Raw genomic sequence first — 121402 nt, forward strand, 5'->3', positions numbered from 1 at the left:
CGGAATTCCTGAAGAGGAACGGAATTCGTGGTGTGAGGATCCCCCCATATTACCCGGCATCTAATGGGGCTGCGGAGAGAGCCGTTCTAAGAATCAAGAACAAACTTAAGAAAGCTTCTTCGGGAGATTTTCAGATGAAGATTTCACGAGCCCTTCTGCAGTACCGCACAACACCTCACAAGATCACTGGGCTAACACGTGCGGAGGTCTTCATAGGACGGAAACATAAAACTGCAATGGACTTGCTGTATCCTGATTTCCGTTCTAAGGCTAAAACAGAAGCAACGTTGTGATCATGGAGCTAGACGACAGCCACTGCTGCAACCGGGTGGCAGCGTTTGGGCAAAGAACTTTCGACAAGGGCGTGACTGGATCTCTGCGCCCGTAGTGCACCCAGCAAGCGCATCATCATCACAGGTTGTTCTGGATGACGGCACATGTGGGCATCGCAACGGTGACCACCTGCGACAGAGAGTTTGTCCCGCTTCGGAACAAGGGACATCATTGCCTTTATTGGACATTACATTACCCGGATCTTCTGCGCCGACATCCCCGAGAAACCCAACAGCGTCGTCTGTACCTCCGGTGCCACCGCCTGTACCTGCGGTGCCAGCATCCCCGCAACGTTCCGCACCCGAGCTTCAAGCTCCATTGGCCAGCCCTAGCCAAAAGGAAGCTTCCCTTATTGGATCGACCAGTTCTGACGTCGAAGCGAGCTCAAAAGTGAAAAGATCCACGAGAGTCAAGAAGCCGGTGTCGCGCTATGAGCCATAGCGAACCAGGGGTGAAGGTGTGTGATGTATCGAGGTGCGGAGAACGGTGTAAATAAAGATGACGACGACGGCGCTCGGGCAATCCGAGCCGAGGCTGATAGCCAGCCATACATCACTTCGCGTTCGGTCTCTTAATTATGATATTTCTTGGAAATATTATGGACAATCTACGGACAATCCCTGTTCCGTAGATTGTCCCGGCGACAAATATTTTCGAAGGTTGAACAATGTATTTAAAATGCTGTGTACAAGATAGCGAGAAATGTAATTAAAATAGTGTAGTAAATTCTCTAGACGAAATGTATTCCAAGATACCCAAATACTACCAAAAGTATCTGAGATGCGGAGTACAAGGTAGTGAGAAATGTAATTAAAATAGTGTAGTAAATTCTCTAGACGAAATGTATTTGCAGGATACCCAAATACTACCAAAACTATTTAAAATCCAGTACCTTGGGTAGAGTATTTAAGTTAGGCACAAGTCTGAGTCAGCCTTATCAAGGCTGTGCGCGCGTGGCCGGGTCGGGTCGTCCCCGCCGCCGCGCTGGACAGTCTGCCACCCGCGTCCCGCTGTCGGGCAACTCGGCTGAGGAGCCGCCAGGGTGTACCCACGCTCTTTAAAGGGTAACTCCGTCGATTTTTTATAGTCTTCGATTTGGCTGGAAATGGGCAGGCCACATCAGTGTCCATTTCTCAACTTTTACTAACTCCTCGAAAACACAATGTTGTTACCTGTTATTTGGGTTACTAGTTCAGAAGTGTCTATTAGTGTGTCGAACCAATTATGAGGCAAATCAGTGAATGAAAAAAATATTCTCCAGAGTCGGGCAGGATGGAAGGACGTCTTGATGACCACTGCTGAACCCCAGAATCAAGCGGTGGCAAGCGACGTCCAGTGGTCGCTTCCAAAAGTTTGACCATGGGGTGTCCGATCCACTCGCAGCAACTGCACATTCAAGAAAGCCATTAATTGCAACAAGCGATAGAATACCCTTACAAAAAACTGTGGTGCTCTTCTGTTGAAAGATTGTAGAAAAAAATCATCAGAGGGTATAAAATGTCAGTTGCTTTTCATCTTACTCTAGGTTTTCTGTTGACTTCCTTTTAAATATTGGTCCACTTTGTAATAAGAAAGTCAACAGACTTTCTGTCGCCTCCAAGATGCTTTTTTTTCTGCAGTTTTTCAGTTAAAAAGCTACAGCCGTTTAAAATGAAAAAAAGAAGAATTCTTTACAGCTTAACTATTTATTCAACAAAATTTGGAAGCTTACTATGGCTTTCCACTCTCATCCAAATTGGCTGCAGCAAAATAACATAAAATAACGTGATTTTATTTTTACATTTTGTTAGTAAATTATGTCCCTGTGGTATTTGAAGTTACTACTACATACATCCCACAACTACACATTAGAAACGTACACAAACAGAAACACCATGAAGAACTGAACACCTGAATCACATTCCCGTTGACTGCTCCAGAGCCTTATATAGCCTACAGATTGAAAATAATCATTTCGCCAATGACCACCTCAGCACTTCGTGGATGATATCTCTTACTAAAACGCATTGGTACAACTAATGATAATTCGGCGCAGTCGCTAAAACAACATCCACAAAAACGGCTTTTAGAAGGAAGATCGCTTTTATGCATAGCACCAGTCAGTAGAAAGCGAGTCGAGGCAGTTTCTCAACTTTCAAACAGTTATTTTGCTTTTATTTATAAGTTGACTATTTAGTATGGTCATCAAAGTCACTATATTTACTTACAAAGTCAGAACGGCAGGGCATGCCTTTCGAACGCCCCGCCTCCAGCACGCGCCGCATGCCCTCCGTCGTGATTTCACTGCACGCGCTCTCGAGGTGCACGAACGTCGAAGCGTTGTCGAGGGTAGTAGGCTCGCGCTGGAGGTGGGACAACTGAAGCTGCTCCCCCTTCTCACCTTGTCAGAGACTATTGAGGGACTTTGTGACTTTTGACGTCTAATCGAGGTGTACAATGTTCAAAAAAAAGTCAGCAGAAAGTCTGTAGCTTTTCTATTGACACTGGCTACAGAGACGCAACTGAACATTTTCAACACGAAATAAATATAACGTCTGCAGTCATTCTGATGACAAAAGTCAACAAACTTTCTGGTGAACATTTCAACAGAAAGTCACAGTCAAAAGAAAGCAATCAGGGTCAACAAGAAGTCAACACGTTTTCAATAAGAAGTCATAAATCATTTTTTATGGGTAGCTACGGCAGTAGTGCTTATTCGCGCGCGGCAGGGCAACCTTGCAGGACACCCGATTTCTTTTCCATGATGTATAAAATGTCTTTCTGGAGACGTGCCACGAGCCCGTCGCCATTACAGTAACCGAGTATCACGGTTCTTCATCGGGATGGGTAGAAATGTAAGATATTGAAAAAAAAAATGCTTCATAGGACCTAGACAAAAAACTACGTCGTTTCAAGGAATAGAAGTAGACTCTCGTAGAGTTACTAATTTTATTAATTCTTATTGTATATTACATCCATTCCTTTTACAGGAATACAATAATATTTGCTGTTGATCAGCTGATATCAACCTATAATAATAATAATATTTATCGGTCCACAAACTGTCCTAAGCCTGATAAGTGGTACACATCGCGACACTGTTAGCGCGAACACGACATCGGCGCAATTTCACATTTCACTTCAAAATACTATTAGCAAGCACGACATTTTGTTGCTTAACTTATATAACTAAATGAGCTCTTTCCGTAGAAATAATAACTTGAATGACATCCCTTGGTTTCAAAGAGAAAAATTGGAAAAACCGGCGATCGCTTTTCGCGCTAACAGTGTCGCGCTCTGTACACAGTCATACGAATAGAAAACAAAACGTACAAAGAAGCAAACAGGCGAATTCATAATTATGCACACACTAGGAGCATTATTGCTCGTCGAAGGATGTTCATATCACTAAATATATTTGTAATTGGCCGCGCCTGGAACAGAACCAATAATTAAAAAAAAAAGTCAGTGAGTGAGTGACTGGACAAAGAAGCATGAATGCACACAGTGCTTAAAAACAGTGGTAAGTCAACAGCTTTGCTGACAACCTTATGTAAAAACAATGAACAACGTAAACGACGTCGATTAAACACAAAGAGCACAATCTCAGTTTCTGAAGTTTTCTGTCATAGTTGTAGTAGCACTTGCCCGCAAAATACCTGTCGTAGATAATTTGTATGGCCCGTCTTTCAACACGTTCAATGGAGGACGACGCAGTATGGTGAACAGGATTCCAAGCGATACAGGGAAATACAAGTTTAGTGCGCACCACGCTTAGCGGGCGCACCAAGCAACGTTTTACTCAGAAGATGTGAGAGTATGGCGTGTTTTCATGGACGTAATTTTGTCCAGCATTTTGTTGTTATAAGCTGTATGGAGTGTAACAAAAGCGGATATTCTAAGGATTCACAGGACACCCTCAAATGCCTAGTGCACAGAAGCTTCTATGTTTCATCATGCTGACATCGGAAGTGTGTGGAGAAATAAAGAATATTTAAGCAACGAAGCTAGCAGCGGAATGGCGGGTTCACGTCGTCACATGAAAACACCCCCGATTACAATATCCGCACTTCATTCACCGGTTTCCTCGTGGGCGCCGCCATGTTTCTGCCTAAAGCAGGGCGGGCAAAACTGGCGATCTTTACGACTTGAAAATGCGACTTTTTTGTGTTTTAGATAGGGTGTCAGTAATGCCCAAGCAATATTGTTTTGTTCTGTCGCGGATCGTTTTTAACACTTCTATGGGACGAACATTCGCTTCCCGAGATGTCCAATAACCTCAGATAACTAGCGACAATGGTAGAAGGCTGAGGTGTCCCTCCTAACAAGCGTATACTTTATTCAGTGGCTCTAGCCGAAAGGGTGCGAGGTGGGAATGACGCATAGTCTCGGGGAGAGCAAGATAGCTTCCGCGCTGCTCGCGAGACATCCAAAATAGGAGAAAGCGAGTTAGCCATATCAGGGCGTCAGCACTATGCTTGCGACATCAGGTGACTGCCCTTTGCCTCTGAAGTCCCATAGTCGCGACTGAATCAACGTGCCTTGAAGCCGAGGGATATTTTTACTTGATGTCTACGTTATCAATTGCACTGTGACGACACGTTGCCCGAGTTACAATCGAAGCTCCGGAGCTTTTGTTTAGTGTTTTTTTATGCCGGCAGATCGGAGGCAAGTTTGCGCATGAAGGAGTCGCAGTCGCTTCTGTGCTGAGTTTTTGTTGACAAGTGAAGTTGGCTACAAGAAATCGCGTGCTTCGGTTCGTGCTTTATTTCAAGACCGGCTCTGTACTTTAAGAGAAGGCAAAGGTAAGGGTCATTGGCATATTCTTTGCCTTCTTTCCGAGAGCTGACAAGCTTTTGAGGTTTCCAATGAGATAGGCCGATAAGAGGTTGGAAGATCCATACCCACAAAGTGTATATGCTCCCTTGATTTCTTGTCGAGCCGACGGTAGTGGTAGTTTGGTTTATAGATTAATGAGCCCCCGCGCAAACCAGAGCCCAAACAATTGAACTTGGCCTCTACGGCGTGTTGGCTCAAAATTAAATTTGAGGACAAGAAGAAACTACCACGTTTTTCAGTCTATATCTTCCACCGTAATAAGTCACACTTATATGCTTGTACGGACGGCGCGACGAAAGTGCATTGCTAACGCCGCCAATTGTGATATATGGACAAAACGGCGGCTTGGGCGAGTTGGCTCTCCATGTCTCAAAATAACAGTGCAAGTAGGGGGTTACATACAAAAACACGTCACCACCAGCCAGAAAAACAATCTCACTTAGTGAAACAATCACAGCAGACAAAGCAACTTCTGAGGACTAACTTGCGAGGACATAATGGAATACCGAACTGATTTGCGGAGCTTATTGGCACTAGATATGTGATGATTGCTCCATCTCACAGCAAGTAGGACGCAATGGGGCCTTTAGAGTCAAAAGTTGAAACAAACGAGAAAACAAAACTCTTTCAGCCAATTAATTGTACGCGTCACTGGAACGCCCTGACGACGTCCGAGCTACATAATCGCCGGAGGCGTAAACATATCGGTCTGTTTCTCAATTCAAGAGAATTTTACGTGGTCCCTCTAAACACTGAAACGACCGGGAACGACAGTCGGCTGCAGGAAAGATTAGCACACGTGATTCGTGGCCGGCGCGGTTAAACCGCCAGACGCAGCACTGTATTCCGCGATAATACACGGAGTGAGTGTGGCCGGGACGCCCCAACCTTTTAATCGCAGGTGTGCTCTTATCGTTTGTAGCAATTCTTTTTTCTCTTGCGGCCGGCCTTTTTTCTTGCGGAACGGGTCACGCGTGGAACGACGCTTTTTTTTTAATCTTGTTGCACTATGAGTCATCAGCTGTGCGTCTGTGTGCCGAGGTCCTCTGTACATCCAAGAGGGCACGAATCCGGTAATCGCGGCGCCAGCGTAATTACGCTACAGACGCGACCCGTTTCGCCTTATCGCGGGCCTGGGAATCGATTTCTTGTGTCAATTTTTTTTAACAGCCGACTGTACAAAGCATGGGTCTTGCAACCGGTCTTGAGTGGTGGAGTTTTAGCGAGTCGTTTTTGGAGCACACGGTCCCGAGATATTGAACGGTGCAGCTGGTCCGTCCTATTAAACCGTACGTGAAATTTAACGTATTTTAGCGAGTCGTAAAACTCGCTCAACCGTGTAAACGATGAAGATGATTGCGGTTGACCGGCAGCACCATCCTCTAGTAAACATGTGAAACATTCTGCAGCGTGCGAAACCATGGCAGTTCGTGTTTCCGGCGTACGACTGATGTAAACAAGACGGCCGGCGCGAAATTTACCGATCGAAATTTCAAAACCTGCGATGCTATAGTCCTTTCCAACAAACGCCTTCTGCGAGCTGCCATCTTTTCTCACTGGACTGTTAAACGCCTGCTGAGCACGCGCAATAGCGCCTCTTGCGAAAAAATCGTACGCCGCGCCTGCGTAACAGTTGTGGGATTTCCCCTTTGGGGGGGGTTACCACTTAGAAACACAAAGAGTTCCTTGGGTCCGGATAATGACGTGTTTACTGACTGCAATGTCAGCACGCTTCGCTCTTAGACAAGAAAAGTCTGGGCGCTGGCTCAATTGCCAGTATCACCCGGTCGGTTTCCCGCGCTGCCGCATTAGACAGATTCACGGGAAGTCGGAGGCCCACAAAGAAAAACCGAGCTCCGTCGAGCCAGGGCCTCCGCCGACGAGAGCCCCTGGCCCACCTTCGGGACCACCTTATGTAGCCTCGGAGAATGGACGCGCCCGGGGAGGCCACTAGCAGTCGCGTCCATCATAGCTCTCAAGGGTGTGCCGAAGGCGCGTTCACCCAAATGGGCAAGGGAGAGCCGGCCCCTTCGGGGAATTCGGCCTCGTGGTTCCTTGTATCCGGGAGGCCGACGCCATTGGTGACGACGACTCCCACGGCCTGCTTGAAGCTAGGCCTGGATAGGGATAGAGGGAACCCAATGGTTCCCACACAGTCCAGTGACTCGACATTTTTCGCCTGGGCGATAAGCGATGGAAAGGTCTATTGATAGAATAAAAAGTGTCGAAACGACCGCAAAGGAAGGTGGTGTGTCTCCGTCATTTTGACCTTTAACGATAATTTATGTTGCGTGCCGACGAACCAAATCGTTTTGTCAGCTCGCGGTCACCACGGCAGCTAGTCAGCCCGCAGATAGCAAAACATTACTAGCATGCGTAGTTTACAGCATTCGCGATCGCATACCATTGTCAGCCGCCCTCGAAAGACTTGGTTCAACGTCTCAAAAGAGAGAGAGAGAGAGAGAGAGCATGTTTATTATATATGATATAGGATTCCCGTCTATGAGTGGTGTGTTCTGAGACGAGGGTGTGGGGGTGGAGGGTTATAAGGAGGGGATGTGGATGACTATGGTGCTATGAAATGAATTGATGAGCCCCAGATTCCCTGATGAATTCAACCAGGGAGTCTAGGATCGCCTTTCGGTGCTGCTCCTGGCCTCTGGGGTGCGTCCAGTCGCTAAGCCTCCTTGGTTGGTCCTGAGCGGGTAATTTTTCCCACGGCGTTTTTCTGTGGTCTTTTAGGCCTTTGCGCTCCCACAGTAAGTGCTTGATACCTGCCACCTTATTTTCAGTGCAGGCCTTGCAGATAGGGTCTTCTTCCTCCAGTAGCCCAAAGGCTGCCGGTTTGACGGGCGTTAGTGCAGTGCCGGTTCAGATTCTGCGAAGTCTGGTCGCTTCCCATCTTCGGTATCCATTTGGTAGTGGGTATTCCTCTGTCAGTACGAGTCCCCTGAGGTAGGCTTTCATAGCTTGTCTTGCTAGTTAGTCCTTTTCCACAGGGTCTTCCGTTTCCTCGTTGTCCTCCCGAGTGGTTCAGACTGTCGCGGAGCCGTTGCTGCTGGCTGCCTCCGCTGCAGACTTGTACACGTTACTGAAAAAAAAGTAACTGATTACAATTACAATTACTACAGTCAAAAAAGTAACCGATTACCGTTACTGATTACTGCCTCCCAGAAGTAATTGAACAATTACTGCAAAGTAATTGATTACTTTTCAAGTTACTTTCACGTTACTTCTTATTGCGATGACAGAAATACACAAATACACAGTAAAATATTGCGTACACAATTTTGTTTGGTTATTGTTCCCTTTTTTGTTTTCAGACCCGGAGCTTGTCATGTAGCTGACGCGTCGACCTAAGGAACAAAGCCCACTAAAAAGTCAATAGCGAGTTCCCGCTTCCCGTCGACTTTATCAGCAATCTGCAACGAGATCCGGAACTCCCCAGCCAAGGCTGGTGGCGCGCTTGTAGAAGAGCGTGGCGTAAAAGAAAAAAGGATTTGCCGACTAATCCTAGTTTTATTTTTTTTAGATGTTAAAAAAATGTCAATCATTTTTGCTCCATGGCTGAGTGACTATGCTGATTTTTGTGAGAAAAAAGAATTGTGGGATGAAAAATGTAATTGGTAATTGTGTAATTGAGTTTGTAATTGATTACAGAAAAAAGTAATTGAATTACTCCGAGCGTTACAGCTTGACAAATGTAATTGAAGCGTTACAAAATTACACTTAACTGTAATTGATTACAAGTAATCAATTACTTGTAACGCGTTACGTACAAGTCTGCTCCGCTGTGACTCGGTGAGCCCACTCGTTCCCGGGATTCCCGGGAATCTGCGCATGGCCCGGAATCCACCCTAATGTCAGCACAATGCCCTTCGCTTTTAGCTCTCTGGCAATCGCTTTAATTCTCTTGGCCGTTCTGCTTTTGGGTTTGCTGTCTCGACACGCCCGGAGTGCTTCTTGTGAATCAGTAAAAATTCTCGCTCTCCTTGGTCCTTCCGTATTTTTCAGTATATCGATGGTCGCTTCAAGGATTGCCCTGAGTTCTGTCTCGCGCACAGAAGAGTTCTCAGGTAGTCTCGTGGTGCTTTCTCTCCCTGTCTTGGGGTCGATCCAAGCCGTGACCGTGGTTAAGTCAGTCGTAAATGCGTCCGTGTATCTGATTTCCCCTTCGTCCGCGTGTTCGTCGCACCATTTAGCGTGTCCTGTTGCCGCTTGCGCTCTGCGTCCTTGATTATGCACCCTGGGCAGGGGTCGATGATCAACGATGTTTGTGTCTTCCCACGGTGGTGCTGGGTCTTCCAATGGAAGTCTCCCCTCTGCCTCGTAGCCCATGATTTCAAGTAGCTTTCTGCCGTGCTTCGTTCTCTCAAGCCTTTGAAAATGCACTATGCTCTGCACTTCCGCCCGGTCTTGGATCTAGTTCATTCCTGCATTGTTCTATAGGTCTTCCAGGGCTGTATAATTGGGAAGTCCTGTAACAAGTCTCATGATGCGGTGATTTAGTCGTTCTAACCGCTTCCATTGCGTTTTGGTTAGGTTGAGCCAATTACAGCTATATAGCGCCTTGGCCGTTAGTAGCGCGTTTGTCAAAATCCTGATTGTGTCTTCATCGGCTCCCCAGGACTTGGATGTCGTCTTTAGCACGAGCTTTAGAGTCTGCCCCATGATTTTTCTAGAGCTGGTAGCCATTTCGTACTGCGGGCTGTTTCTTCGAACGTCACGCCGAGTATCTTTATTTGCTCTTCTCTCCTTATTTTCTGTCCTTGGATATGTAAGTCTACTTGGTCCGCGACGCCTTTTCGATGATCTCTCGGCCTGGCCACGACCATGAATTGAGTCTTTTCAGGCGAAGCTTGCATGCCGACATTCTGGAGATATTTGAGGACTTCATTTGTCCCTTGCTGCATGGTTTGTTCCTGGTTAGCTATTGCTCCTCCCTTTGTCCATAATGTTATGTCGTCGGCATACGCAGGAAATCCAAGGCCCGTAACGCGTCTGAGTCTGGCTGGAAGACCACCCATCACCATGTTAAAGAGGGTTGGTGATATTACAGCCCCTTGCGGGACCCCCTTGCCGTTGGACATCTCTGGTCCCCTTGTTTCTCAGATTTTCACTTGAAACTTTCTGTCTGTGAGGAAGCTACGTATAAACCGAAGCGTTTTACCCCTCACACCACAGTCTTTGGCACCCTAAATGACTGCCCAGTGAGGAACCTCATCAAATGCCTTTTTGATATCCAGCGCTACAATAAGCCTTGGGTCTATCGCATCTTTGTCGGCCATCACTTCCTCGTAAAGGAGCTTTAGACTGTCCTGGGTGCCCATTGCCTCCCTGAAACCAGTCTGCCTGGCATCAAGTCTGCCGTAAGTCTCCAGGCACCACTGATTTCTACGCAGTACTATCTTCTCGATCGTTTTGCATACGTTGGATGTCGGTGAGACCGGCCTGAAGTTTTCAATCTTATCTTGCGGTTTTCCTGGCTTGGGTATAGGTGTGATCCAGGACAGCTTCCAGTGGCTGGGAAGCTCCCCTGTATCCCATATTCGGTTGTACTCTTCAAGCAAGCTCTCTTTAGCTGCAGCCGGGAGGTTCTTGAGAGCCGTATAAGTGACGCCGTCCGGTCCGAGTGCACTGTTCGTTTTGGTCGTGTGCACTCCCTCTAGGAGCTCACCCATGTTGATCGCTTCATCCATGCCAGCGTCTTTCGGCGGGCGGACCCTCCAACCTCTCCGGTTGTGCTTCATCGTTCTGTCATGCAGGTTTGTCTGAGGGAAGAATAGCATAGCGGCTTGGGTGGCAAGCTCGTCTTCCGTTATGTTTAACCGAAGTGCAAGATTCTGCGCTGCGCTTCTTGTGCGTCTTTTCTTCGCTTCCATGCCGCGGTACGTGCACCAGGCCTTGCCGAGTCCGGTTCTTGCATTAAAGGACTCGCAGTGAGACCTCCACTTGTGCCGGCTGAGTTCTTTGCTCTACCTGGTTGCTTTTGCCGACGCTAGATTAAGCTTAACCTTGTGTCGTTTGGTTCTATTCCCTCTGAAACGTGGCAAGGCCTGCAGTCTGCTAGCCCGCAAGTTTAAGAGGTGCATGTCTGGTGTTGGGTCTCCAGGCTTGACCATGACTGTCGTTCGAGCCTTTGACATCGCCTGCTGGATGCTTGCCTCAATGCTGCTTTTCTCGTCAAAGTTCTGTAGTAGTATCTCCCTGAAGTGGTCCCATCGGATGATCGGTCGTGCTTCTTTGGTTCTGCCGTCCTTATGCTGTTCTACGGTAACGTCTATGGGGTTGTGATCGCTGCCTAGATTGTCCCTCCATGGAGTCCATCGGAGAGGCAGGGACTTTGAGGCCTACGTTAGGTCAGGAGTGGTGTCATGTTGCTGGGCTTCCTTGGCTAGCCTGGTCTTAACACCACTTTCGCTTCGTAATGTGAGCCCAATCTCCTCCATGGCTTCAGCGATGTCCCTACCCTTCCTGGTGTTAATACGGCAACCCCAATCCCTATGTTGTGCATCAAAATCACCTCCGACGACCAGCTGATCTTTATCGTCCAGCTCTAACAGCTCGCGGATCCAGCTTTTTGTTTCTGCTTCTGGTTTGGCCTTAGGTCTAATGTAGACTGAGGCCACCACAAGTCGCTGCTTGCCATTTTCAAGTCGCACCGCAACCACCTCTGTTTCTTCTGAGCAGAGTTTTGATGTGTCCAGTTGGGCCTGAGGGATGTGTCTAAGTACACCCACAGCTGCCCAACCTTTTTTCTCCATGGGGCCCTTCTCCATATAACTAGGACGCGTTCGTATTGTAGGTACAGTGTAGAAGTTATGGCACGGTAGCGTCATATGGGGCATTCTGGTCTCTCGTAGGAGTAAAACGTGAGGCGGAGATTCGTGTTCAAAGCGGAGCTTAAGTTCTGCCCCTCGGGCCTGAAAGAGGAGCAATTCCATTGAGTGATCCGGGTACGTCTTTTTCGTGGTAGTCCGTCCAATCGTTTAGGTTCTAGCGCCCAGGCAGTAGGTCTTTTTTCAGTTCAAATAAGTCTGCGGATTTCTTCTAGCACTTGGAATATGACTCCGAATCCTGTGTCTACCTTGGTTTCTATTCGTTTCAGTTCGGCTTTGGTAGCGTGCCGTTCGTCCACCCGTGCCGTGTCTTTCTCTTTCGTTTCAGTCAGCTGCGGCTGCGGTTTTGGCTTGTTTTCATTGGCGATTATCTTGGCCCTGCCTGGAACCCAGTCCGTTGAAGCCCGTTCTTGTGAACCGCTCGGGTCACAACTGTTGACTTGGACCGTGGATTGTGTCGAATCGACTACTTTAATCGCATCCGCATAGCTAGTCCTCTGCGGTCGCAGTGGTTGTCTTAGCTGTGAAGATTTCTTCCCTGGAATCTTGCGCTAGGGGCAGTCCTTGCTCGTAGCGACATGGGGTCCGTTGCAATTTCGACACTGCGGTTCCCTTTTGCAGTCCTCCATATCCTCTTCGTGAATGTAGCCACAAGATCACCATCGACGCTCGTGGCAGGGGCAGACGTCGGTCATATGACCTAGGTCATGGCAGTTATAGCACGCTATCGGTCGTGGTCTGTAGGGTTTTACGTTGAAGATTTGTCTAGAGAAGACCACCTTTTTAGGCAGCCGGGTGCCGTCGAAGGTGACGACTACAGCATTACTATCTTTTCCCATAAGCCTTGCGTAAACGACTTTTGCCGTCCGGCACTCCAGATCGGCTAACAGAGTCTCGGGGGTCTCTTCACTGGCATCTCCGTCGAGATAAATTACCCCTCTACTGCGATTATTTCCCATGGCTTTGTATGGGCGCAGGGCGTGTGCTTTGTCTTTCTTGTTCAGTTCTGTGATTTTAAGGAGTTTCTCTGTCGTCTGTTCGTTGCGTGTGGTTATTGCGATCGTGTTCGTTTTGGGTTGGATTTGTATCCTAAATTCTTCCCCGCACGTAATTCCCGCTTTTTCCATAGCATTCTTAAAGGAGCGGTGCAACGATATTCAATTGGAATATTTTTCGCTTGTGGGATTCCCCTTTTATGGGGGTACCACTTAGAAACACAGGAGGTTCTTTGGGTCCGGATAAAGACGTGTTTATTGACTCAAATGTCACACGCTTGCCCGAAGGCCAACAATGATAGAGATGACGGCGCTGTCTCTTTTGACAGGATCGCCAGTCGGAGTCCGCGCTGCCGCTATTGACAGTATCACGGAGGGGGAGGATCAGATAAAGATATGAAGGCTCCGTCGAGCAGAGCCTCCCCCAGCGAGAGTCCCGCCCGTTGGATTAGGGCCGTCTTATATAGCCTGCGGGAATGGACGCGCCCGGGGTGGGTCGGATGTAGGTGGCTCCCCGGAGGGGCGGACGCGTCCAAGTCATGATCCCGAAGGGTGTGCTTTAGGCAAATCACCTGAGAAGGACGAGGGAAAGCCGCCCACCAGGGAATACGGCTTCGCCCTCGCATCCGGGACGCGCCCCCACGTGGCGACGTCCCACGGCCTGCCTGAGCTAGGCCTAGGTAGGGATGCGGGGAACACCGTGGTTCCCACACACGCTTTACACGAGATTACTGGGACTAGTGGTACTCAAGGATACTCGCACGCAACGCCACTGACCAAGAAACTCCTTTGTTGCGCTGTAGTTTCGATGACAAAACCGAACGTTTTCATTCCATCTCTCCTTCGCAAAACCTGATGACGTAACTCGGCGGTAGCTGTACCGCCCAGTGACGATATTTGAATGCGGCTCATAGATTGGACCCGAGCATTGCGTGGGCACTCGATTTGGGCTCGTGCCAATCTATAGCTCGAGAAGCACTCGGGTAGTGTCCCGTGTCCAATCGCTGCAATGGCGACAACAGCCGAACCATAACAATGTCTGGAACCCAGCGCGTGTCCCGTGCCTTGCCAACCCCAGCGCATGGCTATGATCAACATTGGCGGCATACAATAGGCTCCAGATCACGTGGCCGCTTGTTCTGGCTGCGAGTTGAGGAGGTGAACTCTGCTCGTTTTTCTTAATTTTTTTCTGCGACTTCGATTGCGTGTGGTAAAAAACGAACGAGTATTTCACAGGTCATTAACGTCAGGGATCCGTTCTAAGCGGTATTTGCGCAAAATACAAAAATCGTTACATCGCCCCTTTAATCTCTCCTGATCCGAATGTTTTGACATCCTGAGTACCACAGTTTGTGTAGGTGCTTGGCCTTTTGTCTTTTCTTCGGTCTCATCCGACGCTTCCACATGTAGATTTTCTGTTGGCGTAGGTAGCTCGTTTGCGTCGACGCTTGTTTCTGCTCACCTGCCAATTGTCTAGCTGAGAAACATGGTCTAAAAAGCCGTTTTCTTCACCGGTAAGCGTAGCTTGCGACACTCCGAGAGAAGCGTTCGTTTTACCTTGCGGGTCGTTCAGTGCCGGAAAATCATTCGAAGGTGGATGGTAGACCATTTTGCGGTCGGGCGTTGGCCGGGTCGCTGTCCCTTCGTTTGGGACGTCTTGTGGGATTGCGCTTCTTAGATTCAACGTGCCTTGCGCGTAGTGGACCAGAAGTTCAGTTATCAGTCTTCCTACGTCTTCTTTTGGAATTCCCAGATGCCTGATAAGTCCCGTGTCAAGTTGTATGTCAATAGTCGTGACATCGGACGTCGGTGACTGCGTTGCATTCGCCGTGGTCTGGGGTGCTATGTTGCGCTTTTTGCACTCCCAGGAGACTTGGAAGAGGGAAGTGACGTCAACGACTAGAGCAAACGCAGATTGGATGTTGACAGAAGAAAACAAAGTCAACATCCAATCTGCATTTGCTGCTTTGTTGACGTCACTTCCTTCTCCCTAGTCTCCTGGGAGTGCAAAAAGCGCAACATAGCCCCCCTGGGGCCCGCAGGTGCCAGATGTTAGGCTTACCGCTGACTCCATCTCCTCGATTTCCGAATTTGCCGATATGGACCCCGCCGGGTTCAGAATCGATGGATCGAGGGTCCCTTGATTGCCCATGGCATTCTCCTCGATGATTGGGATTGCGCTGGGGGGCTGACACGCCCCGAACGGAACGTAGAAACTGGTTTTGGTGGAGCCTTGAGAAAATCATGTCCGCCCGAAACGAAAACTTCTTCCTCCCGTCTCAGAAGAAGCAGATTGACAAGGATTGCAAATCGCCTTGCGCTGTCCTGAGCCTAACGCTTGGCTGGTGCCAGCGTTACTAAAACACTCAGTGGAGAAACTGCCATAGAGACTGCTCTGAAATAGTGCCCCCGATCTGTCCTCGAGCACCGAGCTAATGGCGAACACAACGCCGGCATTTCTCCCGCAGCGGCCGCTCGAGGAACTGCACGTGACGTCAATTTTGGCTTCAATCGGCCATTTTGGCGCCGAAACAGATACAGTTGAAAATACAGGGGTGCCACCCCTGCCTCCCGAGCGTACGCGCCGCATCTCACTACCGAAGTTAAAATGCACCTAGGTCGGGACGCGCTACTTGAAAGCAGCGCTGAGGCATGGTTGTATAAAAACAATAATAATTGTGCCGCAAAACCTTGCAAACTAAAGATTTTAAACACATCACGCGCCCTTCATTTTCTACTAAACTCCAATAAATTTCATACAAAAGGAGTCTTTTCCGTTTGTTTTTACGCAAACTGAACATGCTTTCTAAAAGCTCAAGGTGACTGCAGTACAGACAAATGATAAAGAGTGGCGCTGTCGTCGTATTTAGCTTGGTCTCGGTGGACGCCAGCGGACCAGGTTTCGACGGCGAGTTTTCCAACTGAGTGTTTTAGTAACGTTGGCTGGTGCGGCGGACAAACCGACCGCCATCATTTTCTACCCGATTCATGAAAGGTGCTGGCTGCGTTCCGGTGACGACTCCAGCGGTCGAGGTGGGAGAAACGAACGAAAATAGCTCGCCAAAACCCCGAATGACTCGCGCGCGCATGCGTAGCGGCGTCGCCGATGCGTTCGAGGACGAACCGTTCGTGTGGAAAAGACTCGCTAAAACCCCCGGAAGCCGAAGTGAACGATCACAATTGTGAGGTCACGTGGTTCTTGAATTTCAACACTCTTAATGCGTTAGCATGAGAACACTCGTTTTGACGAAAACTCGGCGGTGTCTTTTGTCGGTCAGCGCCGGAGAAAAAGGGAGAAGGAGGAGGAGATGGTGAGGCGTGCGACGCTCCCTTTGGTCCTAAGCGCCGACTTCAACATGCGTCAACCTCCCCCTCTCTCCCCGGCGCTGACAAACTGACAGACACCGCAGAAGAGAAAAAGAGAGTTTGACGCCCGGTTTTCGCCGAAACGAGCCCTTTCGTTTTCCTCAAAGTCAAGCACACAGCTGGCGCGAAGCCAGAGAGGAGCACGCGCCGCGGTGCGGTGGAATGCGGGCGTGCTTAGTTGCCGCTCTGCCATCGTCGGTTGTTCTTCGCTTTGGGTTTCCGTAATAGCGGTGCGTGGGCCGTGATGTGTGTGTGTGGGGTTAAAACGAGGAATGCGGTTCCCGCCACGAGGGATGCGGTTCTTTCCATGAGTGGTATGGATGTGGTCTCACAGGCAGAGTGTAGGAAGGGCGTGAAAAAGAAATTACAGGAAGATCCATTGGTGGATTCTAAGGGAATGCGTTAGCATGACCCTCGGGAAACGCCACACACGTCCCGCTTTGGGGAACGCTGACACTGCCCTTTTATCGAGGCCAAAAAGAGGTATCAAGAAATAGAGGAAGTAAAAGAGAAAGCCATGACAGAAAAGTTGAGGGGTCATGTGTTACCAATTCCCAAAAGAAACGTGTGTGGCGTTTCTTAAGCGCTGTGCTTACGCATTCTTTACGAATCCACCAATGGAACTTAATTGATATGGAGCAATGGAACTTAATTGATATAGAGCATTTATGTATAGGGTTCCGTGTTCTCGGATAAATTAAATAAAATCTGAAAAACACGCACTGGTAAAACGTTTTTCAATTCAGATTTATCAGAAAAACTCAGAATTTAAAGTTTTCTAATGGTGGCCATAAACAAAACAAAACAAAAAAAGTTTTCCCCAAACAAGTTTGGTCAGAGCAGTTTCAGCGGTCAGCAAGAGTATTCGCCAAAATATGGCGAGTACTACCATATTTTAAAGGAATCTGGAGAGGCCCTCCCCAGATTCCTTCAAAATATGGTAGTATTCGCCAAAGACGGTTCACCGTTTATTTCGACAGGGTTCGTTCATGACAACGGGGCATTGTAATTCTAGGTAACGACACTTAACACGCTCTTGGTTTCGAGAATGAATTGATGAAAGGATGGTGATGTGTACGGTCGTCAGCTCTCAAGCGCTCGAGTGGTCCTGCTTTCGGAACATGTTCCTCCCATTGCAGGAGGTGAGATCAGTGTGTTGCGATCTTTGATTTTGTTTAGAGCGAAATTGGTCACGTATCATCATGAATCAGATATTTCTAGGATGCTTAGAACCAGCAGAATGAGTTATCGCCATATTTAGGCGATCTCAGATGCCTCCTCAGGGAACCTTTAAGTTCTCGAAGCACTAACACATAACGTGTTACCTTACTTATTTCGTGTAACGGGTACGAGTTACATCACTCGTTACAGCCTCGAAAACTTCAAGCAAATTGCGCTTTTGATTTATTTCGTCTTTCTAGGCTCCAGTAATAAAAAATCATTGCGTTTTTTCGCGTTTGCCTTTGTGCGCTTTCTCGTGAGTGTTCAGTTGGATGGGTAAGATAAGGGAATTAGGTTAGGTTAGGTTAGGTTAGGTTAGGTTAGGTTAGGAAATAATGTTTATGAAGTAATGCTAGGAAATAATGTTTCTTGAAATATGGCGCTTATGTAGACCTGTAAGCTGAGAGCAGTAATAAGTTCTAATTAATAGGCAAAAAGTAACGTGCGTAATTTTAATTGGTAACAGTAACGTTTATTTTTTTTTGCGTCACATAGATCGGTAGCGCGTTCCATTTATTTGCAAGTAAGGAGTAATATATTTCGTTTCTTCTTTTTTTTTTTTTTTTTGTAACACCTACGACACTGAGTTGCAGTGAGAAATCAGCCCCTGCACTCTGATGGTAAGTTCGGCGTTCCCTCTCCTTTCCAAATGAAGATAGCTGCACGACGACCATTCCAAGAATCGGTTTCTGCTCGCCGCCATCTTTGTCTCCTTGGCTGTGGAACGCGTTTTGAGCCTGCGCTATGTCCCTCTTTGGCGAAGTAGTAGATTTCGTTTATTGTATGCTCCCGGTGGCTGCATTTTTCGCCTAGTGATGGAAAGCGCTGGAAAGATGTGTAGACAGTGATTCTAAACAAATGGCTACTGACTCCAAGCCACGTTGTTTTAAAGTTTTTTTTTCTCAAATTAACATATGGTTATAAGCTAAACAAACTTTGTGTCTTTTAACGTCCATACCTTCGAAGTACCGTACGGCGCAGGCATTAGTTTGTTGTCCATCACCTTCCTTCCGGTCGGTAACTCGCCAATCGTGCATTAATACCGACTGCATTTATTTTGCACCTTTCCACAGAATCTCTTGAGATAATATCATCGCACCACCATGGCGATGCCATTCAAAGTGAATCGGAGTGTGTCTATGGATGATGCCGAGCGGGAGTTTTGCTGCCGTCTCGTCTGCCTTTTGGTCTGTCTCCATTACCTAAGAAGACTGCAGCATCGTGCGACCATCGCTGGGGTGAGTTTTGTATTTTTGCCGCTGTCATTGTTCAACAAGCGAGTAGCAATCTCCAACTGAAGGTCCCTCTAGCTCGCATAAAACTGCGGTGACACTGCCGACAGAAGCTTGCCCCCCCCCCCCTTACACACGAAAAAAAAAAAAAAAAAAAACATTACTGCTTTTTATAGCAAACATGAACAACTATGCATCGTTGTACGCTAACCCTACACTCTAAAAAAAAAAGGTGTCGATTTAACTCTTTTTGGAGTGTAACTGGCTTGTCACAGAATCCACTCTTTTAAAGAGTAACTATAACTCTTCGGACGCAAGTGTATGTTTAACTCTTCCATACAAGTGTTCATTTAACTCTTCTACAGAGAGTCACGCCAATACCTTTGTGAGAGTCAGGGCTACTCTTTTGATGTGTAAGTGTAAGTGTTACCTTCACTCCTTTGTGTAGAGTAACTATAACTCCATGAGAAGTGTTGCCTAAACTCTTTGATGAGAGTAAATTTCACTTTTTTGTGTAGAGTGACTATAACTCTATCAGAAGTGTTGCCGAAACTCCTTGTTGACGAGTGAAGGATACTCTCCAGGAAGAGTTACCTCCATTCCTTCGTGTAGGGTAACTACAACTCTATTACAATGTTGCCTGAACTCTGTATTCAAGAGTTACGCGTACTCGCCAGGAAGAGTTACCCTCACTCCATCGTGTAGAGTAGCCACAACTCTATTAGAAGTGTTGCCTAAACTCTGTATCCACTCGTTTGTGGAGAGTAATGACAACTCCATTAGAAGTGTTGCCTGAACTCTATATTTAAGAGTTAAGCACGGTCTCCAGGAAGGGTAGTTTTAGCGTTATTGTGGAGTAAATACAACTCCATTTGAATTGTACCTTGAGCCCGTATTAAAGAGTTAACTCTGCTCTCTACCAAGAGTTAATGTCACATAGCAGCACACTTGAGCAGTTTGTATGACCCCTCCTTAGATAGTACTTAACTCTTTAATACAGAGTTTAGGCAACACTTGAATGGGACTGTAATTACTCTACAGAAATAATTGTGTGCAGTAAGTACAGACCCATCTGATGTGTTGCCTAAACTCTGTAGAAAAGAATTAGCACTCTCTTCAGGAAACCCTAAAATCTAAAAGCAGCTATGTACATGTTCACAAGGAGATGGGTGCAAAGGAAAAGTGGAACTGCAGCTGAAAAATGACGAAATATAAAGCATGAGCCTGCAGAGAGGCTATAGGTTCTCATAAAAATTCAGCACTGAAATAAAACAGTAGAATAGAGTTTAATAAACCAAAATTTTAATTTCAGCACATGGCAAAAAAGACAAAACCGGCACACAAATTTCCTATGGCTAACAAGTTTTTTTTAACTTCGTGATCAAGTCTAAAGCCAAGACGGACTTTATTTGTACTTCAAATTAATGAAGTGCCCAATCACTACGAGTGACCGGCTTGCTTTTTGACGGTAAGAAATGTCGTCGACTCCGTGCGATGCAAGAACGAGCGCTGCACCAGCCCGTCACCTCAAAGGAGTGGTCCTCCAACACCACAGTTATGACACTTGAGTCCTCTTCGTCAATTCTCGTCACCGGACAGGTCGATCGGCCGTGTCCCTCCTCCTGTGAAGAATGAATGCTTAAATGCAGAGTCAGCAATATTAAAAGAGAGGAAACAGCTCGCGAAGTGCTTTTAGTTAATACCAGTGCACTCATTTGCGAGACAATAGACCATTTTCGAAAATCCCAGGAGTCATTCATAGGATGCGCTCCAATAATTGGCTGGGGCTCGCTTTCTTGCCGATTGAATAAGGGTCCCAACCGAACACTAAAGGCCGGTTCACACATGCAGCGAAGCGCTGATGTAGCGCTGCTCACGTGCCGTCAGCTACTTGCCGTCTGCCATGAGCAACAGTTTCGACGGTGCGATACAAAGCTGGTGAACGCTGCCGTCAGCACGCGCTTAGCGCGAGGTCAGCGCTATGCTTAGAGCGCTCCGCTGCATGTGTGAACAGGCCTTAAGGCAGCACTGATTGCTAGCTCGCTCAGTCGCAAAAATCCAAAACCGTTCGTATCCCCTGCTATGAACACCTAAGAGAAAGATAACCACATCCCTCGCTCTCTCTCTATTTGTTTCCTTTGTATGCAACAGCAGCCATAAGCGGTTGCATTAATTTATGGTATCCTCAAGTTTGCACCCCATCAGAAAAAGGGGGCAAGGAGAGGGGGCAGTTCTCTCCCCCTTCTCCCTGACTTTTGGAACAATTATAACAGGCAATATGGGAGTGAGGGACAGAGTTTAGCTTCCTTGCACATCACCCCTCCACCTTCCAAACAGTAGCAAATCAGCTGGCCTCTGCCCATAGCGGTGCAAGACATAGCTTTATTATATAGACACTAGACTGAGGGGTAGGACGAATGCAATTTCTTAACGTCTGCATTTGTCCAAGTGGCATACAATATGTTAGGAACATTTTTATAGATAAATTAGTGTAAACAACGTATTGCGTTTCAGTGCTGACTGCCATCATATTATAGTTTATTTCACAACTTTAGAAAGGAAGCTAACGAATGCAAGTAACATCCAAGTTTGGGGAGACCAATCATTAAATATTGTAACTACAGCTCTACAAGGGGATAATTCGCCATAAAGTACCATTGAACCTTAATAAAAAAAAAAGTTGTACCTACTAAAATTCTCCAATTCTAAACAAAACAAAACAAGAAGAAAAAGAAATTTAAAAGTAGGCCATACCAAGAACATACAAATTAAGATTGGCGAGTATTAAAATAACTGATAAATATGCTACATGTCAAAACAACATGCATCGCGGCGAGCTCAAGTTCTACCACAACCGACACTACTAGAAAGTCAACGAGCTGCTCATGTGTGCCAATTCATCGTGCTGCTGCGCAATAGATGTGGGCTCTATGTTTTTTATTGCATGCGGATGAACTGGTTGCACCACTCTGAATGCAGGGGCAGGCACACGCATTGAAAGCTCGAATTTAGAGCTCTTTTTTTTTCTCCACGTAGTAGAAAGGTTAATCTATAAGTTGCTTAGCACTACTCTGGCAGCATCACAGCGTCTCTCAATCCTTCATCTAAACTTAAAACATGTTTATTGCAACCTCGACATTTAAGTTCACACCTATGTTTCTACGTTGATTTGAAAGAAAAAAATAAACAGCTTTAAGGAATTGCGGTGTTTGCGGCGCAGAAACATGTAGTTATAAATGTACGCATATGGGGGGGGGGGGGGGGGGGGGGGAGGGGGGGGCCCTCTATATTATGTATTTATTCATTTATTTATTTATTTATTCAAGTTCCCTTAATTAAAGGCCGCTGTACAGTTCGCGCTTTCCACTTTTTCTGCATTTCCTCCTCTCCTGCCCTCCTTTCCTTCCTTCACCGCCCTCCCCCACCTGTTTGCCGCCCTCCCCCGAGGGGGGCAACATGGAGAATGGATTAGGAGACGCCTCCGTTAATCCGGCTTAACCCGCCGAAGAGGGGGCCTGCTGCTAGACTAAAAATTATTTCGCTGCTCGAAAAAAAAAAACAAAAAAAAAAACGCCGCGGGCAGCGATTGTGTGCGCTTTGCCGGATGCGCAACGCTCCGTCCGCCTTGAACAAGCTTGTATGCATTGGACTAACCTTTTTTGAAGTGCGGCAGGTTTAGTGTAGGTCCTGTCATATGGTCCTGCAAGACTTCCCTGTCCGCCACAAGCTAGCCAATAATTCAAGAACATAACGACGGCAGCGTAGTCAAACAGTGTAAAATAAAATGTATATAATATTTCTAAGAACACTGCTTGGCTTTCATATTCTTAGCGCAGCCAATAATCGTAATCAAACTATTTTTATGATTGAAGACAACTCGTCGTGCATCGACCCCAAGATTACGCTTACGTGAAACATGATTCGGCGCGGGAGCGGCTCGAGTCACCGTAAACAATTTTTTTTTTTTGAACGTGGATTTTGCTTTTTTTAATTTAGGTGAAGCACCACTGGCAGAACACGAATCGCATACTTGGAAGGTATATACCGTCTGAAAACTCATATAGCTGGTTCAGTGAATGCAATACTATCGCATTCGTTGAAGCTTGATTTGTTGATTCGAACTTCAACAAATCAAACGCACCCATTCTCCCTATTCCTGTTTACCCAGTCATAGTCGTTCCCTCACGATGCAATACGAGTACAAGTAACTGCAGTTTATGCATTGTTGACGTTAATTGGACAGCCGTGATCACACGGTTTTTAGAAGCGCTATAGAACGAGCACAAGCGTGGAATTCCGGTACACTGATTCATTTCTGTCTCACCGCCGTGACGCCACACGAGAAAAGCGATTTCGTTCTGTCTGTGAAATTAGGAACAAAGAAATCAAGCTATAATCCCGGTAATAAAACAAATGGAAATGGATCTCTGCAGTCAATACCCAACCGTTTGCGAGGTGACTAGGCGAAAGCATATATTACCTCCGTGCCTTTACGCTCTGCACACTGCCAGAGAGAGTCATACAAACTCCTTGGAGCTATTGTCAACACGATTGCGTTTGCAAGCCTCTAGTTTGACTAGGCTGGGATTCGTCCCTTTCATAGCTCTCTATGAAACGAGAAAGGTAGATACTTTTCTACATTGGGTGGGTTTGCCCGGGGCCTCCAGTTATTTACGGCCAAAATCACACTGGAGGCGCTTCAGCAATGTTCACTCTGGTCGACACACGTGCACACTAAAAATGCCAGTCGTCTGCCTTCCCAAAAGATACTTGAAGAGCCAATCATAGAGACCAACGGATAACGAGGCCGAAATTATGCTTATACCTCAAAAAAAGTATAACACAAATTTGGCCTCGTCATTCCCAAACTGGTTGCCGGACGAAATTCTCTATGCGTATTGTAAGCCAGGGTTGGTAATAGTAACATAAGATACGTACGGCAGAATTCCCTGCCATAAATAAAATGATTTGGCTAACGCTAATGTAACGCGAAATAGGTGCAAAGAAATTTGCAAAAGGGAGCGTAAACCGAAAAAAAGAAAAAAAAAGACAGAAGAAAAGGAGAAGTAATAATAATTTAAAAAAAAAAATCTCTGGCGACGTGTCCAAAAAAAAGTTCTGTTCATGTGATTTTTATTGTCACGTGACCGAACAAAAAAAATAAACGAAATAAAAAAAGAACACGAGAAAAAATCATCCCCTGCCCGGTTTCAAAGCTAGGCCCTCTTGATCGTGAAACTAGCGCGCTATTCGTTGCGCCTAGTTGCGCCGACATAACTTTTTGTTTTCTTTCTTTATTGCAAGTTGCGCCAACATAACTCTGCCTGTAATGCTCGCGGATTTTTACATCATAGGAGAAAGCTTAGGTGCCTTCGTAGTTTTTCATGTATGTGTTATTTTTATTTGTGGCAAGAGTTCACGTTCCAGAATGCTTTTAGAGTTTTGGAGCAAAACGAGTTTTCTTCATCCGAGTCACCTTCTAGAGCCAGTAGACCGCACTGGGTCGTCCAGCTAATCAAGCAGCTATTTTCAAATTCTCTGACGTGCCCGTCCTCGCCTCCGAGGTCGCCGTTTGACAAGCCTATCTTCCACCTGGTAGCCGGAACCTCAACGGCAGCTATGTTCCGTCCCCACTCCCTCTCGAGAGGATGGCCTCGCCCCAAGGCTAATCCCCTTCTCTAGACACCCTTTCCACCCAACGCTGGCCCTTTCCCTCCCCGTCTCCAGCTTCGGGAGAGAAGGTTCTTCCCTGCAGAACGTCCCGTTTGTACAGCGGCCTTTAAAGGCCCTCGTTGAGGGCATTACATAAGGGGGGGTACATAACACGAGAGTAGAAAACAGTAACAACGACATATGCGGATACATGGGGTGCTGCAAAACAACGTGGCATCGCCACGAGCAACGGCAATACACAAATTAGACAAGTTATAAATCAAATCGCTGGCCTCCCCTTCAGCTCACCAGTGTCAAATGTACTTTTAAATTATCAGTCCAATAAATACCCTGTTATACAAACAAAATATGACAGTTCAACGGAACATGATGCTTGAATCAATAAATCACTCACGTAAAAAAAAAAAACTTGTCGAGTAAAGACGATTACTGGCAAATACGCTCGCATAGCGCAGTGACATAGCTGACACTCCACAACCACCCGACTAGCTGAATCTTGGCAAAGAAGGACTACTCAACGCCCCGTGCAATTCGGCTTTGGACATACTGGGAGGACTTTACTACAGCACACATCTACCTTCAAGAAGAGAGCCATATTTTAACAGAAAAAATGAACTAAATGACTTCAAACACGAAAATACCCAATCAGAACGTCTCTCACAGACTATTGGAATAAAAAGCATTTACAAATAACGCTGTACAGGACCTTTCAGGCCGATCGCTGTGGACTACACGCGGGACTCGTCGGAGACTCCCGGCCCAGAGTTAGACACGGTTCAAACGGATCGGATCATGACAAAACGTGCATTACGTAGCAAGAACACATGTCTCCGATGGTCAAGAAGAAGGAGAGGATCCTCTCATTGTCACTCACGTGCAAAAGAAAGTGGTCCGTCGTGTCTTCGGTCCGTCGAAGCTGGTGGTGACATGTATGGCCACAACAAAGGAAGATCACCGGTGTGTAGGCGCTGCCGAGAGAATATCCAAGGTCTTGACATTCCGCATGTTGAAGATCGCACTTGGCAATAAACCATCGTTCTTACCGGTTCCAGTTTGGGAAGCGTGGATAAAGGAGATGCCGAGCCGGTTCACCCGATAAAAAAAAAATAATAATAAATGTCCGCTAAGCAATCAAATGAACCTAAACAACTTAAGAAACTGACACCACCGTGTCCTGATATGAGCATGCTCATCTTGCCATTCTTGAAAAGAGCTATCTCTGCCGGAAAAAAAAACTCCATAAATTGCGAAGCGCCTCTGCCCCTTTCCAGTTCGCGGATGCGCGTGTTGGACATTGAGGGGACCGTCCCCACCGTCGTCCAGTCCCTACCTTATCGTTAGGCCTTGGTTCACGCGACTCCACTTTGTGTGAGTGTGTGTGTGTGCGCGCGCTTCGCGGGCTGGACTCCGTCACTCCTAAGCTGAAAGTGAAGAGGAAGCTAAGGTGTTCGGTGAGCCAATCGTACATTTGGCTTTAATCACATGATCACGCTCCCTCCCGTAACCACGCGCAGAGAGCGGAGCACGCGATAACTGGCATGGTGGGCTCGACGGTCTTCCGACACTGTCAGCTTAGGTATCAAGGGCGTCCGCGTCCTCCTTCAAGGACTGGGACGCCGAGTCCCTTAGGCTCACAAGAGATTTGGAGGGATTAGTGATGGTGGGTGGGGAAAACGGGAGGGAAATTATTTTCTCAGCACCTTCTCTTGCCCTTTTCGAGGGAGAGATAGAGCTCTTGCGCCAGGCCGAGGGACCTTCGTAAGCAACCCGTTTCGAGGCCATCGGCGCGCCCCTCCACTACGCTCTTCCCTCTCTCGAATTCGTCGGTTTGTCTCAGCTGGTATTTGCTATCCGGGTAACCAAAAAAACAATATAGTAGAGATTGCTTACACATGATAACTCTAGAACAAGGGGACAAAAAGGAATTGACAGACACGAGCACTGAACTCAGCTTGAAGCCTCATGTCAAAATAAAAAAAAAAGATAATGATAAATCAAATGTCTCCCAACGAAAAGAAAAGGGGTGATATAAATTGCAAGAAGATTGTTGGCCACTTGGCGTTCCCTCAGAGCACCAGTGAAGCTAACTAGCTAATGCCTCAAAATAAACAAAACAGGAGAGCATGCGCTCAAAGAGACATGCACACAAACATGAGGAATGCGCCACATTGGTAGTCTAAAATATCAACGACATGTGGGCGATCGTACGGGTGTAGTATTATAGCCCCACGTGCAGAATCCTTGTACACGCTTGAACCGCCGTTGTCTCATGTCATAACCTAATATCTTGAGGGTCTACAAATGACGGCATGATTACCTTCCACGCGCTCGCGTGCACACTAGCTGTCTCTTAATTAAAAGCAGAATGCTCCGCCGTCACAGTGAGGACCAGGCCACATGATCTGGGAATTCGCGTCATGGGCTTCTGATAAAACTAGCCCTTTGAAGGCAGGGCAAAAGGGCGGGTGCCAGTCGTGGGGCATTTGATATCGGGTGCTTTCTTGCACCACCCGATCGCACATAGGGCATGAACTTTCTGTAAAGCGGTCTTCTTTAGGGAACTTGGCAGTCCACTGTGATAAATGTTCGTACGACCCTTTGCTGGATAAAACACAGATTCCGGGCAAGTAGGAACAGAAAACAGAGGGGAAAAATTTCGAGGTGTTCAAAATCAGTGTAAAGGACGATGACAGTTGCATCAGTGCGTCGTCGCTCGTTTCATCAAATAAGAAATTCAGATTCATTTGTCTTGAGGTATAATAAAGTGTGTATCAGTGGCGTAGCCAGGGAATTTTTTTCATGGGTGTTTTTCTTTGCTTAAGCTGTTTGAAAGACACAAAGAAAAGAAGAGACCGGGAAAAGAAACTGCCCAAACACAATTTTGTTTGCTATTTTCCTGTTTCTTAGACGACAAAAGTCCAACCTTCTTTTCCACCATCTCGTTCGTCCAGTATTTAAAAAAAGGAGAATTTAATGTTAAACGACGAAAGAACGCAGTCAGAAAATATTATAATTGACTTCGAGCAAAAAAGTCTGAACAGGCTCACAAAAAATTACGGTGCGTGCACTTCAATGCGGAACACTCGGGTATCCAATGACTGAATGAAAACTATGGAAAAGTGCCAGAGAATAGCGAAGTTTAGAATACGATTAAACACAAAAACTGCAATGCGCAGAGGGGTAATGAGGGAAGTGAATAGTGAAGCGTCACGCTCATTGCTCCTTCGCGGATCACATTTTTTCAGAAAATATTGTTGTGTAGTCATGTTTTAGGCTATTTACGTTCTTCGTTGTTGTTTTACGAGAAAGTGTGAGAAAAATACCAGTTTCTATCATTTTGTGGGTTCTAAACATTTAGTAGAAGCCGCCGTCGGTCGATTGGAAGAAGTGAGGCCTGGTTCACACTTACAGCTAATGCGCTGTCGCCGAACGGAATTGGCCGCGGCAATGCACAGGGGACGCTACGCCCGGCGGCCGAATTCTTGCAGATTCGCCCGCCGATGCGCAAGTGTGAACCAGGCCTGAGAGTACCCTTTCGGTGCTGATTTGCATATTTCGGTGAATGTTCAAAAGCGCAGCCCCTATTAGCGGCGAGATATTTCGGTGACGCCCTCGTATACGGTTTCCTCTCGTGACGTCATTACCTTACGGACAACAAGTTCGACGGTGTTTATAATTAGCATGGTGGAAGCTATTGCGCTCTGAAACCAACACTACCAACACCGTCAAAATTGAAGTTCTTTCATTACTCTTATTTCTGTCGATAAGAAAACCTTTGCTGACTTCATAGTCACCATTCGGCCAATCGTAGAAGGCCGACCACAGCGACGCTTTTGATCGCACACGTCGCCATCTTTCTGCAAAAACAAGTGTGATCGCGCAGGCACGCGCAACCAAAGCACTACCGAAGCCAGCGAGCTCGCGTTGAAGACGGAGCGTCTGGGGTGCTATGTTGCGCATTTTGCACTCCCAGGAGACTTGGAAGAGGGAAGTGACGTCAACGACACAGCAAACGCAGATTGGATGTTGACAGAAGAAAACGAAATCAACACTCAATCTGCGTTTGCTGTCTCGTTGACGTCACTTCCCTCTCCCTAGTCTCCTGGGAGTGCAAAAAGCGCAACATAGTCCCCCTGGTCTCAGCTTAGAACGGAGTAGCAAACGCCCCTGGGACGTTGAAGCCCTTAGGTGCTTCAACGTCCCAGTATTGGAGTCTAGAAAACAAACGTTCCGATTCAGCGCTGCTAACGAGCATGGTGGCCAGGATTGGCAGCAGGCGGGTTACATCACGATACAAAGCTCTGGGCAAATGCAAGTTGCCTGTACCGCCGAGACGCGCTACGCGGTGCGGTGCCTCCACATCTGTGTCAAAACCAGTACTTCCCCTGCGCGGATCACATTTTTTCAGAAAATATCGTTGTATAGTCATGTTTTAGGCTATTTCCGTTTAAGTTTAAGAAAAAAATACTAGTTTCTATCATTTAGTGGGGTCTAAACATTTAGTGGAAGCCGCCGTCGGTCGATAGAAAGAAGTGAGAGTACCCTTTCGGTGCCGATTTGCATATTTCGGTGAATGTTCAAAAGCGCAGCCCCTATTAGAGGCGAGATGTTTTGGTGGCGCCCTCCTATGGTTTCCTCTCGTGACGTCATTACCTTACGAACAACAAGTTCGACGGTGTTTATAACTAGCATGGTGGAAGCTATTGCGCTAAGCAGGCGGGTTAAGCTAAGCAGGCGGGTTACATTAGGATACAAAGCCTCTAGGCAAATGTACCGCCGAGACGCGCTACGCGGTGCGGTCCCTCCACATCTGTGTCAAAACCAGTACTTCCCCAGGAAGTGTATTTAAGAATGCTCCGCACAGGCCGCCGATTTGATCGAAGTCGAGGCTTGCGACATAGAGACCGACGTCGTTGGCCACAACATCGCACTCGCCTAGGGCGGACGATGCTGCCTGACGAGAATGTGCCGACTCTAGCTGTTGGAGACGGTGATGACACGCTTGAAGTTGTAGGTCAATAATCATTCTTAAAAAAAAGAAAAAAAAAAGAACGTCAAGAACGGCTTGGCTTTTGAACTCATTTTTGAAAAAGTTCCACGACTCACGTGCTCAACGCAAGCATGTAAACATTACCCACTTCGGCGATTAAAGAAGTCAACTAGATACGCTTTGAAACCAAGTGATTATGAGCATTACAAATATGCTTCAACAGTGCATATGCTGTCGCTTTTCTCTGTTGCTTCTTTGCTTTTTTTTTTTTTTTAACGATGGGGATGTTTGTGTGTGTGTGTGTTTTGCATTTTTGTGCCATATTGAAGCTAAATAAGCGCAGGCGAGTGAACCCTAAAAAAAAAAAAAAAAAACGCAGCAAAAAAAAAAAAAAAAAAAAAAACGCTAAGCTCTTTGTTATTTTGTCGTCCGGTTTTCTCCGCATTGTAGGGTTCGTAAAGTCAAATCATTGCTATTTTGGAATTTTGTTGTGCTGCCCTGAAATTGTCGTCGAGTCCTTGACACTCAAAGGGTAGGGGAACTTTAGTTAAGCCGCCTGCATTCTCCGAAGCGAGGCCAGCGTCTTTCGAGGTCAGGATTTCGCGGCTTTTATGACGTCGGGAGCTAAGCCATTCGCACCTGCGAGCCTGAAGAAAGGCTTCGGTTACAAACGTGGCCGAGTTTGGAGAGGGCTGTTCGAAGAGCCGGAGCCGGAGATGTGTTTTTCACGCAGTCCACGGACAGCGTCGTCTTTTTCGTTTTGCTTCGGTATGTTGTGGGCATGCACCGCTCCTCGCCGTAGTGGATTGTCGAAACGAAACACACACACAAAAAATACTGACATTGGAAAAGTGGAAGGGGTAAAGGGTGTGGGCACCCTTTCGGCTCCCCAGCCAAGTTGCCCGACTGCAAGGCAAAGGTGCCGATGTTTTCCCGCGTGGCGGCGACGTCACGCCAGCCACGCGCACGTCGGATGCGCCGCCTTGATAAGGCAGATCAGAGGCGGCGCACGGAGAGTCGCTGCTTGGACTCCGGCAGCGCCGGTAGCAATGTTAATCGTCTTGTCCATGTCCAATTAAATGTAGTTTCTTGTTGTTGAAACCGTCGGCTCCGTGTTATTCCTCCGGGTCGGGTATGCAGCAAGGCAAACCGACCACAATGGCGCCCAACGTGGTATGCTACCCACTCGCAGGAATTTCACGGGGCTTGGTTTCTTCTTTCGGTAAGCCTTTTTCATATTCCCCGTGTTTCCTATCGTTGTCTCGTGCTTCCGTCACGTCCACGTTTGTTGTATTGGCGTGTTTGTGACCGTGTCTTTGTGAACGCGGCAATCGTTTTGCGCGCTTGTGTTGGGTTTTTGGGGGCGTTTCTTTTTTTTGTGCTTGCAGGAATGCTTACGCGACGCAGCACCCGGATGAAAGTCTGGTCCGGTACGTTCGGGTCATGCAAGAGCTCTTCAAGAGGGCGGACCCGAAGTCACCGGAGTCGGACAGAGTAGCTCGGGTCAGAAGACAGTGTCACCCCAGGTACCACGTCTACCTGATCAACCGCACCTTTGAGACCCTTGAAGAGCTAGCCCGGGGCGCCCGCCTCATCGAGGAAGCTCTTCATGCCGAGCGGAACTACGTGCCGCCGCCACCAGCCAAGTACGCGCTCGAACCGGCATGCGCATGGCGGGGCCCCGAGGCCTCCACGCAAGTGGACTGTCCGAACGAGACCTCCCTTCCCCACCACGTCAACCAGGAGAGTTGGCGTGGCATGCATGGTGATATCCCGTGCGGGATAAGCGTATGTTCGCCTAACTCTCCCCGAGAGGTCCCCGGAGGTCACAGCGAGGCCCGTGAGGGTTTCGGGCGGGGGTCGCCACGACAGGTGGGAGGTCGTTGGCCGTGCCCTATCGCAAGCTGGGGCCCAACGGAGATCACCACCCAAGCGAACCATCTTCATCAGTCTGCTCCTGCAAGTGCTGGCGAAAACTGGCACGGTGCGGTCGCAAACCCGCAGCCCAGCAGCATTGACCCCCGCCGCAACGGAACAAGCCCTCCTGACAACAGCCAGTCGCAAGCCTGGTGGAGGCCCTCCCATAGTGGTTCCTTATCCGATCACTGGAGGCGGTCCGACGGGCACCTCGGTGCCGGTGGCCTAAGCAGGCAACTGTCGTCGGACTGCTGCTACGAGTGCGAGCAGCCCGGCCATCACCGAAAGCAGTGTCCAAGACTTCTGGACACTACAAACAAGAGGTGACACGAGACGGCGGCAAAGGGCCGGAACCAGAACCAGGGAAACTACTACGGCCGGCGACGCTGAAACCAGACAGCCACTCGCCGACGGCCGTTGCAGTCCCTGGGAGCAGTGAGGCCGTGGCACAGATTCCATCGGTATGTCGAATCCAGCCCGAGCCTAATATCATTGAACCGCGCATGACGATTTCACTGCTCGATTTTCCCATTGCCGCTCTTTTGGATTCCGGGGCCGCTATCTCGCTCATAGGGGATTTCGTTTTCGAACTCTGCAAAGCAAAAAAGATAAGCCTCCGGGAGTGCAGAACCCGTTTGCAGCTAGCTTCTGGTACAGCGATAACAGCTGGAGGAGCCGTGAGGCTGCAGATTCGGTTTAATGGAAAAAAGCGACGTCAGCGATTTCTTTATATGCCAGGACTTGTGGTACCTGTGATCTTGGGCCGAGATTTCATTACAGGCGAAAGCATGACACTCGACTTTTCTGGTGTTGGATACCGGCTGGGACAACAACGGGAGCTGACTCCGTTTACCAAACGGGAGGACTGCATACCCCGCAAGCTACGTAAGCTTTTCATCCGATACATGCATGACTCTGCTTTGGCAGGACACAGCAGTGGGAGCAAGACTTACGAAAAGTTATCCCAAATTGCTACCTGGCCAGGCATGAGGCAAGATGTGCTCCGATATGCTCGTAGCTGCTCGGTGTGCCAGAAGGCAAAACCACGTGGTGGTCAGGCCCCCGGTCTCATGCAACCAATCGCGAGTCAGAGCCCTTGGCAGATTCGTTGCTGTGACGTCATGGGCCCCTTCCCACGTAGTACCCGTGGCAATCAGTACCTATTCGTAATAACCGACCACTTCACGAAGTGGGTCGAGTTATTCCCTTTGCGGAAGCTAGATTCGCAAAAAATCTGGGATTGTCTACTCGAAACATTGGCTAGGTTTGGCTTTCCCGCACAGCTTGTAAGCGATAATGCCTCCTATCTCACGAGTAAGGTGTTTGTGGACGCATGCGCGGTGCTGGGAATCAAGCACAAAAGAACTTCCCCGTACCACCCGCAAGCAAACATCACGGAAAGGGTAAATCGGAACCTTAAGATGATGCTAGTGGCCTACACCGAGCGCCACAAGGACTGGGACGCGAAACTGCCCGAGCTGGCATTCGCAACCCGTACAACCGCTAATCGGTCAACGGGTCTCACTCCTGCCCAATTAAATTTCGGCAAGAAGCTTGCGTTCCCGCTTTTTAACAGTCTCCTTTCTACACAGTCTGGGGGAAGGCTTCGCCCCTACGTGAAGTTCGCAGAGGACCTGCGAAAGCGCTTCTCCGATAACCTAAGAGAGGCCCGAGAAAATCTCGACGTCGCCCGAGTACAGCAGGCAGAACAGTACAACCAGGGGCGACGTGACTTGCAGTTCGAGGTGGGAGATTTTGTACTCCGGCGTACTCACCCACTGAGTGACGCCGCTCGAGGCTTCGCAGCCTCCCTCGCCAACAGGTGGGAAGGTCCGTTTCGCGTGCGTGAAAAGTGCTCGCCACTCACTTACAAACTAGTTAACTGTGAGTCTAGTGAGGAAACCGGACCTGTTCATGTCACCGACCTTAAACGATTTTTCCAAGCAGAAGACGAAGATTCCTCGCAGGACCGGAACGACACTGACGGCAGTCCCGTTCCGGAAACCCCCTTGTCTTCACCAAGGCGGCGGTATAACCTGCGACGTCGGTGACACCAAAGAGAGAGGAACCTTTTTTTTTTTTTTTTTTTTGTCTCCTTGGCTTTGCCTTTCTCGCATTTTGGGGGTAGTTTTCTACTTCCACGGATCTGCCCCTTTTTCAAGAGAGGGGGGGAGAAGATTGTGTGCCCACCTCAGATCCGTTATTTCAAACTTTCTGGAAGGGGTCCGAAAATAACGTCAGGCTCAGCCCTCAACTGAGTCCCATGTCGTCTGCTTCCTTGTTTTTCTGTGGAGCTGGCTCATGGACACCACCGTCACCACAACCGCCATCGGAATGACACGGCGGCCGGTCTCATGGTGGACCGGGCCACCAAGGACGTCGGCGCGCCAGGGGCAGCCCAGAGAACCATGGACCACGTGCAGAGCAGCCACCTGCTGGAGGCCTGGTCCAGAACAAGCTCAAGTGACAAGCTGGAGCTGACCGAGCCGCCGCGCTCGTCAGCAGCCGCCGCGCTCGTCGGCAGCCGCCGCGCTCGTCCAGCAGGCGCCGGCCGGACTTACAACGTCAGTCCAGAGCCGTATATGGGGCTCTGCGTCAGTCCGCCCAACAGCGCCATCCACCCCCTGACGCCCACAACGTCTCCCGTCATCGGCATGCCGGACGAAGCTTGAGGGGGGGGAAGTGTGGGCACCCTTTCGGCTCCCCAGCCAAGTTGCCCGACTGCAAGGCAAAGGTGCCGATGTTTTCCCGCGTGGCGGCGACGTCACGCCAGCCACGCGCACGTCGGATGCGCCGCCTTGATAAGGCAGATCAGAGGCGGCGCACGGAGAGTCGCTGCTTGGACTCCGGCAGCGCCGGTAGCAATGTTAATCGTCTTGTCCATGTCCAATTAAATGTAGTTTCTTGTTGTTGAAACCGTCGGCTCCGTGTTATTCCTCCGGGTCGGGTATGCAGCAAGGCAAACCGACCACAAGGGGGACAACCATGAAACTTCGGCGGTGTTCCGACCCTTCAACACCCAACACCCCGTCCCCTGGCTACGCCGCTGGTGTGCAAATACGTTCGTGTTTTCCAAATAAAATTGAGCTGCCGGTAGCCGCTCTGAGTTTGCACTACTACTTCTTTCAGTTCGGTTGTTTGTTTTTTCTGGCGCTTCTAAGTATACGTTTGTTGCAGCTGACGTCACTTCCGGCTAAACTGTAGGTCAAAACCAACATTGTCGTCTACTATCAGTGCCTTGTCACCATGTTGGAGGCAAAAAATGTTCTTCTCCTGACACGAAGCGCAGTCCATAAACCCGTAGTTAGGGTACGAAGCTTTTCTATCAAGATCATAAGTCAACATAATAATCTAAAGCGAAAGTCCCATGCGTTTGGCCGCGACGGGAGGGCGATGCATAGACGCGGACATCGGCGGCCTCATTTGGTGGTCCCTATAAGCTCGTATCGCTGGCGACGTATATGCACGAAGGAGCAGCAAAAAACCACCTGTAAATTCTGCAGTTTCTTTTTTTTTTTTTTTAGTTAGCAGAAAAAACATTTGAATTGCGCGTTGACAAAATTAAGTAAAGGTAGGCTGTATCAACTCACTTATTAAAATATCCTTGCCCATCCCCCCCCCCTCCAAAAAAAAAAAAAAAGAAGCGGTTAGGGAAAAAAAAACCTTCCCCGGAAAAAGAAAAACACAACAACAACAAAAATCTGCGCCGAACAGCGTCGAAAATGCGCCGACCCCATAGCGGCGCCATCTGTTGACAGCCCGTGATATCGCGAGGAGAAACTAACTCTAGCTACAGTTACTCTAGAGTTCGCGTGAGGGTTAAGGGAGAGTATCATCGAAAGAAGCGGTCGCGAAAGAGTAACTTGGATGAAGAGAGGGTTAAAGTAGGGTAACTTAGGGCAGTTACTCTCCTTTGACACCTTTTTTTTTTAGAGTGTATGCTCAAATGTAGTGGTAGCGGGCGGAACCCGATGCCATATTGCCGCACGCAGGGATCGACTTCTAGAACTTTCTCGTTTATTCTTGCTCCGGACATAACTTCTATTGTTTATCCTTGCTTGTGTTGTTCTAGAAAGTGCGTGTTCATTCTCGCCCCGAGCGCGCTACGCCCGAACCTTCTCCGCCGAATCTTCGAGATAGTGACTCACTCTAGATAAGACGCCGCTCGCGACCTTGTCGGGTCAGTCTCGCCCCTGCGCTCGATCCTGCGGTTTCGCCGACATCGACGCCCGCGACGCTCTGCTGTTTTCTTTTGTACCCCTTTTATTTTTGGCACAAGTTCGCCACATTAAACGTTTATTTCTTCCTCTTTATTTATTGTTCTTTTGGTCACCACCCGTGACATTTTGGTGGGGGTGCGGGGTACCCGCATGCCCGTGCAGCGCTCCCCTCCGAGTTCCCGCAGTGCAAGTCCGGACCCAGCCTCCCGAGGACCGAGCGAAGACCAGATCGAGACCCGATCCAGTCGCCGCACCCAAGGTCTACCCCCGGAACACGGACTTCTGCCACCCCGGACCAGGCAGCCAACGAGGCCGACGATGGACAACCAGTCGTCGCAGAACCCGTCCGCCGCCGCCGTCGTATACCTTCCCGTCGCACCCCGGACTCCAACGCCATTCCACGGGGAGGTCCACGAGGACGTTGAAGATTGGCTGCAACATTACGAACGAGTTGCTCGCCATAACGCATGGACTCCGGAGCAGTGCCTTCAGAACGTCTACTTCGCTCTGGAAGGCACGGCACGCACCTGGTTCGAGAACCACGAAGCGTCAATTTCGTCGTGGCAAGACTTCCAGACGGAACTTCGACGCACGTTTGCCAGCCAGCAGCGACGTCAGCGGGCCGAGGAACTTCTTCAAGCAAGAAGCCAAGGGCCAAACGAGAGCGTCACAAGTTTCGTCGAGGACGTTCTCCGCCTCATGAACCGCGCCGACCCAAACGCTCCTGACGAGAAGAAGCTGCGGTTCCTGATGCGAGGGGTGAAAGAGACCATCTTCGGAGGCCTTGTCCGCAACCCCCCAGCCACCGTCGAAGATTTCGTCAAGGAGGCCACAAACATCGAACGGGCCCTTCAAGCACGGGCCTCCCATTACCAGCGACTTCCCGGCGTCGCTGCCTTCTCGACTTCCAGCTGCACCGGCCCGGACCTTCGCGACATCATCCGGGACGTCGTGCGGGAGGAAATCAGAAAGCTTCTTCCTGCTGCCGCAAGCCCGGATTCGCCCTCAATCGCCATGATTGTCCGGGAAGAAGTTCAGAAGGCGCTGCAGCCACAAGCTCTTGTCAACGCCGCTCCCGAACAACCGATACTGAACTACGCCGCAGCTGCCCGACGACCACCGCCCCCTGCTCACCCGTACACCGCGCCACCCCGACGTGAACCTCCAGCGCCGCAGTTTCCCCGACGCCAGGAGGATCGGGCGCACGCCAACCAAGAACAGGCAGCGCCACGAAAGACCGACGTGTGGAGGACAGCGGATCGACGACCCCTGTGCTATCACTGCGGTGAAGCCGGCCACACTTACCGTCGATGCCCCTACAGACAACTGGGGCTGCGCGGGTTCCACCCGAGCGACCCGCGCCCAAGATACGACGAACGCCCTCACGACATTGAGGAGTACCTCCGACGCTCGCCCTCCCCAGTGTCGTCTCTCCGCCGTGAAGCCCGCTCCCCATCGCCACGACGTTCAGCGTCCCCAGTGCAACGACCCCGCCGAGAGAGCCTATGTTCCCTGCGTCGCCGGGAAAACTAAGTGCGGCAACGCCTGGAGGTGACGTTGCCGAAAACGACGGAAGCAAACAGCCTCCAAGAACGCCGGAGCGCTCCCACTCTAGCGACGCCCAGCATCGTACCGACGTCCCTGCAACGGTGTCCAACAGCCTAAACGTTGTTATTGACGGCCTCGACGCATCGGCACTCGTGGACACCGGAGCGGACTACTCAGTCTTGAGTGGGAGGCTCTCTCGCCGCCTGCGAAAAGTGACGACGCCGTGGGATGGACCTCAAATACGAACCGCCGGAGGGCATCTCATCACACCAGTCGGAAGATGCACCGCTCGCGTCAAGATCCATGGGGAGACGTGCCCTGTGAAATTTGTCATTCTACAAGACTGTGCCAGGGACGTCATTCTCGGCATGGACTTTCTGTCTGAATACGGCGCCGTCATCGACCTTCGTGAAAACAGATTGACGCTGCGAACCCCTGTGCCACCTTCAGAGAAACCCCAAACAGCGTCAGCCGCCATCCGAGTCGCTGCCGACCACGTGAACCTGCCACCGCGATCAAGTGTTGTCGTAACCGTCGTGGCCGATACAGCTACCTGCGGCGAAGTTGTCCTGGAAGGCAACCTTCAATTGCTCCTGGGAAGAGGAATAGGCGTCGCAAGAGGAGTAGCTGAACTTCAGGATGGGCGGACTGTGGTCCTCGTGACGAACTTCCGAAATGAAACGCAACACCTCACAAAAGGTGCCGCTGTGGGCCACGTCGAGAAACTTCGGAACTCCGCCGAAATCGCCGCGATTGCTGAAGAATCATCACCACCTCTGCAAGACAGTAAGTCGCCAGCGCAGCTTGACATTGACCCTAAGCTTCCGGGCCCAAAACGACGGCAGCTGATTAACCTCCTCACCGAGTACCGCGACTGCTTTGCGACGTCGTCGAGGGTGCGCCTAACTGCCGTTGCGAAGCACCGAATCGTTACCGAGGACGACGCGCGCCCTGTGCATCGATCGCCGTACAGAGTCTCCGTCAAAGAAAGGGAGGTGATCCAGGAGCAAGTCCAAGAGATGCTGAAGGACGACATAATCCAGTCATCAAGCAGTCCTTGGGCTTCTCCAGTCGTACTGGTTAGGAAGAAGGACGGAACGCTTAGGTTCTGCGTGGACTACCGGCAGCTGAACGCGGTGACGAAGAAAGACGTTTACCCACTTCCCCGCATCGACGACACGTTAGACCGGCTGCGCCACTCTCGATACTTCTCATCGATGGACCTGAAGAGCGGCTACTGGCAGATCGAAGTCGACGAACGGGACCGAGAGAAGACAGCTTTCGTCACACCGGATGGGCTGTACGAGTTCAAGGTGATGCCCTTCGGACTATGCACGGCGCCAGCAACTTTCCAGCGTGTCATGGACACCGTACTGGCAGGACTGAAGTGGCAGAGCTGTCTCGTCTACCTCGATGACGTCGTAGTGTTTTCCAGCGACTTCGACGAGCACTTGCGACGACTCCGTGCTGTTCTTCAAGCCATACGGACAGCCGGACTCACCCTCAAGCCGTCAAAGTGTCGGTTCGCCTATGACGAACTGAAGTTTCTAGGTCACGTGGTTAGTAACGAAGGCGTTCGCCCCGACCCAGAGAAGACTCGCGCCGTCGCGTCATTTCCAGTGCCGACAGACAAGAAGGCCGTGCGAAGATTCCTTGGACTTTGTGCCTACTATCGTCGCTTTGTTCGGGATTTCGCAAGGATTTCCGCACCACTCACAAACCTCACGAAGGACGCCGAGAGGTTCGAATGGGCCGAGGAACAGCAGCAAGCATTCGACGAGCTGAAGCGACGACTCCAGACGCCTCCGGTTCTTGGACATTTCGATCAGGATGCGGACACCGAGATTCACACTGACGCAAGTAACGCAGGACTTGGCGCGGTACTAGTTCAAGTACAAGAAGGCACCGAGCGAGTCATCGCCTACGCAAGTCGGACACTGTCCAAGGCAGAGAGAAATTACTCCACGACTGAGAAAGAATGCCTTGCGGTCGTCTGGGCAATTACGAAGTTTCGTCCGTACTTGTACGGAAGCCCGTTCCGCGTAATCACGGACCACCACTCGCTCTGCTGGCTTGCGAACCTCAAGGACCCGTCAGGACGCCTCGCTCGATGGAGCCTCCGGCTACAAGAGTTCAACATGACTGTGGTTTACAAGTCGGGACGCAAGCACAGCGACGCTGACTGCCTGTCCAGGGCCCCTGTCGAAACACCTCCCGGCAGCAGCGACGACGATGACGACGAGTGCTTCCTAGGGGCAGTGAACACCGATGACATGGCACGACGTCAACGAGACGATCCGGAGCTGCGCGCCTTAATGGAGCACCTGGAAGGGCGCGTGAGTACCGTGCCCGTGTTTTCTCACGAGCCCTGCCAACCTTCGCCATTCGACAAGGTGTACTCTACAAAGAGAACTTCGGGGACAACAACTCGCCGTGGCTGCTGGTAATCCCGACCGACCTTCGAGAGGAGATCTTTCAAGCATGTCACGACGACCCGACGTCCGGACACCTTGGATACAGCAGGACATTGGCCCGTATTCGTGAAAAGTATTACTGGCCCAAGCTCCCCAAAACCGTCCACCATTACACCCGATCCTGCCACGAGTGTCAGCGACGCAAGAAACCGCCGACGAAGCCGGCAGGTCTCCTGCAGCCAATTCCTCCGCCAACTGCACCGTTCCAGCAGATCGGAATGGATCTACTTGGTCCTTTTCCGCCGTCGACCCTGGGAAACCGTTGGATAATCGTCGCCACAGATTATCTCACGCGGTACGCAGAAACGAAAGCCCTTCCTTCGGGGACTGCGGTTGAAGTCGCCAAGTTTTTCCTCGATTCCATTGTCCTCCGGCACGGCGCTCCCGAAGTTCTGATTACAGATCGCGGATCGTCGTTCATGGCACAGCTGACCCAAGAAATTCTCCGGCTCAGTCACACCAGCCACCGTCGTACCACCGCATACCACCCGCAGACCAACGGGCTGACGGAGCGACTCAACAAGACAATCGCCGACATGATGTCCATGTACGTCGACGTGGAGCACAAGACATGGGTCGAGGTGTTGCCGTACATACGTCACCTTTGCCTACAATACGGCCGTGCAAGAGACCACCGGGGTTACACCCTTTCAACTAGTTCATGGTCGCAAAGTGACGACAATGCTGGACGCAATGTTACCCCACGAACCGACTGTCGACGGAAGTGACGACGCCCAGGTGGTTGCCCAACGGGCAGAAGAAGTCCGTCAGCTCGCCAGACTCCGGATTCAAGCCCAACAACGTATCGACACTGGCCGCTACAACCTTCGTCGCCGGGACGTCCACTTCCAGCCCGGAGACAGGGTGTGGGTGTGGACACCGATCCGCCGCCGTGGTCTCGGCGAGAAACTCCTGAAGCGCTACTTTGGACCCTACAAAGTGCTTCGTCGACTCGGGGATCTGAACTACGAGGTGATGCCTGACGGAACAAGGACTTCATCACGCCGCCCTCCACGACCAGAAGTCGTCCACGTCGTGCGCATGAAGCCGTACTACGCTCGATAGGACAGTGGACCTTACGTATTCCAAATGACTCTTTAGTTTACCGTTCTTTTTATTTGCTTTGTTTTGTTTTGGGTTGCATTGGGACGATGCACTTTTTAAAGGGGGGGATAATGCCGCACGCAGGGTCACCGACTTCTAGAACTTTCTCGTTTATTCTTGTTCCGGACATAACTTCTATTGTTTATCCTTGCTTGTGTTGTTCTAGAAAGTGCGTGTTCATTCTCGCCCCGAGCGCGCTACGCCCGAACCTTCTCCGCCGAATCTTCGAGATAGTGACTCACTCTAGATAAGACGCCGCTCGCGACCTTGTCGAGTCAGTCTCGCCCCTGCGCTCGATCCTGCGGTTTCGGCGTTTCGCCGACATCGACGCCCGCGACGCTCTGCTGTTTTCTTTTGTACCCCTTTTATTTTTGGCACAAGTTCGCCACATTAAACGTTTATTTCTTCCTCTTTATTTATTGTTCTTTTCGTCACCACCCGTGACAATATTGTCAGAAGTAAGTGATATATCTTACTTAAAAATTTTAAAGAATTTTTTTTTAAACTTCAGTATGAACGAAATTACGGTCAGGTTCATTTTCAATATGAAAAGGGAGCCCGCATTTTGTCCGTTTTAGGTAACTGGTGCCATTCTTCTTCCTGTATTCGAGAGGTCCGCTTGCCGCCATTTTCCGATGGAAAATTTCAGACAAATCACTTATAACCTTTGAGCAAGTTGACGAATAAGTCTGAAAGTTCGGCGTTTGGTTTGGACTGCTAGCGCTACAGTTGGATGGAGAATGAGCGTTCAAAAATGCGTACTTAATTTTTAATAAAAAAAGCCGTGTACGTTCTTTTTTATATAAAAGTGCGTGCTTCATAGCTGCTATTGTCGGTGACAGCTCAAGAAGTTGGGCAAGGAGGAAATCGACGTAAGGCTGGAGAGGGGATGAGGAAACCCCCCCCTCGCCAGCGTTCTGTCCGCTTCATTCTCTCCTACCTTCCTTTCCCTCGCCTTACCTTCTTATTCAACAACATACTTAAGTGTCCGTCTATTGAACATTAGGGCTGCGCCAGCGTTGGCCTTGAGCTCTGCTCAGTTCGTAACAAGACTGACCGCCGCGTCCGCGGTCGTCGTGGGCTCAGATCCAATCACACGCGCCGTGCCCAGAAAAGGCAACCGCCAATGTTGCTTCATGGAGTTTGGAAAAGTTTTTATTTTCTGCGTTCATATGCTCTAAGCATATTTGCGTCATACATATGCATGCTTCAAACATGTCTAAAGGCCGTTTTTGTGCAACCAGTGTGACAGGAAGAAGCATGCCTCAAAAGTGTCTGCTGTTTTTTTGAATTTTTTATGAGGTATTAAATGTGTTTATATAGCCTTAAGAAACACGGAACAGCTGAAAACATTTGTTTTTAAAGGCACAAATCGAATCCCACTTCCCCTGTTATTTGCCCTGTGTCTTTCATCTTAGTTCCAGCTTTATTTAGCATGGAAGTACCGCGGGGGCAATGAAGAATTTTTCACGTAGTAAGCATCACTATAGTTCGTTGCAGATTACGAAAACTAGCACAAGCTCTTCCCACAAAGCCCCACAGGGGGCACCTATGAAAACAGGTGTTTGGTGAGTGTCGTCACCACGGACCCCGAGCCATGCGGGTTCGCACGCCCACGTCTGGCTGTACGTGGCTTCTCCCTGTCCGGGAAAAGGGCATCCTGGTGGTTGAGCCGAGCCCGGGGTTGGTTTTGACCCTTAGGGGCCCCTCGGGTGAGGCAATACATCACTTCGGCCTACGCTTCCCGTAGACGGGTGTCCTGGCTTGGCCCAGTCAGGATGATTTAGTCAGTCGCCGCTTCTACTATCCCCTCCCTTCTTTCACCCTTGTCTTCTCATTTTTTTCACTCTTCTCAATTCTCTTCCTTCCTTTTTCAACTCCTTTGACGGCAAGGGCTAACATTGGGTGGCAACCAGACTTGTACACGTTACTGAAAAATAGTAAGGAATTACATTTACAATTACTCAAGGCTAAATTGTAATTTATTACAATTACAATTACTCTCCCATAAAAATAAGTGACCGTTACCCTCAAAAGTAATCCGTTACTTTCGTGGCGTTACTTTCAACAATATTTTTTTGCTCAATTAAGAAACAAAGGGAAGAAGATTATTCAAGTTCTTATTCTTGCAACCTGTACCATTTAATGACCTTGAGTATTTTGAACAACAGCTGGCTCTCGAAAGTCTCGTCTGACATTTTACGTTATTTCTGACTCAATATTTTGACTGCTACGCTGAACACCCTTTGAACTGAAGCATTACATGGGAGTGCCATATGTGCCTCACGAATGTTTTATGCTCTGCACTGAGCTTCTTCAGTGAAGCAATGAAAATACTATTTACCTCAAAGACAGAGCAAAGCTTCGTCCTTGCAGCCGTTGCCTGATTGATATTTAAGATTTTTAGTAGAGTTGGTAACATTAATGTGATAATTAAATACTAAATAAGGTTTCGCTCGATATTCTTCTTCATTTGGTTCTGAACAGGTCGAGCCTTTGGTTGAGACGTTGGTAAATAAGAGAAAGTTTCCATTTTTTAAATATAAATAATCGAGAAAAAAAAAAAAAAAAAAAAAAAAACAACAGCACGCTTATAAGAACAATTATCAGAATCTTCGTTAAAAGAAGGAAATGTAAACGCAAGTTTGCCATGTGTACCTTTCTTGGTGCCGTTCAAAAACGCGCGGAGTACGGACCGACTGCAGTTTACTCCGGTGTTCTCCAGATAGATGTCCGCTGATGCCACGGGCAGTGAAGGGCAGAGAACTAAGCTGCACTATGGCCCCACTCACGAGTTTCACTCCCTCCTCAAGCCCAGAATATCAAGTATACATCAGCCACCATTATGTTTTATTTGTAAGAATATCTGCTTGAGATAAGATGCGTCCTGCTGGGGAAAAAAACAGAAAGAAGAAAAAGGAAGACTATTGCTATTTTCGAAGTGCTCTCAAAAAAGCTAACTCACAAAAAGGGTAACTGAGATGCCGATAACCTAGCTGGAAGTCACAAATGAAGTTGGCCAACCCTAGAGTTGGACTACAAAAAAAGAAAAAGTATGCAGCTTTTAAAACAGCGTCCAATAAGGTGAAAGAAGCAGAAAAATAATCCTGTTTTCTAAGAGACGATGATAAGTGTGCATCGACGAACGAGGATGCTTGTGGCAATAACACCTCCACTTATTATCTCATCTCTTTTAGTGTATTTTAAGATAGACGGAGCGTTGTCTCGTGTTGTGACATTATGAAAATGGTCCTAGTCACTATAACCGAGGACATTGTTAATTCTTGTCTGTGGACTTACTGCATTGCGCTTCTCGAAGAGACAATCACTTGGTGTCTTCCTTTCTCTCCCCGCCTTCGATCGCAAAGAAAAAAAGAAAAAAAAAGCAAAGACACTAAAAAAACGGATATAACAAGCCCCCCCCTTTTTTTGTATAAATGTTTATTTTTTTATCTTTTGACATTGTTGTTAGGGTATGAAAAATAGAATCTATAACCTGGTGTTGCAAAAAAAAAAAAAGGCTTTGCAGAACTGAAGAGTGACAAGCCTCCCTTTGCGCTGGTCCATTCGCGTGACAGTGTCACTGCGCCCAACTTTACCAAAATGAAAACGACCTTTTTTTTCAATTGTGGGGGGGGGGGGGGGGGGGGTGTGCTGGTCCTGAAAAAAATGTAACGGATTACAAGGAATCCGTTACGTAAAAAATGTAAGGAAATTACTTTAAAATTACTTCAGAAAATATGTAATTATTCCGTTACTAAACTACCGATATATGTAAGGGATTACAAGTAATTCCGTTACTTGTAACGGATTACGTACAAGTCTGGTGGCAACAGACCCCTTGTCCAAAACCATACTTGGTTATAGTACCTGGGCAGTGCTAACAGTGTAACGGTTCCAGCAAAGCCATTTTTGTTATGGTCCGTTCTGGACCATAACGGACCTACCCAACAAGCCTCGACTTAATAGGTGGAGGCGAGGGACGAGGCCACCGAGCCTTCCGCTCTTTCGTCCGACCAGGACGACATGTAGTGGGAGACAACCAAATCTAAGAAGAAAAAAAATGAAAAAAGCCAGTAATTCCACCAAAGTAGTTTTGTATGGGAACTACATTCCTGGATTGTATTAATTGACTGTGTTCCGTATACCTTCATCTACCTCGGATATTAATGCCTCCACTTCTCCTTCAATGGAACTATCGAGGCCTACTTGCAGAATATGATGATGTGTTACTGACCTGCTAGGGGAACACAGTTCCATTGCCTTCTGTTTGCAAGAGACTCACCTGAAGGAAAGTCACTCGAAAATCCTGAAGCATTTCCAGCTATTTCGCAAGGATAATCAACATTCGAGCCATTCGTCTGGAGGTTCTGCTGTTGTCCTACAACGCTCGGTCCCTTCCACTGAAGTTCCCTTAAACTCATCACTAGAGGCTGTTGGTGCCCGTATACTGATTGACCGTTTAATAACCATTTGTTATGTATACATACCTCCAAATTATCACCTAGAGTATAAAAAGCTTGAAGCTCTGTGTGATGAGCTACCTCCTCCTTCTGGGCTCGTAGGCGATTTTAGTGCTCATAACCCTCTGTGGGGAAGTGCACGAAGGGATACAGGAGGAGCACTTATTGAACTTTTTTTTTTTGTTTTCAACAGGATTGCGTTTGCTCAACTCTAAAGAGGCTACACACTTTTCCACAGCAACACATACATTCACATCGATCGACCTTTTACTTGTGCATCCGACATTACTTCCACTGTTGTCATAGAGAGTCATCCCTAATCCTTACGGCAGTGATCATTTTCCCATTATTTTAGATTTCCAGAATTATCCTGTCACACTTCCAACATGGTCACCTCGGTTGAAGTTTGGCAAAGCCAATTGGACACTTTTTAAGCAATCATCTATTTTAGCTATTACATCCCTCCATCAGCTCTCTGTCGATGAGGCAACTGGTCATGTCACAAAACACATACTAGAAGCTGCTATGCTTGCAATACCAATGGCGTCCACTCACCTCCCCAAACGGCCTAAGCCGTGGTGAAATCAGGACTGCAAAGAGGCCAAGAAGAAACAAAATAAAGCATGGGGCATATTTAGGCGATATTCTACGCCAGGTAACCTTATTTCGTTCAAGAAAATGAAAGCGCGTGCACAATTTCTCCGCAGGCAGTCAAAGAGGAATTGCCATACTCATCTTCTGTGAACAGTCAGGCAATGCCAAAGGAGGTTTGGGATCGAGTTCATCAAATTAATGGCTCGTATCATGCTTTTTCTGTTCCTCTTTTGACAAAAATCGGAATATTCCCTGAAAGCCTCGAGGAACAGGCAGATATCCTTGAAGGGCATTTAGAATTTTTTTTAGCTCAAGAAACTACACACCTACATTTCTTAGACACAAAGCACAAATAAAAAAGAAGGCTGTGAACATTTCGGGTGGTTTTCAAGGTCCCTACGATGCCCCACGCTCATGGCGTGAACTTGAAATGGTACTTCACAGTCCTAAACAGACTGCACCGGTCCAGATGGAGTTCATTACATTATGCTCCAACATCTTCATCCTTAAACTCTTGAGCTTAACCCTATGTCTTTCCAATAAAATCTGGTCTGAGAGCCATTTTCCGTTCGCTTGGAAGGTTGCCTTCGTGGCTCCCTTGCTGAAGCCAGGAAAGATTCCTTCATGTGCATCTAGCTACAGACCTGTAGCTTTGACAAGTTGTTTATCAAAGACTCTTGAAAGAATGGTCAACAGAAGGCTTGTGCATTTTCTTGAAAATAACAACATTCTAGACAGATACTAGTGCGGCTTTCAATCTTCCCGATCCACAGTAGATCACTTGGTTCGTTTCGAGACCGCCGTGAGAGAGGCGTTTGTGAACGAACAGCACTGTCTTTCTGATGTTTTTTTTTTAATATAGAGAAGGCGTATGATATTGCCTGGCAATTTGGAACACTGCACGACATAATCGACATTGGTATCTGTGGGCGCATGCTCGGCGCCATTAAACGTTATCTAGACTGTCGTTGATTTCATGTAAAGCTGGGTACCACCTTCTCTCGAGATTTTTCATAGGAGAATGGAGTTCTCCAGTGTGGTGTACTCAGCGTCACTCTTTTTATTATAAAGACGAACACCTTTGACCGTGTAGTACCTCGTTCAGTTCAGTATTCTATCTAGATTGATTACCTCCAGGTTTCAGTATCATCATGCAATATTTCCATCTGTGAGAGGAAGGTTCAAGTGGCAATCAATAATTTGACAAGCTGGGCAAATATGAATGGTTTTAAGTTTTCTACAGAAAAGACTGTCTGTGTATGCTTTTTCGTCGGCGAGGATTTTTTTGAGAACCCTCTTTAACCATTTATCAACTTCCTTTCGTGGTGAAAAGTGAACGCAGGTTTCTAGGTCTTATCCAGAGCTGGCAGTAATGTAATTACTGTAATGAAATTACAGTAATTTAATTACTTGTTCCAGTAATTAGTAATGTAATTCATTACTTTTTGTAGCAGGTAATTTAGAAATGTAATGAATTACTCCAGCGACGGTAATTGTAATTTAATTACCTAATTACTTTTTCGCACCAGGCCTATGTTTGTGTCCACAATACACAAGAGCGCTTTTCTTTTTATTTTACTTTTTCTTTTTCCTCTACACCTTTCCAAAAAACGCTCTTCGGCCGCCGCTACGTTGCTGATGCTCATGCGGCTGGTGCGACTCTCGCGCCCGCCATCAGCTAGACATTTTCTGCCACTCTCTTGAACTGTGAAAACCCGCTCAGCGCGATTCTCTACCTATGTTTTGCGGTTTTGCATTCGACGTTTTCTGGCCCCTCTTGAAAGTTCCCGCTTACTTTTTCTGATGCATGCTGCGTACCCTCTCTGTGTTATCTTCCACTGTGAGAAATAGGGCTGGTAAGTGCCTGCCATTCGAGCTTTTCTGCTCGACATTCTCGGGAAACGAAGGAGGGGAAGTAGGTCGGTCGAACTAAGGCCCCTGGTAGTTGTCCGGGTTGGGGTGGGAAACGGATCAGTCGCGTGCGTTACTCTGTCCATCGGTAAACATGAAACAGAGTTCTAGCTGTGTGCCATGAGCTGTGTAAATAGTGTAAATAAAGTTATCTGTAAAAGGAAGTTATCAATAGCTCCTTTATATTTAAAATTATACAAAAGTAATGCGAAAGTAATGACATTACTTTTAAAAGTAATTTGTAATGGTAATTAATTACTTTCTGGCTGTGGTAATTTGTAATGTAATTTAATTACATTTCAGCAATTTTCAGCAAAGTAATTAGTAATGTAATTTAATTACAAAATATGAGTAATTTGGCCAGCTCTGGTCTTATCTTATATTCGAAGTTAACGTTTGTTTTGCACAGTAGGCAACTGAAGTCAAAATGCATCAAATCACTCAACACTCTCAAAGTGTTCTCCCATCAATCTTGAGATTCTGATCGACTCTTTCTCCTGCGCATTTATTGTTCAGTAGTTCGCTCCCGACTTGATTATGGCAGTTTTGTGTATGGTTCAGCCAAAGCTTCAGCACTGAAAATGTTGGACCTCGTTCATAATCAGGGGCCGCGGCTAGCCACCGGTGCTTTCCGCACTTCTCCGATTGCCAGCCTCTATGCAGAGGCTAATGAATATTCTCTAGAGAAAAGACGTTTCGCCTTTGGGGTTTATGTATTCACTCCGAGAAAGATCAGTCCCTCTCCACCCAGCTCTTGAATCGGTTGAAAAACTCAAGTTTGAGAGGACTTTTCAAAATAAGCCAAGTATCATCCCTCCCTTTGCTCTGAGGCATGCTAAGGCAGCAGAGTACTTTTACATTGACCAAAAGCCCCCTGTTACACAGTACATTAGCTCTGCAGCTCCTTGAAACAATTCGCACATTCACTGCAACTTCACTTTGACAAAACGCAGAAAGATACTCCGGATGAAGTGCTGAGGCCAGAATTCTCTGAAGTACAAAGCCAGTACCAACATCACTTCAGCATTTACACAGATGGTACTAAAACAGATTCTTTTGTTGGTTGTGCAATGGTTGGACCATCTGTTCGCCATGTAAAGAAACTTAATCCTTCTGCCACACTTTTAACGGCAGAGTTGCAAGGTTTATTACTTGCTGTGGAGTGTACAGTTAAGAAAAGGCTTCGTCGCTCTGTTGTGTACACGGACTCTTTAAGTGCATTAAAAGCCCCTGCTTCACTAAATTTAGTCAAAAATCATTTGGTTTCTCAGCTGCAAGATAAGATAGTATCAGCCATCAAACCTGCGTACGAAATTATTTTCTGCTGGGTACCAAGTCACGTTGGCATACCGCGTAACGATTGGCAGATCGGGCTGCTCGCTCTGCCGTCGCACGCTTTGTGGACACAAGAGAAATCCCTCCAAAATATTACTGTAAACGATGAAACGTTCCATAATGCAGAAATGGCAACATGAATGGGACCGCGAAAAAAACAAGTTACATGCGGTGAAGCACTTACTGAAGGAATGGGAAAGTGCCCGGCTTCACGAACGTTTCTACGAAGTGGTTCTCTGCCGTCTAAGGATTGGCCATACACGACTAACGCACGGGCATATTTTGCTTGGCGAAGATTCCCCAGAATGTGAGCACTGCCATAGCCATCTAACCATACATCATGTTTTACTTGAATGCAATGCGTATGGCCCAGAATGCCTTGACCATTTTTCGCTGCTATACAAGGAGCATACCCCATTACATCTTATGATTTTACTTGACGACGAACCGGTTGTTCCACACTCTTGTATTTTTATTTTCTTTAAAACAATCAGTCTTCTACACCAAGTGTGATTTTGTTTTAAGCCCCGGAAATCATGTTCATACCTTTTACACTTATACACACCTCATGTTCATAGTTTTATCATATCATATGCTACTAGTTTTATCATATCATATGCTCTATCTTCTCCCTAACCCTTTTCGGCAATAGTTTATGCACCTGGCGCATTATTTCCTTAGATGTTTTTGCGCCACAAAAACCCAATACAACCCAACTCTTCCCATAAAGCCCTCCACACTTTCCACTTAAGCAAAGCCAACGCTGGAGAGAAGGCGACCCAGCGTTCACTCCAGTAAAGCGGGAAAAATATGTCTTTGTGGAAGAGCTTTTTCCCGGTTTCCTTAACATGCAACAGATTAAAGAACTAACATATTGAAAGCGAAATTGTGGTGATTTATCTCCTTTTTTGAGCGCAGTCTCAGGCTCAACGTGTTAAATGTTCCCGCCTTTTTTTTTTCCTGCTTAAAGTACAATTAAATCAGTATTTTGGTTGCCAACGATTATCAATTCTTAACTGGTATGCCCTTTAATAGTGTCGTGTATAATCTTCAGCCCAGGACCTACAACAATCCTGATCTACCCACAGAAAAGTGTTCAAGCGCGTTCCTGCTATACTACAGAACGCGGCCTCAGTGTTTCGTGATATTAGGACTCCATGCCGGGTTTTTGAGCTAGCCCAACTATACAAAATCTAAAAATACCCAGGCTTTACTTTACACGGCATGCTATTTATTATTTTTATATTAAATATAGCCATTGATAAAACAGCAAATTGAGGTTACGCAAAAAACAACATAAACATTTTCCCGCGCTTGTTAGTGGGATCACATCACACCTGTTAAAACTTACAATCCTAGTGGGCAGTCTCAAACGCAATGTATTTTTTAGTTTTTTTTTTCTTGCTGGCGTTTTTTTTTTAATATTTATGTAGCACGGCCAAACTTCTTGTAACCCGTCAAGGAAAAGCTGTACTGTCCACTTATCACAACATTAAATTTGGATTTATTTTTGATTGGATTTAATCGCGTCCTTTTTGTAACGGTGGGCCGCTCTCCGGATGTGAGGTCCTGCGAAAAACTAGTCCGGCTGGGCCCGCCAAGTTCCGAGCCAAGACTAGCCCAATACTTCGTCTGTTGGATTGGTTAGGTTTGTTCGGTCGGCGTGGGTGGGTCCCAAGAGCCCGGCTTGTGCCTGAACCACCTGAAGTTTGCCCGGGCAAGTTCGCGTCATCCAATGCTGCCGGAAACACTCCCACCACTTCTGCAGTCTGCGTTTAGTCGTCTGTACGTGCTTCATGTGTCCCTTGTTGTCGCCCTCAATCCGCGCCGTCCGGAAACCTAACGCCCCCGGCAGGCCGTCTGCACGAGACCAAGGAATGACGGCCTCCCGCTCCAGTACCAGTTGTTAGGTCGTCTTTTCTTCTGCTCCGCAGACAAAGCAGGCGGCTGGCGATCTGGTGTCAAAGCGAGACTTCCAAACACTTGTCTTCGAGGCTCCCGTGCGTGCCTCCAAAAGAATGCCACTACCTCGAGAGTCCTCATACAGCTGTTTTTGCTCGATGGTTAACTTCCGTGCCGCGTACATCGTCCTTGGCGGCTTGCGTGCGGCCGGCTCTGCCCTCCTCGTAGTCTCCACCTGCTGTGCTTGTTTCCTGAGGTGTGTAATGCCCATCCGAAGAGGTCAGCTATCAAGCAGGTTCTGCGGTACCTTGTACTTACCCGCAAGTTTGGCTACCCGCCGGCGCGTGTTCGTACTCTTGTACATGAGGTACTTGAAAATCTTCCTGGCCCACCAGTCCTCTCAGTGGTTGTACAGTCGCCTTTCGTGGGCCAGATTGGCCTTTCCTCGCTTCAAAAGTAGACCACCCAAGGTCTCCCTGAGGCCTCTCGTTCGGTAATCCTTTGTGGGCTCTGAGAGCTATCCACCCGGCTTCCATTTCACGTACTTCTAGGTATTCCCGAGTCTGGGCCGACGTGCACAGCACCCGATTCGAGACCGCCAGAAGGGTCACCATCACCATCTTTGGCAGGCTGCGATTTACCTCATAGCGGTCGAAAACCCTGACATTGCCGCCAGCAATCCCTTTCTCTTTGTGGCTTTTTCTTTTTTTCTGGATGGCAGATTTATTTGTTTCTGTGTAGTCCCTGCTCGTGGAGAGTACACCGAAGTACTTAAACTTCTTGGCACGCTGCAGTCCTTCCCATCAATATCAGTGGCACGTTTCAAACCCGTCTGGCATCCTCTGCGTATCCCGACTTCAACACTACGCAGTTACGAAAGATGAACTGTAGCCCCAGTCTGTCCCCTTGCTTTTTGCATATGCTCAACAGTTGCTGCGTTGCCTTAAATGACCCTGCTGTCAGCACCAAATCAACCGCGTAAGAAAAGTCCTGGAAGGCGTTGATTTACTACCTCTTCGCTCTCCATGTCGGATAGGTCGATACCCATCCCACACTCATCTAGTTCGGCCTCCCATCTAGACAGGTATAACATGAGCAAAAGTGGCAACAGGTCATAGACCTGTCGCAAGCTCCTGGTCACTGGGATTGTTTGAGTGCCATGTATTTCAACACCATCAGAACCGTTGTGTCTTTTTGCAGTTCCTGGAGGAGTTCAAGCACAGCGCTTAGCATTCAGATCTGTGTCAGTTTCCATTAGAGCCTTGAGTGGGAGATTGAGTCGTAGGCCTTTTGAGTGTCCAAGAAGGGCGCCCATAGCTTTCTCCTTAGCTGCTGCACAGTTCCGATTGCCTGGGTCAGAACGTATAGATTGTTCTTCAGCTGCCGATAATTTCTGAAACCGTTCTGGAGCTCCCCCAGTACACCCCACAGTTCCGCCCACTCCTGCAGTCTATGTCTTACGACCTGCATGCCGACACTATACACTGTGGATGTCCCCATGATGGGCCGATAGTTTTTTTAGGTCTGTCTTCTTATTTTTCTTTTAAAAACCACTTACCAACTTCACTCGTTCATGTCTCCAATGTTGGGGTACATTATTCCCATATAGAACGTCTCCTAACGAACCTTACAAAGCTTGCCCGATCTTGGGTCCTACCTTCTCAGAATATTCTTTGGCATCCTGTCAGGCACCATGGCGTGGCCGCTTCCATGCTCTGGTTAATCCTGCGCATTTACATTTTCTTACGTGGTTCAAGCAAGTCCGCGTCTACCGAGGTCTGTTCAGTGTGGTTATTCTGAATTGGCCCTGCTTCTTCTTTTTCAGCTGCTGTTTGACCCAGTCTTTCCATGAGAACATCCCCTTGGAGTAGACAGTAGTTACCGTCTGCGTCATTAACTTGAGTCACTGCCAGCCCTTGATGGGTTCGCGGGTGTGTGGAGCCGTCAGATGCTGCATTCCTGTTGTTCACCTTCCTAGGCGTTTCATTTGCCTCTACCCAATTTCTTGCGTGCCGCGCTTCCTTTCACCTTAAGTCCAGGAATGTCCGCTTCCCCACTACCCTTCTCATTGGAACCACGCGCTCGCACTTTATTTTGGTTTCTCTGTGCTTTTCCCAGAGTTTTTGTTAAAGAATCAAATGCGTTTTAACGCTGCCCCCAATCTCAATATTTTCTTCGTCCGTCCGTCCGTCCGTTCGTACATTCCCCGCTAAATTTAGCAAATAAATGGATATTATGATTCCTATACACGAATTTAGTTTCTCAGATAAATAAAGAGGGGAAATTTATGTTCCGTAGCTCGACGTCAGGGGACGTAGACTAATATAGTTTCCCCACTAACTTTTGTAGGAAAATTTGTATCTTCTCAAGAAAACATCAATTCAGTTTCCCTGCTAAATTTGACAGGAAATTGGCGCCACATGACCTATACACCAATTTAGTTACCCGCCAAGTTTAGTGGGAAAATTCACGTCTTGTGACCAAGACACCTATCCAGTTTCCCCGCTAAATTTAGTATTGCAAAATTGACGTCACGCGACTTGACGTCATATAACCTATAAAACAATCTTGTTTTCGCGCTAAATTTGGCGGGGAAATATACCTCACGTGACCTTTGCCCTGGAGAAATTGACTGCACGTGACCTATACGTGAACTCAATTTCCCCGCTATATTTAGCGGAGAAATTTATGTCTGGTGGCCAAAATATCAGTTCAATTTTCCCGCAAAATTTAGCGGGAAATTGACGTCACGCTACCTAAACACCAATTCAGTTACGCGGTAAATTAAGGCTGCGGTCCCACGGCGGCCATGACATATGACGCTTTCAGCACGTTTTCGAAATGCGATCGTGGCGTGTTCAAGCTTGCTAAAATTATGTGTTATATATCATCTTGTAGTGTACAACATTATCTTTTATCTGATGTAGGATTTGTTTTCCTAGTGCAAAAAGCTAATTCAGAGGGCACCCGCGAACATTGACCTTTTCGGCAAAACATGGTTTCGTAGTACAGTGGTACAGGGTGCACTATTGGAGCAATTTCTTTCAAATTTTAGAATGTTATAGAAGAAGAGTGCGTTCATTGTCAACGGAGGCCCTTTTTTCGTTTTTTATTTTATTTTGACAGATATTTACTTTAGAAAAATTGACTTTGCGGAAGCATTTCAGTCGCGAAGTTTTGGGCGCCTACTCGGTCATTTTATTTGAAACTTTTTACATCAGTTTGTAATTATGGTCGAAAGAGTTACGCTAAATTTCATTGTAATATGGCTTAAACTTTTTTCGGAATGCTCACGTGAAAAGTGACAAAAACCGTTAATTTTGGCAAACTTCATTTGGTAGTACAGTGGTACAGCGCTTAGGGATTGGCACACATGAATAAAATTGTAGGCCCCCAAAGAAAAACATATTCTGCTTTGCAAAGCGAGGCCCTTTTTCTAAATTTCACTTTTGATTTTCCATAAAAAAAGTTTGAATATAGGTGAAATCACGTATTTGTTGATAGTCAAAAACGAGTATTTTCACCCCTTTTGGCAGACATTTAGGCCGATATTTTTAGTATTAAATGGAGATTACTGTTCCAGGTCCTGATTATTAGCCCACATTTTCACTAATCGAGCCTATTTATTAAAAAGAATCATAAAACACACAGAAAACACAAATTGGATGTCTGGTTGCGCCCTCTATGTGGCGGTGGCTGAAATGTGACTACGCGAGGTTCAGGAAACTGCCGAGGATGGCGCTGATTCCAGCTGTGGTTGCCAGCTTCGGAAACTGGTTGTACACTTGGCTTCTTCCGTTTCTTGCAAAATAACGTGCTGGAAAACTTGGTCGAAACTCGTGAGGTCCTTTATAACACGGTACTTTCTGCTAATATAGCTTTTAGGAAGAATTTCAGTCGCTTTCATATTGTTAAACGATTTTTTTTTTATGCGAGGCTCCACCGGTTCAGTTTGATGAATAAATTGTTCACGGAATCGATATCGAAGTTTCAAATTACCGAAATGCCAAAATCGCCAGTTCTGCGTACATACGCAGCGTGACGCACATGCTTCTGGTGCGTGTGCACGTACGTGTTTGCTGCGTAGTTCTTCGGTTGCTGCGAGTTTTCGCGGATTTATTCTGCACTGCTTACCTCCGTCTGCGCACGCATCTCATCCTTGTAACTACCCCTGCTCTGTTTGCCTAGAGTGAAGTTTGTGTCTGTCTTTTTGGTTCGCTGACTAAGCTCGTGTCGGTGTCCTTCCTACTGGCTGCTGTTCGTGTTTGCGTACCGTGTGTGTCGCTTTGATTACTAGGTCCCCTGCTTATGGGGTGGAGCAAGCGGTGGGCGTCGCGCCAGGGGTGGGTCGTGATTGGGGAAACAGCTTAGCAGCCGACGCCGACTTCGGCGCGTTTCTTCTGCGCACGCGCGTACTGTCATTGATATCGCTACTTCGCGCCGTGACGATGCGCTGATCTACAGGCCGGTCGGCGCTCGCGTGATATTGTTGAAAATTCTCGAGCGTGTATTTACGTTTCGAAAGCCATAATAGAATTAAAGTGGACATTTGGCCGGCAGCCGGCATACCGTGGCTCTGAAAACAGATTGCTAGGAGTGCCCTCTCATTCGCTGGTTCCACGCTGGGTGCGCGCAGTCCGTGCTTCTGGCCTCCCCGGCCGCCCAAATGCGTTTTTCTGATGCTTGTTTTGTTTTCAGTAAACAGACAATAGATTCCTGCTGATATTCTCTTTTATAATCTTCACTCTTGACAACTCTTTAGTGTTGGAAGGAACTCCGTCAAATTTGACGATAATGCATGTGTAAGTACAACTGGAACCTCATAGTTGCAAGAATACTTTTCCTGGATTGTCTGCATTAGAGTGCCTCCATGTGCGCTTCGCGCACATGAAGGCTCCCTAGTCTGCACCTTTCTGATAATATGATTGGTCTCCATAAATTGCACTTCCCCGCTTCGGGAGCACGGCCAGCGGTGGTTCTCTGTCGGTCATCGAACCTCACACACGTGAAGCGTTGTCAAAGCTGTGATATACCGGGCGTTTTATTATTCTGTTTTGTTTTTTTTTGCTGAAAGAAATTATACTTTTGGTATTCCCGGGGATAACATTATCGGCTGCGGCGGGCGTAAAGGAACGAGCGTAAATTGACAGTTAGTGGCCTAATAAACTAATATTTGCCATTTGCGAACGCTGGAGAGGGGGCGACCTCCTCTCCCCCGTTCGCTCCGCTGAAGTGGAACAGGGTGGGAGGAGCTCCCACTTCGTTCTTGACCTGTCACCGACTACAGTTGCGAATTCCACTTGTCATTTTGGAGCGATGACGAGATAGAGCTGAGTCATAGCCTCCTCTATACGGAGAAAGCCTGGCGCGTCGCGTGAAAAGACGGCCGCCGTAAATGGGAAAGGAGGGGCGGAGAAACGGGAGGGGAGAGAACCTTGCCCGCTAGCGCCACAAAAGAGCCAGCGGCCAAACGCAAAAACAATCTTTTTTTTTTTTTCTCTTTTCTTGTCGCTATCGTGGAGAGGAGAAACTCAACGTCCACCCTTTCCCGTTTCTCCCCGCGCCCTTTCGAATCGCCGCGCCCGTTTCTCCCGGAGTACAAAAACGACGGTGACGAAAACACAAAAACAAGCGTGGTTTGGGGAGCGGCCGCTCATGACCCAAGCGCTCGCTGTCTAGGTCTGCCCTTCCTGCTCTGCGCTACCATAATGGTCACTGTTCGGCGCGCTCCTCCTCTCCTTTTTCCTGCGGCCGCGCGCTCTATGGCTCCGTCGTCGATGTGCCAGGCTTCCGACACGCGGAGCGGCTCTGTTTACCAACGCGGCCGGAAGGCCGCGCATGCGCGGTAGCTATGTGGGCAAAAGCAGCCCGGCTGTCCGTGTTTTCGCCATTGCGCTCTATGGCGTGCGCTCGTTGTTGACGTTGTAGGGACGCTTGTATCTTTATTTGTGCGTCGTATTTCCTCATAACGTATTTCGTATGCTATGCCCGACTATTTGAGCTCGTTGCCCGAGCCTGAACGGTAGCGGTATCGAAACAAACTGTGCGTGGACGGCGTTGCCTACGAGGATTCGTACGCCGTAAACAAGGCCTGCTGGACTTCCGACGTAAAGTTGCTGCCACGGAAGTCAACGGCTCAGGTCGTCGTTTATTCAGTTTTTTTTCGCCAAGCCAGCTCACGGCCGACACGGTGCAGGCGTACAAGTCTCCCGAGGTCTACGATTACATCGAGTCGGTTTCCGCACTGCCGGCGGGATCAGCAGACTGTGGGTCTGCGGAAGTGTGTGTATTCATTAATTGATTAAATACACAGAGCGTCTTCAAGTCAATGTATGATATTTTTCATAACCTCTTGACCACAAGGCATTACAACCAATAAAGGTTTGTCCGTTCTGCAGTCTTGACGGTAACAGGTTACAAGTAACGGCGTTACTAGGAACGCGTTACTTTTTTCAGTAACGTAGTAACCTATCCGTTACGTTTTCGGCACAGTGACGGGTAACGTACTTATGTTGATATTTCAAGTAACGTAGTTACGTTAGTCGTTACTACTTCTGAAGTCTTAAAGAAATTACACTTCAATTGTTTCCGTGTTTTAGGCGTCAAGCCATGTTTTCCTTTGCGTTTTTTCTCGTAAGTATTTAGGTGAAACCGTGAAAAGAGCTAAAGTAATTATGTTGAGTTTCGGCATGAACATAATGTTTCTTGATATATGACCTGTATCGTCAAAACCGTAAAATGTGTTACATCATAATTTTAAAAAATAACGCAGAAGTAACGTGCCTTACTTTTTATCGGTAGCGGCAACGCGTCCTTTTATTTTTAGATAACGTAGCTCAGTAACACGTACCTTTTATTAGGGAGTTTTCGTAGATTGTTTTCGCCGTCCCGCAAGGCCCTCCGCAACCCGCTACGATAGCGGGAACTCCACAGTCAAGGCTATCAGCGCGCAGGCGCAGTAGCAACTTCTTCGTTGCGGAAAGCTTAGCGGAGGGGGCAACGCGGTCTACGAAAACTCCCTATTTGCAAGTAGCGAGTAACGTATTTCGTTACTTTTTTTTTTTTTGGTGACGCCTACAACACTGCGGTTCTGTCGTCGATCCCCTTCTGCTTGGTAGCACGGGCGTAGCGAGCCTCCGACGAGCGCTTTGGGGGTGCCCGGCTGCGTTGTGCGCGAACACCGTGGAAACAAAATCCGGGTGGTCTCGATCAGACAACGGTTTCTCTGCACATATGCAAGCCTCGGGACGGAGATTGAAATGGAAGGCGCACTTGACTCCAAGAAAGTGTTTGCCGCACAAACGGTCGTTCGCGCGAGGCGACCATTCTTTTCGATCCACGGATATTATCCACCTTCTATGCCTTTCAGAGTCTGCCGGGAACTTGTGGAAACTCACTCCGCTGCTTTTCTTGTACATTTCGGCGCAATTAACGGCCACACAGCTTCGCGGCATGCTGAAATGCTATGACGCCCATGCGAAACGTGCGCGCTTTTGCCCACACCCCCCGGCTCCGGCGCGATCGCAGCGCCGCCGCAGCTCCGTGACGTCAAGTCATGTATTGCGTTCTCTGAGATGAAGAACGCAATGCGCGCGGAGTTGCTCCACGTATGCACCAGTCACCAGTAAAAACGACCTGTCCTCCGAGGAGGTCGAGCGAGACGCCGGCTGACATGGGGGTCGGTCACCTCACCGTCACCACCGTCTACCGTGCCTTCAAAAACACGGGGCGCAATATGTTTCTGCAGTATAACAAAAGATTGAACAAACAAGGTGCAAACTTTCATTTTTTTCCTAAGTGTGGTTTGCAGGGCTGAACCGAATACAAAAACGATACGCCGTGCTGGGATGACGTCGACTACAATGGTACACGATCATAACAAGAGCACAAATCCTGCCACGTTATTTTGCTACAGTGATAAGAGCATATATATCTTTGTCCGCGATGCGGCAACAGAGACATTATTTCCAAATTAGAGTTCGAAGTTAGCCTTCGATGCTAGCACTGACCAACTCACTTCACTCACAGGGTGAAAACGTGAAACTTTGCATCATTCGGACAGAGATCGAAAAATAACACGCACCGCTTCAACTTGGACACCCCAATATAATTAACTGTAGTGGATCGCACGCAAAAGCTTCGCGTACGCAATAAAATTGCCGGTCAGAAGTACGGTTCCGCAAACAAAATCAACATATGAGTCATCAAATTATGAAGAAAAACCAGGTGTGAGCGTGCCAAAAATATTCGACAATTATTGTTGTCAATATTTGTTTTTTCTATCCACGTGCTTATGTCGCAGCGGAAAGCCGTGAAACTCCCTATAAAATTATTTTGGGCAGTGTTTCCGACGGTGCTCGCTCGATCGTAAAATGTCGCTTTGTTGCTACTTTGGCGAATCAAACAAGGAAGCCACGTTCACCTACAATGCCCTGTCCACAAGAAAGGAAATCAAAATTTTCGCTTCGTTTTCTTTTTTTTTATATTCTTCTCTTCTGCACGATATAGGGTATGAATTATTATCCTTCCCTGTACTCTCGCTGCGACGAACAGTTCGATAAACGAGTCACCCTATGACAGAGATGGGGGTCCCGAAAATCTCCTAAAATCGTGTTTGTTCTCAGAGACACATCCGTGTGTAAGAAAAACCGCGGCCCTCTCCACGAAGTACGGACATATTTGATAAATAGCGTTGACTTGAGGTTGAACTTTTCATTTGCTTTGTAAACACAAGCGTGACGTCACGTGCGCATCCCACGCGACCCGACTGAAGTCTGAACTGGTGTACTATGTGTGGACAATAGGGCATTATTTTGACTTCCCGGCCGCGACGACCTTGGCGAGGGAGGACAGATGGGGGTCCCGAAAATCCTAGAATCGTGGTTTGTTCGCAGGGACACACACATCCGTGTGTAACAAAAAACGCGGCCCTCTCCACGAAGCTTACACGGGCATTGTTGTGTGACTACTGAAGATGCCTCCCGCAAGGGAGGCGAAACTGGTCAGAACTTCAGCTTGGGCGAGTTGGTTATTCATGATTCATGGAGGCGTTTATTCATGGAGGCGAAACGTCTAGTGAAATTGTTTTTTCCTGTTCTGTGAAGTCGGTGCTTTTATTTTTTAATTATGTTACCAGTCGGCCTGTGTGACCAGTGCTCATTTGAAGAATCGCCTTTGTCTTTTTTGAACCCTAACAAAAACACCCTCATAACATTTTTTTTTTACTGTTCGGCTACGTTGGCATAGCCTATAATCGACATAATTTTTGCGAAAGCCTACTTTTATTTTATAATTATCTGTAACAATTTCTAATTGAAGAAGTGACAAGTATAATAATTATATTATGATTTCATATCAAAATTCGACGAACCGGGAGATGCGAAATTCGGTGAAACAGCTTTTCAAAAAAATATCCGGTGCCCGAAACTTGCTTATATTAAAATGTCTAACATGTGTATGTGTTCTAATACAGAAGATGAGTGCAATGTGGAAACTGAATGGCCTCACAAACAATTGTCAATGAGTTGGAATTTTTGATGAATTACCCTTTGTCGAGTCATCCTACTACCGATTGGCCTCTTCAATCAATTGGCCGTCGACAAATATTGTTGTTGGTTTATTTGCCATCTGCTGTAAAGGGAGAGTGTGGGGCTCGTCAAGCCGACATCTGCCACCATTTTCATCACGCCTCCAGCGCCTGTACCGACTGACGCCGACGAGTTGGCCTAGAAATAAGTACCCACGGACTATACTATAGCCGCTAAATATCTCTACGCGAACATGATTTGTTTTCAAAGGGGCACCCGCCTGTCGGTGCTTCTTTGAATTATACATACGTCACGGTCAAAACGTTCCGCAGCTAATGAGTGAAGGCCGACCAACCTATTTTGTCCAAATGTCCGTGTATGGGAGATGAGAATGCCACTGCGTCAAAGGCAAGACGTGTGCGAGCGTCGCTAAAAATAGAGACCACTATCGATGTTTTAGTATACATGGTTTCATTCTTAGTCAGAGCGTAAACAGAGGTTAGATGTCACGAAAACACATACACAAAGACAAAAAGCACTTTATCACGGCGCATTGTATGAGTTGTTATATTAGTGGGTGGAATCACCCAAACAAAGATAGTGAACGCCGTGGCGTTTAGGTGTTGAGCTGTTGGTGATGCTTGATCGGCGCAATGTGTCAGTCGAGCTCCAACTGAGGGTGATATGAGGCGGGGCAGCTCTGTGGTTTTACTTGTTGTGTTGCATAGTTAGTTTCGGCCGTCAGCAAATAGTGAAAAATATCTATCTACCTATCTCTCTCTCTCTCTATATATATATATATATAAATATATATATATATATACAAAGTCAAAAATGCGTACTGTCAGAGTTACTAATTCGAAGTTTACTACGACGTTTCGAGCGGGGACCACTCTTCATCACCTAATGAAGAACGGTCCCCGCTCGAAACGTCGGAATAAACTTCGAATTAATAACTCCGACAGTACGCATTTTTGACTTTATATATATATATATATATATATATATACATATATATATATATATATATATATATATATATATATATATATATATATATATATATATATATATATATATATATATAGATATATATATACATTTTACTAATACAATGTCTGGACATTTACACTTACCAAGTAACCATTTTCAGCTGTGATTTGAGACTGTGTTGCGTTTATCCCGCTCTTATTTATTTATTTCTTGTTTCTCTTGTTTCTGGCCTTTTTAGTATAGGCTTCCACCAGCTCGCTTGCGCGTGAACTCTAATTTCAAGTGAAACAAGTTTGTAAATTAGGGCGACACTATATAGGTTTGAAATCCTATACCAATTTTATTGCCATTTGGTGAGCCACGTACGAATTTTGAAATATATCTTTTCATCCAAATAATCGATTAGTAAATCGAATAGCGATTCGGACGAATTTACTACGGCGGGAAGAACGAATTTGCAAATCTCATGGCAATTAGGAAATTTCAGCCATCCTTGGTTTCCGATTGGTCGCGCTCAGTAGCGGCTCCCTCCGCACAGAGTAGCCTCGAGTCAGAATTCGCGGAGTCTCTACTGACCGGCCAAAAAAGTGCGGCGCTTCAACTGCTCCCGCCCAGACGACTTGATGTATTTGTATACGCCCATGACATCGGCCGCGATCGGCGATTGAGGTTCCGTTAGCCGACGCAAGCGTCAGCGGACGTCTCATATTTCAATACTCTCATTTAACTACAGAAACAAAAACAACAACAAAAAAATCATCCAGTTCATGCTCACTATGTTCACCACTGACAAGATAGTCGGTAGTTTACGAGTTTCCGTGCAAAGCCGATCAAAACGAGGCACCAGATCAACTTTTACGGCTGCCATCAGGAAAGATCTGGCTTGTCGCGTTCCCTCAACGTCACTCCGAATATTGTTTGTGCCCCACGCACCATCCTCTTGTAGCAATATTTTTATTGTCCCTATGTGATTTCTTTTTTATGTTCTTACTGGTGTTTGATCATAATTCGGTCATTGAAATAGTTTTTGCTGCCGACCCTACCATTATTTTGACCCTCTGGCAGCAAAGGAATATTATGCCGGCATTACACACGAAATAAGAATGTAGACACTCCGTCCCATATCTCAAATTACATCACAACGTGTTTACACAACTGTAGTGCAGAGGTACGATGGGCAGGGTCTGAGAAAATATTAGTTTCAGTATTTTCAAAGGAGCGACGAAACAAAATAAAGAAAGGACCGCCAATCGGCAGCGCGTGCAAGCAGAGGCAGTAGTGACAGGAAGCGCGAGGTGTGTCTTTCGTACGGCCGACATCAACTCACGCACTGTCCGAAGATGTACTCTGTTTTACTCGTAGGATTGCAACGCTGCGGAATGTAGGCGTGTGATTTCAGAAAGCGCGTCCTACCATTTCTACGCGCGAGTGCTCCTGCAACCCAAGCATTGTATACAGTTACGTCCTCGCGCCCGTGCCTTGGCCAGCCCCGTACACAACTTATGCAGTATCGAAAAGGCATAGTTCAAAATTGACGGTCCCACTTTTCCATACCGCTTCAAAACCCCATCTCGCTCAAATCACTTGGCAGCCGGACAATTTTGGCAGGGGGCCTCAAGTTGGGGATTATCCGGTACATTGTCCTCCCAACAATGAACGTGGGCGCGACGCGCCAGAGGGTGAACACGTGAAAGGAGGGGCGTAAGAGTGGAGAAGGAAACTCAAGGTCGCAAGCGACGGGAAAAAGGGTTTCGAAATTGGCGCACAGGTTTTGCAGCATTTGCTCATACGGACAGCCAACGCCGCCCTGGTGGTTCAACTAATGTTTTGTTCAAGATGGCCGCCGTGGTACCGCAGCCTTAAAACGGAAATTCACGTCTTGTGACTTATACAGCCATTCAGTTTCCCGCTAAATCGACACTGCGACGTGACATTGCAATTTTCTCACCAATTCTCTATAATACATTTCCTGCATTATTGAACTTTAAGGGTAAAGTTCGTTTCCATTTGTTTACTTTCTTTTTTGTCTCTACTCGATGGCATCTGCAGGCCTCCTGGCGTGCATCATTAGCTCGGTTAATTTCTGGGCGACATTAGATTTTTAGCACCCTTCTTGTTCACATGCTTTCCCAATCTTCAACTTACGAATTTACGTCTTAAAGGAGCTGCGCAACAATTTCACGGCTTTGCTTAAATAATTGTGGAAGTTGATGCCTGACACTTCTGTAGTGAACTAGAGAAAACGGACTTTGCCTGGATACCCTAGTTTTTATTTTAAAAAATGAAAAAGATCCAGGTTTTTGCTGCCTCTCAACTCGTACATCGTCTTCCGGGTCACGTGCACAGTGACGTCACTTGAGTAGGCGCGGGGTTCCGGAAAAGTTCTCTCTTTAGAGCCATCAGTGAGAAGCGAGAACTCATCCGCTCGCGACCGCGTGACCACGTGCTGGCGGGCGCCCCGCGAAATATACGGTGAAAGGAGGAAAGTCTCATCCGGGTCCGGCAATACCCATCGTTGCCCGTCCGTCGCCGTCTTCCTCCCCCTCCCTTCTGGCGGCTATTTGCGGTTTTGTGGACCTAGGATAGATGGCGCCACTAAAACTCCGTATAATAAAAGTTTTGTCGATGATATCAGGGTTTGGACGCATTTATATATATATTGGAACGACAAGATTTACAGAAAGTTACCTTTTATCGAGCAGGTATTCACACAACTTGCTATTTTTTTTACAACTACCCAAGTGACGTCACGCCGCTTGTTTCTCATGGCCGCCGCTCGTGGCTGCAGGTCGGGAAATATTCTAAGTTTTGCCTCGCTATTACGTGGCGGAATCGCAACATTTCGATGAAAAGAGGTGTGTTTTCTGCCATTTGTGGCACAGTGAACTGTATCAAAAGCAGAAAATGCCAATTCTTTCAACGTTAAAATCGTTGCACAGCTCCTTCAATGCAGTTCACAATGCTCTCATAGTCCCTGCCTCTCTTGCCAGCTTTTCTAGCCTTCGGGCGATTTCTTCAATCTCATCCTCTCGCAGAGCGCTTTCCTTTTGCACGTTGTGTGGAATGTCTCTGCTCCTCTGTCCTCCGAACACAGCCAGGATCCTGCTGTGGTAACTGCCAACGCTGGCTGTACCCTCCTCATCAATTGTAATCCTGGTCAGTTTTCAACTAATCATTGGTGACATAAGGACATAATCGATGCATGATTTTCGGTCTCCAGATAACGAGGTGTACATTCTATCACATGTGCTCGGGGTCTTTCAATCACCAAGTCATTGACCTCAACCAAATTCAGCAGGTATTGGCCATTTCCATCCCTCTTCCCGTCCAGTCCCTCAATATTTGCCTCTAGACCTCTAAGCATAATGATGTCTTTACCAATGTTTTACATCTCCCGGATGTCGTGATCCAAGCATTTGGCCATTTCACTTTTTTCTTCATAAAGTCTTTCCCAGTCATCCAGCCTACCACAGCAACTTCCACCGATGTTCTTTCCACTTTTCCTCTCACCCACACATGCTCACAGTGTTCCAGTTTCATTATTCTCTATTGTTGATTCTTCTGGAAGAGGACTCCCGCTCCGCCTCTTTCCCCATTTCACTTTGTTACATCCCTCCCACACCAAGCCTGGGAAAATGGGCGGGCCTTCCTCTCCTCGCGGATGAGTCTCCGCCATCCCAAGAATGGAGATTTCTCCATTGTTCATCATTGCTGCCAGCTCATTCTACTTGCCTCCTCCCCGCCCTGCCTACATATTTAGGAAAGCCACCTTTGTTGCTTTCATCCATCACTTTTCTGTCTCGGCGTCGTCGTCTTCGTTTTTGTGACCTCTTTTTTCACCGATCGCCCCTCTTCCTATCGTCGAATGGCGGTCCTATGCTGGTTGGTGACCAAGGGCATGCCTCAGTTGTCAGTTCGCCATGTGTGCGACCATCAAAAACAAATGGTGAAAGGAGCTCCCTAGGGTTGTCGCTGACCTGACCCTGGTGACTGCTAATTCGACTGCTGGTGGTGCGGAGGTACCAGATGTGGTGGGGGTCCTACGAAGGGCTTGGCCTGGGGCAAGGTTTGCACTGCTGGGTGTTGAAGAGGTGCTGGCTGGTCCGTGCTCGCCTGTTAGGAGCCACTGATTCGTCTTGTCGCTCTTCCTTGTACCCTGCGGTGTCCCACCGCGGACGTGTCGGTTCCATGGTTCCAGGCCAGCTGGAGTAGAAGGTCTGGCTCAGCATCTTTTAGCGTCACGTTTTCGGTGCTGCAAATTGAGCCTCTCAGAAAAAAAAAAAAAAGAAAAGAAAAGGTCAATGCTGTATTTAAAAAAAAAAAAAAAGATTGTTACTTGTAATTTGGGTAACCAGTTCAGGTGTGTGTATGAATGTGTTTAACATATTTTAAGGCCACTCAGTGACTCTCAAAATCAGTCATCATATGTAAAAAAAGGCTTTTTGCTTCCGATGATTCACTCAAGCTTCCTGCCTTCAGTAGCACGTCTCGCAAGCTTCCGGGAGTGTGCACGCGCGGTCTAAGCATGGTGGAAGTCCACGAGTGCGTTTTTGGTCGGCCGAAGGAAGCGTTCTGCCATATGCTCACCCTCTCAGCGGCCATAGGGGAAAACTAAAGTTGTTCGTGGTATAGGTGAGCCCCCGATGGTCCCACAAAGTATGGCAAGCAGACTTTGTAGTTAGGGCTTTCGTCGTAGGGAATATTTAGTAAGTAATGTCAACTGCAGTTACTAAATTAGACTCGCCACTTAAGAAAAAGACAAAAAAAAAAAAAAAAAAACAGCACAGGAAGATAGCGGGAAAGCAGAAGGTCGGAACAAACAAGTCGCTAAGTTGAGCTTTGGCCCCCTGGCATCGAAACATACATTAGTTTGTGTGAGGCGTTATAAAAATATTGAAAAATAAAGTTTGCCTCAATCAGTATAGCCAGCTATAGGCACAACCTATTTAAAACCTATTCGATGTAAACGAATTAGATCCAAAGATCAAGTGGTAATTTCACCTAACAGCCCATTGGGAACTGAAGCAAGAAAAAACTGGGCCTCGCCAAAGGAACGACCCAGAAAGAGCCAGCTGGGAAAAAGGACCCCGAGACCCCAACCCCCACCCGAACCCGCCCAGGGGCCATGAGCGTGTTGCACAGCGGGTTCGACGAGACCGCATGGCTACCATGAACCGAGCGGGCCCGCCGCGGTGATCTTTGATATCCCACGATTCTACATTGGAGGAGTAGGCTATTTCCTCCCCCCCCCCCCCCCCCCCCCCCCCCCCCCGTCGTGGGGACACTACACTTAATGTCGGCCTTGCCCTTATAGAGGCCGCCTCGACCATCGGTTGACCACTGTGATCCAGGGGCTCGCCTTCTCCAGTGGGAAAGGCTAGGGATGGAAAGTCCCTCAATATTATTCCATTCCTTAAGGGTACCCCCAGAGTTAGGGCTCCTCCCCCCAAATGCAGCATAGAGGAGCAAAACCTGTGAACAGCCTCCTCGGCGTAACGTCGTCACACTCTGATGGTGCCAACTCTGTCACGACATCCAACCGAGCGTCCATTGGCGCGTTGACAATCCGAACGCTGAGGTGGTGCTCGTGACCAATTGGTGTCTGCGTCTGATCTGATGTGACGACGTCAAAATGCTAGTCATTGGGCTTCGATTGTTTTACGAAAAATAGGGGATGTGTGTCTTTCCGATTTTTTAGCGTATTTACAATGACGTCATCATATCTGGCCGAATGGAAAAGTTGGTAACTTTCCGGTTTTTTTTCTTGTTCCTGCCCTGCATCAGTCAGGTCCGTACTAAATGTAACGCTGCACCGTATTCGTCCTCCAACAGCGCCGCCGGAACTTTCTTCTAAGAGCCCTGAAAACGGTGTCCTTATTGGACGAGGAGGATGTGACTCGGCAGATTCGGACACTGATCACGTACCTTGCGGAACTTCCCGATGTTCCGGCACTTGAGGTGCCTGGGCTGACGAACGACGAGGTAAGAAAACGTTTCGTGTTTCGTAGAGTAAACTGACGGGGATACGGAGTTTAAGAGTGTGCTGCAGTGCTGACATTTCGGCGAGGATGTGAACCTAATAAGTAATGCGCGAAACTTGGGACTGCTATTCCCATTTTTACACTTGGAAGCTGCGGAGGAGGCGACATCCGACTGGCCTTTTACCGTCTTATGTCTCGCAGGCATCCAAGTACCATCATCTAGGAAGCAAGGCCCTATCTAGATCTTTTTACGTCTCTTATCGTGGGCCAACGCGGCCACAGATCAGGCACGAGTGCTGTGTCATCGTCTGGCTGGTACTTGTCTGTAGGCAGTAAGTGCGCTGATACCAGCAGTATGCCGACGTAGCGTTCGAGTCCGATTTGTGGCCGCGTTGGCTTTAGGTAATTGGAGTAGAAGAGACAGCAATGGCCCTGTTACGATGCGCCGTTGCGAGAGACTGCGAGCGGCTTTGACAAGATCGGTTTCAAAACCCCTTGTGACTGCTTACGACGAGCCACGCGGCAGCGATGGGGGTCGTAAGAGGATTAGAAAGCGGTTGTGTTGAAGCCGGTGGTAGTCGATCTTAAGTGCTCGATCTTTCGCCGTGTGACCCGCTCTGGCACATGCGCTCGCGCAAAAAGCGGGATCAAGCGACGAAATTGCGGCGGTTCATTGGTCCGGGAGAGGCGAGTGGACGCGAGTGATTATAATGCAATTAATGCAAAGTTCAAATAACTGCAACTTGCATTAATTGGAACCGCTGTCTTCGGGGAACCCGTAGTTGCTGAAGTCGACCGGCCGGCTGCAGGAATTATTAGAGCAGAACAGGCGTCGTGCACCCCCGCAGCTGTTCAAACACGAGGATGCCGTCATTGCGTAGCATTAGACAGTTGTGATGTCAAGAGCTGGAATGGATGGGCACGAAATAAGGGCTCGAAGAGCATGATAGTCGGTGGTGTGTTTACGCTGCCGGACATATGCGCAGAGCACATTGTTATCACTCGACAGCCCAAAAAGGTTGCGTATTGGTAACGGGAGAAAACAGCGCAAAAAGGACGCAAGGGTAAGTAGCAGAAAGACAGAAACACAGCGCTGTTTGTCTTTCGCCTATTCGTCCTTGCCTCTTTTTCGCGCTCTTTTCTCCCGTTACCATTATGCGCCAACTAGCCCAACCTCAAACTCTATTACGATTGGGTTACGGCTTGAGCCAGTAAGAACGTGGACCGACAAACAACGAAGGAAGAAGTCTTAGCATAATAAGACACGCCATCCGTTTCTTAAGCCTTCAGGGGTAGGGTCAGTTGTGTGGTAATGGCTTGGAAGTTGCGCAGTGATCGGACTATGGGTAAAGAAGAGGGTATAAAGACATTCAAATCAACGGTCACCACGCTGGAACCGCGGCCACGCTGCTGCTACCTGAGGCGTGTTTCTCCCTTGTATGAACGTTCTGTGGCACACTGGTAATACAGAAGCAGTCTGCAGAGGTGTTGGAAGCATACGTATGTATCAAGCGAACATGCTGCGACCATATGTCTGAGGCGTGCTCCGGTTTTGCGAGGCCTCTACAAACGCTCATTGTACTGACGCGTGCACGCGTATATTTGAATCGGCGTGCTTCAACACCCCTATACGATGCGGTCGTTGTGCTATACTTTGTTTCAGCTCAAGTCCACACGCAGCCGACGCTACAAAGTGATGGGACTATATAATCAAGAAGCGTCTAAAGAGCAAGTCACTCCGCCTTTTCTGTTGGGTCAGCGATAGTTGCGCACGCACAGAAGCACAACGAACACCATTCGACCATGATGTAGAAAACCCGAGACTGTGGTAAAAGCAGGGTAACTTGGTCGAAGAAGAAAGACGGGGTAAAAAGAACGTCCCCTGTCTTTCTTCTTCGACACAGTTTCCCTGCTTTTATCACAGTCTCGGGTTTTCTACAACATCTACCAGCTCGCCTACTCACTCACTGTTTTTTCATTGACCATTCGACGCCAACTGATCGATCCCATCAACTCGTAGCGTCGGCTGTGTCTGGACTTGAAGGTGCCCTGAGGAGGTTTCTGAGATCGCCTTAAATGGCAATAACTCACTCTGCTGGCTCGAAGGATCCTAGGAATCCCTAAATAATGACGATGAGCGGCCGATTTCTCTATGAAAAAAAGCGATCCAAGATCGAACGCACCAATTTTATCTCCAAAGGATAGGTTGGAGCATGTTCCAACAGTATAGGACCACTGTCAGTCAATAGCGACCGAAAGGATCCTTGCGTCTTTGGTCGCTAGAACCGCGGAGTGATATCTCGAATGCGCGCGCCTCGTTGCCTATTGACCTGTAACTCTTAAGTTTTGAACAGCTCCCCTGGCGAGAAACATCGGATATTTTTAGGTTGTGTTACCACTGTGCGTAGCGTTGCGTCTTTTCAAGCGCTCTATTAGTGCGCGTTAACCATGAACAGACGCCGAGGGAAGCTGACAGACGTACGCCCGTGGAAGTATACGTGAGGGGACTCTAGGAGGCCGCTTCACGTGAACATTAAATGGTCGCGTCTAGCGCACAATAGCGAAGGTGCATCAAAGGCGTGTGAACGCTACAGCGCCCCCTGGCCGAGAGAAACAGACCTATGCAGCCCGGACTATGATTCAACCTAGCGAGCGCGCGCCGGAGCGCTCCTGAACTGACGACAGGACATATCACTCCCGCCTAAAACAAAACAGAAAACAAAACGAAAAAAAAAAAAACTACATAGTGTGATGCTTTTAAAGCTATAATTGCAGTATTATGATCTCTCTCGCGCAACATTTATCATTTTCCGACTAATCTTACTTCTATCACCTACAAAAGCATGCACATTTTGTAATAGCAGCGTCTAGAATCTCAAAGAAATGTCGCGTTTTTGTTGATCACATACCGTCGTGGCTGCCGGCCCGATGCTCCTCCCATCTCCAGAGATAATTTTGATCTTTGGTTGCTTGTTTTATATAAAAATCGGCCGCGCATCGTTATATTTTATACATTTCTAGGATGCCTAGAGCCCCCAGAGGGAGTTATTGCCATATTTAGGCGACCTTAGAAATATCCTCTGGCACCTTTAAGGGAAAAGGGAATATAGAGTTTCTACTTTGCCTGTCGCGGAGACCAGTGCAGAGCTTATATTATACACGAGTGCCGGATCGGCGCTCGACTGGGGCTCTTGTTAAGTCATCGAGGGCAAGACCGGAATGCTGACGCAGCACTCGTATCCAATCTGCGCTTGCCTCCGGTACGTGACGTAAAAAAATCCAGCACTGCGGCCTTGTCGTCTAGGCAGTGCTGCGAGGAATAAAGCGAGACTCAAACACTGTACTGTTTTCTCTCAGTGTCCCGCAGACAGCCACCAGTGCACGCCTCTGGCCGTCTCTCCCGCCGTCGACGTGGAGGAAGAGTCCGAGACTGTAGCGGCAACTGAAACTCCCACATTGTGGGCTGGTTCCTCGGTGGACATTCAACCGTCCCTCTCTCCTCAACGTCATGGGACCGACGAGAAGGTAAAAGATACATATTCTACAGCGTGAAGCAAAGGGATCGATGGCTGTTTGAACGGACCGCATAAATCGGTTGAGGAACGCATTGACCTAAGATTTGGTAGAGAGGTGGGCGCATCGGGCATTAAAGGAGTACAGAAACGAAATTTTAGGATTCACTTAATTGCTTAGGCGTATGCCTCGTTGCATCAGCAACTAAGAAACATCAGTCTTAGTTGAGTAATTGCCTAGAAAAGTAGTTTGAAAAGGAAAAAGGCAATTTCCCACTTGCATGTAGTAATTGGGGGCCCGAAGTTTTGTTGGGGGATCGTGACATCTTGCTCCTCCCGCATTAGCACCACCCTGGGCAGTATGCCGTACTCGTAGAGATATCCCTGCCGTGAGCGCAATGACGCAGTCACGCTGCTTCGCTCGGCGCGCGATTCTTTTGGTATCGCCTTGCTGTTTTTGTGTTTATTTATCGAGTTTATCTGTAGGATGCCGCGCTATTGCGCGGCAGAGGGCTCCGGCAACAGCGTGCTGAACTGCGAGACGCCGACCCACGGGTTTCCGAACGATGGGATACTCCGAGCCCTCTGGATCCGTCTGGAACATCTGTCGTCCCGCGGGCGCCGGTAAAATCGATCGCATGTACGGTGACCTTTTTTCGCGATGACGGCTATGAAAGGCGACCCACTGTCCTTAGGAGTCTGGGTCCTCCTACCAAGAATATTCAGCTGCTACCAGGGGTTGTGCCGACTATTTTTTCCCAAGAAAAAAAGACCAGAAGAGCTCATCGAACCGCACGAAAAGCGAAGCAAACTGGTGAGCAGTGTTGGAAAAAATACTCGATAAAAGTATTTAAGCTAAGTTACTAAATACCTGCTTCATAAAGTATATAAAATACTACTCAAGTTACTTTCACTGTAAAGTATCTTGAGTAGAGTACAGATACTTAGAAATGTAATTCAATTAGTTTTAAAGATACTTCCGAATTTCGTAGTTTGTATTGACGTCAGTGACAACGGCAATTATACAGCTGCGTAAATCTGGGTTACCAGAATGCCTTATTAGCACGCAACAGCACAAAACGAAAAAAAAAAAAAAAAGTATCGTAGGGTTATTTTATGCAATTCAACCATAAGGAGCAAAGTATTGTCCCGAGTGGCAAATCATGAGGCGGCGAGTAACTGAACAACCTAAAAGTTTATTGGGGCGAACTTGTGTCCAAAACAAAATACTGTAAAAGACTAAATTTTCGCGAGGACCTAATTTTCGCGACTTTCGCGAATCGCCTACAATTCGCGAAAAATACGTCCCGCGAACAATCCAGCCAATATGTTAACGCTACGGAAGCTACACTCTATTCGCGAAAATTAAAACCCGCGAATAATTTCTATTTATCAGCTTTGGCCCGATTCGCGAAAATTTGAGCCCGCGAAAATTAAGTCGTTTACAGTAGACAAAGTCTAGTGTCGATGTCGGCGAAACAGCAAGATCGACCGCTGAGGCGAGACTGACTCCGGACCGCCACTCGGAGCATCTTTTGTACCCACGTGCGTTTCTGGAGCACTCGGCGTAGAAAGTTTGGCGCGTAGAATAGTCGTAACTCGATCAGACGACAAAATTCTTGAACTTACCAGAATGTCAAGTTGAAAGAATAAATAAAAAAGAAGTCCGCTTCCTGGTATCCAACTTGGAGCCTCCGGGCGAGAGCCTCCGCGCGAGAGCCAAGCCCGGTAACCATTCGGCCACGCGGTCGATGGGCAACGCGCGTGGCAATATCACTGATAGATGTTACAAAACATTTTTGGGAAAACAAGAAATAGGTCGTTTTATTGGGAGGAGATGAGACCGTGGCGCCCCAAGCGGTTAACTTTAGAACTAGATGGATGGGTACAACAAATGCAACGGCTCAGCGCTCAGCTGACTTAACAGAACGCGGCGTCAGCGTTCGGTTCGCCCACACTAGCGAGAAAACGGGCGTGGCACGCCGATCGCGGGAAGACGCGTCCCGCATCCTGAAGACAACACTAGATAGAGTTCTGCCGCCGCGAATGTCACGTGACAGCACAGGAGGCCTCGCGCACTCTTGAAGCATTCGAGCGAACGCATGATTTCCCGCAAGATCTCGAGGATTCTCGAGGCAATCGAGCGGGCGAGGGACGTTTTTGCTCGGCGAAGAAAAGCGCGTTTTCAACGCGATCGGCGCGCCGCGCGCGCGTTTTCTCGCTAGTGTGGGCGGCCCTTAACTGTGTCCACTTCTCATTCTCTTCTATTTGTTATTTTCTTGACACTGAAGTCTGCATTGTTGTCGTAGGTGGTTTCCTGGTCTCGTTGCGCCTCAGGGTGGCATCTTTACTTCCGTAAAACCACACCTTTTGTTTGAGGATTTTTTTGGGGGGAAGCTCTATAGACCGACACGCGGAGCGGCTCTGTTTACCAACACGGCCGGAAGGCCGCGCATGCGCGGCAGCTATGTGGGCAAAAGGGGCCCGGCTCTCCGTGTTTTCGCCATTCCGTCGTGTGGCGTGCGCTCGTTGTTGACGTTGTTAGGACGCTTCTAGCTGTATTTGTGCGTCGTATTTCCTGACAACGTATGTCGTATGCTATGCCCGACTATTTGCGCTCGCTACCCGAGCCTGAACGGCAGCGGTATCGAAACAAACTGCGTGGACGGCGTTGCCTGCGAGGATCCGTACGCCGCAAACAAGGTCTGCTGGACTTCCAACGTGAAGTTGCTGCCACCCAAGTCGACGACTCACGTCGTCGTTTATTTAGTTTTTTTCGCCAAGCCAGTTCACGGATGACACGGTGCAGACGCACAAGTCTCTCGAGGCGAGTCGGTTTCCGCACTGCCGGCGGGATCAGCCGACCGTGGGTCCGCGGAAGTGTATTTATTAATTGATTAAAAACACACAGCGTCTTCAAGTCATGGTATGATATTTTTCCTGCCCTCATGACCACAAGGCATGACAAGCAGTAACGCTTTGTCCGTTATGCAGTCTTCGCGGTAACACGTTACAAGTAACAGCGTTGCCAGGGACGCGTTACTTTTTTTCAGTAACGTATACCTACTCGTGACTTTTTCGACACAGTAACGGGTAACGTACTACGTTACTATTTGAAGTAACGTAGTTACGTTACTCGTTGCTACTTCCCAGGTCTTAAAGAAATTACACTTCAATTTTTTCCGTGTTTTTAGGTCTCAAGCCATGTAAATTTCTAAGTTTTCTGCGTTTTTCTTTACGTTTTTTCTCGTGAGTAGTTAGGTGAAACCGCAGAAAGAGATAAAGTAATTATGTTCCGTTTTTGCATGAACATAATATTTCTTGATATATCAGCTTATGCATAGTTGTATCGTCAAAACAGTAAAACGTGTTAAATCATAATTTAAAAACTAACGCAGAAGTAACGTGCCTTACTTTTTATCGGTAGTGGTAACGCGTTCCTTTTATTTTTAGGTAACGTAGCTCGGTAACGCTTACCTTTTATTTGCAATTAACGAGTAACATATTTCGTTACTTTTTTTCCATAGCGCCTACAACACTGCCGTTCTGTCGCCGATCCTCTTCTGCTTGGTAGCGCGGGCGTAGCGAGCCTCCGACGAGCGCTTGGCCGGTGCTTTTTGCGCGAACACCGTGGGAACAAAATCCGGGTGGTCTCGATCAGGCTACGGTTTCCCTGGATATCAGCAAGCCTTGGGACGGAGATTGAAATAAAAGCCGAACTTGCCTTCAAGAAAGTGCATGCCGCATAAAACGGTCGTTCGCACGAAGCGACCATTCTTTTCGATCCAGGAATATTACGCACCTTCTGTGTCTTTCAGAGTTCGCCGGAAGCTTGTGGAAACTCACTTCACTAATATTTCTGTACCTTTGGGGGCAATTAACGGCAACACAGCTTCGCGGCATGCTGAAAGGCTATTACGCCCATGCAAACCGGGCGCGCTTTTGCCCACACCACCCGGCTCCAGCGCGATCGCAGCGCCGCCGCAGCTCCGTGACGTCAAGCCCGCGTGTCGGTCTAGATCGAACCGTGTCGCCACCGTGCGGCCGAAATTGGAAACGTGCGAAAGCGGGGATACCGCCGTGCGTCGTCTGCTGCGGGCGCACGCTCAGAAGCATGGATGTCGACGACGCAAGTCCCGTTTCAGGCTGGGCATGACATTCCTTATTAAATGTTTTATGTTTTTGTTGCCGTTTCTTCTTACTAAAGGTTGTGTTGTATCGTTTCACATGCGTGGAAATTCAGCAAAGCGATTTTTATTAAGTCGGAAGCTTCCATAATATTAGTGTGTTGGTTTGTATACAGTCGCTGGCTCCACGTATTTTTGTTATCTCGCACAAACCGTGGCTTTCATAAAGCATTGAATGTTGAGTGGGTCTGTGGTTTGATTCGAAAAGTAACCCGACTGATCGCCCGCCTTTAATAGACTAATCAATCAATAAATCCGTATGTTGATTTTTCGCCGGTCATATCGCGTGAAAAACGTTAAAACTACACATTGTTTTACTGGTTTTACTATGTCATAAATGGCATATTGCATTCCCATTTTAAACTTTACATTGTGAGTCGGTCCCACATAAATATGAACACGGGAATCCTTTTTAAAATGAAGTATTTTTTAAGTTATTATTTAAACAGTATAATCACCCTCGGTGAAATGACACGCTGAAGTAGTTTACCGCGCAAGCCTGTGTCACATAAGAAACAAAGATGTCAAAAATATTAAAGCAGGAATTTTTTACTCCTTGCTGACTTTCTCCAGCACAAGACTCCAATTAACCGGCAAAACGAATTGCAATTAAAGCATTACTTGAATAATCTGAAAGTTAATTGATGAACTGCCCAGTCTTGATATACGTTAGGTGAGGGCGGAGGGTGATCGGAAAGTCTTGTGAAGGTCGCTATAGCCGGGCCCTCGTCAGTAAAAGAATGTCACTGCGGCCGATGCTGTCTGTCGTGGTGCGCGTCGTTTGTTGGGGTTGCAGAGTCTACTGTGTATGAATACAAGTTTATTTAGCCAGAAATTTATAGTATTAGCCTCTTGACATCCGCGGCCCTCACCAAGAAAATTGAAGCGGGTGAACCCACACTACAGAGAAAATCATTTAATAACAAGAACATTGCTGCATTGCTCGGTTACACTCGTTTATTACAGTCACGGCAGATATATTAGAACAGTTTGTTTCACTTGTTTAAGTTGTGCTGCCAACCGCGCAGTTTGCAGATTTTAACTAGATGAGACACACTCTCCTCATTGCAACGCAGTGGATTTGTTCAGACTCCGAAAAACTTACCCACACTATGGCACAGTAAACGGGCAGAGGAACTCAATAGCACGGTAATTTCCAATACAGCGCTAACTTATCTTCATTCTAAATATTTATATTACTGCAAAAGCTAGAAGTTAAAAAAAAAGCATAGAAGCTGCGATTTTACAGCCAGTATTATGTTATCTGGGTTGGAATTTTTTTTTAATTCCCTCGTTGATGAACCGATACGTTCATTTTAAAAGAAACAAATATTTAACATAAATATTCCAGTTCAGCCGGAGACAGGCATCGGTCGTGGTGATCCATGCTTTCCAACGTCAGCCTAGAGCAGACGACGCACCCACAGAAGCGATTATATAAATTTAGGCCGCACGTTGGCAACACGATTTGATCTTCACTGAAGCACCGAACAGTACCGCATCCTTTTCCGCTAGAATTGTTTTCCCACCGATAGTATGCGACAAAATAAACGCAAGAATCTACGCCGTCTCGCGCGCGAACGTGGAGAGCCTATGGGGCGGCCGTTCTCCTATCCCCGCTTTGATGATGATGATAGCGCGACCGTAGCGCCACCTCTAGGTCGATCTCGAGGCCAGCGCCATTTTGAGAGCGAGAGAGAAAAGGGGAAAGGGCTACCGGGGCTTTCCTCCTTTCTGATTGTGTAGAAAGAGTGGAAGCCCCGGATGAGAGGCTTGGCCGCTGTTGGGCGTCTGCAGTGCCCCTAACTTCGTTCGCGCTTTCTTCTACGTTCAAAACTCCCAAACTTAATTAGAGCCATGGTCTTTGATGGCGACAGTCCCCCGGTCATCGGGACACCATTGCTGGGTGATAGGGTGCACGAATAACGACGGAAATCGTCGAATACTGTCCGAGGACCTATGTAGCTTGCATGGAATCCGGCAAGGCAAGTACGGCTGGAAGGTTTTTAAGCTCCATTACTTTCCGCATGACTGGAAATGATGAATCATTTATACATTTTTGCTTGCTATGGGCCTATTTCAACGTAGCCGTTTTTAGTTGTAATCAACAAGCGATACACGAAACGGGAACCTCAACTAACTTTGTAAACGTCCGGAGCTGCTACATATCGTCTTGCTGTGCTGTTTTTTTCTTCGTGTCCCTGTTCTTATATTTCGTTGTGAATGAACGACGAAGACACTCTAGATGTACTTTTATCGAACTGCGGAAAGCCTCGAAGCAGCCACGAATTATTTCACTATTTGATGCAATACTTTGAGTGCTCACCTCCAATTTCTATAGCTGGCACGTTCGCTGCCGCTGTTCCCCCCGTCGCCACACTAGCGGATGCCATGACTCAAACAAAGAAACGTGCACACTTGGCTCGAAAACGCAGATCGCATCACACGAGACGTTCCTTGCAGCGACTATCCAGCGTTTCAAAGCGCCCAATCAACGGAAACAACCCACCAGCGGCATTCCAAGGAGCGCTTTTGCCGGCTCTCTGGTATCGTGCAGAAGATCGCAATTAAAAAAAAAAAAAAAACAGTAGAATTACGTTTTCAACAATTTCCAGCCTCACCCGGAGGCGGAAATAAGCCTTCAACTAAGTGTTGTAGATGATAAAATCGATTTAGACACCAGTGCAAATTATCACTATTAAGATAAATTCAGTTACGAAATTTTACAAGCTGAAACAGCAGTTATCATGAGGAAACTCGCACGCACATTGCGAGCGTACCCCATGTTCATCGGCGGTACAGCGTTCGGTGCGCGAAATGTTCCGAGCGAAGTCGAGAGGATGGCGTTGAGGAAACGCCTTTTCGATTTACGGACGCAATCCACTGCCGCCGGAGACAGGGGTCATGTGGAAAGCGATGGAGCTCAAAGACATTGCAGCCGCTCTCGCCTTGCTGGATTCCTTGCAAGCTACATATGTCCTCGGACAGTATTCTATGCTTTCTGTTTTTATTCGTGCACCCTATGACCCAGCAATGGTGTCCCGATGACCGGGCGACTGTTGCCATCGAAGCCTCAGGCTTTAATTAAGTTTGCGAGTTTAAAACAGAAAAGAAAGCGCGAACGAAGTTCGCGCACAGCAGACACCCAACACCGGCGAAGCCTCTCATCCGGGTCTTTCACTCTTTCTACACAATCAGAAAGGGGGAAAGCGCCGGTAGCCCTTTCCCCTTTTCTCTCTCGCCCTCTTTCAGTAAAACGGTCTATAGAAACAAAAGGCGCCTTTGGGAAGGCGAGGGGAGAACCTTCATTGTACGAACTTTGGGCTGAAATATGTGTCACGATTGGCGCAAAAACGATGTTTACACAAGCTCAGTCAAAGTCACCGTAGCTGATCGTAGCTAGCAACAGGATTTGGTTGCTCGAAAGAATGTTCACCTTTCCTCGTGCCACGCCCACGCCACTTCTTACCGAAAGACTCGGAAAATGGCGGAATGTCAAAAATGCATTTAAGATAATGAGTACAAGATTTTCGGAATTGTAATTAAAATAGAGTATCAAATACTCAATTTTAATTCCCAGGCCGCACTGATGATGTCTCCCGCATAGGAGACGAAACGTCTGATAAATTGTTGGTTTTGTTATGCAAGTCGGAGGAATTTGTTCTTAATCAAATACTCTTGATCAAACGTGTTTGCAAGATACGAAGATACTTCAAGAAGTATTTAAGATACAGTATCTTGAGTAGAGTATTTGAGATAGGCACAAGTCTGCTGGTGAGTGAGCACGCTGTTTATAAGACACCTAATAACGCATACCTTCAACTTGGCCAGGCATTATTCAATACGAGGCATTTTTTTGGCAACCCCGACCCCCTTCAGATTTTCTCGAGCGGACGGTCGGTCTGTCGGATGGTTCGTACGGTTCTAGCCCGAATCGCCTGTCGGTCACCATGTGCTAGAGTGACTACTCGTCCTCGCTGACATTTTCCGAGTCCCCTCGGTAGTTGACATCCTCGTCCTTTTAAGTTCATAGATCATGGCGGAACGCACCGCGGAATACAAGGCCCGAAATGAATATGTCACGATGGTCGTTGTGCAGCTGTGCAGTCCTCCGCCACTCCGAAACGCGAAATCGTAACACGTTAAAGCCGCCGCCGTGGCGGAGCTCATAATCACGTTAGCCTTTGGCTGTGCTGAGAAGCCTGAAGTCAAGATTACGACGGAGTTCCCATGACGGATCGCACGCCTCAATGGCCGATTTCGGAGCGCTCGCAGGGAATCGGACGCTTGAAACGTGATATATATTCATCCGCTCAAAATACAAACGTGCGATTGTCATTTACGGATATCATGGGTATGTCACCCATTTCGGAAAGGTTTCTGTATATTTTGATTTACGTTTCTGTACTGTTTAAGGGTGACACAATTTCAGTGAACATGTGGCTGTCAGGAAGAAACGTACGTCAATGGAAATCAACAAACAGATCTTTATAACTCCCCCCCCCCCCCTCAAAAAAAAAAAAAGAAAAAAAAAAAAACTGAAAGGAGCATTAAAATGGGGCTCCGCTGACACTACCCTGCTACAGTGTACTAGAATACTTGGGGTAGTGTTGGGACCGGAGCGGCTTGGCAACGGGAGCTCGTGAGGGCGCGTGTATTGACAGTTTGTGGCGGCGCTGTAGTCGACTTACCCGGAAAAAATCGCGCAGCCCGCCACGTTTGACGGAAAGTGCGTTTGGAGTCGACGACTTTGAGCGGTGCGCTAGTCGGTAAGCCGACCACCATTTCATGGTTCCGTGTGTTCGATCGAAATACGTTTTGAATCTTGTGTGTTTTGATATTCCGGATTGTGAACGCGTAAGTGTAGCGCCGAAAGGCCGTCGTCGAAGCGGCGACAGAACTTCTGCTGCGCACCTGGCTGCCAAACGGGCTACATCCGAGTGAAAGGCGGGAAAACGGCGTCTCTTTTCGGCGTTCCATGGGGAACAGACCCCCAAAAGATCTTCGGGAAAATAATCTGCACCGATCGAACAAGCGCCTTGAAGAAACAAGCGCTGTCTGCAAGCTGCACTTCGAGCCCCGCTTCATCCTTCGAGACTACGTCCACATAATCGGCGGAGAGGAAGTAAGGATTCCTTGTGGACACCCCGCGCTTCCGCCAGACGCGCTGCCGACTCTGCTGCCAAGTGTACCCCAAAACCTGAATGGTGACCCTCCCGCGATGCGAAAAAAAAAAAAATGCGGAAGGCAAATCCACCAGTGCTCTTCGTTGCAAAGCGTACGGGGCTCGCTTGGGAAACTGACCCGTTGTCGACAGTGGTGAACAGCGAAGCTCCTGCCGCAACCCCACAAGGCATCGATCGCAACGCACTAGGCTCTCTGAATGCGCTATCTCCCTACTGGGCTGTTCACAGGTTCAGGAACTTCGACGGTGTTGCTTATTCCGAGACTTACATTGAGCCGAAGTCAAGCAAGATCAGAATCGAAAGGGCGGTGTTCTTTTCTTTCGACAACATACTTGATGTGGTATGCCAAGTATACCTCAAAACGACTACGTGGTATACCAAGCACACCTCAAGACGGATACGTCAGTATTCTGCGTATCATTATCATCACGTAGTTTCTCAATCATCCGAAGAAAGGCAAACTTTTAAAGATGAATTTCGCGAACCTCGTTGCCTTTTCGCGAATTGTCGAAATTGTGATAGCCTTTAATATTGACTCCCTTTAAAACTTCAATTACAGCATTGGAAATTAAACCGTTAATGAACAAGTTAACTAACGGATTTTGGTTAGTTATTAAACATTGCAACGGTCAATCCGTATTTATTGTCCACCGAGCGCTACAGATATAAGTAAATACGGCGTCCACGTATCTGCCACCTTATTTTTCTTAAGATATGTAAAGTTCTGCAGATAATAAAACAAAAACACCCTGTAGGTCTGCGTGAACCAGATACGACCCATGTGGAACCATGAGTCTTTCATTTCGAATGCGCAGCCCAGGCGAGACTAATACCCGTGCCACATAGGCAACTCGAATGCCATTTACAACGAATGACATTCGTGTGATCGACGAATCGGCCCGCGATGTGCCGCGCGTGGAACACCCCACGCTCGGAGTGTCGCGCGCTGATTGGCCGATCGTTCAAATGTCATTCGTTGGAAATGGCATTGGAGTTGCCCGTGTGGCACGGGTATTACCTGGCTGTCAGAAAGCAGCTTTCGGTTATATGTATTGTTATGAGCGTGTGGGTTTCAGATGGTTTTCCCTCAAAAGGATGGGTTGCACATTGTAAGCATGTATGCGCGTCACATTGTAACCATGTACACTCTAAAAAGGGGTGTAAAAGGGTGTATCGTTACACCCTTTGTCTCATATAATACACTCGAAAACTTAATTTTGACATACAGAGCCCTAGAGTCGAACAGACGGCCCCAACTTTTGCGAGGGGCTGGAAAACGGTACGATATAACCTTTTATATAGCTAAAGTACGTATTAAAGACCACATAAAGGAAACACCGAGTTTTTACAGTAGGGTAAAAAAAAAACGATTATTTTTTTGTTGTCAGTAAAACGTACATTAGCTATTTGAATAAGTTGTACCACATGGCTATCAAGCCCCTGGTAAAATTTCGGGCCGTCTGTTCGACTGTAGGGCGCTGTACGTCGAATTGAAGTTTGGGGGTGTAATATATGGGACAAAGGGTGTAGCGATACAACTTTTTTTCTTGAGAGTGTATTTCAATGCCGTGCTGTAAGCTATTACAACTTTTACCTTGCCTGATTTACGTGTGCTAACGTTGTTTCTTGCTCTAAACGATGTGAAATAGTTCCTCGTTTTCTTCTTTGAATTTTATAAAGCATTACTTGTTCAGCCCACGTTGTCTCATTTTTTTACTTAAGTTCAATGTTAAAACGCTTGATAAAAATTGTCATGGCTTATAAGCTATTTTCTACAAGTGAACGTCGCGTCGTCCTCGGATGATCGTGGCGGCCATGAAGAAATACAAGATTCTCATCTCTTTGCGACCGTCGCTTGGGTGGCTTGTCGCATAAATGAACACAAAATGAGTGACAAGTGAAGCGAGCTCATTAAGGACAAGAAGAAAAAGACTGCCAGAAAAGAAGACAGAGAGGTTAACCTGGGGTACTTAAAAACATATTAAAACAATCTCGGGCTTTAGTATGTGCCGTTTTTGTTCCGCCATAAACTAAAATAAAAAAAAAAAAAACAGCTTTTGAGCTTTAGATATTCCCGGACAATATCTAATGTTCAGCCTTTTGAAACAAAGAAATAGGCATTTTACTTAAAATACTCACTATCCGACGGACCGAAAGTCGCAGCTAATTCTACGCGGAAACAACTTGCAATCCCCTTCTTGAAAGTCGCAATTGTTTTTATGACAAGGCAGAGTAATGTAGCTTGTACCGTTAAATACATTGAAACATCATGTTGCCAACGGTCGTGCCGCAGCGTAATTGGTGCCACGGTACAACCGCTGGCAGGTCCTAGCTGTATCAGGAAATCTATGTAAACTCTACCAAAGCGGTGCCAAAAATTCATAATTTCGCGCCTGCAGCCGCGCACGCGCATACCTTCTGGGTAAAGGCTAGCCCACATGGTGCGCTTTTCTCCGCGTCTGCGTCGCGTCTGCGCCTGCGCTTTGACGTCACTTCCGGCGCCGGGACGAAACGCAGCGTTTTTTGGCGCATTCCGGCGTATCTGGAGGAGCCAGATATTTTGCGTCCACGCGTCGCGTCTCGCGCTGCGTCCAGAAGGCAACAACCAATGAACCGCCGTGTTCACTAGTTGCAAGGAGCGTTTGAATTTTCTCCACTGTTTTCGCCACTGTAGGACTGTAGTTTTCGCCACGGACCTCGCGACAAAGGCGATATTAATAATGATGATAATACTTTTTATTTGCACATATTGCGATACCCACTCGGCAGCGTGCGAGGCTGGGCAAAAAGGTTGAGACCCTTACGCAGGTGGGCCTGCTAGCCCGCCGCCAAGTAGGGAAAGGGACACGGCAAAGGAAAATAAATAAAAACACTCAAAACAGAAAGATACACACACAAAAACGGGTAGCAGCCCTGTGCCATTCCAAGGCAGAGCGCACGCGCGCACACACACACACCCGCGCGCGCAGAGTTTACACAATTTGCACGCTCGCGGCCTTAAATAAAAACGGCTTTTAGGCCCCTCCAACGCTAGCAGCAGGGCGAACATGGGTAGTTACGTCCTTCCCCCCGAGGATATCAGTTTATCATACCTTTTACACAAGTCCAGGGAATCCTCTCTGCTCCGCGGGAGAGGCTGACGCTGCTTCAGCGAAACAGAGAGGACCTAGCGAAGTACAAAAGCGTCCTGCACTCTGGCAGGCCAAATGTAAAGAATACAAGGACACCGAGAGACAAAGGTACAAAATTAACACTACCGGCAACAACCGGAACAACGTAACCTCTGTAGCGGCCAGCGGCCGCTACAGAGGGTACTGTAAATGTTTTGGCGCGGGCGACGGTGATGCCAATGGCGTATCGAAACGTGGATGAGGCGTACGCACTAAAAAGGATGAAAATTAGTTAAATTGAGCTTCATTGCGATTGCTGTAATAAAAATGAGTGCTTACTATTACTAAAATTAAATATTACGGCATGTAGCCATCATTTACCGCGCGATTTCTATTTAATATTTGCTTTTGTTTCTTAAGCGCGTCCGGCTACGTTGGGCAGACGCTTCGGAAACGCAGACGCGAAGCGCTGCACGGTAGCGCTGCGTGTGGTATGACTGGGCGCACGCGTCCTGCTTAGCGCGCGCGCCAAGCCGAGACGCGCGTCTAGACGCACTAAAAAACGCGCCATGTGGGCTAGCCTTAAGGCGCCGGTGTCGACACCTGTCGCGCTCAATACCACGCGCCTCAGGCGAGCGGCTCCGGTCCCAACACTACCCAAGTATTCTAGTACACTGTAGCCTGCTGTACCTTTGATCGCTGCGAGGCTCGTGCTGTTTTGTCCGAGGGCGGAGCTCGGTCCCGTCGGTGCTGCTCGTGCCGCGCGCTTAATACGTCATTAGCTCCTGACGTTGCGTGAACCACCCAACGGGCTTGAGTGTCACTTAATGGTACGTTTACACTTGCGGATCCGCCAGCGAATCCGCCCAGCTTCTGCCGCTGGGGCGAAACGCTGGGCGGAAAACGCGGCGGGGAGCCGTATTGGTCCGGGACCTACTTCTGCCGCCGAACGAGGCGTTTCGCTGACCGGGGCGTTTCGCTGACCGGATGTGACATTCTTGCGCAGCGCGACGCTGCCTACGTCATGAGTACGCGTTCTTCCGGGAGCAGCAACGCCCGGGAGAGACAGTCTAGGTGGGAACTCTCGCGCCTTCTCGTCATATTTGACGGGATGCTACGAGAACAGCTGCAGCAGCCGGCGCAGCCGCCGCCGCTCGAAAGAAATAGATGTAAACGCAACCCGTTCGTCGTCGCCGCCGCCGGGAGCGGATCCGCTCCCGCGGCAGCGGATCCGCTCCCGCGGCAGCGGATTTCTTTTCAGGTGTAAACGTACCATAAAGCGGTAAACCGCAACCCGAGGCCTGTAGCGGAAATGGCACCCCCCCCCCCCCCCCCCGGTTGCCGCCATCTTGCCCGTTTGCCACATTAGTGATCACGTGACGTCAAGATGGCTGCGCCCAGAGGTGGGCCAGGTCAGATTGGCCAGATCATGATAAGCAGAGGGGCCCTCTGGGGATGCGCTCCAATCTTACCCGAATTGATCGGAGTTACTCCGGTGGTTCATGTCACGTGACAAGACTGAAAGAGCAACTGGACGCGAGTAGGTTTTTGAACGCCAAGGTACAAAATATTTACTCTCGAGTGAGATCAAGTAAATTTTGGACCGCAGCCCTGCTTACCGTAATCTGGCCAATCTGATCTGGCGCACCTATCGGCGCAGCCATCTTGTAGTCACGTGATCACTAATGTGGCATATGGTTAGGATGACGGCAACCGGGGGGTGCCATTTTTGGCCGCTGGTTTACCGCTCTAAGTTTACTCAAGCCCGTTGGAGCCACCGCCCCAAGTCTTGCGCTTTGGCGCCACCAACACACTTACGTAACTAAAAAGTAAAGAAAAAAATCATCCCTATCGACGGCCAGTGGCGCCACTATAGTCGGTGGCAGGTCAAGAACGAAGTGGAAGCTCCTCCCACCCCTTCCCCCTTCAGCGGTACGAGTGGTGGGGAGGAGGTGACCTCCTCTCCAGCGTTCGCTTCTGCTAGAGTGTAAAGAAGTGGGAGGAGCTTCCACTTCGTTCTTGATTTGTCACCGACTATAGGGTAAGCGGCACCCGGGCGGTGGGTCGCCGCGACCGCCCCCCCCCCCCCCCCCTCTCCCCTGGCTTGTTGCTCGCCTCAACACCCCCCTGAGTGCTGCACCCAGGCCGGTTCTTTGGACGCACGTTCTTTGGCCACCTGGTGAAAACTCTTAAGGCCCGTTCACACACTTGCAAGAAAGTACGACCGAGTAAGACAAGACCGGTTTTTAAGCCTCTTGCGACGTGTTAGGACCAGCTCCGCAGCAGCGCATCCGGTCCTACGCTGTCGCAAAAGGCTTAAAAACGGGTCTTGTCTTTCTTCGTCCTACTCGGTTGCAAGTATGTGAACGAGCCTCTAGCTTGATACGTTCAGAAACCGGTATATGGGGTCCCAGCAAGCAGACATCGATCCCATTGCTTCACTGTCTAAATAGCAGCATAGTAGCGATTTTTTTTATACTTTAGTTACTTGTATGCGAGACATATGTGGGACATGTGTACTGCGCCGTCGCTTGGTTGCAGATCGGGTTTAGTAAGAGCTGGCACAGGCAGTAGTGTCCAATTTGAACCCCGCACTACCCTTCGGTAGGCGGCGTCAAACATTCAGCCCTGTGGCCTTGTTTTCTAGATGTTGTGTGGATTTCAGCGAGACTCCAACACCTGCCTGTTTTCCCGCAGTGTCTGGTGGGAAGCCCTCATTCCGAACTTGTGGCCGTCTCTTCCACCATATATGTTGACGAAGAGCCCGAGACGGTTTCGTCGACTGATAGTCCTACATTGTGTGTCGAGGCCTCGGTGGATACGACTGAGCCGTCGTCCGTCCCGCAACGTCACGCGGCCCAGGAGACGGTGAGAAAAAGCAACATTTTCTGGATTACAAGGCGACCGTAATCCTGCATTTTCCATCTCACCTACCGTGGAAGAAAATCATGAGTCATTCCACTTTCTAAAGGTCGATGGCCAGCTAAGCTGTTTAGCATGCGACACAGACGTGGCACAGAATTTTGAACAAAGGTACGAACACATTTATTGTCTTGATCGGAGGTCTTCGTGACGAAAGTTACGCACTCACGTGACGAGGACTATCGCCGTCCCGAGGATCGGGAGGAAAATAGACACGCGCGACGGGACCGCCACCCGGCGGAAGGAAAGGAAACTAGGCACGCAAGCGGGGGAGCAAGGCTTGGAACGACGACAAAGAGAGGGCGGTGCGAGCCTTCTCTGAGGTTTTGTTGACACACACGGAAAATCCACGGAACCCTAGCCATAAACATCTTCGCTGTAAAAAAAAAAAAAAAAAAAAAAAAAATACGCACGGTAGACAGATCGGACAACAGCTTCGGCGTTCGGCTTAAACTCGCGATAAATTAGTGAGGGCACGAGTTGCGGGAGAATGCCGACGCAGCACTCGTATCTACAAACATTGCATTTGTCTTTCGTCAGACCGATTTCAGAGCACGCTCCCGTTATTTGAGACCCCCTCAGGCTACCTCGCACATAAGTTAGAGCGATTTCTAAATCGAGCGCTAAGAATTGTGGCAAGCGACTATACAGCCCCTGTACAAGGTGCACTGATATGAAACAAAGATTAGGTTGGAACCTTCTTAAAAACAGACGAAGGCGCTTATTATTTTTTTACATAATATATATATATATATATATATATATATATATATATTTACTATTTAATATACATTTTTGTACACTATATGTCATGCGGAGATGTAGCAAATCAGCTTTTAAGTTGGTTGATCTCTTCGTGACTCTAAATAAACAACTATTCCCTCTCTCATTATATATCATGTGCATACAGGTATCGAAAAAGTTTTCTACATCCTGACACCGCATCATGTGTCGTTTAGGATGAATTATTCTAAGCAATAAGTTGAAGGACATCGTAACTCTACGAATTGTTTTTCTCTCTCGATGCTTGTTCGAAATATTCGTGATTCGAATGTATAAAACATTTTTTATGTTGCCGATGCTGATCGTTTTAAGGATACACTAGGAAGTTTTAGTAGACCGTATTTCCCCCTCCGCTAACCCTCCGCAACGAAGAAACCGCCACTGCGCCTGCGTGCGGATGGCCTTGGCTATAGAGTTCTGGGTAGCGGAGGGGCTTAGCGGAAGGGGAAACACGGTCTACTAAAACTCGCTATGGCAAATTATCCTTGTGTTACCGAATTTACGAGTTTGGTCCTAACGGTGTTTTTCAAACTGAAAGGCTCTACTGGCAATAACGAAAAAGTGACGCCAGCGACAGACATGGATTCACTCTTTTGAATGTAGAATTTGTTCCCGACTGATTAAAAGGAGTTTTATGGTGCCAAACGAATGCTTTCGAAGCTCGCTCCCGCACTCGTGAACAGCACGAAACCAGTACTCGGCTTAGTCAATTTTTTAGACTGCCTGCAAGAGATGTATAGTTCTGTTTTTTTCTTTACATTTTTAGGTGCTTTGTTATGACTCGAGAGACGCTTGTTTCGGAACATGGCTTGTGCATAACCATAGCCTCCTCTATACTCACAAAGCCTGACAGTTCGACGACGAAGCCATAGAGTGCCCGGTCGCAGATTTCGAGCGCGAGGATCTGGTACCACAGAGCATTTCTCGGGGAACCTGGACGTCGGCGCACAGCTTTTGAAAGCGGCGAGGAGCCGAAATACACTTGTTCGTTCGGGAGAAGTGTGTTTCGGGATCTCGCCGCAGCGAGGCGCCAGTCACGTGGCTGTCCTCTCATCCGTTGCCTTCCACTCCACCTTCTCTATTTCGGCGGCCGCGTCTCGTGGGGGCCTGCCAAGCTTTGTCAGTATATAGGAGGCTATGGCATAACCGGACGTTACAGCACCGCTTTTACGGTCGTATCGCATGGATGGTGCAACCAGCTTTACGTAGTCGCATCTTGCGGATGTGTTCGAAAACAAAGGGCCTCCAGTTTTCTTTGAATAATTATAGATCTAATATTTGACTAAAGGCTGTTGGCAACTTTAAAAGTAGCCAATAACATTTAGTATATATTTAGCTATCGAAACTGAACTCATTTTTAGCAAATACACGCTTTACTCTTTCCAGCATGCTATGCATTACCTCCAAATTTAAAATAGTAAAAAAAAAAAAACTTCCGATGGGGGTGATGTTAAAACCGTGACGCCACATGTTCGCTACGCTCACACCAACAAACTTCTTGTAACCCTTTTGGAGGGAGTTGTACTTGGATGTGCTGGATCCATATTACAACATTTCGCGTCAAGCTTTCAGTGTTGACAGTAGAGCTTTTCTAGTGCCAAATGTCAAACTTCAATAACTACGCAAAGAAAGATTTTTGTGTCTTGGAATTTGGGCTACTAGTTCAAGTGCGTCTAATAAGGTATTTAACCAGTTTTGAGGAATAACAGTAATAATAAAAAAAATGTCGACTTTGAAATAAAAAAAAAACCTCCTTTTGTTATCATCTCTAATTGACTTTGTCGAGAACTTCAAATGGACCGCCGCCATCCCGCCTCTGCGTCACGACGCGTGTCTAAATGCCACGTGAAGTAATGCCAGCTTGCGTGGCTTTCTTCCAGCAATCTCACGGCGGCCTTCGAGCTCGTTCGGCAAAATGTCGCACAACCGATCCGCTGGAACTGCCCACGGCACTGGAAACGACTGCCCCTCGCATCTTGCGTGCAGCGGCCTCTATACGGGTAATTCGATCTTGGTCAGCCCAGCATCATCGTGTGGCTGTCGAAGAGGTAAAAAAATACCCTGTATTTTGACGAGTACTTTAATCAAAGAACTCTCGGTTATTTTTGGCGGGTATGAAGTTGAGTTGAGTTGTGGAGGTACAAAGAAAAGGGGAATGCCGGTTGAGATTTGGGCCTCCGATAGAGCCGCAGTCGTTCTGCTCGCACATCGTACAAACTAACCACGGTGTTTGTTGCAAACATGAGCGAATTATCTGAGGACGAACCTCAAGTGTGTCTGGAGCAGGTTTGATTCATAGATATGCATACGTTGCTAACATGTCTCCGGAGAGTTGTTGTATGACTGATGTGACAAGGTCGTTACACAAGGAAGAAACACGTCACTACAATGTCTCCATGCTGTCTTTTGTATGTGAAGAGCAAGTCGTCTGCTTCTTGCGCAGGAGTGGCGATGACGTGAAAACGACATCGAGCTCTGATTAACTTTGACTGAAGGGATAGCTGGTAGACCTCAATGCTAGATGCCTTGAAGTCTACCCACTAGATTATTTTTTTTTAATTGGCCAATGGGAGCTTAATATTCTGACATTTTCGCAACCCCTGTGCAAGAAGCAGAAGAACTTGCGCTCCGCATAATGAGAGAGGGGAAAACGAAAGAAGATCAAAGGAAACAGCCTACATTTAGTGATTTTCTTCATTTATTGGTCCTCCCCTTCCCCTTCAGGAGTAGATGATATATATCAAGCATGCATACATGATTTTATTCACTAATAAATGGTTTGATGACAGCGGTCATAAGCGGTGACCGCTCACAATCAAACGCAGATGTGTAAACGAGCCTTGACGCGTGCTTTGCCAGTTTCTTATTTTTTCTTTAAATCGACGAACACGCGCGTGCTCCGATCAGCCATTGTCTTCTGGTGGGACAGTCTATGAACACCGCAACGGTTTTTATATGTATGTATATTTGATGATCCATCAGTATCGCCGCTTCTCTCCGTCTTGGACGACGCCCGCAGCTTGGCACCGGACACGGGTTCCCCCGAGGCCTACTGATCGCTCGGATCCTCCACTGCGCAGACCAGCGCCTGCGAGCACTTCATCGATGGCGGCTGCAGGAGCATGGTCACCAACGACCAGACCTTCGAGGAACACGATTGGATACGCCTGGGTCGTACGCCGCATCGTATGTAATTACTATCTTCGTTTTAGTTTAACTTAGTTCAAGCTAGTAGACGAAAAGAAACTGAGTGAGAGGAGAAAATGAGACCGCGCGGGCACGTCAGAGCACCTAGCTCTGGTTGGAAGGATAGTGAGTAAACGAAAGGGCTAGCTGCCTTTTGTCCCTACCCACTGGCTCACTCCAGTCAAAGCGAAGGAAAGCGTCGTCCGCTCCTTGCGGAGTGTCTTACTTTCGAACACCTTCGAAAGTAAGACACTCCGCATGATCTTGAAAAGGGTGCCTATTGAGTACTAATCTACGGAAAATGAGTATCCAAATGATGAGAAGTATAAGCTTTTGCATTGAATTAAACGACTATTTTTTTATCAAATTCGGGCCTTTAGTTTTTGTTGACGCACACGACAAAGCAAAGCGAATTGTTGTGTGTATGTTTATACAGCCGGAAGTTAGTCTGCCTGAGTGGGCGTCCGGTGTCTTATCTGTAAATTATCAATCTAGCCTCTGTGGTACAACCGCTTACCTGGGGTTTTTACCGTGCATCACGCAGTAGGGATACACGACCGCACGCAGGCAAGATGCTCATCCAAACCGAAACGGGAACTGGTGGGGATTGAGCCCAGGGTCCCTGGGTTCTGCAGCGCGAGCTTTCGCTCCACGTGCTCCGAGCTGGTGTGCGCTAGCCCACTCGGTTACCGATTTCCCCCACACGAAAAATCCACGGAACCATAGCCATAAAGAGCTTCGCGGTAAAAGAGTAAAAAAGTACAGGAAAGCCATTGATGTCACGAATGAGTTGCCAGGAACAAGAGCTTTTGCGCATACTGCGAGGAGACCGCCTCGGAGACCCACGTTTTTGGGGACTGTCGCGGCACTCAAGAGACGAGGCATTACCACTTCAAATGCAACCGAAAAGCCTCGAAGAATGTGTCCTACCCACTTTATTCTCCGAGCATTGCAAGGCATACCTCGATTTCCTCCTAACATACGTGAAGCAGGCCAAACTAACACGATCCACCTAAAAAAAGAAAAAAAAAATCTTTTATTTGCACAAAGAAGTCAAGATCTGCCGGCGGAGTTAACCTTTTTACAATTATAATAGGGACATTTGCCAACCAACCAACTACGTAGTTGTGCTAGAAGGGGAAGAGAAAGACGAAAAAGAAAAACACAAACGAAAACACATGTGAATTCAAGAAAAAAAGTTAAAAAAAGAAGTATTTTTGCATGATTATTTAGCCTTCCTATAGCCAACGCCTACAGAGATTGATTTTGGCCGGCCTCGCACTTGAATATTCTTGTTTTCCTTTTATATGTCTCTTCTGTTTCTTTCCCTTTCTTTCTTCCTGAATTTATTACGGTTTCTGTTTGTGTTTTTTCTTATTTCTCGTCACTTTCTAGCGCAACTCATTCATGTGTCACTGTTTTTTGTACTTTTTAATGGTGTGCGGTTCAATCCCTACCCCTGCCCGTTTCTATCTGGTTGAGCATCCTACCGGCGTGCGGTCGTGTATCACTACTGCGTGGTGCACGTCAAAGACCCCAGGCTAGCGGTTGTACCGCACTGGCTAAATTGCTCATCTACAGCTGAGACACCAGACGCCCACTGAGTCAGACTAACTTTCGGCTGTATAAATATACACAAAACAAATTTATTTTGGTGCGCGTGCTTAATTTTTTTTATGCCTTGTCTTCATCTTTATTTCACAATTCTTCAGATGGAAGTCAGCGTTATATATTCTCTTGTCTTCCTCACTGCCTTGCGCTGTTTTAATAGGACGTCATCTTACCAACAAGCTCAACTCTCCACTTCACTACAGAGTATCTCGTGCTCTTCCTCCGTTTTCACTGTATAGGAAGAATTTGAAAATGAAGGCCAAAACTTGAAGCCGCCAAATGGCCATCTCAGAGACAAAGCTTTTGTTATGGTGAAAGTAGTGAAATGTGTCTAAGGATAACTTAAAGGTAGACATTTTGAAAGCATCAAAGTGTACACGGACAACGTTTTCATATGCCACAATGGTTATTCAGGGTAAAGATAGTCGAATTCGAGCCTAGTATACACCATTCCAATATTTAGAAGTCCTCAGCCTAACGTGCGATCTCCTCAGCCCAGCACGCGCATATTCGTCGCTTCGGAAAGTGAGCAACTTACGCGCCATACGCACGAACGCTAAAAATGAAACCGGCCAATAGCCCTTTTTTAGAGCGCAGTTCTTAGGCGCCCGTTTCCGGCTTCAGCGGCCTCGCCGTCGCTGTCGGCGTTCCCGCGCGTTGCATTATGGGACGTTTCCCATGATGGCGTCACACATGACGTCACGTGTGACGTCACAAGGGTCACGAGTGACGTCACGAAGGTCACTTGTGAAGGTCACGAGTGACGTCACGAATGTCACTCGCGAAGGTCACGACGAAGGTCATGACCTTCACAGTGGAGGTCACGACGAACGTCACGACATTCACAGTAAAGGTCACGTGAAGGCTACAACCTTCACGTGACCTTTGTATGTGACGTCACGGGGGGGAGGAGGAGGGAGGGGGAGAGGGAGGACGGGGGGAAGGAAGAAGAGGGGAGGAGAAGGAGACGAGGAGGAGAGGATACGAAGGAGGAGGAGGGGCTTACCCTCATCTCCATACCGTCCCCTCCTCCTCCTCCTCAAGAGCGGCGCCCTAATTCGGCATGACAGGGAATGATAGACGTCGTTCATTTTTTTTAAAAGGCCTAAAGTAAGGGTTTGAAAAGGAGCATCCTGAAAGCCTTAAAGTAATCATAGTCAATGTTCTGTTTAATAATTAGTCTCTTCGGGACTTCCTCGGCTGCAGTCTAAAAATCTAGCAGGTTTTCTTTTTTTCAAATGTTTATGAGAGTGCCTCATACAAGCCATAAAATAATTACCGGTGGTAATTTAAACCCGCTGACATGTCTTGAAGTTTAATTAATTCAAAACTTTCCTACGTGGTGTCTTCGAAAACCGTCAATGAATGCTGCTGTTCTAAATTCATTTTACGACTATACCTTCAAACGTAACCTATGAAAATAGCTAGTCTGTTGGTTATGAGAGCTTGGAAAGTGCCTCAGAGAATTTGTTATGAAATTTGAATGTGCCTGCCTGCGTTCTCTACTAAGTAGAAGTCGGTCTTGCTTTAACTTCGCCGCTTAGCGGAGTTATCGACACTAAATATTTCGGCATACGTTCGTTTTATTTCCTCAATATATATTTTCTAATAATTTATTGCCCGATGAAGTATTAAATCGCCTATAGGTGGCTTCGAGACAAAGCGCTGGCCGACCGATCTCAAGTTGGCGGGTAAGAAGTTCTTGCCGAGGTGACCGCAACCTCACCGAGGCTTATTGCAGAAGAACCGAGATTTTGGTTACACTTTAAGAGATCGCCATGGTGGTTAAAATTGATCCTTAGTCCTCCGCTGGGGCATGCCGCCTGCCCTTCGTCGGTTTGGAAGGCAAAACCCTCAGATTTACTTTTATCCGGTGAAAGACTCGAGGCCACATGCAGGTGGAGCAATCCTTTGCCATCCCTTGCCAACACTCGAAACTTGAGCATAGCCGGACACGTGAAATATTTATTAATCATGCTATTGTTTCGCTGTCCATCAGGGCAAAATCAATCACGCACAATGAATGCAATTTGATCTCGCTTTAATTTGTCTGCGTGATTGATTAAGTCGGTGATATCAAATGCACAAAGTCGAAGGTCACCGGGAGGGTGAACTTTAACAGCCGCTTAAGGGACTTTACCTGAACGTATCGTTGGCCTCGGTTGAACTTAATGTGAAACGAGATGTACGGGTGCCGTCTCTGTTTTTTTTTCCTTACCACAGCCATTATTGGGCGCCAATTCCCGTGTGCTAAGGGCCGTCCCTCGCTCAATCAACATGGAGGGAGCGTCGTCGACGCCGGAGGCGGCTGACCCTTTCACAGGGTCACCCGGATCTGTTGCGGATTCTGCGGTCCCCCTCTGGCTCGTCCAAAACCCACTTGGCGGCACCTTTGCGGTAAATTGCGGTGTCTTGACGTGCACAACTAATTTTTTGCAACATGTGTACTTAAACAGAGTGTCGTTTGCTCGGCTATAGCAGTATGTTTCTGACTGTACTGTCTCGAGTAGTGAGCTTATGGAACCGAAGGCGCGCGCTCTCAGTTCTTCAATTGTGGCCACAGCATCGCTTTTAGGAAGTTGAGGAATTCCATAGTCACTGACAAGGGGAGAAAGGGAGGGCGATAGAGAGGAGATCCTCCAGCGCGAGCTTCCTACTGTCGACAGTGCTTCGGTGTCTTGTGCCGTAGCCTCCACTATACTCACAAAGCCTGGCAGTTCGACGACGGAGCCATGGAGTGCTCGGTCGTGGATTTGGAGCGCGAGGATCTGGTAGCAAAGAGCATCAAAGAGCCATTTCTCGGGGAACCTGGACGTCATAGTACAGCTTTTGCAGCGGCGAGGAACCGAAACCCGCTTATTTGCTCGAGTAAAGTGTGCTTCGGCGTCTCACCAGTGATATCAAATGCACCAAGTCGAAGATCACCGGGAGGGTAAACTGTGACAGCCGCTTATTGACTTTATCTGAACGTATCGTTGGCCTCGGTTGAACTTAATGTGAAACGAGATGTACGGGTTCCGTCTCTTCCTTTTTCCTTACCACAGCCATTATTTGGCGCCCATCCCCGTGTGCTAAGGGCCGTCCCTCGCTCAATCAACATGGAGGGAGCGTCATCAACGCCGGAGGCGGCTGACCCTTCCACAGGGTCACCCGGATCTGTTGCGGATTCTACGGTCCCCCTCTGGCTCGTCCAAAACCCACTTGGCGGCACCTTTGCGGTAAATTGCGGTTTCTTGACGTGCACCACTAATATTTTTGCAGCATGTGTACTTAAACAGAGTGTCGTTCACTCGGCTATAACAGTATGTTTCTGACTGTACTGTCTCGAGTAGAGAGCTATGGAACCGGAGGCGCGCTCTCTCAGTCCTTTGATTGTGGCCGCAGCATCGCTTTTAGAAAATAGAGGGATTCCACGGTCACTGACAAGGGAAGAGCGTCAGAGAGGAGCCCTTCCACCGCGAGCTTCAGCGCTTCGGTGTCTTCTACCGCAGCCTCTATTATACTCACAAAGCCTGGCAGTTCGACGACGGAGCCATAGAGTGCCCGGTCGCGGATTTGGAGCGCGAGGATCTGGTAGCAAAGAGCATCAAAAGCCATTTTTCCTGGAACCTGGACGTCATAGCACAGCTTTTGCAGCAGCGAGGACCCGAAACCTACTTGTTCGTTCGAGTGAAGTGTGTTTCGGCGTCTCGCCGCAGCGGGGCGCCAAACACGGGGCTCTTTTCTCACCCGCTGTCTGCCTCTCCACCTTTTCCATTTCGGCGGCCGCTTCTCGTGGCGACCTCCCAGGCTTTGTCAGTACATAGGAGGATATGCTACAGTGCGTACATGTACCAAACGCTTGAGTTCAGTAGATTTACAATTTGCTTTAATTTCCAGTAATACCTTTCGATCGTCATAATAACGGCCAATATTATATCCATTGACAAGGTGAGAATGGCAGGGCGTCCCTTTCGAACGCCCACCCTCCAGGGCGCGCTCGTTGCTTTTGGCCGTGCTCTAGCTGCGCTTGTCGAGGATAAGGGCAACCAAAAGCAGATAGGAAAAGCTCGCGTTGGAAGCGGGGCGACGCAAGGACATCCCTTGCCGTTCTCATTCTGCCGGCGACTATAGACGCAAGCAACCGTGTCGTGCTTTCGCAATGCTAACAATTACACGGCGTTGACCTGGCTGCATTCTGCACACAAAGACTACCAGTGATACGGTTAATCTGTTCTTCGTCTCTTCCCGCTTGGTCAAAACGATAGAATAGCAGATAAGTTTGCTTCTCTTTGTGTTGAATAACCTCCTTCTCCAGCGCAAAAAAAAAATGATAATGTCCAAGAAACATGAGAGAACGGATTGTTACAAAAAAAAAAAAAAAAAAAAGATGGACGTAAAAGTAAAGATAAACATTTAATTAGGTGAGCTTGCGTCTCTACAAATTTATAAGAAAATTTTACGAAACATCTTATGCCGGAGACGGAAGGGCGACTGTTTCGAAGCAGCCTGTTACTGCTGCTATTATACAAACTGTACTTTCAGGAATGTTCTGAACCAGAACGCACTATCACACCCAATATCAGGCTGGAACTTTCCAGAACATTCCAGAAGCTTTATAAAATAAAATAACACGGTGGAGTGCGGTTCAAACCTCGTTCCTTTGTGTGGCAGCCGCGTGGGTTGCCAACTCCGACACGCTCGTGGCATTATCGATGGTAAACACCGTTTTAAGGTATATCGTCTTGAATGACAATTGATGAGGCGATAAAATGTTTAATGGGGCTAACTTGTGCCGAAAACAAAAATGAAACACAAGATAACAACAGAGCGTCGCGGGCGTCGAGGTCGGCGTAACAGCAGGATCGAACTCTAGGGCAAGACTGACTCCGGCTCGCCACGCGGAGCACCTTTTGTACCCACGTGTCTCGGGAACATTCAGCGTAGAACATTCGGAACTCGATCAGACGAGAATGTTCTCGAACTTACGAGAACGCCAAGTAGAAAGAATAAAGAAAAGGGCAGTCCGCCCTAACTGGAATCGAACCTAGACCTACCGCGCAACAGTCAAGCACGGTAACCATTCAGCCACGCACGCGCTTGCTCAGCGACGCGTGTGGCAATATGAAATTGCAGCCCACCGTGTGATCTCCACAGCCCAGCACAAGCATGTTCGTCGCTTCGGATAGCGTTGTACAAATCATGTACCATTTCATCACCGAACGATGACAATGGCACCGCGACCAGCAGCCCGTTTCTGGAATGTTGTCTAAGATCTCATATAGGGCTTCATCAATATTTCATGAATTATATATTGTTTATTGGACAAATCATTGAAATTGTTCTCTAGCCCCTATTGAAGAAGATATTTTACCGGAAAGTCATTTCCACTAAAAGATGATTTTACTGTATTATGGGACTTTTTTCACTTACAGTATAGCCAGAACTTAGCAGAGGTCACGGGATTTGCCTGAATTCACCGGAAATTACCGGTAGTCACCGGATTTGCTGGGATTCACGAGAATTCATCTGGCGTTACCGGTTTTATCTTCGGACGTCACCGGAAGCACACAGGAACGAGCTTGTGAACCGTAGGTGGTGTATGTTTACCAAGTGTTGGAGGATTCGGGAACCAACAAATCGGTTTGTCCATATAGACTTGGAAGTTCCATAACTTTATTTCATAACGTAGCATTCTTCATTGACTTTATTTCACAACAGTACATTCTAAACAAAACATTGGACAATTCACTAAGAGAACAAAACAGCGGACGAGAGAACAAATAGAATAAAACGTGAGGTCCGAAAACGTCAAAGGGCAGGCGCCTCACCCAAATTGAAACCGAAGAAGCATCGTTGGGCTCTCCGCAGTGGTAGTCCAACAGGAAGACAACGGCTGCGAGTTTGACGATGAAGAAACCCCAGGTATGGCGTCGCCTGGCCGCCGTTTTCCGCGGATCACCGCGCAACCACAAACGTCATGTTCACTTCCCGACCCCAAAACTCTGTCCGCCCGCCCTCCAAAAACTGTCCCTCTCTCCCACGTCGCATTCCCCTCCTCGACGGTGCCAAAGGCACTCCCTTCAATGGGGGAAGAAAAAAACCGGGATTCGTCTTCCCGTGCGAGGTCACATCACGGGGGAGGCCCACACTGAACGAAAATTGGTGGAGCAGTACCGGTGAGCAGGAAAAAGATCCAAATAAAAAGTTCGTCGGAGCGTTGGTCATGGCTGGAGTTTGTGACAAACGTCGTCCTGCGCTAAAACACTTAAGAGAATGAAGCTGCCTTGGTGGCCGCCATCACACACTTAGCCCCAGATTCGAGACTGCTCCGCCCGAGCGATGTCGTACCTGCACTGCCCCAGACACTTTTGCCCGTCGCAAAGAGCTATAGTCGCTGGCGATCTCTGCCCATATTTCTGAGAGCAGATTCACGAAGAGCTTCTTAGTTTACGACAACTTAGCTAAGAAGTTCCTAAGTTAAGAACATAGTTAGAAGAGGAGAAATCGGTATTTACGAACTTGTTCTTAAGTGAGAGGAGGAAAGCGACATTCTCGTACGGAAAAAGCCAATCGGAGAGCTCGGCATGGCTCGGAGCAATTCGGATCACGTGGATTTTTAATAACAAACACAGGCAGCCTTTCCGCCATCGCTTGTCTGGGGTTCGTGTCCGTGCAGTGATATGCCGAGGCTAACACGATTTAAACAAGCCCCAATCCCGATGCCGGGATAACCGCCTTCGTTGACTGCTACGAACTCGATCGTTACGAAGTCAACACAACTGTCATAGTTGCTAAAAGAAGACGGCCCGCACCAGTCGTTTGCAAAGCGGTGTAGGTCGAAACAAATCGCCGCAACGCTTTTCACTGCCTCGGTGATGCAGGAGCGAGCCGACGTTAAAAAAGATACGTTTAAACTACGAGAGGATCAGCAAGAGCCACGTAAATACCTATTCACATTCGGAGCGGATGCGCGCGTTCGATCGAAGTGCTGGATTCGCGCTTTTGGACTGCGCCTTGGCAAGCGCTTCAGAACCGATCTTCTACGATTGCAACTCGATACTGACGTGACTCTTTTCAAAGAAAGTTTGGGTCGGCATTGCGTAGCTTCCACGAACTGCTATAGCTCGACTGTGACCTATACCGTCGAGTCAGAATAAAAATGGCAGACGAATAACAAAAGTGTACATACCGTGTTGCGAAGGTTATCTATACGGTGTTTATTTGGGCACTATATCACACAAAACAAGGAGATAGAATCGATGAGTGTCCCTTTCCGACGACAGCGTTCGTCACCTCAGAAAACAAGGAAATGACAAGAGGAAGATATTGACCTCTTAATCTAAAATTGAGTTCAGCGATCAAACTATTTATACGGGAAGGGTTCACAGGGGCCGCGCGGACATATTCCATTCAGCAAGCCAGCTGTTCGTGGTCAGAGGGTCTTGGCCAAGGACCGTCAGAGCAACGCTGCGTATGAGCAGGTGGGAGTGTATGCTAAGCCTATATTCTGCCGAGCTCGCTTGGTCGGTGGGATCGTTGCCGTTGTAACTTTTCCTGGGTGTTCGTGAAATCAGCGTTCATGTTCGTCGTGGTCGGTATCAAGTACTTTTCCTTTTTCTTTTTGTATGAAGTCGGGAAGCGCGAGAAGAGCGCGTAGAAAATAAAATGTCCGTTGGTCGTCGCGACCAAGTAACTAGGCGACGATGACGGCTATGCTGATTTGATCGTAAAAAGTGCGTAAGACATCTCTGGAGCTGTTGTAGGATTCAATCGTAACCTGCGCAAAAGTTACGATAATTTTGTTTCGTGAATACGAATTCGTATTCACGTCTTTTCGTTCGCATATTTTTTGCGTAAGATCGTTTCGTGCATCTGGACTCTGGGTCTTCAAAGCAGTTCTCGGTGCGCACTTCTTGCAGGCTTGCAACGTCGCCCTGACCTAAAATACTCACTCGAATGCCGCTGCATTGGGGGCCGCCATTACACACTCAGTTTCCGGCTCGTCTTGGCTTTCTTGGCACTAGCCGTTCCCCTTGCGTCGTCTTCCAGTGAAGTCCTCTAAAACTTCCAACAAAGCTGGGTATCTCTGGTAACGACAGTGGCTGCCGGTAGAACTTCCAGTAAAGACTGGTAAACTACGCTAATTTGGGATGAAAACGGGTAAGAAGTCACCCGTTTTCACCGGGTGTCACTGGAAGATTTTGCCGGATTTTTCAATAGGGATAAGTTTCGTTTACGGTTTGATGCAAAGCATTTTTACTAATATAGGCGAGAAAACTAATCTTTTCTTTTTCCGCCTTATGTTACCATTAAGCTAACCTTGAGAATAAACTAGCCCTCTTAACATTAAACTAACACCGAGAACTGGGATTTTGATATCGATGGACGTTATACCGCCATGCTTGTATATAGCATCAACTGCACTATTTAATCTTAGAATCATACTTTGGATTCAGTACAGAATCGTTAAAATCGCCGGTTGTAGGTCGGAGACGCCGTTAGAGATATAAAAAAAGGATAACTTTCGCTACCTATATTAATAGCGGTTATACAGATGTTCTTTTGTGTAGCCACCATTGCGCGATTTTCGTTCAGGACCACGGGCTAGCCTCGATGGGTAACCATGCAAACTGATGGTTTACACAGAAGTTGCAAGTGGCCATCGTTCGAGGCAGCCAATTATGTTCCTTCTTGCAAATTGTTGCCGTTCTTTGGCGTTCTTTTTATTTGATGCCGCAATCTGATTGGCTGCTCTGTACTCATCACGTCTTGTATTCTCTAACTTCTGAGCTGCGATAATTTTTCGCATCTACTCAACCCACACGATTGGGAGCATATTAACGCGACAGCACCGTCTTACTTAAAGACACGCGAAGTACCGGTCTTATCGTCTTCCCGTTTTTGCTTCGCAACACGTTGTCAATGCCACGCGCACGTGCTCCGCCTTCTATTTTCTTCCGTTTCCTTGCAGAGTCTTCTGGCAGCTCCTCTGGCCCTTCCCTGGATTTTCTCTACGCTGGATACGAGGGAAGCGGATTGCCAGACTCGTCCTTCTTATGGACTCGACTGGCAGACGAATGGGGTGCGTCGTGTAGTGGTCGAATGGGAGGTGAGTGTAAGCCTAAACAGTAGGGGTCGCGCTGCTAATTTATCGTACAAAAGACAGGCTGCAGACACTGTCTGCCTGGGGCACGGTTTTTTTTTCTCGAGTGACGGCCCCCGGTACGTGGGTCATACAAACACAATCTGCAGACTTGTCCGAAGGAAGCATAGATGTGTACGAAGAATCAAACGTGCTTCGCAAAATACTCGAGGCGTGCTCGCAGACACTTTTTTGTCATCGTCTACGTGCAGCGAACACCGGCTCCTTTGTGTGAGCGGAACCTTAGGCTTTTTTGATTATTAGTATACTCTTAAAGCAATATATCATTCGGCACTATTTTCTGAAGCGGTATTCGTTTCCCATCAAGTCCGACCGCAGGCAGGGCTGCGATCCTAAGATGCCAATCAATTAGCGCCAATAGTGCATCATCATGGCGCTCGTCGTCTTTACGCGTTTTATATCCCCGGCCGAGCCAATCAGGGGTCAGTGAATGCGGCCCGATCCTGCGTGTTTTCCTCCCCCTATGCGATTGGTTTAGCCGGCGATATATAGCAAACGCACAAAGACGAAGAGAAGCGTGACAATGCATATTTGTCGGCGCTTGATTGGCTCCTCCATCGGATAGGATCACTGACGTCACACCACTGCGATGGCGATGATCTCGGTACTGCGCATTCACAAGCGCTTCACTCCTCCCGAGTTTTTGGTTTCTGCGCGGGCGCAGCGCCCAGACCCTCTGTGGGCAGAGCGGGCTCGTTTGTAAAAACTGTGTTGGTGTTTGGGCAGAAAGGAAACACACTTTTGGTTCTTAACTTCTAGGCTAGGTGACGCAAACTACCGCCAGACATAAAAGACGGTAGTTTGCACCCATCCAGCCACATGTGTTTTTTTCCTTACCACACCCATTTTCGGGCGCCATTCCCGGTGTTGTAACGGCCGTCTCTCCCTCAATCGACATGGAGGAGGCAGCGTTATCGACGCCGGAGGTGGCGGACCTTTCCATGACATCCCGTGGGGCTGTTATGGATTCCACGGTCCTCCTCTGGCTCACCCAAGACCCACCAGGCGGCACCTTCGTGGTAAATTGCAAGCTGCTTGACGTGCGCAACTATTATATTGAGGTGTTTAGAGCACAAGGTAGAAAGAAGAAGAGCGGGACAGAAAATAGGGCGCTACTCACAACTACGTTTACTGACAAGAAAAGAAAAAAAAATAATCCGCCGAGGACTCGTGCATTTAGCATCGGCCCCGTAATGGTAGTGGTTCGTTTATCCAGGCTCGTGTGGGCCCTTCATTGTTTGCTGAAGGAATTCCATTTCCTTGTTTGACAGAGTTACGGGTTCTACACTAATCCTAAGTCCTGTCCTCACGGCGGATGTAGAAGGCCTGCAGTACCTCACGGGTCAATTTGTCTTTGTTCTTCCCCAAGATGTTGGTCTTACCGACTGATGGTGTGCACGTGCACTCCCTGCAATGAATTGGAAGATTTCCGCCCACTGTAGGGGGGGGGGGGGGCTTTTAATTAGTAATCATGCTCCCGGAGTCGGTCATTGAGGCATCTGCCTGTTTGGCCTATGTAGCTCTTGCCACACGAAAGAGGCATCTTATATACGACGCCCGAAGCACCAGGAAGGAATTCGTTTGCATGATTCTTGGTGCACTTGTGTTTTGTGGTACCCTCAGCATGCGCATTCACTCTAGGGCAAACTTGACTAATTTTTTGTGGTGCTGAAAAAACTACTCTGACCCCATAGCGGCTTGCAACGTTTTTACAGCGGAGCTGTTAAGGGCTAGGTTCCCGAGGATCGTGTCCAGTACAAAACACTTGTCGACAAAAACGCCTCTGGACAGCTACCGCCATCTATGAGCGACGGCGGCAAGCACACAATTAGTATGGTTGCCGCCGTCGCTGGTAGATGGCGCCAACCTTTCCAGCTATCTCCTGTTTGAGGCCGGAGCAGGAGCGCTGCGCACAAGACTATATCGGCAGCGGTTCGATCCGGCAATAGAATCAGTGCAGTGCGGAGCCTGCGGTCAGGAAGACGAAACCATCACGCACCTAGTTCTGCACTGCACCGGCCTCACACCAGAATGGGATGAAGCGCGGCGCGTGCACAACCAGGGGCCTAACCAAAACAACACAAGCCGGGCCAGACAGACTGCGGCAGTCGCACAAGCGGCAATCTGTCCACCAGCGGCAGCTGCCCCAGTGCTACCATTGCCACCCCAGGCACTGGGCTTCCATCCATGGACAGATAGATGAACTGTCGACGTCACCAAGCGACGACTAGAAAATTGGTGGAAAAGTAGAGAGAAGAGTAGAAAGTGAAAGCCACATATGGCTTGGACACGGCATACGTGACCATCCGTTTCAAAGGGGATAGCCACAAGCATCATCATCATCATCATCATCATAGAAGAATGGATAGTTGGGCGGCGCGTTGGTGGGAATTCATCGTAGGAAACAGAGCGAAAAATAGACGACGACAAAGAAGAAGCACACGTAACGAGCGCAGCGCTCGTCACGTGTGTTGCTTCGTCGTCGTCTGTCTTGCGCGCTGTTTCCTACGCTCTTATCAGTTTCCGTTTGGACTCAGCATGGGTCAGTCGCGTGCCCTTTCGGGGAAAGAAGACTGGCTGCGGAAGGAGCGGCGACGTACGCAGCAGCGCGAATGGGCCCGTAACCACCGCAAAGCCGCTGCCGCCTCGACTTCCACTGCGTCGAGCGCTGCAGATTCCCTTGCCAAAGAAGAGCACATCGCTCGCCTGGAAAGCCACCGCCAAGAACAGAACCAGCGGTGTAAAGGGCGCCGGTGGGCCAACGCCACGGACGACGATCGTGCCACGGAGGCCAAGCGCAAGCGCGAGGCCCGGCGACGACTGCACTCCACGCCGGCTGAAGAGTTCACGGGCGCGACGGCGATGTTCAGGAGGGAGTTCGTGGATTACCCGTTTGGCGTCACGTGCGCCGTGTGCGACCGCCTCTGGGTCGCCGGAGACGTATCCACGATCGGCGGCGTGTCGGACGAGAACAAGCGGGAAACGGGTGCGTACGCGTTGCTGCAGTATATCGAGTACAGCTCCGCTGGTCTTCCCTCTTCACGAGACTGGAAAGGCTGAACGTTTTTTTTTAATTGTTTGACATCCTGTGCAGGTACGGTATTACTACTAGCCTCGTTTTCTCGGCACTGGTCTTGTTGGACTGAAAGCCTTTTGCCTTCTTCACCAGAGCGTTTGCCACATCAGTCCATAGGGCTGACGAAGAGCCAGCTTTTCTTGGCCTCTTTACTTGCATACTGAAGCTGGCTGTCATTGTATGAAGACATGACTCCTTTAGTGCCAGCCCAGACACATTAGAGCTATGTCTTTTTTGATGACTTTTGAGTGCGCCTAGCCACAGTCTAGAATGCCTTTCTTGGATCGTGGGCAGTAAGACCAACAAACATGAGTGTCACCCAGGTGGAGTGAAAGGTCTAGGAACTAAAGTATTTTTTCTTTGGACACCTCAAATATAAGCCTAAGGCCGCCTCCTTACTCAGCAAAGGTCGCCATAATGTCTGCTACTTGTATGTTCATACGTCCGCCATCTTCAAGAATTACCAGGAAGTCATCAACATAGCGGGCGACCTTGTTCAGTTTTTTTGCATCCAAGCGCACTTTCTATCGCACAGTCCACTGTTCCTAAGTGAATGTGAATAAGTGCTGGGGCGACGCAAAAAAAACAACAAAAAAAACAATACATACTCCTAACTTCTGCAGATAGCACCCATCTCGCCACCCAACTATCATAGACATCAGGTAGGAATGTACCAGCTCCATAAAGGTCTCAATAGGTACTCCACTGGAACTTCGGATGGCGAGCTTTCCATTGGCTTTTATACAATTCATCACCATGGTCAGTAGCTGGTCATGTGGTAAGGAGTAAAAAAATTCTCCACATCAAAACTAAATGCAGTTTTCTTTACAGGGCCCCCTAACTGTAGATATTCCACTATCTCCTCAGAGTTGACAACACGGAAGGGGTCCCTAATACTTAAAGCGGACAGTTCTTTTGAAAGATATTTATTTATTTGATACCCACAGCGCCTTTCGGCATTACAGTGGGGGGGTTATACACAAAAAATCAAGTATGAAGTCACAGGTACTACATTGGAAACATTCATAACAAGACAACCAATCGAACAAAAAGGATTTCGCGAACATGAAACAACAAAGTCACAACTATCGCGACACACGGAGCAGATTGCAACAAGTTTTACAAAAACATTATTAGAAGCATGCTATGAACCTTTTCAATCGAATGACGTGACTGTTTCTAGGGCAGCATAAAAAGCATCATTGTCTATAACAGACGCTATGGTTGAAGGCAACCGATTCCATTGGGAAATCGTTTTAGGGAAAAAAGAGCTACTGTATGCTACAGTCTTGCATCTAAGCTCACACACTTTGTGGGCATGATCCACACGAGCAGATACATAATGTGGTGAAGAAATATAGGTTTCGCATGGAATACCAGATTGTGAATGATATATGCTATGGAAAAGCTTTAAACGAAGCTTTGCTCGACGGTGCTCGAGTGTGTCCCATTTTAATGTTTGTCTTGCACGCGTCGCGCTAAAATCACCACCCCGTTTTGGTTTTCCTAACACATACCGAGCGGCTAGGTTTTGCACTTTCTCTATTTTCTCTTTGTCGGTGTTTGTCGGAGGGTCCCATACCGTGCAGGCATATTCTAGTATGGAGCGCACATTAGTTTTATACAAGAGTTCTCGGATGTCATGCGGAAACTGTCTAGTGTTGCGCTTTATGAACCCTGAAGATCTGCTAGCTTTTGCAATAGTGAAATCCACATGTCAATGCCAACTCAGCGAGGTTGTGAAGTAGACGCCTAAATACTTATATTCAGACACTGTTTGTAAAATAATATTGTTGACTACATAACGAAAATTAGTTTTAACTTGCTTTCTCGAAAACGTCATGGACACAGTTTTATCTAGATTCAGTTTCATCCCCCATTTTTCGCACCAGGTGTATATTGCTTCTAAATCATTCTGTATTATCTGATTATCACTTTCACAGGTTATTTTTTTATACAGTACGCAATCACCTGCTTGTTTTTGCCACGGTCCCTTTTCTGTGACAGTGGCTCTAAATGGACAAGCTTTTTTATGTGTCTACGCTGAAGAAAACCTCCAGATGTAAGCGCTCCGCTTTCCCAACTCTTGCAGATAACTGGGTCAACGCTAGCCGCTCACACAGATTTTTTGCTTTATCTCGAGGTTTCTTTAAGGCGACATGCACCGGTCTAAACTCTTTCTCTGTAGCTGCCATGGCATTTTGTTGTACAGGCCATCTGGTAACACTACAAATTGTCCTTCCTTATCAGAAAACAGGACGCGCAGTCCATTAGTGACCATTAATTTTACCAAGGGCCTAAACGCTCCCGCTGGTCCTCTTTTTTGTGGAGCCTGAAGGTTGTCCACGCACTTAGTGATGAACCTTGGTCGGTCTTCCTCTACTGTCCTGTATGCAACTCTCTTGGCTAGTGTGACCAATGAATTGTATAGAAGCCAATGGAGAGCTCGCGTTCCGAAGTTCCAGTGAAGTATCCTATTGAGACCTTTATGGAGCTGTTACATTTCTACCTGATGTCTATGATAGTTGGGTGGCGGAATGGGTGCTATCTGCAGAAGTTAGGAGTATGTATTGGTTTTTGCGTCGTGCCAGTCCTTGTTAACATCTACTTGGGAGCAGTAGACTGTGCGATAGAAAGTGCGCTTGGATGCAAAAACCGTGAACAAGGTCGCCTGCTATGTTGATGACTTCCTGGTAATTCTTGAAGATGGCGGACGTATGGACCTACAACTAGCAGATAATATGGCGACCCTTGCTGAGTAAGGAGGCGGCCTTAGGTTTACATTTGAGATGCCCAAAGAAAACATACTTCAGTTCCTAGAACTTTCTCTCCACCTGGGTGACACCCATGTTTGTTGGTTGTACTGCCCACGATCGAAGAAAGGCATTCTAGACTATGGCTCGGTGCACTCAAAGGTCATCAAAAGGAGTATAACTCTAACACGTCTGTGCTCGGCACTAAAAAAGTCCTTTCTTCATACTATGGCAGCCCGCTTCAGTATGCAAGTAGATAGGCCCTATTGGCTTATGTGGCAAACGCTGTGGTGAAGAAGGCAAAAGGCTTCCAGTTCAACAAGAGCAGTGTCGAGAAAACGAGGCCAGTAGTAATACCGTGCCGGCACAGGATGTCAAATAATTAAAAAAAAACAAAAAACATCGCAAGCCGCTATGGGGCCAGGCGGTTTTCTCAGCACCACAAAAAAAAAATTAGTCAAATTTGCCCTAAAGTGAATGCGCATGCTGAGTACACCACAGAACACAAATGCACCAAGAAGCATGCAAACAAATTCCTTCCATGCGCTTCGGGCGTCGTATATAAGATACCTCTTTCGTGTGGCAAGAGCTACATAGGCCATACGGGCAGATGCCTCAATAAACGACTCCGGGAGCATGATTACTCCTTGAGGGCCTACAATGGGCGGAAATCTTCCAATCCATTGCAGGGAGTGCACGTGCACACCATTATTCGGCGAGACCAACATCTTGGGGAAGAACAAAGACAAATTGTCCCGCGAGGTAGTGGAGGCCTTCTACATCCTCCATGAAGACAGGACTTGTATTAGTGTAGAATCCATAACTCTGTCAAACAAGGAAAGGGGATTCCTTCAACAAACAATGAAGGGCCCACACGAGCCTGGATGAACGAGCCACTATCATTCGCGGGTTGGTGGTAGATGCACGAGTCCGCGGCGGATTTTTTTTCTTTCTCTTTCTTTTCTTGTCAGTAAACGTAGTTGTGATTAGCGCCCTTTTCTGCCCTGCTCTTCTTCTCTCTGCCTTGTGTGCTAAACACCTCAATATGTTAGACTACCAACTAGGTTAAATGTCAACGTCCCTGTGCAACTAGTATTTTTTTTTCTTTTTTGCAAGATACGTAATTAGACTGTCATTAATTTTGATTACAATGCTGTATTTCTGACTGATACAAGTTTTGAGTAGTGAACTTTTGTATAACTGAAGGCGCGTTTCTCAATTCTTTAACCGTGTGCCGCAACATTGCCTCCAAGGAGTTAAATTTCGCAGTCACTGACAAGGTGAGAGCGGCAGAGAGGAGCTTCTGTTGTCCCGCCTCCAGAGCCAAGCTTCTTACTTTCGATCACGCTTCGGCGTCTTGTGCATTTTGAGCGTGCCCACGCAGCCAAATTAAGCACGGCGGAAGGCACGAAGCTCGGGCTGGAGGGCCGGGCGTTCGAATAATGGGCCCTGCCGTTCTCACTATGCCAGTCACTAAAGTACGTACGTAGTGCCAAACGCTAGAGTATACAGTAGATTAACAATGCGCCCTCATTACCAGTAACACTCTTCTAGCAGTACCTACGGCCACTTATATATTCGTTGACAAGGTAAGAGTGATACAACGTCTCTTTCGAACGTCCGTCCCGCAACAGACGCTCGTTGCTTCTGGCCGTGTTTCGGCTGTGCTTGTTGATGACAAGTGCAGCCATAGCCTCCCCTATACTCACAAAGCCTGTCAGTTCGATCAGGGAGCCATAGAGTGCCCGGTCGCTGATTTGGAGCGTGAGGATCTGGTAGCACAGAGCATCCTTCAAAGATTCATTTCTCGGGGAACCTAGACGTCAGCACACAGCTTTTAAGCGGGGAGGACCCGAAACACACTTGTTCGCTAGGGAGAAGTGTGTTTCGGCGTCTTGCCGCAGCGGGGCGCCAATCACGTGGTTCTCCTCTCATTCGTTGTCTGCCGCTCCACCTTTTCTATTTCGGCGGCCGCTTCTCGTGGCGATCTGCCAGGCTTTGTCAGTATATAGGAGGCTATGGTGCAACGCAAGCAGATAGAGCCTCGTCAAAGACCGAAAGCGCGCGCTTGAGACGAGACAATTGAAAGACATTCTTGGCGTTCTCATTCTGTAGGCGACTGTATACGCTAACGGACATTCATGCTTTCGTAATGCTAACTGGTTGCATTCTGCACGCAGACGACCGGTGATATGGTCAATCTGCTCTTCGTGTGTTCTTGCTACGTCAAAGCGATGGAATAGCAGTCAATTTTGCTTTTCTTTATATTTACGGCGCTCTTTCTTTTCTAGCGGAAAACTAAATATGATTAGGTCTGAGAAACACGCGATAACACATTACCAAAAATAAAAAAAAAAGTAAATGTGAATGCGAAAAAAAAAAAAAAAAAAAGATGTATTCGGTCCAGTTTGTGTCTACAAACTAAAAGAGGGCGACTGTTTCGGAGCGGCATGTTTCTGCTGCTAATATACGAGATGTGCACTCAGGGATGTTCTGAAACAGGAGGCACTATCACACTCGGGAAGAGGCTGCAACTTTCCAGAAGAACACATCGTGATGAAATAAAAGAACCGGGTCGAGCGGGGGTTCGAACCCCGGTTCTTCGCGTTGTAGCCGCGAACGTTGCCAACTCCGGCACGCGCACATATCATCGATGGTATACACAGTTTTAATGTTTTGTAAGACATTGTGTTTCATAATATTAGAAACAAATTACAAAAGAGATGGTTGACTCATGCATGATGGCTAGAGCCCTGCGCGGATAACAGTTTTATTGTCCGCATCCGAGTCGCATCCGTAGAATTTGTATTTGTATCCGATCCGATCCGCATTCGCAAACTTTGTGTGTGTCCGCATCTGAACCGCATCTGCGAAATTCGAAACCGCATCTGACCCGCAATTCGCGCCTTAACTTTTCATAATTAAAGTAGGCATGGATATAAAAAATAAAACCATCGGGAGGGTATCCTATAAGCCGTCTGCTTACCTTTGTACTAATAACGTTTCGCGACAATACGGCGAATGTCATTTTATCGTAGTGTTTGATCGCATTTATAATATAGGCTATCGTCCTTCCTTTGTCACTGCGCATTTCTGGGAAGATGGTCGCAGTTATGAGATTATCTTGGGAGTGTGTGACACTGGCCACAGAAGTGCTCAAAAGGAAAACAACTTCTTTTTTCGTACTCTGTAAAACCCACTTCAAGCTGGCGGATATTTTCTCACAAGGACATTGCGTCATTTTTTTTTTTTATTTTAGGCCATACCATATAAAAGAGGGTTAGTAAAGGTGGTAACTCGCCGCAGCAATAATACTCGTATAAGGCGCGAGTACACCACTGTGAAATAGCAGAATATTTAATACTCTCAACACCCCTATAGGGAGTATTCACTGGACGCCATATTTGTGGGTGCTGTTTAGAGCACATGAATGAATGAGAAAACGTATTTATTAAAGGAATGGGATACATCACGATTTCTTGATAAAGTCATCCAATCGTGACGGGGGAAGGGGATTATGGGAAGGGTAGGGGGAGGATATGCTCAGAACGAGCACAGATCAATAGGCTGCTAAGACCGGCACTCTTGATGGTGCGGAATGCACGTTGCAAAAGAACTGTCGAAGCCCGCCATCAGCACGCGCTCAGCAGCCGCGCACACAGCTATGGCCGCCAGTGAATACTCTCTATTGGTTTATGTATTAATCGCGAACCCTCAACTGCATTCTCAGAACCACAGACTTAGAAACAATTTGCCAACTGTTGAGATAAGAAAAAGAAATCTTTCAGCATTTTACTTTGGTGAAGAAGGAAGAGCAGCGTAGCTGTACTACGTGCCGCCGTCGCTCATAGATGGCGGTAGCTGTCCAAAGGGTTGTATGGAGAGTTATTTGTCCACGGGCACGAAACTGGGGAAACAAGTCCTTCACAGCTCCGCTGTAAAAAAACGAACACATATGCAGCGTTTTACTTAGTCAGCTTGCTATGCAGAAGAAAAAAAAGATATCGTCAACATGGGTGTATTCAGACTGGTTTGCCTCTCTTAAATTAATATCCGCTAATGAGAAGTCTTTTTTTTTTTTTTTTTCGCTGGTGTATTTGATGTATGGCATGCACGAACTGCGATACAAAAGTGAGGTACAGAAACTGTGCTGGCGCAAGTTTACGCATCACTCACCTCTTCAGCGTACACCCTTAGGACGCACAGGTTTATGGGTCTTCTATGCAAAAATGCAGCTCCGGACGCACAGATATTCGCGTTCGATCCGCAATTCGCCAAATCAGATTAATTTTATTCGCCTACGCCAGCTGACTGCAAATATTGGAAGGTGATCGACGGGTAATCCGCGGATATGCAGGGCTCTACTGATGGCTCGCATATAGTATGAACTGCATCATTGGCACTGAAGACCATACGTTAGCTTTAGTACTGAATTGTTCAAATCGCCCGTTCTAGAGCGGAGGCGCCGTTAGTAACATTGATAAAAATATTATTTTTGCTACCTATATCACTAGCGTTCACACATTTCTTTCTGAGTGGCGCCGCTAGTAATATTAAAAAAAAAAAAAAAAAAAAAACTTTTCGCTACCTATATTAATAGCATTCGCGCAGTTGTTCCTGCGCGTTGCCACCACTGCGTGATTTTCGTTCAGGACCACGGCTTGACCCCGATGGGGAACCGTTCAATCTGATGCTTCACCCAGGAGTCGCGATTGGCCATCCTTCGAAGCGGACAATCATGTTCCGTCCTCTTACGTTGTCGTCGTTCTTCGGCACTCTTCTCACTTGATACCGGAATTCCATTGGCCGCTTGGGACCCACCACGTCCTCTGTTTCTCAAGCCGTCAGCGATGATAATTTCCTGCACCTGTTCAACCAACACGACTTGGGGTGTATTCACACGACAGCATCGTCTTCAACCAACACGACGTGCCGGACTTATCATCTTCCTGTTTTTTGCCTTGCAAAACATTGTCGAAGCCACGCGCCACGTACTCCGCGTTCCGTCGTCTTCCGTTCCTATTGCAGAGTCTTCTGGCAGCTCCTCCGCCCGTTCCCTGGATTTTCCCTACGCTGGATTCCGGGGAAGCGGATTGCCCGACCGGTACTTATGACAGACTCGGCAGCCAGAGGAATCAGGCTCGTCATGTGAGTGAACACCTATGCAGCTCTCACACTGCTAATTGTTCATGCAAATCGCAGTCTGCACACACTCTTTGCCAGAGACATGTTTTTTTATCTTGAATGACGGTTCCGGCACATGGGTCATACATCACCTTAAACCCCTTTGTCCCATATGATCCACCCCCAAACTTTAGTTCGACGTACAGCGCAGTATAGTTGAACAGACGGCCCCGCATTTTACGGGGGGCTTGATAACGCTGCAATATAACTTATTAAATAGCTAAAGTAAATATCAAAGACCACAGAAAGAAACCTCCGAGGTTTTGCTGTAAGGTCAAAAAAAAAAAAACGATAATTTTTTTTTCTGTAGTCAGTAACACGTACGTTAACTATTTTGATAAGTTATACCACACGGTTATCAAACCTCTCGTAAAAATTGGTCGTCGTCATTGCGCTGTACGTCGAACTGAAATTTCGGGGTGTATTATATGCTCGTACAAAGGGTGTAAGAATGCGCCTTTTTTTTTCAGAGTGAAACACAATCTGGCAGACATCTTCGAAACTTAGATGTGTTTAAATCAAGCATACTAAATTACAAATAGTGCTCTTTGTAATTTAGTATGTATAACGAACTAGCCCGCCAGAATATTTTGAATCAAGCATGGTTCGCAAAATACTCGAGGCGGGCTCGCAGACACTTCTGTCATCATGTATGCAGCTACGAAACAGTGGGGTGAGAGAGCCCAATTATTATTATCTTATGGAGTCAAAAGGAGATATCTTTGTCAGAAGAAAGGCCGGTGACCGCTCCATGGCTGTAAAGAGCGAATTTGACTGGTCGAGCAGCTGAGCCTTATACTCCTTTTGTCGTAATTTTCTTTCGTATTATTTATTACTTTTTTTCACGGGAGTCTCAGATTATACATATTGCCCCTGCAGTTTGAAACATGCACCGGATTATGTTCTTCTTCAATTCACTCTCTTCATATTATTATGCGATATGCTATGATATATGATAATCTGTCAATAAGGGAAGACAGACAGTCGCAATCTTCTTAGATATGTCTAAAGCTTTTGACCGAGTTCCGCATAATAGTCTCCTCTATAAAATTAAGAATAGTGGGGTCAGTTCGCAATTGGTTGACAGGATAACAACTTATCCGGAGGACAGAACACAATTTGTCGAAATAAACAACACTGCGTCTAATAGTTTGCCAGTGACGTCGGGTGTCCCACAGGGCACCGTCTTGGGCCCGGTCTTATTTTAATATATATAAATGACATTGCCCAAAGGATTGACGGTCCTATAGCAGTGATCTTATTTGCGGACGACTGTCTTATTTATGAGGACGTTAAAACTAGGTTGGACCAAGATAAGCTACAAATTGCGCTACAGAAAATTCGGTCTTGGTGCCGAGAGTGGACAATGATGGTTAATACTGATAAGACCGTACTACTCCGATTTTCAAATAAGAAAAATAAGTTACCTTACATATATACACAGTGAATGGTTTTCCCTTGAAAGAAGTGACTTCATGCAAATATCTAGGTGTAACAATGCAAAATAATCTAAAATGGGGCAAGCAGGTCGACAACATCTGCTGTTCAGCGAAACGTACGCTGGGATATTTAAAACGAAATTTTGAACGTGCATCTCCGAGTGCTAAACTCTTGGTATATAAATCTCTCATACGTCCGGTGCTAGAGTACTCAAGTGAAATATGGTACCCATATAAAAAAAAAACACATTTAAAAGGTATAAAAGTACAGACTTGCAGCTCGTTAATACTAAGAGATACCAACTAACTGACCCTGTTAGTGCTATGCTGCAACAACTTAGGCTCTCATTGCTTTCTGATCGGCGTAGGACTGATAGATAAACTATATTTTCATGCTGTACCATGGTTTTTTTTAACATTGACTGTGCCCAGTATTAAAAGCCTCAATTAACTCGTTCATTTAGAAATAGCCACAGCAAAATGACCCAACAATTTCAAGGCAGAGCAAACATATTTCATTGTTCGCTTTTTCCTAAAACGGTAGAAGGGTGGAACCTTCTCCCACAGGACATTATAAATTCGGCTTCTCTTGCAAAATTCATGAGCAGTCTGGGGCGCTTGAACAATTAGTTATCTTTTAGATTAGCACTGAATGATACTTGTTGAAAACTTGTGTGCTGGGATTTTGCACGTGCGTATGTTCTCATTGTAAACTGCTGCAATTGATTTGTACTATTTGCGGTGCTTTTTTTTTCAATGAATATGCAACCACGCGAGTGATTTATTTTATAATTGAGCCACTGATGTTTGATTTTTTCATATTCTCTCTCCTGTATGACCCCAAGAGGGGTTGACAGTATCTTTAAATAAATAAAGAAAGAAATAACAATAAATGCGTTAATCTTGAATGTTTTTTGGGGGGCTGAGCTTTGCAATTATGACATTATTAGGCTTTCAGAAAATTGGTATGCTGAATATAGTAAAGTTTTCCTTATTTTTGTACAAATACTTTTTTTTTTGCCTGAATCGCTCTGGAAGGGCGAGTAGGTGGTGTATCAATATTTATATAGAAAATCACTGGTTACGAGTTCTTGACTAGGTTTCGCGACTAAAGACTATGAAGTCTTATCACTGCAGACAAGCCTGATATTGTCTCTGCTATTTACCGCCTCCCTACTGGCGCTTTGGCCGCTTGTCTGAATTTTCTAGGTGCTCTTTTTAATTACGCAAATAAAAATAAGCTTAATGTTTTGTATAGTGACGATTTCAATGTAAACATGTTAAGAAATACTGCTTCGAAAAGAGAACTAGAAATTTTGAGTCATAAATGGTTGTCATAGTGTGAACACTCCGTCACCCATAGTAAATGCCACTCAGAAACCTTTATTGATTGATTTGTAAGGAATTATAAGGAAAACAGCGTGAGATATGAAGTTTTAGTTTATGACCTTAGCGACCATTTTCTGATTTTTACTTCTGTCAAAATGAATAACCCAAAGAAAAAAGTGCAAGTTACTTTCGTGTCAATACAATGTATTAAGCTGAACGGCTTGGCAAGGCTTGCAGAAAATGCATGCAGTATGTTTATGTTTATGTTTTTTTTCAACTTTAACATAACTTTATTTATCTTCACCAACGCGCTCACGTCAAACTAAGTCCAATGAGATAAATATTTCATATTTAGAGCGATTTAAAAAATATAATTGTATTTTGTCTGATAATTGTTGAAAGCATGAAAACGAGCTAGAGAGTCATGGATAACGTTTGATTTTCTCTGGAGAATAAGCTTTAAAAAATATGCTTTATAAAAAGTTTGCGAAAACGAGAGATCCTAATGACCTTCGGACTTTTACATTTGACCGCAATCACCTACTTAATGATGTGAGAAAAGCTAGGCGGTGTTATTATCATGAATCTTCTAGGTCTTCAATAGGGTGCTCGGACCTCGTGTATAAAAATTAAAATTTTGTTACGGGGCGTGGAAAATGACGAGTTACGTAAAAGGCATTCTTCCTGTAGGGATGACATTAACGGGTGTGTTTTTAGATAACGCATTTACTAACTATTTAATTCGTTTACTTAAATTGAACATTATTAGACTCTGATGGAAAAATAAAACTTACACAATTAAAGACTGTTTTAGCTCAAGTAACGGATTCTGAGGTTTTTGCTGATTTTCTGAAATTAAAGAACAGCAACAGTTGTGAAGCTGATAATTTGCAGATCCTGCCTGTCAAGTGCGTTTCGTCCCTAATCATCCCCTGTCTGACATATTTTTAACTTATCTCTTTCTACTGGGGTTTTCCTGCATCTCGTGCAAAGAGTTAGTTTCTGTAATATTGTCACAAATGACAAGTGATGAGGTGGCGAAGGACTGAGTAAACTGAACGTTTAATGGGGGGAATTTGGGCCCAAAAATGAAAGGAAAAAGAAAGATAATAACAGAGCGTCGCGGGCGTCGAAGGGGGCGAAGCAGCAGTATCGAACGCCGAGGCGAAACTGACTGCGGCTCGGCACGCGGAGCCCCTTATGGACATGCGTGGGGTTCTGGAAGAATCGGCGCAGAAAGTTCGGCGTGTAGAACATTCTGTCCTCGAACAAGCAACACGGTTCTCGAATTTACCAGAGCATTACGTCAGAGTCAACAAAAATGCGTCTTCGTGGCCAGGAATCGAACCCTGGCTTTCAGCGTGGAAGGCACGCGCGATAACCGTTAGGCCACGAGCGCGCTGCCTGCTTGGTCAGCTGCACTCGCGGCATTACTCCCCCCTTTAAAAAGTGCATCGCCCCGATGCACTTTTTAACTCCGGGTAGCCTCTTGTAGTGGCTGGCTCGGGCTTGCAGAGCACGCTCGATGTTCGTCGCCTCCGTGACAAATCCTAGAGCGGTCGTCGATGGGTTGCGTACGAGTCCACCAAAGATGTCGTCCTTCATGCCACGCATCAAAATACGCAGCTTCTTTCTCTAGGTTGCCTGAGGGTCGGCGCGGGAGCTCAGGTGAAGCAGGTCTTCCACAAAGCTCGTGACGCTTTCATTGGGGCCCTGGGTCCTCGATTACAGCAGGATCTTCGGCCCTCTCCCTTCGGTATTGACAGGCAAATGTTCACGTGGGCTCGTTCTTGCAAAGGTCCCACGTAGTCAACGAAGCTTCATGGTTTTCGAACCAGCGCCTTGCAGTTCCTTCAAGTGAGAAATAGAGGTTTTGCAGGCTCTGTTCGTCGCTCCACCCGTTGTGGCGAGCAACGCGTTCGTACTCGTTGATCCAGTCTTCGACGTCCTCGTAGATTTCGCCGAGGAAGGGAGCGAGTGTCCGCGGAGCGACGGGCAGGACGACGACGGACGGGGTGGTCGTGGTCGGGATCTTGTTCTTCCTTTTCTCGGGCAAGAGACCAAATTCGGGGGACTGACCTCTGGTACGACGGCTTCTTCGGGCTTCGGCGTCTTCGACGAAGGGTAGCCTTCAGGAGCTGAGCACGTCGCTTTATCCGGGATGTCTTCGGAGGGGTACGCTCAACGGGCATAGAAAGCACCACCCAGCACCTTCATTAAAATGTCATGAATGACAAGTAATGAGGCGGTGAATGACTGAATAAACTGAACGTTTGATGGGGCGAACGTGTGCCCAAAATGAAAGGGAAAAGAAGGATAACAACAAAGCGTCGCGGGTGTCGAAGGCAGCGAAGCAGCAGGATCGAACGCTGAGGCGAAAGTGACTGCGGCTCGCCACGCGGAGCCCCTTATATACACGCGTGGGGTTCTGAAAGAATCGGCGTAGAAAGTTCTGCGTGTAGAACATTCCGACCTCGAACAAGCAACACGGTTATCGAATTTACTAGAACATTACGTCAGAGTAAACAAAAATGCGTCCCCGCGGCCAGGAATCGAACCCTGGCTTTCAGCGTGGAAGGCACGCGTAATAACCGTTAGGCCACGAGCGCGCTGCCTGCTTGTTCAGCTGCGCTCGCGGCAATATATACAAAAAGGGAGATAAAAACGAGGTAGGCAATTATAGACCCATTTCTATTCTTTTTTTTAAGGGGTTAGAAAAACTGATTGATATTCTGCTGTCTCATTTTTTTTTTAATAAACATAAAACACTCAATAATGCTCAATTTGGATTCGGGAGGAATTGTTGGACACAACATGCATTGCTCGTCACACACACACACACAAAAAAAATTTATTTTATGGTATTTTAAGGAAAAAATGTGGCACTCTGCGTAATATTGATTTCTCGAAAACACTTGATTATTTAAACCATAACTCTATAATAAAAAAAAAAACAAAAAACCTTGATATTTGCGGTATTTAGCGTCTAGCACTTCTGCTGCTTCAGTCATATCTGGCTAATCGTTACAGGATGTTTATTTAAATGGGTATTCGTCTACAAGTGCCTCACGGGAGCATTTTCGGGCTTTTGGTTTTTAACATCTACATTAATAATGATATTGACATAGATTCACGACCTAAATCCGTAATATATGCGGGTGACACCAGCCTTCTATTTTTAGCTAAAAATGGTGATGACCTAATTATTACGCAAACGAGACATTAACAGTTTTTCAAAAATTGGCTGCGCACAATGGGCTCTAAATTAATACTGTAAAACAAAGAAGTCCTCTTTCAGCCTAAGAATAGAAAAAAGTGCTTACTGCAAATAGCTTCACCTTAAAATCAAATATTATAAAAAGAGTGGATAACCGAAAAACTCTTAGCGTCATTTTTAATCGGTACATGTCCTGGGACAGTCACCTAAACCATTTACTCACTTCATTGTCCAGGATCATTGGATTTGTCTTCCGCAACAGTTATACTTTGCCTATTAACGTAATGCTACTTGTACATCAAACCATAATCATTTCGCACGTAAATTACTGGCACCTGGTATGGGGCACATCCACTCGTTGATATTGAGAAAAAAATAAAGGCGATCGCAAAGAAATTTTTCGCCTAATTGAGAACGCGTCGTGAACTTCCAGTACACTATGCCTATTTACAAAAAATAATTTATTCTGTGTTTTTAAAATATACAAATATAAATTTATGGTCGCTTTAAGCTAGAAAAGAAAAAAAAAATAGACTACCTTAGCGAACATTTTCAAGCTAAAATTCAGGTAGTAACTTATGCAACTCGTTCGGCGGGGCATTGGACTGTGCCGTTTTGTTATATTTGTTTCCATTCAATCACTAAAATACAGACTCCCCACTTCACCCAATACGAAAATAAATTGTAATATCGATATTATGTCTTTCAGAGTGAAAGATTCTGTGGATTAAAAAAAATAATTGGTTTTACATGTTAAGTTGTATTCGCTATTTTGATATCTGTTATGTTTTTGCCATGCTCCATTCGTTATGCATATGAATCTATAAGGAACCAAGGGGCTTCGTCAAGTCATGTATAGCTTTTTCACCTTGTTTCAGTCATTAATGTATATCAAATGGGAAGTAAAGTTTACTAACATTATTATTAATATTATTAATAATATTAGTAGTATTATTGTTTTCCTCTCCTTCTTTTGTTGTTGTTTTTTCTTCTACTTTTGCATTTTTGCCGATCTTATTGTTGTTGTTTTACTGTTTTTTTAGGGTGTCATCACATAAGCCTTTCGCTGGCCTTTGATGTGCCAATACCTATAACATTTCATTCCTGATGGGAAAATAAAATTATTATTAATTATTAATTAATTAAATAATTATTAATCGACCACAGCTGGAATACGCTTCTGTTGTATGGAATGGAGGTTGTGCCACAAATTCCCCGAAAATAGAACGGGTTCAGAACAAGTTTCTTTCTATTTATAGACATAGTTACTCAGCGCGCATTGTGCCCACCACTACTGATGTCCTTGTCCCAGTTCAGCGTAGCGTGGCACTACCTACCCTACGTCGTAGAAGATAACTTGCCGATATCTTATTTTTACACAAACTTGTCCACGCCGTCACCGAATGCACAGTATTGATGTCAAGAGTCCCCTTAAAAATTCCTCTAAAAATCACAAGGCAAATTGCGTCCTTCTGCAATAGGCGTCTACTCGACCTCCACGATCCTGTGTCCAGACTTGGGCATACTTAGAATTCTTCTTTTTCTGAAACACTCAATATATTTAACAATAACACGTTTCAGTTTGTAAAAACGTTAAAGGTCATCACTTAAATTTGGACTGTATGCACTAACTTGTGGTGTTCACACCCAAATTCCACACTTTGGATGCCTTTTTTCTTTATCTAACGATTTGTGGTGGCGGTAGTACTATCAAGCTTATTGTGTGTTGTGGCGTCGTGTTTATTTTTGTAAATCTTTAGTGCATTTTTGTTTCTAAGGCTTGTCCGTTGTGTTTGTTGTTTGGACTATTGCTTTATGCCTCTTATACCTCACATGTTAACTCAGTGCACCTGTACCATGACCGCGAGGTTGTTCCGTGGCACTTGAATAAGAACATTGATTGATTGATTAATATTATTACTATTAGTATTACTACTACTACTACTACTAATACTACTACTACCGGTGCTGTTCCACCAGTGTACCAGCACCAAGACCATAAGACTGGTTGGTTGAAGAGGAGGGTTAGAGGGAAGGAGGGGAGGAGAGGAGAGGAGGAGGGTGGAAGGAGGAGGTGTAGGGGATGGTTCGGAGGGGAGGAGGATGAAAAGAGAAGGAGGGAAAGGGAAGTGGAGGAGGGTAGGAGAAGGAGAGGAGGGGAGGGTACGGAAGAGGAGGGACATACCCTCCCCTACGTCCCCTTCTCTCCTCTTCCTCAAGAGCTGCGCTCTAGTTTGGCATTACGAAGATTTGTAAACGTCTTTCATTTTTATTCTAATTTTTACAACTGTACTGCCTAGTACTGTGCTTAAAAATTGAGCTTTTTTTTTTCTCACGAAGCACATCATGTCTCAGTTTTTGAGCCATGGTGTGTAGCGCATTATTTTTCTGTATTTTTGTGCATAATATGTTTTTTATCCGCCAGTGTACCAACACCAACAGGCACTGCCCAATAAAGACCGATTGAGTGATTTATTATTATTATATACTTATTATTCTTATTAAAGTGTAAAACTCTGATACCAGACCTATTTTGGGCTTACCAAATTCAGTATCTACACCGGAAAGTCGTATGTTGTTGTCCAATCTTATGGTGTTGGTCAAATTTGCAGACGGCGGCCTTTCCTTGGCGCTGCTATAATCTGTAACCTTTTACGGCAGGTCGCCGTCTATGCATGGATCGCCCTTGACCGCTGCACTGGGATCTACGTGCTGACTCAGTCGTGGATGGTTTTCGCAACGGAAGACAGCCTTCTCCTCCTTCTGTGAATGGACTGACCAGCCGTTCGACGATTGGCTCATCGCTGTCTACGTCAACATCGCTCGGATGCCTCGGCTAGTAAAAGCCACATGCATTCCCTTGCTTCGACGCAGTCAGTGGCCTTGCCTTGACGCTGCCATAAACTGCAACTTTTGTACGACAAGTGAGCGTAGTTCTTCTTGATACACTGTGCCTGTGATGAACTGCTGTGACTGCAAAACTGATTGACCCTGTTGTTCGTGTTTTAGTGTCACGTCCTTTTCACCATGGCCACTGTTGAGGGTATTGTATGCTCCAACTCAGTACCGGACGACGGAGACTCTTCCGTACTTAGAATGCTCCTTCCCTTACCATATAGGGAACTCATGCTCAGGGGTGGCGAAAAGTATGTTTCCGACAGTGGGACAAAAGAAGCGAAAGAAATGGCGCTGTCGGACATGCACGGCGAAGGAGAGGGCAGGCTGGGTCTCAGTTTCTGACGGGAACTCTTTTCAGCTGGATCTAGCGGATGTGTTGGCACAGTTGTCTAACGTAGACGCAAAACTAGATCACCTACTCGCTTTGA

At 47.3% G+C, this 121402-nt stretch overlaps 1 protein-coding gene across 1 annotated transcript; it reads left to right on the forward strand.

The window, feature by feature from the left end:
• Window positions 1-4987: 4987 nt before the first annotated feature.
• On the forward strand, window positions 4988-86341 carry LOC120848846. Its single transcript, XM_042289640.1, has 5 exons — window positions 4988-5117; window positions 18646-18810; window positions 67288-67437; window positions 70794-70961; window positions 86129-86341. The coding sequence occupies exons 2-5, from the start codon at window positions 18676-18678 to the stop codon at window positions 86339-86341; spliced, it is 666 nt and encodes a 221-aa protein (XP_042145574.1). The 5' UTR covers window positions 4988-5117; window positions 18646-18675.
• The last annotated feature ends 35061 nt before the right edge of the window (window positions 86342-121402 follow it).

This window comes from Ixodes scapularis, unplaced genomic scaffold (assembly GCF_016920785.2).
Source record: "Ixodes scapularis isolate PalLabHiFi unplaced genomic scaffold, ASM1692078v2 PGA_scaffold13__105_contigs__length_92229423, whole genome shotgun sequence".
NCBI classification, from domain to species: Eukaryota; Metazoa; Arthropoda; class Arachnida; order Ixodida; family Ixodidae; genus Ixodes; species Ixodes scapularis.

What these genes read in the sequence shown, in the direction of transcription:
- LOC120848846 (XM_042289640.1), top strand. Translation starts at nt 18,676, where the DNA reads ATGGCGATGCCATTCAAAGTGAATCGGAGTGTGTCTATGGATGATGCC. An exon ending in ATCGTGCGACCATCGCTGGG is followed by an intron (nt 18,811 to 67,287) that starts GTGAGTTTTGTA and finishes GTCCTCCAACAG; the next exon opens with CGCCGCCGGAACTTTCTTCT. An exon ending in GTCATGGGACCGACGAGAAG is followed by an intron (nt 70,962 to 86,128) that starts GTAAAAGATACA and finishes GTTTTCCCGCAG; the next exon opens with TGTCTGGTGGGAAGCCCTCA.